This window comes from Lissotriton vulgaris, chromosome 3_1 (assembly GCF_964263255.1).
Source record: "Lissotriton vulgaris chromosome 3_1, aLisVul1.2, whole genome shotgun sequence".
In the NCBI taxonomy this organism is placed as follows: Eukaryota; Metazoa; Chordata; class Amphibia; order Caudata; family Salamandridae; genus Lissotriton; species Lissotriton vulgaris.
Genome location: NC_141689.1, coordinates 251996088 through 252140266, shown reverse-complemented (window position 1 = coordinate 252140266; position 144179 = coordinate 251996088). Strand labels below are relative to the sequence as shown.

Here is a 144179-nt window from a genome sequence, read left to right as displayed (position 1 = left end):
TTCCAGCCTAGGGTTGACTGACTTCATTTCAGTCGATGAAATGTCACCCATATTTGCACTGAAATTATGAAATTGTCACACATAGCAGACTGAAACCTTGGCAGCTATGTAAACGTGGCAGTCAGACAACAAGATCACACATGGCATGTGCAATACTAAGCAGCACCTCGTCCACAGACAATAAGACCAACCTCCAGCTGGGGCAGCAGATAGCATAACATACAGGCATCAGCACTGTAATAGATGCGTTGTTGTTAAACTCAATGGCTTGTATCGACGTCACACAGATGAAAGGCTTAGTGGACCAGTCAGAATAGGAATCCTTTAATAGCAGTGTGAACATAGATTTCAGCAGATTTCAGCAGCCGGCGCTTAACCGTATGAGCTATTTCAGCAGCAAGGACGTCAGGGAATCAGAGAGTATTTGAAGAATGTATTATCCTTGGCAGCAGATATCTGCACGGCAGCCGAAGAATGCAGCCATTTTTCACCACAACGTTCTCAATCCCCAGAACGGGCTGGGCAGGATTGAAAGTGAACAAGATCACACCTGGCTATGTCCTTCTGACTGCATCTGTCATCCACAGTTCATGACCACACCCGGCCAGACTACGATTCTGTCACTTCACTTGCAGTCCAGCTATTTACTGCAACATATAACGTCGATGGAATACAAGCACTGGCAAAGTCAATAGGTCTGACTCTGGCAAACTGGTGCAACATATTTTTATTTTTTAATACAAATATATCCACAAAACTAAGAAAAACTCAATTCTCTCCCTGTGTAGTTAGAGAAAAGAAATGTAAGCATTTGGCTTGTGATAGCACTTTTGAGCAAATGTGGGACATTTTGCAAATGGCAAAGTTTTCAGATGAATGTATAGTGTTGACCAATAACAACTGAGCGCATGTGTGCAGAGTCACTTTAAATAATTGAATGTGGAAAAGTACTAGCTGTACTGTCGTATTTTTCTTGTGGCAAAAATAAATGTGGATAAATACAGAAAAAATGTCCCAAAAATAAATATGGATAAATACAGACGGAAATGGCAAACAAATAAATACCATAAAACCAGGAGCCCTAAATGTAATCAGTGCTCCTGTAAAGCGCTCCAATACCTTTGGGTCGATTTTGCGCTATATAAAAATCTGTACAACAAAAAAAAAGAGCAGCATTTTTGTTTTAGTGCAAGAATGTTAATATGTTATGTTAATATAATAATATGTTAACAACAAGAGGAGGTTGCTGAACTGTTCCTAAAGGGTTTTTATCCGGAGGATTGGCTTTACCGAAGGTGTATACTAACACCATTGGGCATCCATTTTATTGGACATGTTTGCCTCACACACCCCAAAGGATGTCATGCTTCATCATCGGCGGTTGCTCCTCGTCGGGGAGGCGGTGCAATCCCCGACGGGCTCACCTCAAAGAGGGGCTCTTTGGTGGAGATCTTTTTGTCCAGCTGCCTGTTGGTGAAGTGCGGGTGTGTGGGCCAGGGCAATCAGTATCCTGAATTGGAATGGTGAATTAAAATGTAGTAGAGGGTACCGGAGAACTACTTTATTCTGGTGGTCCTCCTACTACCATTAAAAGGTGTGATTAGCTCGTCGGGTCACGGAGAGTTAAGTTGCGTAACCCAAAGCAAGACTAATGTGAAGGTCGGTCAACATGTTTCTCGCATGGGATTTTCCCGCGATTCGTCAGGACCTAGTGGTGTAGTGAGTGAAGAAAGAAAAAGAAACCATGCTGTTGTCATGAATCTCATGTGGTTTACCTCAGGGGATAATCCTATGCCTCAGGGGATAATCCTATGCCTAAAGGTCTTGGACTAATGGCCACCTGAGTTGTCGGCGGGTCGGAGCAACAGGGGTTGCCTATAAATCAGGCTCAAGTTACCCGTGTCCGTATAGAGTCACCTACCCATCACCGCCGAGCCTATTCGACCCGCATGTCATTACAACACAGTCATTACAACGCATACCATTACAACGCATACACATAGTACCCGTACACCGCCGACAACTCAGGTGGCCATTAGTCCAAGACCTTTAGGCATAGGATTATCCCCTGAGGCATAGGATTATCCCCTGAGGTAAACCACATGAGATTCATGACAATAGCATGGTTTCTTTTTCTTTCTTCACTCACTACACCACTAGGTCCTGACGAATCGCGGGAAAATCCCATGCGAGAAACATGTTGACCGACCTTCACATTAGTCTTGCTTTGGGTTATGCAACTTAACTCTCCGTGACCCGACGAGCTAATCACACCTTTTAATGGTAGTAGGAGGACCACCAGAATAAAGTAGTTCTCCGGTACCCTCTACTACATTTTAATTCACCATTCCAATTCAGGATACTGATTGCCCTGGCCCACACACCCGCACTTCACCAACAGGCAGCTGGACAAAAAGATCTCCGCCAAAGAGCCCCTCTTTGAGGTGAGCCCGTCGGGGATTGCACCGCCTCCCCGACGAGGAGCAACCGCCGATGATGAAGCATGACATCCTTCGGGGTGTGTGAGGCAAACATGTCCAATAAAATGGATGCCCAATGGTGTTAGTATACACCTTCGGTAAAGCCAATCCTCCGGATAAAAACCCTTTAGGAACAGTTAAGCAACCTCCTCTTGTTGTTAACGTGTTCTCCACACGGGCACACGCTGATACTGGACCTTCCACCCCCCTTGGGGTGGTAATTGGTGCTCGTCTGATCGACTGATCGTTCTCCCTCCTTCTTGATGATTAATATAATAATATGTTAATAACTATAGCCACACATGTCAATAGACCCGATTGAGGCAGGAGACTTCCAATTTTTTTAAATGTCTGTCTCCTGTCTGAAATTACATCTGATTCAATAAAAGTCAATAAGGGAAATACATCTTCTCAAATTTGTTTTTTATCTACCACTTTCATCTTCTAAAATGTTGACATGTATGTATGCAACCGGCACACGATTTCAATAAATCAGAATTCTATGTCAGGACTGGAGGCTCCGATTATGCTTCTCAATTTTCTTCATTGAAAATTCTCAGCAGCCAATCAGAAAGTGAAAACAGATATACATACTACAATAACCATAAACCCTAAAAGGTATCACATGGTAACCATAGAGTAGACCCCTATATAAGGAGTCTAAGTGTTATTCTCCAAGTCCTCGGATTCAGCAGGTTGATGTGACAAGGCCACCTCCTGATCTAACCGAACCCAGAAGGCTATTATAGCCTGGGTCCAGGAAGGATCAAGCGAGGGCAGAAGGACAAAATAATAAACAGGAAGGAAAGGAAGGGAACAGCAGGGAGGGAGAACTGTAACGACAAAAGAAAAAATAATGATCGTATCTTTTCATGGAGTAGTTAGACAACAACACTCAAAGAACCCCTGCACTCTATACCTGTAACAAAACTAAGAGTAGGCCCTGAAGATACTTCTCTTCCCCTACTATCTGGTCCGAGGTATAGGTATGAAGCGTATATAAACTCCACCTGCAATACACAAGCAGATGATTGCTTAGCGCGGATATGACCTTCCTGTTACTTATGTAAGAATATTACTAAGTACATACCAGGCATATACTGATGGTGGCTGAGAACGTTTCAACATCCCAATGCAAGGACCAAAGAATTCTACTGTACCATGATACGGGAAGTAAAGAAAATAGAGTGGGTTACGTCACCCTTAATATAGAAATTACAGTACCTGATATAAGAACCTCAGGTCTGGCCAAACAGGAACGTGGCGCACCCTGCACGAGCCGGTGCAAGAAGGCTCAGCCAACAGGGGCACCGAATGAGTAGGAAACTGCTGGCGTTCCCCGCACGAGCCGGTGCAAGAAGGCTCAGCCAACGGGGACGCCGAATGAGAAAACAAGCGTTGGAACGTGGCGCACCCTGCACGAGCTGGTGCAAGAAGGCTCAGCCAACAGGGGCGCCGAATGAGGGAACACGATCTGGGCGTTCCCCGAACGAGCCGGTGCAAAAAGGCTCAGCCAACAGGGACGCCGAGCAGTGAACACTCAAAAAACGAAACACCTCGTTTTACTACACAAGTAGTGAAAGTACAGTTCCTTACACCGCAAAACACGCCCAGCAAATCACACGCCGCCTCCTATGCATGCTAGATCAATGGAATCACCAGAACAGTACAGCAACACGTCATCCCCCACACGAGCCGGTGAAGGGAAGGCTCCTCAGCGGAAAACAACGATGCTGAGTGAAAGAACAGGAAAATGGGCACAAGGAATAGCAAACAGGAACTCCAACAACACGCAACTCTCCTCACCGGGTCCGGAACCAGAATATCCGATGCACAGCATCCTCAGACTTCCCCTTTTATCCTCCTCCCACTGTGCCAAGGATTCTGGGACATGTAGTTTTGCGAGCAAAGTTCGTCTTTGAAGGCGCTTCCTGGCACTTGACAGTACATCCCCCTTCACCGAGAGCGCCTCAAAGGGCCAGGACGCAAAGGGAACCGTCTATGGTAGGCCGCCACCAGGCGCGGAGCATGTACCCCCGACGCTGGTTCCCAAGAGTGCTCCTCAGGTCCATACCCCTTCCAGGAAACCAGATAACACAGGCCTATGCCCCCTCGCTTGGAATCAAGAATACCATCCACTTCATATTCCGGACCGTCATGAGTGTCAACAGGAGGAGGCGGCTGACGCCTTGAAGATGAGGAAGGTTTCAAAAGTGACACATGAAACACCGGATGCAACCGCAAATGGCGCGGCAGTTTGAGTTTCATGGCCACTGGGTTGACACGCTTCAGAACTGGAAAGGGGCTGATGTATCTTGGATTGAACACGCTGTACTTTCGGAATCTGATATTCCGTGTAGACAACCACACCAGATCCCCCACTTGATACAGCGGGCCCGGTCTTCTGCGTTTATCTGCTGCTTTCTTGTAAGCCACCTTAGATGCCTGTAGCTGGACTTGGGCCTTTACCAACGTGTCCTTGATGTGCGATACCCTCCTGGCCGCTTCAGGCACCGTCTGTTCCCCATGAGGATGGAGAAAAGGGATGAAGCGTGGATGGCGCCCATAGGTACAATAAAAGGGGGAGACCCTAGTGGTGCTATGATTGGTGTTGTTATAGGCCACCTCTGCAAGCCACAAATAGCTCACCCAGCTGTCTTTTCCCTGGTCCACATAACATGTCAAGAACTGTTTCAGCGTTTGGTTGAGACGCTCATTCTGCCCATCAGTTTGGGGGTGAAAGCTGGTGGATAAAGCTGTCTCAATATGTAAATACGAACACCATGCCTTCCAAAAACGTGCTGTAAATTGGGAACCTCTGTCCGAGACTATGACAGCCGGTAGTCCATGCAGACGTACCACATTTTCCATCAGTAACCCTGCCAATTGACCAGCAGAAGGTACTTGTGGACACGCAATAAAATGGCCCATCTTGGTCAGATAGTCAATAACCACTAGCACTGCCGTGCATCCCTGATCCTTAGGCAGACCCACCACAAAATCCAAAGAAATGCGTTCCCAAGGAACTGATGGAGTGGGTAGCGGTTGTAGAAGCCCAGCCAGGCGTCTATGATCCGTCTTTGCTGTTGCACACACCTCACACTGGGAAATCCATCCCTTGACATCCTTTCTCAAGGTGGGCCACCAGCATCTCCTCAGGAGCTGATCGACAGTCTTGTCAACCCCCATGTGACCCGCACTAGGCGACTCATGGCACCATTTATAAACTTGTTTACGAAGAGGCAACGTGGGTATCAACAACCGTCCATTGTTTACTGGATAACCATCCTTGAGTAGCCAATCTGGATGCATGCGTATCCAGTCCCTCCAGTATATGGTCTTGATACCCAAGCGGATTCCCTGCAGGAATGCGTCTGGTTGAATGGCACAGATCATATTCGCTGGGTCAATGATGGCCGTTTCCCCACCTTCTCTGGGACCTTCAGAGATGACTGTCGTGTCAAGGCATCAGCCTTCCTATTCTCCACCCCAGGGCGGAAGGTGATAGTGAAATGGAACCCAGAAAAGAACAACATCCACCGGAGTTGTCTCGGTGTAAGGTGCCTAGCTGAGGTCATGTACTGCAAATTCCTGTGATCGGTATATACAGTTACCATGTGTCTGGCTCCCATCAAAAAATGTCTCCATTCTGTGAATGCTGGCTTTATCGCCAATAATTCTTTTTCAGCGATACAATAATTGATTTCGGCCCCATTCAGCTTCTTGGACATGTACGCGACAGGATGCATCTGCCCTGTTGACTCATGTCTTTGTGAGAGAATGGCCCCTACAGCACCATCCGAGGCATCTGCCTCTACGATGAAGGGTTTCTCCGGGTCTGGATGTGCCAACACCGGAGCCGACACAAAGGCTGCCTTCAATGTCTGGAAAGCCTCATCAGCCGCTTGCGTCCAGAAGAAAGGCTGCGTCTTCCTCAACAGATGGGTGATGGGAGCCACCACCTGGGAAAACTGCTTGATAAAGCGCCTGTAAAAATTGGCAAAGCCAAGAAAGCACTGAATGTCCCTGATGTTTTGAGGAACAGGCCACTCCTTGACGGCTCTGATCTTCCACTCTGCCATCTCTTGCCCCTGAGGACTGAGCATTACCCCCAGAAATTCGACCGTGGTGACATGGAAGTCGCATTTGCTCAACTTGCAAAAGAGACTATGCTGTTGTAACCGTCGTAATACCTCCTTGACATGCTGAATATGTGAAACCTCTGACTGAGTATATCAGAATATCATCTATGTAGACGACAACGTATCGGTCCTGTATCTCTCGTAGCACATCGTTCAGGAAATACTGGAACGCCGCTGAAGAGTTGCATAGCCCAAAAGCATAACCAAATATTCGTAGAGGCCATATCTGGTCTTGAAGGCTGTTTTCCACTCATCCCCCTTCCTCATTCTTATGAGATGATAGGCTCCCTTTAAATCCAGCTTGGTGTAAATGGTGGCTGTCTTTACCTGTTCCAATAACACATGGATAAGAGGAAGGGGGTAATGGTTCTTTACGGTGACTGCATTCAGGGCCCTAAAGTAAACACACACCCTCAGTTCTCCATTCGCCTTAGGTATGAAGAAAAGAGGGGACGCAGCGGGCGACTTGGAAGGCCGGATGAACCCCAACTTAACCAGTTTGTCCAAATAAGCCCTTAAATGAGTATTTTCAGGCTCGGTCAATGCATACAAACGCCCACTAGGCACGACTGCACCAGGGACTAGATCTATTTGACAATCGTATTGCCTATGAGGAGGGAGTACCTCAGCTTGAACCTCATCGAAAACACAGGAAAATTCCTTATACGCTTCTGGCAAAAACACTTCCTTTTCTGCTGCTGTGGCTACATGCACACTGCTGGCCAAAGAAAAAGACGGACTAGCATTGTCTTTGTAACAATGGTCCTGGCAATAGGGGGAGTTCATAGACACAATGCCTGTTTCCCAGTTAATATCAGGGTTGTGTAATCTTAACCAAGGTATCCCTATAATGATGCCATAATGAGGTGCATTGATGATGCTAAACGCGACCCTTTCTTTGTGGCTTCCGTATATCATGTCTGTCTCCTCTGTTTGATAACTGATGGGGCCTATGTCTAATTTCCTCCCATCAACCGCATAGACCTCTTCAGGGATAGCCCTAGAAACGAGTGGAATACCAAGTCTTTTAGCCTCTGTCGAATCCATGAACAGTCCTGTGGCCCCTGAGTCAACCATGGCCTGCGCCTTAACCCAATCAGTTTGTACATATAACAGAATCTGTATAAACAAATGGTTCCCACAAACTCATTTAACAGTGAAGGGATGACTGACTGACTCCAAGGAACCCCTTCATTACCCTCAGAGCCCTCTAGTTTTCCGTCGGTTTATCCACCACCGCAGATGCCCCTTTATTAAAGCGGAATCTAGATACCTTGGGCTTGACAGGGCATTCTCGGACGAAATGCCCTTTTTTACCACAGTACAGACAGAGCCCGTTCTTTCTTCTCTGTTCTTTTTCGGTCGTTGTTAACGCGGCTCTCACCGCCCCTATGTCCATTGGTTCGGCCCCTGAAGCAGTAACGTTATCAGTGGTTTTAGACGAAACAAAATAAGGTATTGTTCTACTCTTCTCCTTATGGTCTCCCTTGCGTGCCCGCATCCGATGATCTAAACGCATTGCCAGATTTATCAAATCCTCACAAGTCGCTGGTTGAGGGTCGATTTGGGCAATGACGTCCTTCATTTCTTCACTCAATCCTTGATGAAACAAGGAAGCCTGTTTGGCTTCCGGCCACTTGGTTTCTGTGACTAGCCTCCTGAATGAGTTTAAATACGTTAACAGGTCTTGATTACCCTGCCTCAAAATCAACAACTCTCTATCAGCTGTATACGTGTCTGCCCGTCTGTCAAACACCTTTACAAATTCATCCCTGAACGCTTCCCAATCATGGATGATGGGGTCATTTCTTTGAATTAAAGGAATTGCCCACTGTGCAGCTTCGCCGGCCAAATATGAAACTAGAAAGGCCACCTTGGCCTGATTAGTGGGAAAGGATCTGGGTTTGCAGGAAAAGTGTAAAGCAACTTGGGTAAGGAATACCTGTATGGAACCAGCATTGCCCTTGAATCGCTCGGGGTTAGCCAATGGTATGGTGACCGGCATTTCTACCACCATTGAACTAGGAGGAGGTGTTCCCGATGCACCTGCACTAAAAGGATTTCTCTGGATATTATCCAACCTTGTACGTAACTCTGCTGTCTCTTGTTTAGAGGAATGTAGTTCTTCCTGTACTAACACCAGGGCTGCCAAAACGTCATCCAACGTGGCCATTATCCCCAAAAAAAACCTGATCGGGAGGACGTATAACCTTGGGTCGGATATTCTGTTATCCTCCAAGTCCTCAGAATCAGCAGGTTGATGTGACAAGGCCACCTCCTGATCTAACCGAACCCAGAAGGCTATTATAGCCTGGGTCCAGGAAGGATCAAGCGAGGGCAGAAGGACAAAATAATAAACAGGAAGGAAAGGAAGGGAACAGCAGGGAGGGAGAACTGTAACGACAAAAGAAAAATAATGATCGTATCTTTTCATGGAATAGTTAGACAACAACACTCAAAGAACCCCTGTACTCTATACCTGTAACAAAACTAAGAGTAGGCCCTGAAGATACTTCTCTTCCCCTACTATCTGGTCCGAGGTATAGGTATGAAGCGTATATAAACTCCACCTGCAATACACAAGCAGATGATTGCTTAGCGTGGATATGACCTTCCTGTTACTTATGTAAGAATATTACTAAGTACATACCAGGCATATACGGATGGTGGCTGAGAACGTTTCAACATCCCAATGCAAGGACCAAGGAATTCTACTGTACCATGATACGGGAAGTAAAGAAAATAGAGTGGGTTACGTCACCCTTAATATAGAAATTACAGTACCTGATATAAGAACCTCAGGTCTGTTCAAACAGGAACGTGGCGCACCCTGCACGAGCCGGTGCAAGAAGGCTCAGCCAACAAGGGCACCGAATGAGTAGGAAACTGCTGGCGTTCCCTGCACGAGCCGGTGCAAGAAGGCTCAGCCAACGGGGACGCCGAATGAGAAAGCAAGCATTGGAACGTGGCGCACCCTGCACGAGCCGGTGCAAGAAGGCTCAGCCAACAGGGTCGCCGAATGAGGGAACACGATCTGGGCGTTCCCCGCACGAGCCGGTGCAAAAAGGCTCAGCCAGCAGGGACGCCGAGCAGTGAACACCCAAAAAACGAAACACCTCGTTTTACTACACAAGTAGTGAAAGTACAGTTCCTTACACCGCAAAACACGCCCAGCAAATCACACGCCGCCTCCTATGCGTGCTAGATCAACGGAATCACCAGAACAGTACAGCAGCACGTCATCCCCCACACGAGCCGGTGAAGGGAAGGCTCCTCAGCAGAAAACAACGATGCTGAGTGAAAGAACAGGAAAATGGGCACAAGGAACAGCAAACAGGAACTCCAACAACACGCAACTCTCCTCACCGGGTCCGGAACCAGAATATCCGACGCACAGCATCCTCAGACTTCCCCTTTTATCCTCCTCCCACTGTGCCAAGGATTCTGGGACATGTAGTTTTGCGAGCAAAGTTCGTCTTTGAAGGCGCTTCCTGGCACTTGACAGCAAGAGAATAGTACATCCTCTTTCTTTGCTGCTCCGCAGCCAGTTAAGTGCATTTCCTCATCATTAATAGTGCTTTCATATTGTAATTTGCTTAATCTATATGTGCACTTCTATTTAAATTTTACTAGTACCTGTGTGTGGCTGTCTGCTTGCTGTTCACGCTACAGTTGTTACTGTGTTTGCCCGCTCCTGACGCTTTGATTCTTCGTGTTGCAGTTGTGCAGGTTTTTACACGTTCTGCCTCTAATTTTGGATCTGTGTTTCATTGCCTGCGGGGACGTTTCTCACACGGCGACTCTCGTCTCTGTGCGGGCGCCGCCGTATGAGTTTCTTTAGTCTCTGGTCCCGACCGGCTGCTCGCACTTCACCGCTGCATCGCGGCCCGGTTTTCTTTTCATTTCCGAGCTGATTACGGCTGGTACGCGCCGTTGGGAGCGCGGTCAGCCTCCCGGGTCCCGGGCGCTTGGTGCCTGCGGGCTAATTAGTGGAGCGGGCGACGGGGAGAGAGGTCGCGCGCACTCTGCCAGCGCCGACCTCGATCTGGCATTGGTTTCGGCTGTTCTGCGCATGCGCGGCGGCCATTTTTTTCTACATGCCGGCAAATTAAAAATCATAAAACGTCTACCGGTATTTCTCGAGTGCAGGAGCAGCACTTGTTTTTGCTCTGAACCCACTACCTTGCCAGCCTCCCAGCGACGCCAAGGTCATGTTGTAGGGCTTTGTGCTGGATAATTTGTATAGGCTCTGTGTGAGGTGGTTCAGGATAATAACCCCACCGAGGGGATTCCTTACCTCCCGCATGTTGTTGACAACAAAGACAGGGTCCTGGATAGTCCGATAACGGAGACTCTTTTCCCCGCCCCACAGCGTGGTCCGATTGACCCGGAAGTAACTTGTCCCGGAAGAATCAACACGCTAAGCCTAAACCAATCAGGAAGCAGCATAGCAGGTCATGCTGGGTAGAAAAAGCCGGAAGCAGGAACACCGAGCACGCCAGCTGGAGAGAGTAACGAGGAAGAAGCCGACAGAGACCAGGACGCCACGATGCGTGGGGAGCCGCCAGGAGAGACTCCATCCGAGAGCCCAGAGGAACCCTACATCTGAACGGAATATTGGTGGATCCCGGGGGACATGCACTAGCCGCCACAACTCCGGAGGTACGTAACGGGTATAGCGGGAACAGTGTGGGGAGGGGGAGGGAGGAGGTGGAAAATTGAAGGGACACCGTTTGAACCTTTTTCTTTACGCGATCCCCCGCATTCCTGCAGTTCACGTTAACCCCTCTGCATGCTTACCCCTGACAAAGCCGGTAGAGAAGACTCCACTCGCCTACCCTAACTGGTTTCACCCCACCCATCTGACCGGAAATAAATAACTGTTTCACCTGCAAGCAGAAAAACCTCCCCTTCCTTTTCTAATTTCACTCAGAACCTCACACGGTGTGGTGGGGGTAATCACATAAGTAAAGCAGGATTTGGGCAGTGACCCCTGTTTTCTTTTCCTTTTGAGCTGAACCCGGGGGAACCATTACCACAAGAAGTCCAGGCGACCTACTGAGTACCCGTGAAGGACTACTACCTGAGAAGATCATCATTTTTTTCACGCTCGACTATTTACTTTCATAGACTTTATTCTTTTTCCTGCTACTGAATTGTTCTTTCCCAATAAAAACCCTACAATATTCAACCCCTACGGCCTCCTCGCTTCTGTTTTCGATCGTCCCTCCGACACTCTGCCTAGAGTGGTAGTGCTGGGCAAGCCCTCCCTCCACACTTTATTATTATTATTTTACGCCCTTGGAATTCTAGGTTCCTGTGTTGCTTGGCTTGCCTGGGGTTTTGCCACTCCCCCTTACTTATCACTGTCATTACAATTGGGTTATTCTGTGCCACTGACAGTGCATATTGTCTCCTTTTTTCCTCCTGTGGGTTGAATTGTCACTAACCAGTGCCTATCATGTCTGACTATTTTTATGATGACGCTGACTACTTTGAGGAGGAACCCTCTGGGTCTTTGGAGACTGAGCTTGTTGAAGTTCTGGATGTGGGAGTTCAACACTCCGTTAACAAGGCTATGGTCAGGGCTACTGAACCCTTAAAACGCCATTTATGCAATTATGCTGTACAGCAGGGCTGGGTATTTGGCGCAAAGTCCTGTGCTTCTTCTGGAGTCAAAGCTTCTAAGAACCCCCACTCTGCTGACTTTGCCAAGCTCGCACAGACCTTGTCCTCTGACCATTCTTATGTGTCTACGAGCAAGGACAAATGTTCTGACTCGCCTCGCAGGGATGATGGTGATACCTCCTCCTCTACTTTGATGTCTGACTTCGACATTTCTCCTCCCCCTGCCAAGAAACAACGCAAAGAGCGGTTCGTTGACGCTCCCTCTCATCCCAATTTACTGACATTTGATCCCACTGCGATTATTCATCCAAACTCTTCCTCTTGGCTTCCCTCTACTGAGGTTGCTGATTATGTGCAGTCCCATTTGAGGCAACCCTTTGACAAAAATGTCAGGGCGCGTTTGCGATCAGAATGTCCACGTCCAGATTTAGCAGGCAAGGTGGCAGATACTCCAGAAGTGGATCCTTCCATGATGACCTATTTGAAAAAATATACTAAGGATCCTAAGAAAAGTTTGGATCATGAATGGAGGTCCTGCCAGGACAAATTACTCGATTTGACCGGCCCCCTAACAAAAAAATTGGATTTGGGTTACAAATGTAAGGCTTCAGGGCAAATAATCAATCCTAATGACTTAATTGTATGGGCTCAGCGTGCTGTTTGTCTTTTGGGCAATGCCAACTATGCAATATCTAGTGAGCGCCGTCGCTATATTTTACTGAAGCTTGGCCCAAAATTAGCGGAGTTATCCTCCTCTGAGTCGGGCCCCTTAGCGCAAGGTCTTTTATTTGGCCAACCTTTTCCGAAAGAATTAACGAAATTTGTTGCCACTTTCAGTGGCCTTGGTAAGGCGCAAGGTTCCTTAAAACTGGCTTTTCGTCCGGTTTTTGGAAGGGCCGGACGACATCGGGGGCAGCCGTTCGGCCGCGGTTACCAACAAGGCGCCCAGGGAGGATATAATTCCCAGCGTGAAAAATTCCAAGACTCTAATTCCTCCCTAAACTTCTACCCCACACGTGGATCCCGCAACTACAACAAGAAGGGACGCTATGGTGGTAACCAGAGAGGTCAATGCGATTCCGCTGCCTCAGGTGAGCCTAATACCCTTTTCAGAGGTTCAATTGGGGGGTCAACTCCAGTTTTTTCTCAACAAATGGCAAGAGATCTCGCAAGATGCGTGGATCCTGGAATCGGTTCAGGGTTACAAGATCGAATTCCTTCAGTCCCCAACTCAGGCTCTCCCCCCGCATCCAATGGTCTTCTCCCATCAGGATCAGGTCTTCATTTCCAGCGAGATCGAGTCTCTGCTACTAAAAGGGGCCATAGTGCGGACGGTTTGTCATCCCCAGGGCTTTGTCAGCAGTGTCTTCCTGGTCCAGAAGAAGGGGGGTGGATCCAGGCTTGTTTTAAATCTCTGGAAGCTCAATGGATGGGTTGTATATCGTCACTTCAAGATGGAGGGGATCCATCTTCTTCACAGTCTTCATAAGGAAGGTGCTGCTGAAGCGGGCGCTCCTCGCTCCTCCCTTGGTTCCCGGTATCGTACTCCCCACTGCTACCATACGATTGTGTGCTTTAATATAATCTAGCAGCGCTTCCTGCAACTTGTGCCTGCTTTGCCTAACTAGCGCCTGTGCCGTTTTTTAGTAGAGCTTTCTGCAACTTGTGCCCGATAACCTTCAAGGCGCTTTACTCCCCCACTGCTCGCATCGCTCCGCAAATATAATTGTCATTGTGCTTACTGTAATTATTTTGACTGCCTGACTGTGCCCTTATTATCAGTTCGCTTCGTGCCCCCAATCTCGCCCTGTTTTGGTCTTTGCTGTGATTGCTGCCATTTTGTTGTTGCCTCCAGCACGTCACTCCCCCCCCCGCTCCCGCCTCCCAGCTGACCCTCCCACCCACTGGTATCAGGATCGTCCCGTCCGGTCTCCCTCTGTGACCAGCCTAGCTCCTGCTGAAGCTGTCGCTCCTCGCTCCTCCCTTGGCTCCCGGTATCGTACTCCCCACTGCTACCATACGATTGTGTGCTTTAATATAATCTAGCAGCGCTTCCTGCAACTTGTGCCTGCTTTGCCTAACTAGCGCCTGTGTCGTTTTTTTAGTAGAGCTTTCTGCAACTTGTGCCCGATCACCTTCAAAGCGCTTTACTCCCCCACTGCTCGCATCGCTCCGCAAATATAATTGTAATTGTGCTTACTGTAATTATTTTGACTGCCTGACTGTGCCCTTATTATCAGTTCGCTTCGTGCCCCCAATCTCGCCCTGTTTTGGTCTTTGCTGTGATTGCTGCCATTTTGTTGTTGCCTCCAGCATGTCACCCCCCCCCGCTACCGCCTCCCAGCTGACCCTCCCACGCTCCGCCCCCTCCACTCTCCATTTCAGACAGATGGACCTACGCGCAGCGTCCACGCGCTGCGGCCGCGCCGAAGGTGCGCCAAAGGTAAGCCCGTCTACGCCCGTCCGCGCCTGGACCGCGCCCAGCGCCAGACCCCCTGACCCCCGCAATTCCCAGCCCTCCCGCATAACTTACGACGCCGCAACCCTCACTGCTCTCAACCCCGGCCGCCCACCTAACTGCCACCATGCTGCACCGGGACACACCCACGGACCCTTCACTTGCCTCTCCTGCAAGTTCGACTGCACCAAGACCCACACCAAATCCACAAACACCAAACAGAAATCCGACACTAACCACCTAAAATGCATCCTGCTGAACACCCGCTCGGTCCCCAGACACGCCATCGACCTTTGGAATCTACTAGACACCATCTCTCCGGACGTCGCCTTCCTAACAGAAACATGGATGAACGCCTCATCAGCTCCAGACATCACCATAGCCATCCCGGATGGCTACAAGATCATCCGAAAAGACCGCACCAACCAATCAGGAGGAGGCGTCGCCATCGTCCATAAGAACTCCATCCGCGTCTCAACCAGCTCAGACGTCAACCTCGCTATCACCAAACATCTTCGCTTCCAGATCCACACAGACCCCAAAACCACACTCAGAGGCACCCTCCTCTACAGGCCACCAGGACCCCGTACACAATTCAGTGAAGACATCACTGACTTCATCACCCCACACGCCCTCCCCTCCGAGGACTACATTCTACTGGGAGACCTCAATTTTCACCTGGAAAAGAGCAACAACAGCAACACCACCACCCTTCTGGACAATCTCGCCAACCTCGGACTCAAACAACTAGTAAACACCCCCACCCACTACGCAGGACACACACTCGACCCTATCTTCACCTCCAGCAAGCACATCTCCTTCAATCACACCACAGCTCTCCATTGGACGGACCACAGCTGCGTTCACTTTAACTACAAAAAGACCACAATCCACAACCACCCTCAACCAACTCTGCGAAGAAACTGGAACAAAATCACCATCGACCAGATCTCCACATCGCTTCTTCAAAACCCCCCTGCCTATTCGTCGAACCCTAACCAAGCAGCCATTAACCTCACACAATGGCTAACCCACAGCGCTAACAACCTAGCACCCTTGAAAAAACGTCAAATCAAGCTGGACATCAAAAACGCCCCCTGGTTCAACGATGACCTTAAGAAATCCAAGAAACTCTGTCGTTCCCTTGAGAAAGCCTGGAAAAAAGACCCAAACACTAGCACCAGAGACGCCTTCAAAAACGCCACCCGTAAACACCACCAACTGATCCGGACAGCCAAGAAATCCGCATTCAAAGACCGACTAGACAACAACGCCCACAACAGCAAGGAACTATTCAACATCGTCAAAGAGTTTACCAACCCCACTGCCAACTCCAACGACATCCCTCCCTCTCAAATCCTTTGCGACTCCCTTGCTTCATTCTTCCACGACAAAATCGCCGACATCCATAACAGCTTCAACAACCAACCCGGAGACCAACCCACCCAACCTACCTCCGAACCTAAACCCCTCTTGAACATCCTTTATGACTGGAACCCAATATCCACTGAGGACACCATTCGCCTGATGAACTCCATCCACTCAGGATCCCCCACAGACCCATGTCCCCACCACATCTTCAACAAAGCAGACTCCATCATCGCACCCCACCTCCGAGACGTCATCAACTGCTCCCTCAACTCCGCCACCTTCCCGGAAAGCTGGAAACACACCGAACTCAGCGCCCTTCTGAAAAAACCCACAGCAGACCCCACCGAACTCAAAAACTACCGCCCCATCTCGCTCCTACCATTCCCAGCCAAAGTCATCGAGAAAGCCGTCAACAACCAGCTTGCCGCCTTCCTCGAAACCAACAAATCCCTCGACTCCTCACAGTCCGGCTTCCGAGCCAAACACAGCACCGAAACCGCCCTCATCGCAGCAACAGACGACATTCGAACACTACTGGACAACGGAGACACAGTCGCCCTCATCCTCCTTGACCTCTCCGGAGCCTTCGACACAGTCTGTCATAGCACCCTTATACAACGCCTCAACAACATCGGAATTCAAGGAAAAGCACTGGACTGGATCATCTCGTTCTTTGCCAGAAGAACTCAGAGAGTCCGCCTCCCACCGTTAAGTCAGAAGCCACCGAAGTCATCTGCGGCGTGCCACAAGGATCTTCACTCAGTCCTACCCTCTTCAACGTATACATGAGCCCCCTTGCGACCATCGCACGCCAACACAACCTCAACATCATCTCCTACGCTGATGACACTCAACTGATCCTCTCACTCACCAAAGACCCAAACACCGCCAAAACCAACCTACATGAAGGGATGAAAGAAGTAGCCGAGTGGATGAAGCACAGCCGTCTTAAACTGAACTCGGACAAGACAGAAGTCCTCATCTTAGGTACTTCCCCTTCCGCCTGGGACGACTCTTGGTGGCCAGCGGCCCTAGGAAAAGCACCCATCCCAACGGACCACGCACGGAACCTGGGCGTCATCCTGGACTCCTCACTCTCGATGACCAGACAAGTCAACGCCATTTCATCATCATGCTTCAACATTCTTTGCATGCTCAAAAAAACATTTCGCTGGATCCCCACCGAAACTAGAAAAATGGTCACCCACGCACTGGTTACAAGCCGCCTGGATTACGGAAACACCCTGTACGCCGGTACCACCGCAAAACATCAGAAAAAACTCCAACGCATCCAAAACGCTTCAGCCAGACTCATACTAGACATCCCGCGCAAAGACCACATTTCCGGTCACCTGAAAGACCTCCACTGGCTCCCTGTCAATAAGAGGATAACGTTCCGCCTCCTCACCCACGCACACAACGCACTCTACGAACTTGGACCCAAATGCCTCAAAACGCGACTATCCTTCTACACCCCCTCCCGCCAGCTACGTTCTTCCAACCAAGCCCTCGCTGCTATTCCACGCATCAACAAAACCACCATGGGAGGAAGATCCTTCTCCTACTTAGCGGCTAAAACCTGGAACTCCCTTCCCATTCACCTCCGCCTTACTCAAAACCACCTAGCCTTCAGAAAGCAGCTTAAAACCTGGATATTCGACAAGTAATTCTCCACCCTTCCTCAAGCGCCTTGAGACCCTCTGGGTATGTAGTGCGCTATATAAATTACTTGACTTGACTTGACTTGACTGGATGGTCCGCCTGGATCTGAAAGATGCTTATCTGTCAGTGCCCATTTACGGACCTCATTGTCGTTTTCTTCAGTTCCAATGTCAGGGGACGTGGTACGATTGCAAAGTCCTTCCTTTCGGCCTCTCGTCAGCACCTTGGTGCTTTACTAAACTTCTGAGGCCTGTAGTCGAGTTTCTTCATACCAGAGGCGTTCGCCTCATCATTTATCCAGACTACATTCTCATCATGGGTCAGTGTCCTCGTCTGGTGTTGCAACACCTTTCCTGGACCATAGACCTATTGCAGAATTTGGGATTCCTGGTCAACCCTCAGAAATCTGTGTTGATTCCCTCTCAAACGTTGGAGTTTCTCGGCCTTCTGGTCGATTCCCTTTCTTGTCAACTCCTCTTGCCTCCTCAGAAGATCAGATCAATCAAGAGAGAGTTGAGGTGGATTTTGAACAAGCAGACTGTGTCCTTGAGGTCTGTAACCCGAGTCGTCGGTTTGTTAGCTTCTTCTACACAAGCCATCTTCCTGGGTCCCCTACATTACCGAGCACTTCAGTGGCTGAAGATACGCCATCTCCAGAAAGGCCTCAGGTATTTCGATCAGATTCCACTCTCGGAGGAGGAGAGGTGGGAGATGCTGTGGTGGCTGGAACATATGGAGTCGTGGAACAGTCGAGCCCTGTTCGGCAATACGACGGAGGTAGTCATTGAATTCGATGCCAGTCGGTGGGGTTGGGGAGCCCGGTGCGGTCAAGTGTCCACAGGAGGTCGTTGGTCCCCGGAGGAACTGTCTCTACACATCAATTGCCTGGAACTTCTAGCGGGTTCCTTTGCGATTCGGTGTCTCTCGCCATGTCAGATGAATTGTTGCATCCTTCTCCTCATGGACAACGTGTCTGCGGTTCGATATGTCAACAAGTTAGGCGGGACCCGATCCCGACTTCTAGCAGAGATTGCAAAGGATTTTTGGCATTTTTGCCTTCTGCACAAATTGTTTGTGGTGGCGGGGTATCTTCCAGGGTGCAGCAACCAGGTTGCCAATTGGCATTCCCGACATCTCCGGGGCTTCAGCGATTGGCGGCTTCACCGTTGCGTGTTCCATTTGCTGTCCAAGTTGTGGGGTCTTTTCCAGATCGATATGTTTGCCTCCAGGCTCAACAAACAGATTCCAGTGATCATGGTGCGGTACAGACCACTGGCGTTTTGGCGACGCCTGTGGACAACACCCGAATTGTCCTTATATGCTAAGGCCCTGTTAGAAGTTAAAAGCCTTAGGGGCTCACACAGGATCGTTTGGCTGTCAGAAATTAGAACTATTCTGACTGTCATGGGGATGGGGGAGTTATGGTCCAACCTGGATACAGCTATCTTTCCTTCAAAAAAGCTTTTGAGAGATGCGTACTGGCATTGGACTGTAACCAAAAGACATGCTTCCCTGACAGGCAGTTCCTTGACAGCAACATTTGTGACAGTCAAGGACGTCTGTTCCCTGGAAGAATACTGGGATACTATAACAAAGTCACAGGATCGTAAGCTTTTTCATCAGTTTAGGGTAGGCTCACTACCATTACGGGGATTAACGAAGACTTGGGACAGTTATGGTAGTGGTCTCTGTCCCTTCTGTATGGATTTGATAGAAACTGTTGATCACTTTCTCTTTGTATGCCCTGTGTACCTGGTTCCTAGACAGAAGTGGCTATGCCCAGTATGTAGGATCATGGGAACACAAACTGCGCAGGTTGTGAGCAGAATTCTGAAAACCGACACCTCAAAACTGGTTGTCATTGGTGTGGCTAAATATATTAGTTGGGCCTGGATACTTCGGTCTCGGAAGATTAGCTCCCATTAAATGGGTCCACAGCCATATGGCGGGTTTAACGATGTACTGGAATGGCCATAAGGCTTGAGGTCACTGTGGAGCATCCCATCATTTTAAAATATTCATTAAATTGTCAAGTCTTAGTAAATTGTTATATAATATTAAAACATTGTATAATTATGAATTGTTTAGTATGTCTTTTATGATGAAATATTCGAAATAAAGACTTTTTGACTGACTGACTGATTCCAGTGTTCTTCAGTTGGCATCCGAATCCGGAGGCTCTAGCTACGGATGCTTTTCTGCAGGTGTGGCCCCCGGCTCCGGCTCTATGTTATGCGTTCCCTCCGTTCATGATGATTCTGAGGGTCCTGGCCCAGACCAAGTGTTATCAGGCAGAACTGATTCTGATCACTCCTCTTTGGAATGGCTCAAGCATGGTTCCCGGTGCTTCTGGAGTTGTTGTGTGGGGTTCCAGTTCTTCTTCCCCAGTGGTGGAATCTGTTGTTAGACCCTCTCCAATCTCCCCCTCCGTTGGTAACATCAGGTCAACTCATGATGGTCGCGTGGCGAATTTCGAGGATCGCTGGAACGTCCCAGGCCTTTCGAGAGATGCTGCCAGATTTATCAACAAAGCTTGGTCGCCCAACACCCACAAACGTTATGCTACAGGAGATGTCTCCTTGGTAGTGAACTTCCTAGCATCTTTGGCTGCCTCTGGTCTTGCTTACCGAACATTTAACAATTTCCGCTCAGCCATCTCAGCGGGCCATGTGCCCATTGACGGCAAACATATTGGGGAACATCCATTGTTATGTAAACTACTTAGAGGTATCCGACTAGTTAAACCTCCCGGTTCAAAATATTCAGAGCTTTTGGATGTCTCCCTTGTCTTACGTCTTTTGGATTCCTGGCATGTAAATCAATCTTTGTCTCGTAAGCAACTTTCTGCCAAACTTGCTATGCTGCTTTGTCTAGTCTCCTGTAAACACGTTTCTGAAATTCGCACTCTTGATTTGGGTCATCAGTTTTCTCCAGAGGGTGTTACTTTTCGCATTACAAGACGCACTAAATGTAACACCTCTTCCGTCACTTATCCTGCATTTCCTGACAATCCAAAACTGTGTGTGGTACAATGTATCCGACATTATGAGGTGAGTACTGCAGGTTTTCGTTAAGATATGACGGGTCAATTGTTGATTTCTTTGCAGAAGCCTTTTCGCCCAGTGACCCCAGCTACACTTGCAAGATGGGTGCGATGGCTCATGGGCGAAGCAGGTATTGATGTTTTTAGATTTGGTGCTCATTCTGCTCGTGTCAGCTCGGGAGTCAGTTTATCGGATATTATGAAAACAGCTGATTGGTCATCAGACTCTACATTTAAAACGTTTTATTACAAACCTATTATTTACATTGCATCTGTTGTGGTGGATCAGCTTTAAACAAGCATAATCGGACCTTTCGGTCCTGACATAGAATTCAAAATTTGAGAACATTTGTGACAAGAATTTTCAATTCTATTAAGGACACGGAGGCGAGGATTATCCCATGCATGATTCAGTACTGTAATGTCTGATTTTAAATGTTTATACTATGATGTATATGTTTATGCTCTTTTCTACCCTCCCCTTATGATGTAATTCCTTTTGGGGATCTGGTATTACGGCTTTGTCTTTCGATTTCAGGTTCTGACCTCAAGTAACGTTAAGTGCTGTTCACCTTTGCTGAGACTCTTCGTGACCTCACGTTGGATGCTGATTCATTGAAGATACCTTGAAGTTTCATGGTTGCCTGTTGGCCGGTGGATTTCCTTCTGACGGATGGCTTTGTCTTCCCTGTGGTTCCAGATATCGGACTATGTTTATTATTGTTTGGACTTACCTGATATTTTACACAAAGAAAGAGGATGTACTATTCTCTTGCACTCCTTATATAGGGGTCTACTCTATGGTTACCATGTGATACCCAGTAGGGTTTATGGGTATTGTAGTTTGTTTTTTTGTTTTCACTTTCTGATTGGCTGCTGAGAATTAAAAATTTGCTAACATTCGTGACACGAATTTTCAATTCTATTAAGGACAGGAGGCGAAGATTCTGCTTTCTCATTTCTTTACTGAAAAAATACAGCAGCCAATCAGAACACAGTAAAGAAAAACAGAAACTACATTACCCATGAATACCTTGGGTAACCATAGAGAATACACGCTATAAAAGGTATCATAGAGGACAACACTTCCTCTTTCTTTGTCCATAAAACAGTTCAAAGCAAAAGGTCAAAGTCCCAACTGAACAAAGGATCCATAAAGAACATCACGATGAACAGACCACCGGAAGGCAGAAGCGAAGAAACAGCAGCTGAAAATCTTCCAGGGAGAACCACAGTCCTCAGGTAAAAGAGAACGCGCAGCAGGCACTTCATTTAGGATCAAAACCTGAAAAAACAAAGTAGAGTCGTAATACACTATACCCACGATGGAGTAAAAGCATATAAAAGACCAAAGATGGGGTGGGAAAACAAATACTGTAAAGAGCATCAAGAAACATAGCATAGTACAATTGCATACAAAGCAAAAGGCGATCAACAGTAGTTATGCAGTCATAGAACAAGGGTGAGATAATCTTCGCCTCCTGTCCTTAATTGAATTGAAAATTCTTGTCACGAATGTTAGCAATTTTTTTATTCTATGGCAGGACGGAGGCTCCAATGATGCTTGTTCAAAGCTTAGCCACCACAACAGAAGCAATATAAACAATAGTCTTCAAATAGAAGGTCTTAAACACAGAATCAGAGGACCAATCAGCGGCCTTCATAATATCATTTAGACTGACACGCATAGAAAAAGCTTTAGAAGCCATGGCCCCTCTTGCAGAATGCGCACCAAAGAGGGAAACATCAATGCCAGCTTCCAGCATTAGCCAATGCACCCATCTCGCTAACGTAGCAGGAGTCACAGGTTTGGAAGGCTTTTGCAAAACAATCAATAACTGACCATGTAAATCGTGTCTAAAAGGTGCAGTACTTACCTCATAGTCCTTAATGCACTGAACCACACACAGTTGTGTATGATGAGGAAACGAAGGATAAGTCACAGAAGACGTATTACATTTAGTGCGTCTGGAGATAACAAAGGTAACATCCTCAGGCGAGAACGTACGACCAGCAAGGTCCAAGGCTCGAACATCAGAAACCCGTTTGCACGAAACCAGACACAATAACATCGTCAACTTAGCTGAAAGTTGTTTGCGGGCATAACAAAGAATTGGATGGCCAAGATTCCAAGAAGCGCAATACAACAGAGACATCCCATAAAGCCACATATTTAGAACAGGGAGGTTTTACCATCCGAATGCCTCTGAGCAATTTTGAAATCAAAGGATGCTCCTCAGCAGGTTTGCCATCAATAGAAACATGCCCAGCTGAAATGGCAGAACGAAAATTATTGAAAGTCCTATAAGCCAGACCAGACGAAGCAATGGAGGCCAGAAACTTGACAATCAAAGCGATATCCGCTGAAGCGGGATCCACCTCCCGTTGTGAACACCAATCACACCACTGTTTCCAAGCTGACGCATAACGTTTGTGTGTGTTGGGGGCCCAAGCCTCGCTGATAAACTTGGCAGCGTCGCTAGATAAGCCTGGGATTTGCCAGTGTCCCCCGAAATCCTCCACGCCACCAGATGGAGTTGACCCGATAGAACAAGGGGGAGAGGAGCGAGTAGAGGGTCCAGCAACAGGTTCCACCTGTGGGGGAGAAGGAGCGGCGTCGAACAACTCATCTCCAGAAGAACTGGAAACCAAGCCTGAGCCCTCCAGAGAGGAGTGATGAGAACGAGCTCCGACAGAAAGAGTTTTGTGCGGGCCAAGACTCTGGGAATGTTTCACAAAAGGCGGGAAGGCATAGCATAGGAGAGGAGGCCAGGCCTGGAGAAACACATCCGTGGCCAAAGCCTCCGGATCCGGACGCCAACTGTAAAACTGGGGAAGTTGTTTGTTGAGGCGAGAGGCAAAAAGATCGATGTGACAACGCCCCCAAATCCGGGACAGAGCCCGGAAGGCACGAGGATGAAGCCTCCAGTTGCTGGAATCTTGCAGATGGCGAGAATTCCAATCGGCTACTCGATTGTCGCGACCCGGAAGGTACTCTGCAATAACAGTGATCTGACGTTGCAGACAAAGATGCCAGAAGTCTTTTGCAATCTCCGCCAGAAGTTTGGACCTGGTACCCCCCAACTTGTTGATATACTGGACCGCTGAGACATTGTCCATGCAGAGGAGTATGCAACAATTTGTCGCTTGCGGGCCAGACAACGAATCGCAAAAGAGCCTGCCAGCAGCTCCAAGCAAATGATGTGAAGAGATAATTCCTTCTGGGACCAACGACCCCCCGTCGAGATCAGGCCGCACCGGGATCCCCAACCCCACAGACTGGCATCGGACTCTATCACAACATCTGAGGATTTCCCGAACAGAGCACGGCTGTTCCAAGATTCCATGTGGGCCAGCCACCATAACATTTCCCATCTCACGTCTTCCGTCAGAGGAACATGGTCCGAATAACTCAGGCCCTTCTGGAGATGCCTGATCTTGAGACGCTGAAGAGCACGATAATGAAATGGACCTGGGAAGATCGCTTGGATCGAAGAGGACAGCAGACCTACAATCTGAGCCACCGATCTCAAAGAAACACTCTGTCTGGACAAGACCAACCGCAACTCCGTCTTGATGGATCTGATCTTCTGACCGGGCAAGAGGAGTTGACAGGAGACCGAATCGATCCGGAATCCGAGGAAGTCCATTGACTGAGAGGGAACGAAAGCGGACTTCAGAGGATTCACCAGAAACCCTAGTGCTTGTAAAAGATCTATTGACCAATTCAAATGAGTCTGTAGGAGAAGAGGGCATTGCGCTATGATGAGAACATCGTTGAGATACACTATCACGCGAACCCCGCGGGCTTGCAAGGACTCCATCACCGGACGTAGAAGTTTCGTGAAGCACCACGGTGCGGATGAGAGACCGAAGGGGAGAACAGTGTACTCATACCAAGTCCTGAGCCACTGCAACTGGAGGAATCGCCGATGAGGGCCGTGAATCGGAACCGACAGATAAACATCTTTCAGGTCCAGACGGACCATCCAGTCTCCTTCCTGAAGAAGGTCCCTTAGAAGAAGGATGCCCTCCATCTTGAAATGATGGTACACTACTCCGCGGTTGAAGTCTTTTAGATTGAGATCCAATTGAGAACCGCCTCCCTTTTTCTGAACCGGAAAAACATTGCTCACGAAACCTTGTGGGTGAAGAGATGTCTGTACTATGGCCCCTTTGGCCAAAAGAGACTCGATTTCCGCGGAAATGAACTCCCGATCTTGTTGGGAAAAAACTAGGGGCATAGGCAGGTGGGGTTCGAGAGGGCGACTGTAGAATTCTATTCTGTAACCCTGCACCGTCTCCAACACCCAGGCATCGTTCGAGATCAATTGCCAATTGTGAAGAAAAAAACTTAACCTGCCCCCCAAGGCAACCCCCGAGGCTAGAATCAAACTCACCTGAGTTAGAGGAGTCATGACGACCTCCTTGGTGATCACCGTAGCCTCTTTTCTTGAACTGTCCTCTCCCCTTGCGGGAGGGATAGAAGTTGGACTTGTTGGAGCTGTAGGAATCCTGTCCACCACCTCTCTGGGACTGAGAACCACGCTGATTTTGCTGGTTGGACCCTATGCCGAACGAACGTCCCCGTCGTCCGGCCCTTCCAAAAACTGGGCGGAAGGCCCACCGCAGGGAAGCCTGAGATTTGTCAAGCCCACTGAAAGTGGCCACAAATTTAGTCAATTCCTTGAGGAAGGGATGGCCAAACAACAAACCCTGAGCCAGGGATCCAGATTCAGAAGAGGCCAAATCCGTGAGCTTGGGGTCAAGCTTGAGTAGGATGGAGCGACGGCGCTCGCAGGAAATCGCACAATTCGCGTTAACTAGCAGACAGATGGCCCTTTGGGACCATCCCACCAACTCATCAGGGTCAATGACAGAACCAGACTCTTTGACTAGAAAGCCCAAGTCCAAAATCTTCGTTAAAGGACCCAGAAGATCCAACATCTTATCCTGACCGGAACACCAGGATCTATCCAACCCTTTCTTGTGATCCTTAACTTACTTTTTGAGGTACATTACCATGGTCGGATCTACCTCAGGAGTATCAGCCAGCTTGTCAGAGAGGCCCGGACGCGGACATTCCGACCGCAGTCAGGCCCGTACATCCTTTTCGAAGGGCTGGCGGATGTGAGCCTGCACATATTCAGCCACCTCAGGAGAGGGAAGCCAAGAAGATGAATTGGGGTGGATTATGTCCGAAGGGTCAAAGGTAAGCAGTTGGGGAGTGGAAGGAGCATCCACAAAATGCTCCTTACAAGCCTTCTTGGAAGGAGGAGGGTTCACCGGGCCAGAGGAAGAAGAATCAGAAGTGGTATCCCCACCATCAGCAGGAGAGTCGGGAGACAGCGCACTGATTTGGAAGACCTACCAGAAGTCTGCGCAGAAGACAGGGACTGAGCCAATTTAGCGAAATCCGAATGATGCAGATTTTAGGGAGATTTTTTAGAGCGTCCTGAAGACTGAGGCAACCAACCCTGTTGCGTAGCATACTCCGAAAGGTGACGCTTCAAAGGATCAATGACATGGGCCAAGGCTTGATCCAGCAAGTCATGTCCCACTGAGCCAGAGGGCTCTTCATCATAGTAATAGCCTTCTTCCTCGTAATAATCTCTCATGCTACAAACAAGTTGTAAATATGCCCACTGGAGGAAGGAAAAAAACAATATCAACAGCCCAAAAGGCAAATTCAGGGGGAGTAGAACCCCAAAGCAAGCAAGTCAAAATGCAGGTAAAAACCTGACAAAACAAAACCAATTTTCAAAAGTGGAGGGAGGGCTTCCTGCACAGAAGCCCCTCTAGGCAAAGCCTATGCTCTATTTTACAGCCCCAATAATGTTATTTAGAAGAGCGTAGGCGGGGGCACAAAGCTATCAGGCTGTGGGCACGAAGTGACTGAAAAACGCTGCTCCGGCGTGTGAAGCTCCGTTTAGAACACAGAGCAAAAGTAAACAAAGCTTCCGCGCATGCGCGGAGCCGCCTGAATTCAACAGAGGGACGCGGAGCCGCCTAAGTTCAACAGAGGGACGCGCGAGCAACCCTAGCCCCCAAACTCCCACTCCACCAGACAGGCACAGGCACCACGTGCCCGCAACCGGGAAGGCGACCACACGCTCCCTGCACCGGCCGTTGAAGGATACAAACCGCCAACAATATCACGAGCCGAATCCCAGAGGAAACCGAAGGCAAAACTGCAGTTATAGACAAGGCGCGACGCGCACAGCAGGTAATGCAAATGCAATAACAATGTAACCAATACAAGGCAATTAACAATGAGTAAGGAGAAAAAAGCACTTAACTGGCTGCGGAGCAGCAAAGAAAGAGGAAGTGTTGTCCTCTATGATACCTTTTATAGCGTGTATTCTCTATGGTTACCCAAGGTATTCATGGGTAATGTAGTTTCTGTTTTTCTTTACTGTGTTCTGATTGGCTGCTGTATTTTTTCGGTAAAGAAATGAGAAAGCATAATCAGAGCTTTCGTCCTGCCATAGAATTTTCAGTAAAGAAAATTGAGAAGCATAATCCTTGCCTCCGTGTCCTTAATAGAATTGAAAATTCTTGACACGAATTTTCGCAAATTTTGAATCCTCTTTATCAGTAGTGTGCAGAATCAGATATCCCTTCCAGTTACACAGAATGCGTAAAAAAGAAAAGAGTTCTGTAAACGTTTAAAAAGAACAATGTGTCAGAAATAAAGCCGAGCCACTTGGTAGCTATGCTCAAAAAAACATCGACAGAAAACTTAACGAACAGGTATTCTGACGAATCGTAAGTACCATTTCTCGTAACCGTAACGTCACCCAGAGAGCTGCGTGGAGGTCTTTGTAATGACCTTTGCTTTTGACAGTGGGGCGAGGACACTGTGGCTGTCAGAGTTGTTGGAATGGGAATTGAGTTAAGTAGGTTAAAGGTCTAGAGCTGTATTACCAACACAGAAAGACAGGATGCGCCTTGGGAAACAGCTCTAAAAGACGACGCCCTTTAGGATGTCGAGACAGTTTTGAGAACAGTCTCACTAAGTAAGAAATTAACATTTTTACAAATCGCAACGTATTATGTATATTCGTTTACAACTACTTTTTATTTATTCTCGTCAATTTTTTTCAAGAATTCAAATTCGTTTTAGAGTAGAACATTTATTACTAAAATGAATATGTATAAAACTTTCTATTAGAAAACAGACAACATTCTGATATTGAGTTTCGACAACGAACCTTCGTTTGTCTGCTACTTTGCCCTCTCCGTTTCAAGATGGCGGTCGCGCCGCAGAGCCTGTGGGCGTGACTTGTGCGCTCCCCACAGGGAGGCACAAGGGAGGGAGGAGATTGAAGTCCCTCTGTACACGCTGCTTTGGACACTTTGCACAGTGCAGACTGTTCTCGTCTACCTTCGTTCGTAGTGAGACTCAAAGAAGCAGCAACGACGCCATGGCTCTCCTCAGAGGTAAAGACTCCTGAATCTGCACCCTACCCACCAGGCAGTCGGTGGAGTAAAGGACTATACTGACAGCGTGCAGGCTGTCAGTGAATATTTACCTCTTTCTTGTACCTGCATCTTCGTTAACCTCACATGTGTACAGTACAGTGAAGTGAGCCAGACCATTCTAACCCCGCCGTGATTTGTGCAACTTCCGACAACGCGATCCTTTATTCTGCATGTGAATACAGGCTGTCGGTTCTCACACTGCCACCAGTAATCGTAAACCAAGAAAGTGTTGAAGTGGTTTGTGCCGGGCAGTACGCGGCTCCGTAACCCAAAGATTGTGTTTAATCCATTGGTTTTTGGTATTTTTTTTTGTTTTTGTTAAGGAAGCCATTACTTACATCTACTCCAGTTTCTTTGAGTGGATTTAATAATTAGGAGTTAGGTGTGATCATTGGGGGGTTTGGGTTGGGGGGGTACTTGAGTCCATGCAGGTGATGGGATTAATGGATATTGGGTATTGCTAGGTTGCAGGTATAACTTTCAGAGATGACGTTTTGATGTTTTGTTTCATTTTTGGAACAAAATAAGAGCAATTTGCAGAAATACAATAATAAAGACTAAAGGCCTGATTAAGAGTTTGGCGGACAAGTTACTCCATCACAAATGTGTGTATTATAAGTGATATGGCAGGCTGGTTGGGGAGGTGCAGCCAGACCAGTAAGGGGTCTGCGACAAACCCCTAACGTGGGTGGTAACCAAACCGCTGAGTCCGGAAAACGCTTGGCACCAAGTGGTCATCTCGGTTCAAAGCAACTAATTGAGTGTGCCATAAGGTTAAAAGGGCGTGCCCCCCCCCAATCCCCCCCCCCCCCCTCCCCCAGAGAATCATGTGCCTTTGGTTGGCCCACCCATACTGGTAACACAGTGTTATAGCCGTGAAGCGCAAGTCCTTGAAATGCCTTACAACAGGGGCACTGGGAGCAGGCTATGGGGTTGCATGGGGTTAGCAGAGGGCGGACATAGCACTTGCAGTCCAGGGCAGGCATGAGTGCCACCCATAGTAGCAAGGTGTAGCCTCGGAGCGGAAGGAGAGGTGCTAGACCCTGGCTGGGGAAGGGCTTTTGCTCAGGGCATTGTCATAGGGTGCTGTTATTGACCAAGGACTGCTGGGTTTGAGATACGGACAATGTGGGGGCTGCTTATATTGTCAACTTTAGTCTGGTGTGTATGAATTAGTTCGAAGTGAGCACCTTCCACCTGAAGCCTTTGGTCCCACTGTTCAAGTGCCAGCTGGGCAGATCCCTCCTACTCATTCTGTGCTGCCTTGCCCCCCACGCCCTGGTGAATGGGGGAAGAAGGGAGTAAGTGCTGCCCCAAAGATCCACTAGCGAGCAGCAGAGACTTCAAGTGTGTTTTTTTTAAATATTGTGTTTGTGGATCCCTATGGTTTGTAGCAAAGTTTGGTTAACGCTAGTCTGTCAGCCTGTGCAGTGTAGGTGTTAAGTACATTACAGTGCCAGTGGTTGCTCTTTAACATCTCTGGCTATGTTGTAAGAGGACAAATTTGAATCAGCCTGCAAGACCAATCCATCATATCCGCATCCTTGAAGTCTCCGTAATCTCGTACTTGGACTGTTTTCGTTCAGGCAGCAATCGCAGTACTGCACCAGCTATTGCCCGCACCACCTGAGGTGCAGAGGGCTTTGGGGCTTGTAAGGCAAATATGCATTTTCTAAAGTACGCAACTACTGTTAATGATTAAGCAATGCCTGCAGAAATATTGCTGTTTTTAATTAAATATAAGTTTTTAGAAAATATGAATGTCTCCATCGAAAGGCATATTCTAAAATACTCCTGCGTCAGCATTTTATGTAAAGCCCCGAATTAAGGACGTTACTAAGTGAAAACAAATTTTAAATAAAAATATGAATCGCTGTCAAGAAACGATTTCACTTAATAAAAATCTTTATTCGGCAGTAAGTACAGCCATAAAAAGACAGTTTAAAAAGCAGCATCAGATTCATTAGTTGGCTACATATCGACCAAATGCGCAAATTCGCAAGGTGGCCATTTTGTCTTTGATCATGGCTGTGTTCTTTACGTCATTGGGCTACCTAAAAACATTTGTAACATTAAAACTGAATCACGCAAACCATGGTCAGGGGTTACTAAACACAGTGGAACAGCACAGATAGTCCACAATAATCCACAACAGTTCATTACATTTATAGTAGCATAGCAATGTGCAAACTCGCAACTTGTCTTGTGAGCTCCTATCACCTCTAGTATTTCTAGACCTTAAGACAGATCTTAAAAAGTTTGTGACACAGAAAGGTGTGTAGGCATTTGGTAAAAGTAGTAAAAACCATAGGGCAACACGGGCATGCCTAAATCTAAGTTCTTTTAAAAGTCCTTTTAAGTAACAGTTCTCTGGGGTGCGTAAAATATTTACAGTCAAAGACAAAGTGATGGGTATCCTGTGGAGACCTATTGTTGCAGCCGCAGGGACCCCTATCTTCTATATGTGGGGCAAAGCCAGAGGGCAAGGCCAGTAAGTAGTGAAGTTGATTCAGTCCAAAATAGTGATTAAAAATCTATTGTGCGCAATTGTTAAAAGCGATAAATAAGGCTCCATGTCCTGCACAGACTTTACTAGGGTGTACACTCTGACCATGGTTTTTCTAAGCTCATTGTTCCTTCGGTGAGCCACGGCATGTTTAAAAAAGAACTCTTTGATAATGTCCTTATCCTGAGGCTTCACTTTGTCGTGTCTGGAGAACATAACTGCTCTACCTAAGGCGGTGAAGAGGTCCTTAATGTATTTTAACCATGGGAGTTTTAGCGTTTGATGAAGTGAGAGGCAGTCCTGGATTACTAGTCTGTTAAAACCTACCCCTTCATTATGCTAGATCTTCCCCAAACATAAAAGCGGTTTAACAGCTACCAAATCCATAATGTACGTAGTCCCTAATTCTTCATGTATCGATTATGAGGGTACTTTCAGAATACGCCTAAAATATTTGTTTTCTGTGGTTTTTAGTTTATAGGCCGCCATATACCCCATACCATACTGCCATATAGGGCCTTAGAGAACTATAGAAGGAAATATATAACTTAAAAATTATCCCCGGTGACCAAGTGCCCAGTCTGTGAGCATAATTTGCGACTGCTCCAGTTGATCTGGTCATTTGTAAATGCTTTCCTTCCTGTAGTTGTTTAAACTTGAATTCTTGATCAAATAAAATGCCCAGGTAAGAGAAGGCCGGGACTTTCGCTAAATTGTGTGTATATTCCTTGTAAGTGTTGTCTACTGCCATGTTGGCTGATTTCCATGATATATGATTTGGAAAGATTCAGTGATAGATCCATCTTTTTCTTTAAGACACAAACCTGTCAAGTAAAACCTGCAAGCCCCTTGGCGTACATGCAAGTAGTACCGCGTGGTCTGCATACAACAAGACTGAGAACGGTCTCGTACCTGTCTTAGGGGTGTCGGCCTGTAGGGCCGTCAAAAATGAATCAAGGCTGTTAATAAATAGTGTGAATAAAAAAGGAGCTAATATACATCCTTGTTGAACCCCACTTGAACATTTAAAATGTTCAGTGATATTCCCTTCCTGGGTATATCTGACTACGGCTGTAGTGTTAGAATGTAGGGTCATTAAATATCGCCGGATCAACCACAAGGTCTCTAAGCAGTTTCCAAAATTTGCTACGGTTCACCCGGTCAAAGGCCGAGGTGAGGTCCATGAAGCCCAGGAACAACGAGCCAGGTTTAGCTATTGTGTATTTTGTGATTAAAAGGTAGAGATTAAGGCACTGATCTGTGGTAGATTTTCTTACACGAAACCCACGAAAATATTCTGTTATAGTCCGGCCAAATTGACAGCCCGTTGAGTAGGACCCGGCCAAGGGCTTTCACTGTGGCATCAATAAGATATGTGGGGCAGTAACAATGGGGATTGCCCCCATCTCCCTTCTTAAAAATCGGGGCAATTGTGGCAGTAGACCATGATGTGGCCATAACTGTTGCTGCTGCCGCATTTAAAACCCTGGCAAGGAGTGGTGCCCATACCTTTGTATTGTGACAAAAGAGGTCAAGGGGAATCCCATCAGGTCCCGGGGCTTTTATTCTGGGACAGTCCCTCACTTCCCAATCTAACCTCATCCAGAGTAAAAGTAATGGGTTCAGATCTATGGAGGGATTTAGGTCATGTGAAGGTGACTCACTTTGACCATAATTATAAACTGCCTCAAAGTGGGCCTTCCATTGCTCTGGGGGAATGTTGTGACTTAGCTCCGGTTTATCTGTTTCTGTAAAACAGGGGTTATTTATGACCCTCCAGAAAAGGGTGCAGTCCTTTGCTCGATCTTCCCAAGTTTTTGCAGTAAGCGCTTCCGCCCCTTGGTGGCCCACTTATAGTTACTACGGTAGACCGCTATCCAGGATCTATCTGGTGGGGTCTGTTTCAATGCCCTCTTAAGTCCTCTGAGAACCCGGGAGCACTCGCTATCAAATCATCTCGAGACTTCCGCGCAGGTGTAGGCTACTGGGACTGTTACCAAACAAGCAACTGATTGTGCAATAGCAATAAATGCCTGGATAGTTTCTTTCCCCTGGGCTTGCAGGTCTAAACAGGTCAAGAGCTCCTACTGTCTTGTTCGAAACTTGTTGTTGTTTAAAGCGGTAACATCACTTGTGAGTACCATAAGCGCCTTCCTTGGTCAATAATAGAGATCGTGCCCCCATTTATCCTTTGTGGTGCGGTTCGGATCCCTGGGGCGCTAAGGTCAGAGGGTTGTGGTCACTAAATGGGCTGTAATGAATGTTAAAAAAGGATATAAACCACCTCAAGTAGAAAGACACAAATATGAAATCAATGAATGTTGAGCAACCCCTACCTTTATAGGTCGGGGCACAGGAGAATCAAGGGTATTAGCGAGCAGGTCCAGTGTGAATGTTAGGCCATGGGTGTTTAGGAGGGCGTTCAGTTCTTGCCATGTGCAATCCCTCACTAATTGTGCAGGGGGATCCCGCAAAGTTGGGGCAATTTACATTTGGGACATATTGGCAGTTTTTAGTTTAACAATTTTAGTTTTTTCGTAGGCACAGAGATTTGTCTTAAATGATTCCGTTATTTGTATAGCACAACTTTTGGGAAATGAGTAATTATTGGGGGAAGGAGTTCTAATACACTTAATTTTCATTGCTTTTAGGTTAATACGATCTTTACCTTTTCATTCTCAAGAAATGGTTCTAACCGTGATCTGTACTTGTAACATTAAATAATCTTTTACGCTACATGCTTTACAAATTGTACATTATTTCACGTTCGATCTATTTAGTGCTTTTAATTAGACGCCCACTAGCTGGTGTGCTGGGTAATGTAGTTTAACAATGCATTGAAATGTGGCTTTACGTTTTTATGTTGACTATAGAAGTCTGTTTCAGATGAGACTGAAAATGTGTATATATAGATCTACGCGTGCGAATTTCCAAACCTAATGATTAGCTGGTCTTTCTTTAAAGGTGTTTTTATTGTATCTGCCAAACGGACACCCTTTGGGGCTTATGGAGGAGCTCTGAAAGACCACACAGCCACCGACTTAGCCACAATTGCTGCAAAAGCTGCACTGTCTGCTGGCAACGTGGCTCCAGAAATAGTGGACAGTGTTATTGTTGGTAATGTGATGCAGGTAGGTACATAGCATTGCATTTTTTATTGTTGTAAGTGCTTTTTGTAAGAATGTAAGGAAAGGTATTTGTGTATCGCAAACCAATAGGGGGTGTAGTGAAGCCCCTCACATTGAGGAGTGTGAGAAGGGTGAGCCATTGACCCCAAGATTATTGGAGTACGGTATCTATAAACAATGGGACAAATTAGTCAAACCTCTTTGTATGATGGCTAATCTCTAAGACAATATGAATGCCTCCAGAAACAATGCCAAGGGAATAACGATAGTTAACCTATTTGTGTGTATCCTTAACAATATTTATTATTTATATTTTATTTTATACATTTGTAAGGCGCACAGCTACCCAAAAAGGGTTTCCCGGCGCTAAGACACAAGACAGGATAGGTGTAATCAAATGAAACAAGCAAGGATTTATTTCTCAAACAACCAGGTCTTTATGCTTCTTCTGAACATGGCGTAATTCTCCTCCTTGCGGATGTGGGGAGGGAGTGTATTCCAGAGGGTGGGTCCCAGGTGTGAGAAGGACCTCCCACCCATTCTTGCTAGTTTAAACCTGGGCACACAGAAAGTAGCTGTAGATTGTTAGCGTAAATTTCGATTAGGAAAGTAAGGGCTGGCCAATGCTTGAAGATATTTTGGCGCCGTACCAGCTTTAATCCTGAACATATAGCTCAGAGCCTTGAACCTGATCCGGTTCTTAACCCTGAGCCAATGCAGTTCCCTCAGGTGTTTGGATACACTAGAGGATTTAGGGATATTGCATAGTAGTCTGGCGGCTGAATTTTGTGCAGTTGCAGTCGCCTGATTACTGCCTGATTTGAACCAAGGTACAGGATGTTGCCGTAGTCAAGCCGAGAAGTTATAAGGGCATTGACTACGGTCTTTTGGGTAGCGGAAGGCAACATCCACAGGATTTTTCTTAGCCACTTTATGATGGTGAAACAGAGGCCAGCAACCTTGTAGGCCTGTCTTGGAGTAAACATGTACTCAGAAGTTAGGTGGCTAAATAAGGCAAAAGACACAAAGTGCAGCAATATTTCACATAAATAAAGAAATAGTAACCTCTCCTTCACAACATAGCAAGGTGGATGAGTAAGACATACAATGACTTCAACGGTAATGTGGTGTTTAAAAAGTGTACACCACGCTTTACATATGGGCAGCCAGATCATCAGGAAGCGCCGCTATGCCAAAGATTTCATAAGAGTACCATCAGGGGATGAACATCCTGCAGAAAGAAACAATGGTGAAAAGGTAACATTCACGGTGTTTAGAAACAGAAGCAAGGTGCTAAGTAAGCAACACGGTGGGCGAAAAGGAGATGTGATGCATCAGATAAAGCAATATGTTGTTTCAAAAAAATAATAAAAGCATGCCCTCTGCAGGCAGCCTCATTAAGACATAACAGTGGTAGAGAAGTGGGTCGCTAAGGGAACATGCATTGACAAAGCCAATAATTCTGGCCTGCGCATGATCTATTGGCATTTTCACTGTTTTTTTAGCCAGTTTGTACAAAAGGGTTTTTATACTGTATATCATAATATTATACATATCATATTATAATTGTATGATGCATTTTCTATGGTAGGATAGAGTATAGTATTTTATGGCTTGTTATTGTATAGCATGGTATGGGCTGTTCATGTATGGTATGATGGAGATTGGCCTTTCTGTGTCATTGTATTGTACGGTATGGCCTGTATCTGTATGGTATGGTATGGCCTGTTATTGGATAGTTTAGTATGGCATGGCATGATATGGTCTGTCATTGTTTAGTATGGTATGGCCCGTCACAATGTAGTACAGTACCGCCTGTCAATGTATGGTATGGCATGTCATTTTATAGTACGGTATGGTATGACATGCCATTATATATTATGTATGACCTGTACATTATATAATATGTATGGCCTATCATTGTATGGTATGGCCTGTCATTGTATAGTACGGTATGGTATGGCCTGGTCTGCCATTATATTGTATGTATGGCCTGTACATTATATAGTATGTATGGCTTGTCATTGCATGGTATGGGATGGTATGGCATGTCCTTGTGTGGTAAAGCAAGCATGGTAGGACCTGGCCTATCATTATATAGTATGGTATGTCGTCTATGTATAGGGTGGTATAGTATGGCCTGTCGTATTGGATGGTATGGGCTGTCATTATATGGTATGTCTGTGGTAAGGCCTGTCATTGTATGGTGTGGTAAGGCCTGCAATACTATAGTATGGTATGGCCTGTCATTGTATAGTAAGCCATGGTATGTGTGGCCTGTCATGGAATGGTAGTTATGGTCTGTCATTGTATAGTTTGGTATAATATGGCCTGCCATTTATAGTATGGTATGTCATTGTGGTATGGCCCGTCATTGTATAGTAAGACATGGTATGTATAGCCTGTTGTTTTTAATTTTATGGCCTATGGTTGTAAGGTATGGTATGTTATGGCCTATCGTATGGTATGATATGATTTGTCATAGTTTAGTATGGTATGATATGACCTGCCATTGTATGGGATGGGATGGTATGGCCTTTTATAGTATAGTGTGGTCTGTCATTGTATAGTAACATATGGTATTGTATGAATGAATGAATGAATGACTAAAGTATTTCTTAAGCACATAGCTACCCGGAGGTATCCCAGCACTGAGCGAATCATTCATAGAACTCCGGGTGGCATTAGGGAAAAATAAAAGTTTTAAGCAGTTTCCGGAAGGCTACGTGATTAACCTCGAGACAGACATAAAGGGAGAGAGAGTTCCACAGCCTGGCTGCATTATAAGAAAAGAGACTGCCTCCAATACTAGATCTTTTTATTTTAGGGACTGTAACCAGGTACTGATTGTCTGTGCGCAGGTCTTTGTTTGAACAATAAGGCAGAATCACGGAGCTGTTAATGGGAGGTCCCCTTCCTGCTAATGTCTTGTGTACAATACACAAAGCCTTAAACTCAATTCTCTAATTAGCAGGAAACTAGTGAAGAGTAGCGAGGGCAGGCTTAGCCGATTGGCTTTTCGGAATCCTCAGAGGCGGATGTGCTGCAAAGTTTTTAACCGTCTGTAGTTTAGTAATAGTGTCACATGGAGCGCCCAAGTAGAGGGCATTGGCATAGTGTAGCCGAGAAAGGATCAGTGCCTGGACCATGAGTATTCTGGCAGAAAATGGAAGGAGCGGGAGCACTTTTCACAGCATGGATGGCGTGTCCTTGTATGGGATGGTATGGCCGGTCGTATGGTATGACTTGTCGTTCTATAGTATGGTATGTTATTCTATAGTATGACATGACCTGTCATTTTTTGGAATGGCCTGTCATGGCTAGCCTGTTGTTCTCCCAGACAGACTGAGACCATGGCAGGGAGGCAGGAAATTCCAGACACCTCTGTAGAAGGAAACTTCAGAAGCATCTGCCACTTCAAAGTGGGCACCAGGCATAACAAGCATTGACCACGCCAATCGGTTTCGCCATATTAATGTATTTTGTGCATTTTTCGTTTTATTAATATATTATAGTAATAATACAATATGTTAGACATAGTACTTTTTAATAAATGACAGTGCTTTATTTTTATGAAGACTTTTTTATTTTAACTGCAAGCGTTACTGTGTTTTCTTTTGTACAGTATTTAAACATTAATGTAACATACATTTTTTTTTCTACAGATAAAATATGCTAAAAAGCTGCGGTTAGCTCTACTGGGCCCCAAGCGGTGCCTTGTTTCTTATAGCCTTTTGGTAATGGGATTTTAATGTAGTATATTAGACACCCTGCTCCCGAGGTAGGCGTTTGCTAAAAAGATGCCATCAGTTCAGAGCAGCTTTGCGCAAACTCTGGGGGTGGTATTCCAAGACCAAGTTGACAGTCCAAGAAGCCTTAAAAACATACTGTCAGCTTTCCAAATGCGCGGTTGTTGCTGAGCAAATTTACTGTGTACACAGACCTGTGGCAAAGGTTGGACTCTGGCAGCAGTGTGAGGAGGTGCCAAGTGTCACTGTTTCAAGGCCACTGGTGATGTGTGTCCATTTTCCAGGTACACCACATCCGCCTGCCAGCTACACCAATACATACACACAGTCTGCAGAGTAAGGCGGTGACTAGCAAGGATGGGGGGGAGGGAGAGGAGAGACCCACACCCACCACCACACCCCACCTAGCCATGGCCCAGCACCAGAGTCCGTACCATCACTATGGACAAAAGAGCACACTGGATGCTCCCACCTGCACCCTAACAGGCTGGGGCAAATGTACTAGCTGCCTCCAACACTCATTAAAAGCCTCTGGACTGAGAAAGATTGGCAGTCACAAAAGTTCACAATACACTCGCCTCCCCATCCGCCCTCCTACTGCTTGCTCCAATTAAAATGACTAAACTACCCAAAGCTCCAACGTGGGTACTCCCAGAATGAGTCAAAACCCAAAGAGAACACCTTTCTGTCCCCGTAGCTGCACAACCTATTGTAATGAATTTAATGAATCAAATTCGTAATCAGTTCATTGTTTATCCCAAATTTCAACCGATAGTGTTTGTCTTCTTATCTTATTCTTACTCCATTTTTTTCTTCAATCCATTCTAACCATTTACATGGTTCTTTCGCTTTTCAAGAGACACTGGAGTCACTGTTTCCTCATGCCACGTTTTTTAATGCAAGAGACCCAATGCATTTCGGGAATAATCCCTTCTTCGGGGGATTCTAAAGTATAAAAAGAATTAATCTACATCAATTCATTGTTCTGCATTATTGTGATTTATATCATTTACAGTGGCAAACTGTCGTCTACTTCCTAGCTCTGTTGTACAACGTCTACACATGACAGTGCTGACATCTTCATTAACATGATTAATTCCAAACTCTTCACTACTAGACTCTTTATTATCTCTTCTCCCAACATTGCTGTGCACTAGTGCGATACCAAAGTGTTCTATTGTCCCCTAAACCAATGCGCTCAATTCAGTACTACTAGTAATCTTTACGTGCTTACCGTGGCTTTCATTTTTTAAAACTTGAATCCGATAGTTGCTGGCACAATCCTGTCATGATTCCCTTGATTACAATTCCGTCCTGCGGACAAGTTCCATTTTGTTCCCACTCTTCAAATCGACACAAACATAACTGGTTGGTCGAAAACGCTCGCCTTAAGCACCCTGCACTCGTCAGCTGCATTAACTTGTTCTCGCATGCCACGTGATCAACTACGTGAATTAAAGCTACACTGTCTTTCTTCTCCTAATGCCTCTGCAATGAAACTCCATTGACCATAAACCCTCTCTGCGCATACCTTGATAACCCACCCTTGTTGTTGGCGTCTAACTCAACTTCAGTTTTTGGAACGTAATCATACATATTACAACACCACCAAGACGTATTCCTTAGATTACATTGTCCCACAACAGCATAAGCCACTCTTTCAATGAACACATTAAAAAGTCTCAATGTAGAATTTTATAATTTTAAAATATACTCGAGTCTGGCAGGGGAGCGTGACTGCTGTGTTCACGATCTTAATCACTCTGCTCCTTGTATTCGTAGCACTCTGCATATCATCCTGGGTGCACCTATTCCGTTTTGGGCGGTGAAAGTTCATTCAATGTAAATATTGGAGAAATGCACACCTTCACTTTAAACTATTCATTCCTTTATTTCGACAATGCTTCATAGAGTCCATTTTTATCGTTTTCGGCGTGCTAGCTATTCAGCGCTCCGCCCATTTGCGTCGCAAATTAGTCAAAACCCAAAGAGAACACCTTTCTGTCCCCGTAGCTGCACAACGTATTGTAATGAATTTAACCCCTTCCATGCTCATGACGAGCTCAGCTCGTCATGCAGTACACTGCTCCTGTGCTTATGACGAGCTGAGCTCGTCATGAACAATGGGATTTAAGGGCCTGCAGCACAGCAGGGGAAACTCTGCAGCAGCCATGTGGTTAATGAATCAAATTTGTAATCAGTTCATTGTTTATTTCAAATTTCAACCGATAGTGTTTATCTTCTTCTTATCTTATTCTTACTCCATTTTTTTCTTCAATCCATTTACATGGTTCTTTCGCTTTTCAAGAAACACAGGAGTCACTGTTTCCTCATGCCACGTTTTTTAATGCAAGACACCCAATGCATTGAGCCAGAACCCAGAGAGTCCGCCTCCCCTGTTTCGATCCAAAGCCACCACGATCACCTGCGGCGTACCCCAAGGTTCATCCCTCAGTCCGACCCTTTTCAACATCTACATGGCACCGCTCGCCAACATAGTCAGAGCGCACCACCTCGACATCGTCTCAAACGCTGACGACACACAGCTGATTTCTCCCTCACCAAATACACAGCCGTCGCCAAATCCAACCTCCACAAGGGAATGAGGGCCGTCGCAGACTGATGAAGACCAATCGACTAAAATTGAACTCAGACAAGATGGAGGTCCTCATCCTCAGAGCCACCCCTCCGCATGGGACGACTCCTGGTGGGCCACCTCTCTGGGAGCTGCCCACTAACAACGCACCACTCTGGGGTTCATTCTGGACTCAACGCTCGCTATGACCCAGCAAGTTAAAGCGGTCCCCTCCTCCTGCTTCAACACCCTCGGTATGCTCCACAAAGACTACAGATGGATCCCCACTGAAACCAGGAGAACAGTCACCCAACTACTCGTCAGCAGCAGACTGGACTACGGCAACGCCCTCTACGCAGGAACCACGACCACACTCTAGAAAAGACTCCAACCTATACAGAACGCCTCAGCACGCCTCATCCTCGAACTCCCCCGCCACAGCCACCTCACTACCTAAGAGATCTGCATTGGCTCTCGATCAACAAGAGGATCACCTTCAAACTCCTCACCCACACTCACATAGCACTCCACAACGCCGGACCAGCACACCTTCATGAACAACTGTCCTTCTACACCCCGAACCGCCAGCTCCGCTCCGCTGACCTCGCCACCGTCCCACGCATTCGTCGAACGACCACCGGCGGCAGGTCCTTCTCTCACCTCGCCACAAAGACATGGAACACCTTCCCCGCCCATCTGCGGCAGACCGTGGACCTGCTGACCTTCGGTAGATGTCTCAAGACCTGGCTGTTCGACCAATAGCTGACCCCGCCCCTTAGTGCCTAGAGACCCTCACGGTTGAGTAGTGCGCTCTATAAATGCCTTGATTGATTGATTGATATACTAAGCCAGCCTCCCACATTGGTGTGCAGTGGTTGGGATTCAAGCTTGTACCGGTTTACCAGCTAATCAGGGTGTGGTCTAATTCAAAAACCATCACTAACATTTAGGCACATATAATAATTTTTAGACAAGTAAGTTATACTGAATTTACAGATTGGTAGTTAAGGGCCTAGCACACCCTTTTTCTAATCTTAGGAAGTTTAGTTCCCACTAGGTTAGGTAGGTGCAGCACCACACTACACCTAGTATGTATTTAGTTTAAGAAGCCTGTGGCTCTCTGCCTTCTAGGTACAGTGGCTTCACCTTCCAGGAATTGAGAGCCCTGTGTTCCACTAGGAAAGTAAAGACCAGGAAAAGCCCTAGTACTCAGCACCTTTTAGAGATGTTACTGCAAGATGACCTCCAGATAGCTGGTGGATCAGAGGAGCAGTACCAAGTGGGTGGGCAGGGGACAGACGAGGGCTCAGGAGGGGAACCCCCCCTTTGACCTAGAGACTGACCATAACCAAGAGGAGTCTAAAGACCCACCCCCCCCCCCCTGGAGAACTCAGATCCCCGAGAGGATAGTGCAGGTGGCACTGAGGGTGTCCCTAGAAGTAGGCCTCCCCTTTATCCCACCTGGGAGGGTTCAGGGTAGGCAAAGGAGGATTGGTTCCTCCTCTGCAGAGTCCATTGCCTCAAACGTCTCTAGGTACATCTATTTCTTAACAAGAGGAATGACTCCATAGATAGGGAATACCAAAGGATCCGCTTGGAAAAACTGAGACTCAGGCACAGGAAGGAACAGTTGGCCTTTGACAAGGAGGCCCTAGAAGTACAGAAGGCTAGTAATTATTTGGCACTAGAGTCCCATGGTGGCAGCCCCAGTGTCCCTAGGACCATGAAACCCTCCTTTGGCACTAGGAACGTCCCTTCTTACCAGGAGGGGGATGACACCCATAAATGGATCACTACTTTAGAGAGGGCCTGCTAAGTACAGAAGGTCCATCCAGGACAGTGCACAGCTATCCTGTGCCTCTCCTTTGCTAACAAAGGACGAGATAAGCTCCTCACTGTCAGAGAAGAGGATGCTGATAACTACACTGTCTTGAAAGCTGCTCTCATAGAGCGGTTTGGCTTAACCAAGGAACAATACAGGATTAAGTTCAAAGATACCCAGAGAGCAAACACTCAGGACTGCGTTGATTTTGCCGATGGTGCTATTAAGCGTCTCGAGGGCTGGCTTCATGGAAGCAAGGTACAGGACTATGAGGAACTGTATAATTTCATCATAAGGGAGCATACCCTTAATAACTGATGGAATCAACTTTTGCACCAGTAACCGGTGGACTCTGATCTGACCGCTCCTCAAGAATTGGGGAAAAAAGGCCGACTAATGGGTAAGCACCAGGGTTAAGTAGAAGAACACTGGTGGGGGTGACCAAAAGAAGCAGGATTCTTCTAAATCTCAGGATAAGGGTGAGGACAAAAATAAAGACAAGAAAGAGTCTTCCTAAGGCCCCGAGACCCTGCATCTGAGAGTGTGTCCCAAACCTCCAAGAAAGGCAAAAGCCCATTGGACAATGGATGCTGATTGTCAAAAGGCCACTGAAACTCCTACTACCACTGCCAATAAGATGCCTGCTCCCCTAGCACCAGTACAAGTTGTAGTACAGCAACCAAGGGATTAGTGGGGTTCACCTTGGGTTCTGAGGTGGGTTCTGACTTAATCAGGACTCCAGCTCAGGCTGCTCTAGTCTTTGATGGTGGCATAGACCATGCCACCTTAATAGTAAGTCCCACTAACTTTGGCAAGTACAGGCAACCGCCTTTGATCAATGGTTAAGAATTCATGGCTCACAGGGCCACAGGGGTCAGTGTCACTATGGTGACAGAGAAACTTATGTCCCCTGAACAGATCATACCTGGACAAATCGCCAATCTAGCAGTGTCAGGACTGATCATCCCTTGGCAGTTGTGAACCTCAGCTGGGGAGGGGGACCAGGACCGAAATGTGGATTGTCTGTTGGGCAATGGTTTGGAAACTTCAGCCTGGGCTGAAGTAGAGTTCGGGACTTATGCAGAAATGATGGGCATTTCTGCCAGTGTATTTGCTGTCACTAGGGCTCAGGCTAAACAACTCCGCACGGAGGGAGCTCTGGATCCTGGAAAAATGGACCAGGTTCCTCCTAAGAGAAGGAGTAGGAAGGGTAAGGAAGTGCCCTCCTCTCAAACTCACAGTAAAGATCAACCTCCTGAGGGAGATGATCTCAGCCCCTGTGGAGGAACTGTCCCAAAGGAACTTGGGCCGGACCAGGCAGAGTTCTTGAGGCTGGGGCCCTTCCAGGGCAGACTTGAGTTTGGAGCAGCAGGTCTGCCCCTCTCTTGAACCCCTTAGATGCTACTGAGAGAGCAGGAAAGATCAGTTGGTCCAATAGGATATATTGGGAAGAAGGACTCCTGTATTCTGATAGTAGAGACTCCAAACCTGGGGCTACCAGGAGGTTGGTAATTCCACAGACTTTCAGGGGATTTCTCTTCTCCCTAGCACATGATATTCCCCTAGCAGGACACTTAGGGCAAAGCAGGAGTTGGGACAGACTTGTCCCTCACTTTCACTGTCCCCATATGCCTGAAGACACCAAGGAGTTTTGTCACTCCTGTGTCACTTGCCAAGTCAGTGGTAAAGTCAGATGGCACTACAAATGTCCATTTTAATTCCACTTCCAGTTTTTGGGGTTTCCTTTGAAAGGGTAGTGTTAGACCTGCCACCATTGGCGTGGGTCTCCCTTCCATTTTTGCTATTGCCTCATGTATTTTTGCTTGTGTTAGATGCTTTAGGCACTCTGCCACTGCTATCCAGTGCCACAGTGCAAGTGCTCCCTATTGTAAATTGATGTAATAATCAGTGGTTCCATGTTTGGCTATTTGGTTTACTTGTCAGACCCTAGTCTAGTGCACTGAGTGTGCCCAGGGCGTGCAAATACAAATGCTGCTGGTGGGCTTGCAGCACTGGTTGTGCCACACACAGAAGCAGCCTTGTAAAATGTGTCTAAGGTCTGCCATTGCAGAGCTTGCGTGCAGTCTGGTACTGTCATGCTGATCGGGCAAGTGCACCCACTTGCCAGTCCCTAAACCTTTCCTTTTCTTCATATGTCGCCCCTATGGTAGGCCCAAGGGCAGGGTGCATTGTAGGTATAAGGTAGGACAAGCCCTGATATGTGTGGCATGTCCGAATAGTGAATTACAGCCATTTTTCACTATTGTAAGGCTACCTGTTCTCCATAGGCCAGAATGGGCTGTTAGTTATTACATTTTATACTCCTAACTGTCTCAGAGAACATGGTAGAAATTTGAGTTTAGTATGGCTGAACTCAGATTAATAAAATACATCTTTTAGTGAAGTTTATTTTAATATTCTGTGTTTGCAAATACCACTTTTAGAAAGTAGGTATTGCTTGTCTAACCATTCAAACCTGCCTCTACTACGTTGTGTATTCCTTTGTCTGGTTTTGTGAGTGACAGGGCTGGGGGATTCCAAAAGACAGGCTGAGTCACCCAGTGGTGAATCGAGAGATCTGCATCTAGATGGGAGGGAGGAGTTGCACCTGAACCTTGAATCCTTGAATAGGGCTGTGCCTGTCTTCCACAATGCTGGCTCCACCCCCTGGGGAGCGGCTGATGTCTCTGCCCTGCACACTGAAAGAAGAGAAGGAGTCCTGTAAGCAAAGTGCTCCAGGACTGTACTTGCCTTCCACAATGCTGGCTCCATCTCCTATGGGGCGTCTGATGTGCCTGCCCTGCACTGTGAAAGGGAATGAGAAGTCTGGTAAACAGAGTGCTTCAGAACTGGTTTGGACTGGGCAAAGGCCCCTCTCCCCTCGGAGAACAAAGGATTTTGGGGTATAAATATTGGGACCCTGATCCCATGAAATTAGATCACTTTGGACTACAAGAAGAAACCTTTACTGAGGAGAGACTATTCCCAAGCTGAAGTGCTGCTTGGGAGATTGGCCTGCAGTGGTTGCCTTACTGCCAAAGGAAGGAGAAAGGAACTTTGTGTACTTTGCTTTCAACTTGTGAAGGATCTCCAAGGGCTTGGTAAAGAGCTTGCCTCCTGCTGAAGTCTCAGGGACAACAGACTTCAACCCCCAGCTCCCCAGAGTTGTTTTGGAAGTGCAAGGAGATAGAAGCGTGACTCAATGAGAAGAAGCGTGTCGCCGTCTCTGTCTGCCGTCGCAACTGCGAAGGAGGGTTTCGGCGCTGGAACTGCCGCACTGCACTGTATTGGAGGGTAGCGTGCCGCAACCAAGAGGAAGCGTGTCGCCGTGTCTGCTGGTGCCGTCGCAACTCCGAAGGAGGATGTCGCCGCTGTAGTTGTCGCACTGCACCGCATCAGGAGAAGAATCTCGCACCGAAGTCTGAGCGTGTTGCTGTCGCTGTGCCTGCCGTCGCAGCTCCGTGGTGTCTGCGCTTGGACTGTCGCATTGCACCGCCTCGACCAAGAGCACCTCTCATCCTGAGAAGCGCGCCTCCGTCTGAGCAGCTGCCGTCTCATCTTGAATGTCGCCTCTGTAGTTGTCGCATCGAGCGGATGCTTCATGCATCGTGGGAGACTAGTGTCGCCGCTGGAGCTGTTGTCGTCTCATCGTAAGGGTGTCGCTGCTGCAGTCCACGCATCGAACCGAGAAATTCTTGCATCCCCAAGAAGCGTGCCGCATCTGGAAGATCTTTGAGTCTTTATTTCTTTGTATCTGAACTTTGCCGCATTTCCCATCGTTGCGACATTGCTTGTCGTCGAAGCGCAACGCAAACTAAGGTACATTGATGCAGAGGGTCGCATCTAACAACTAAACTGAACTAAGCTTAAATCTACCATCTTAAAGTAATCATAGTGTGTATTTTTGTTGTTTATGGTCTTGTGGTATAAAACCTGTATGGTGTCCATTTGTAGTGTTGTCACTGGGTTACTGTATGTGGTCACAACTGCTTCTTACAACGCCTCTGAGATAAGGCCTTGCTGCTCGTGCCAAGCTACTAAGGGGGTGAGCAGGGATTATTTTAGGAGTGTAATCCCCATATCCTGACTAGAGGAGAGGGTCCCTAATTGTCACACGTACCTACCTGTGCCAACTAGAGACCCCAAAATCTAACAGGTAGGGATTGACATTGTTGGTCCCTTGTACCCTCCAACTGCACCTGGGCACAGTTGCTTACCAGTGGTGGCACAGTTACATACTAGTGGCGGTGGACCATGCCACTAGGTACCCAGAGGCCATTTCCCTTGGAACCACTACAGCTCCTGTAGTGGCCAGGGCCCTCCTGGGAATCTTTTCCAGGGTGGGCTTACCTAAGGAGGTCCTAACTGACAGAGGTACTAACTTCATGGCAAGTTAATTCACTGCAATGTGGAAAGAGTGTGGAGTAAACTAGATGTTTATCACACCCGACTATCCACAATGCAGTGGGCTTGTTGAAAGGTTCAACAAGACCCTCAAAGGTATGATAATGGGGCTCCCAGTAAAGCTCAGCTAAAAATGGGATGTATTGTTACCCAGCCTTCTCTTTGCCTACAGAGAGGTCTCACAAAAGGGGGTTGGTTACAGCCCATTTGAACTTTAGTTTAGGCATCCAGTTAGGGTTCCCTTATGTCTGGTTAAGGAAGGATGGGAACAACCTCTCATACCTCTTTAACAAAGATACTGTGGACTATGTCCTTGGCCTGCGCTCACGTATAGCTGAATATATGAAGAAGGCAAGTAAAAACCTGGAGGCCACCCAAGAACTTCAAAAAGCTTGCCATGACCAAAAGGCTGTCTTGGCTGTTTACCAGCCAGTCCAGAAAGTGTGGGTGTTGGAGTCTGTGGCTCCAGCAGCTCTCCTAGACAATTGGAGTGGCCCCACACTATCCTTGAACAAAAAGGTGAGGTCACCTACTTGGTGAGCCTAGGTACCCCAAGATGTCCCCATAGGGTACTTCTTGTGAACCACCTGAAATCTTTTGTGGACAGGGCTGACATGAGCCTGCTCATGGCAACTGATGAGAGACAGGTAGAAGAGAGTGATCATCTCCCTGATCTCCTCCCAGAACCCTAATGATGGGTCAGTAGGTGGAGTAGCCTTGGCAAGCAGCCTCACTGACCAGCAGCAAGCGGATTGGAGGCAAGTCTTCAATCAGTACAGACATATGTTCTCCCCGACACCCAGTCAAACCACCTGGTGTACCCATGAAGTGGACACAGGTGACAGCTTGCCTGTCAAGAGTAAAATCTACTGACAGCCTGACCATGCCAGGGACTGCATCAGGACAGAGATCGAAAAGATGCAGTGACAAATTATGGCAGCAATCTCATTATATAAGACCTCTGATATAGCCTCTCTGATTATGCCAGGGCTCATACCATAGTAGTGTTTGAATACTTGCAATCCCCTTATGTTGCGTTTCCGCAGATCCACATACTGGGGCTGAAGGTAGTGGTAAGCAATAGTTCCAGGGTTAGAATGCCCTTTCTGAGTCTGTGCAAACCTACAACTTGCATGTTTTAAGGGTTTCAACACCTCTGTTCTATTATTTTCCCATACTGAGAGATGTTGGAAATTTACTCCTGACAATGGCAGACGTAAGCCTTCTTCCAGAGTTGGGAAGAAAGTGGTTGGAGGAAAAGTGAACCTGCAAACTCTGAATTCCGCATGAGCAAATCTACACATGCATAGTTGCTCATGCTAAAATGCAGTTCAGAAATATTTTCTAGGAGTATTATTTCTTGTCCTACTTCTATAAATTTGTGGGAATTCACGAAAGCCCTATAGCTTCACTTAATACAAGTACATATATCATCGGACAGCATTGTGCTCTTTACAAGGAGCATATTGACACACAAAGTAGGTTTGTTCAGTGCCAGTAACTACTGTGGCAGTGTGTGCTTTTTGAGACCCAAAAACTATTTTTGCTTTTTTTCAATGTTTGTTATAATGGCGAGGACCCGGCAGTTCCCACACCAGTAAGGTTTTACAAAAACCATGCCAAAACAAGTCACACATTGACAAAACTAAAAAGCTGTTCATCAGTTTCAGACCTATTGGCTTTGCCAATGCTTGTTTATTTTTGTTTTCCATAATCTTATTGAAACTGGTTACACTGATGTTCAATTCTCAATGTTTTGTGGAAATACTTGCATGCATCAACATGTTACTAAATGATGCTGCAAAGAAATAGTACCTGACATTTTACAGTATTTTAGGAAAATGTTTTTTTTCCTGCTGTCATTTTGTTATGAACATTTCATTTCGAAAGCAAAGAATCCTGAATCTTCCTTTCAAGCTCTTCAAATATTTGCATCAAAGCAGAGAGCATTCTGGGAGAATTATGCAGAGCCTCATATTGCTAAACTTTGGAAACGAGTGTACACATTTTTATTCTAGAACCACTGTCAGTAGTGCAGTGAGAGCTTATTACAACATTTACTTAGAGCAATCCCCCTAATAATAAAGACTTTAAAATAATCAACCATGAATACAAGTTTGAACAGCATTAACGTATACACAAAAATATTACCTTAACAGCAGACTTTGCCCTTCCCTGATCCATAATGTGGTACTGCAAACTTGCAGCCAGAGGGTTTGTGCTGCGGGGGGTTGGGCCTACTTGTCCCAATGACAAAATACACATGAAAACTTGTTGCTCTTGACCCTAAACAATATGTCCTGGGCTGTGGGAATTCCACAACCCTGCTTTTATCAGCAGAAGGTTGACCCCTAGGGAGAAACATTGGTCAGCTAAAGGGAGGGAGGCCTTTGCTGTGGTCTAGACTCTGAAGAAGTTGAGGCCATACCTGTTTGGTACTCACTTCATTGTTCAGACAGACCATGAGCACCTCCTATGGCTTGAACAGATGAAGAGTGAAAACCCCAAATTTTTGAGGTGGTCTATTTCTCTACAGGGGATGGTCTATACAGTGGAAAATAGACCTGGGAGTTACCATGCCAACGCATATGGACTCTCCAGAATTTTCCACTTAGAAAATGAAGACTCAACTGGGCAAGGTTAGTCTCATCTCCTTACGTTTGGGTGGGAGGGGCTGTGTAGGAATATAGGATCTGCTTTCATGGTTACCCCCACTTTTTGCTGGTCATCTACTGTTTTCTGACTAGTCTGACTGGGATCCTGCTAATCGGGACCCCGTCACTGTGTTTCCTCCCTAAATTGGTTATGGTGAGTACCTTGGTACATTCCTGTTTGGGTACTGGGGCACTCTTGTAAGTCCCTAGTTAATGGTACTAAGGTTCTTAGGGCCTGGGCACCCCAAGGATCCCCTATGGGCTGCAGCATGTATTATGCCACCCATGTGTGACCCTCCAAACTTCAACTACGGGCCTGTGACTGCGGCCTGTGTGAGTTGGTGCATGCACCTCTCCCGAGAGATACAAGTTCTCTTATATCATACATCACTGCACTTGAAACCTATGTCACCCCTCTAGCAGGCCTTTCAGTCCCAAAGACAGGTTGTACGGTTCCGAGTGTGAGGTTGGCCCTCTCATGAGCTGAGCAGACCACCCCTACAAACCCCGAATCCCAGTCTCAAGACTTTGTAAGTGAATCAGCCATTATGGTAGAGAGGCCTCATTACGCGATGACCCTCTCTCAACTGGCTGGAACGAACCTGGGCATGTTTGGTATCAAACATGTTGGAATCATACCCCATCACCGTATCTGGAGTTTGAGGTATGATTCCATCCACAATAGGGCCCCTCTAGGAAGCCCTTCATGCTCCCTGGACCGATCTTACAGAGCCTGACAGCAACCTAGGGCTGCTGCTGACCACAAACAGGATTCTGACCTCCTGCTGTTGGGCCAAGCCCAAGCAGGGGAAGGTAGGACAAAAGGTTTCCCATCGCAGGGAGGTATGACCATCTTCCAGACCGGATTTAGTGTATTAGGCTGGGGTGGGGGTGCTTGCTAGCGCCACATAGTCTCCAATAGGGACACATTTGGTGCTTTCCTTGCATACTCCAGTTCAAACCAGCTCAGGGAGCCGTTGGCTCCCTATTTTGGCACAAAACTGGACAAGGGACACAGGTGTATCCTGCCCTCTGTCCAGCCCCTCCTCTGGGAGGGACCCCTGACTCATCCCAACCCTCTCCTGAAGGTACTGAAGGGCTTACCTGTGGGTGGGTCCCTAGATTCGTTGTGGGATACGATTCAAGTGCAGCTCAACTTTGACCGTCTGGACACTCTGGCCGAGTTGTGCTGACCGTGCCGGACTGACCACATCGTCCATTGCTCTGGAGCGAGACTGCAACTGAGAAGCCTCGGTCTGCTCCTGACCTCGTCGTCCTGCAAATCTGCTGCACCATCAGTGTGCGCGTTCCATACAGGTTCTGTCCTGGGCCTGTGGACCTCTAAAGACGTCCAAAGAAATCTCCCTTGGAGTGAAGGAGTCACTCACTTGCATCCGAAAGCACTGCAACACAATCTACCGGTCTGTCGACCCTGGGCTCCATAGGACTCCAAAAGGCTCAGCAACACAGGTGATGGTTCTGCATTCCCTCGAGGCCTGAGTTGTCCTCTCGTCGAGTTTAGGCCAGCATCCCTCGTTGAACTCCCCTCAACTGAACCCCTGTTCACTGCGTCGCTGCATCGCTTCATCACACGGTAATCGCATCTGTTACCACGACCAACTGGTATCAACGGAGTCGGACACATCAAAAGGTTCTGTCTAACGAGTCTGTCCCCGCTATAAATGACCTATGCAGACACGGTTGATTGGATGGACTCCGCATCCCAGTGGCTTGTGTAGAGCTACCGATTCGGTGTACTCCTACTTAGAGCCTCTTTATCGACTGACCTGCTTCATTTGAACTTGAGTGGCCTTCATCTTCCATGCCTCCTGGACTACCCGGAGAGGCATAGACTCTGTCCCTTTTGCTTTAAGGTGCTTTCGGACATGAACCCGCGCCTCGGTTCCAACAGACTTTTCATCCTTCTGAACCAACGCTCTCGTCCTGAAGTCCTCGATTGTGCTCAACAGTGGTTGTAGGTATCCTGATTCCGAGGGTATCTACGGGTGGGGTGAATCCTCAACCTTCCGTCTTCCACTGGGTATCTTCATGGTCCACTGGGAAGGGTCTGTCCTCTTCAAGACTGCAACCGCAACGTACGCTGAGTAGTTTTGAGTATGCAATCGTGTATCCTCTTGGCCTACGGCTATCGTGGGGTACCTAAACTCTCACCTGGATTCTCTAAACTGTCTGGGTCCAATCTCATCCACGATTGTGGTCCGAATTTCAATATCGTGGAGTGGTGTGGCTCACTGGTTAGAGGCGGCAGACCTGGAAGCAGAGGACGGCCCGGGACCAGGGTTCAATTCCCGACGCGGCAGGGTCGTGGACCAGGGTCAGCGGACTCAATAATTCTCGCCGCAGTGCCTACTCTAACCAGGGATCACACTCTGCAACTCTGGGCATTAGCTTGCCTCATCTCCACAACGGCCCCCCACATACGCCGGGGATGCCTTGTTTCACCCTGGAGATACCCAGTAGGGTCCATCTCACAGGGAAAGCCAGGACGGGTTCCCCAGCAGTCTACAGCGCGGAGATACCCTGTGTGGGGTGATTCATGCGCTTTACAAGACATAATTACATTACAATATCTTGATATGCGGTGTGGTCCCCCTCCAAGGGACCACTGTGTATTGGTGCTTCCTACAGTGTTATTTTGAAGTATTGAGTGCATTGACAGTATTTCTCTGGGCAGGAGATATTGTTTAATATCAGTGAGTGATGGTAATAAATATCTATTTTTATAAGTACACTGTGTGGTTTTTTTTCCCTTAGCTTACACAAAGGATTGTATATTGGTAAACCAAGCTGCTACCATTGTATACTATGGTATGGCATTGTTTGTCATTGTATTGTGTGGTATGGCCTGCCATTCTGTGGAATGGTACCGCCTATCATTGTACAGTATGGTATGGGCTACCATTGTATTGTAAAGTATGATATGATAAGTTGTCGTTTGGATAGTATGGCCTCTCATTGTATAGTATGGTATGACCGCTTATTAGATAGTTTGGCCGGTCGTATAAGAGGTATGGCTGTCGTATAGTATGTTATGACCTGCCATTGTATCGTATGGTCTGGTATTGTATAGTATGGTGTGGTAGAGCCTGTCATTGTATAATATGACATGGTAATCTTTGTTACAATATACACACTATGCTAAAGTTGGAAACGCATGAGGAGCAGCCAAGCAAGCAAAAAAAATGCTTTACAGTGTTATTTTCAATGCTTGAATACACTTGAAACCTAAAATTGTGTGAGCATAAACCAGTGTAAAACATTGTTTTCCCTGAAACATTATAATCATGGCCAAGACCATCTATAAGTTATGAAACCTTTACCAAAAGCACTTTCTTGCAATTAAACGAGTGATTACTTATTAGCACTAGCACAAAGCCATTCCATTTTGAAATCCTTGTTCAAACCGCTACTAACAATTTGTGTCCTGCTGGTGGTGTCATGCTGCAACAAAGATTAGAAGGGGATGGGAAGAAAAGAAAAGGAGAACAAAACTAGCGGTGACGGCAACGGAGTCGAGCAAAACTAGGAGCAAGACTGTCTAACAAAACACATACTGAAGCAGGAAGTGGAGCGGGGGAACAAGCAACAACAAGAACGACGGGGAAAGAAAGGTAAAAAAAAGTACCTCATCCCAGCATAAGCAGCACAAGGACACTCATCAAAAAGAAGCAATCAGTACTTGGTCCTTGCTCTACGGAAAGGACAAATGAACAAAGAGAAAGGACAAATGAACAAAGAGAAAGTGAACCTGGCGTGTACCGACCAATCAGAAGCCAGAAAATAAGAATGAAACTAAAGAATGACAAGCAGTGGGCGTGCTCAAGCCCTTTTTAGTTAACAAAATGTCTTCCAGGATACAGCGCATGCTCTCTCAGACAAGTCTTAAAAATGCAGAGCAGCAACTTGAGGGCAGGCAATGGTAAATAACTACTTCCGAACACAAAGTTGACCTGCACAAAGTACACTAAAGTTCAAGAGCAAAACTTTATAGCAGACATGTTACAAACATAAATCACAGCGTAGTGCCTTGTGAAGAGTAAAACTCATTTTATGTTTAAAAAAAAGGTGAAAATGTAAGTGAATTTCCTACGTACATTTCTGAAAATGAACAAGAGCATTGTGTAGAAAACCTTTATTTCACTTTTCAGGGGACAAGGCGGAGGACAGCACAAATACACATCTTATGGGGATATACTGACAAAGGTGTAAAATAATCACTACTTTTGTTCTAATTGTCTTGGCACTGAAGTGAATGAAAGCAAATACAACACTTGTTTCGTGCTCATTCATGACCGGAAGAACAATAGGAACAGGTATGATTTTGGTATGACACTACGAAGATTAGAGGAAACCTAATCAAAGGAAAAACCTCATGTCTTCTTTCCTGTCTGTGCTGAACCACTGTGCAAAGAAAGCACTTTGACAACATATGTCTAAGTACTTTCAGCTGACTATGAAATCAGTGGGGCAATATATTGACCTTACCAAAATGGCGGAGCCAGCTACAGAATCGGCCTTTTCGAATCTGGGGTGTAGTAGGATGAGTTTTATTCATGGCAATAGAAAGTAAGGCTTCCAACCTTCCACATTTTGATAAAATGAGGGAAATAAATTGAGTAATGAAAACATTCATTGTAACCCACGCTTAGATATGTACCTTTACAAAATACAAATTGTTATTATTACCAAATGTTGCAAAGTAATAATTGACGCATGTAGAAATTGATCAAAGTCAGACATAATAGTCTCTAATGAATACATGGAATCTTTAAGCAAAAATAATTACATGCTATCAGTTGACTAAGTAATGTACCACCGCTGGTGCAAAAAAACCCCAAAATATGCTGCTTATTTATTTATAAAGTTTTATGTAGCGCGAAAATAACTTGGTCACAATTTTCATATTGGCAGCCACATTACGTCGCATGAATTTTATTTCCTTGTCCCATTGTTTACTTGAATGAGAATAAGTCTCACACAGTCAGTCCATCACTTCCTTCCTTCCCCAAACTTTCTGCTCTGTCTCTGAATCCAGACAATATTTCTTATAAAATCTACTCCTCTTTCTCTTCCTTTTTTTTTTGGTGTCATTTATTTGTTGCTACTTTACTTTTAAGCTATTTGAAAGTTGTGAAGATACTTTTGTCTACTTGTTTAAACTTCTTTTACTCAGAGGATTCCATATTCTCTGATTTTGTTGGAATTGTTATATACATTGCAGAAGCTCATGGTATTGGGGACATTTACGACTGCAATCATGTGCACTCTGGTTGGGTGAGAGCTCATCTCTTATCTGCATGTACAGTGGGTCAGACGTTCACTGTGTCCCTGTAGTTGGATTGCCAAACATCAAAGTCTACAATAGGTTACTGCAGACTGTTTTGTACTACTTCACTAAAATGCCTCAGTATCCTGCCTAGAGCAGTGAGATTCTGGTGGCAGCATGATAGTGCCATCAAGAGGAGAAAAACCTCTCCGACCATGTTAAAATAAATAAGGCTCTAATTACCCTCCTGTGTTAACACACATCATAGTCTGCAGGCTTTTTCATTTATTTATTGTTCCTGGCTTTTCTCAAAGAGAAATCTAAAAAAGACATCTGTGAGGTCTGCTGCCTTTGATGACCCAGTGCTGTTATTTCAAGGCTTCCCTTTTCCACCTTTAGTCTGTTGGTTTCTTGCATTGGTGTAAGGTGGGCAGGTAATGCAATAGAAGTAGCATTCTTCTCCCGTCTCCTGGGTAGAATTGCACCCATAGTGTGCAGATACATGCTCAGGGGGGAGCTCGCTGTAATCCGTGTTTGAGAAGAGACATCCTGAAAAGGTTACTTCCCTGTCTGATGCCTGTGGAATACAGAGGAGTTTTAGTGCTTCTCCGCATTCTTCTGATGTTTTGGTTGAGTCTCAATTTTCAGTTTCCTCATCACATTCTTGTTACTCCTAGGTTTCCCCTATGATCAAGACCTGATAATCTGCCACTCCAAGATGGAACTATATACTGGAGAAGGAACTTGAACCAGTGATTTCATATCTTTCTTTCAATTTTCATCCACATGCAGACGAACAGCAGTCTGGTATTAGTGGGCAAAGGTTTTGCCAGCTACAGAGACCTGCAGTTCCTAGGATGCCTGTCCTGTCAACTATCCTAGGGTTTCTAAAGAGAGAATGGAGGGCTTCTACAAATACCTTTTCCAAGATTTATGAGCACGTTGTATCATCTTGCTAAATCCATTTTTATAGATCCTCCCTTGACTAGTGTGGCGGGTCAGCCCTCTCTTGTGACTGAGGCCATATATTTAACCCAGCGGATAAAAAGGCTGAAAATGCTTAACGGCAGCGGTTTTCCCGCCACAGTACGGGCATTCTAAAGGGTGGGCGGGGCTGCGTCGGTCGTTGGCCGACTGCAGCACTTGGGAGGTAGTGCTCCCGTCGGCCAACGGCAGCACGGAAGGGGTTAAAATAGAGCTTATGCTGCTTTAAGCTTATCCATGAGTTATGAAATATTTGCTTACCAGTCTCATGCAAAGGATTTGCAATCTGTATCTTGAAGTATTGCAAGGGTTGGGATGTTTGCGAGTTACTTGGCCACAATCTGATGCAATCAAAGTTTCACTCTGGTTGTGCTTTTGATAAATAAAGAACATCAGCCCTGGCATCAGGGCAGAGAAAAACACTGTTCAGATGCTGTTTTCGTGTAATAAGCTTTTTTTATCGAACAGCTGGAAGAGGTTCATATAAGTCTTTAAGAACCAAAAGCATGCTCAACCTTTCCACCAGAAGTACGAAAAGAAATTTGAGAGAAATGAGCACAAAAAGTGAGATGGTTCATTTAACAGCCAAAATGTGATCAAGGCAACAATTACTTGATCAATCATTAGGGGTGGGGGAGGGGCATCTAAGTGAATCCTAAATGGCTTCCCTGACTACGCAGAGAATATGGAAGGTTAAGACTTAGTGGGGGGAATGTCTCGCTTTATTTCCAGAACACTGGAGGTTTTCGATTACAAATAATTGGGTCCTGCACATAGTTTTTCAGGTTATGAAGGGGACTTTTTTCCCCATTGGCCAATGACTCGGTGAGGAGGTAAGCTTTTTCCTACCCTACCAGGGTCCCAGTTTGGGCCCCAAAACTTGGTGACCTGTTAAGCTGTACAAGTCAGTGTATCTACCCTGACGAGGAACCGAGCCACTATTTTTGCTCTACTGCAGGAGAGTCCGGATCGTATTGAATTGCGTTTTTTGTGCAGAAGACATCATAAAATGAACATAGGCTTGAAGGCCCTCAACAAATGTATACAATCAATCATTTTGAAATGAGTGCGCTACAACAGGGGATTAACTTGATAGCAAAGGAAGTTTTTCTGACCAATATCGACTCGCAGGGTGCATAGCTACATGTTCCAATTGCAGACTCCAATTTAAAGTACACTGGATTGCTGTGGGGGATCAGCACTGAACGTTTTGAGTGCTCCCCTTTAGCCTAAAACTGCACCAAATGTTTTCCCCAAAGATCTTGTCCATGGTGATGGCCTAGCTTTGCAACCACCGGTTCAAAGTGCATCCTTCTCTGTATCCTCTTTTGATACTTTCTCCATTTTATGTCCAGACTTTGAAAGACACCAGTATTTCAGGAATTTGGGTACCTAATCAGTTAAGTGAAATTCCATCTTTTTCTACTTCTTAGACCATGGATAATAATGGCTTCTGGTTCAGAACAGATCTGGGGATGGTGTATCTTCCAGTAGCTCGAAGAATCACTTGGAGTTTCTAATATTAAAAACAGAGGCGCTGCTAAGGACATGTTTTTGAGTCCAAAGCGAGATGGTAATATGGAGGATAACAGTGGTCCATCTATAAGCAAGCATTTGCATAGTCAATAGGTCTAGCTATTGGGACCATATAAGTATTTAGTTATGAAACACAATATCCTTGGTGCAACAACATCAACTGTTGCATGGCTAAACACTTATAATGTCCCATAGGCGAGAGCTATTGGTTATGCCAATCCTTGTCTTACATTGGCTCGGAGGATAATTCCATTCCCAAGTCTGATGCTTGTTCTGCGCCATTGATGGAAGGGTTCGGCCCCATTCCCCTCCAAAATTTGGGTCTAGTTGGACCCCTGCACAGTACCTACACTTGCCGGGGTTCTAAACATGGAGTCACCCTTCTTCTATCAAATGAGATCTCTTACCTGCAGCTAATCGAGTACCATCATCTTATTTCACCTCACCATTCTTCAGCATTCATAAAAGAGTTCACTTCCTCTGCTCATTTTGTACACTACCTCAGTCAGGCAAGGGAAGGTGTAAAATAATGGTATATGCAAAATAGGCTAGTACAACTGAAGCATATGCACTAACCAATCGCTATATAAACGACACTGACCAGTTTGTATGAAAGTCACTTTTGCACTGGTTGGTTTCAGCAAACATCATAGAAGACCGCAAAGCAAGGGTACAAAGTTTGTGTGATTTGGCCCAGGTTTGTATGATCATGGTCACCGCTACTGATAAAGGGGAGTCCCAAAATGACTAAGTTCAGGCTGATTGCACAAGTGGGTGCCAGTTTCAGCTTGACGACAGACAAGGATATGTTTCAGGAATAAGTGTTGAAAAACACCCATGGAGGGATTGTGAATTTTTAATTTTCCGGCTTACGTTTCACATCTGTTATTTCAAAATGTACATTCTTACACAAGAGTTGAATACGAATCACCCTTTATTTAAGCAGAAACAGCTGTTTCCTGCCCATGATGCAAACCGTGGAGATATATTTAAATACTAGAAGTTACCTGGTAACAGTGCAGAGTGGAATTTATGATATGGAGCAAACTTGCGTTGCAGCAAAATGAACTTGCTTCCTTGGCATACAACTTTTTCTGCTTTGCTATGTGAAATTAACCTTTTTCCTATAAAAATATAACTGAAAAAGAATTCCAGTGCCTTGCACGGCACAGCAAATGTCTTGTCAACCCCGCAACTATAAATACTTGCAATAAACGTGTTGGAAAAAAATAGTGACTTGTGCATTTGGGTCTCAAAGTCTGTCTTCTAGTTTTGATAAACTTTATTGCCCCGAGAATGACCTCCACATTGTGTGGACCTCCAACTTGTATTCACTCTGTGATTACTTTGTATTTTTAAGCCGCTCTATAAAAGCAAGAGTTAGAAAACACCAGCGCCAAACACAATCAGCAAAGGGTTCTGTTTGATTAAGTGATCAGGAAGGCAGTAATAGTTAAACAGCCTTCTTGTAGATAAAGAAATCCGCTTTATCTTATCTCGGAACAAATAGGAGTGCTATTTAGATAAAAAAACAAGCAAAGGGGTCGGGGTGGCGACGGCGGCCACGGATGAGGAAAGCCCACGAGTGGTGTTTGCGTGCTTGGGAGAGCGAGCACCAGGCAATCTGTTTTGAATTATTGCGCATGTGCCTGGGCAAGATAATTTAAAACAGATGGCGCCGGTGCGGGTAACCGCAAGCCTTAGGCTGTTTGCAGTTACATTGGCTGGGAAATGGGGGACATGTGTCCGCCCCAATTGCAAACTTCAAGCACGAACTTGCTCTCGTGCGCTAAGTGCTGGTCAGCTCCAAGAGGCCCTCTAAGGCTCGACCTAAAACGTTTTACAAAAAAGTGAGGGCATACTCAAATTCTCCTCCTCTGTTTTTATTTAGGCGGCAAAATTTTTTACCATTCCATGGGCACTCTTGCACCCAGGCAAGGTGTGTCTACACATCCTTCATCATTGGTCCCCATTCTCAGAGAAGTATGAAATCCTCGTATCAACAACATAGTATGTTCTAAAGCAACTATCATGGTGGCCGTTCCTCAGCCTTGGATCGAATGTTCTATTCTCCTTTCTACACCCAAAGATTCGGTGCAGTTCTGGGAGTCCAGTCAGCCCAGAGGCTTTGGACAGCACATATGAAACTCTAATTGGTAGGTCTTTATGGCAGTTTGGAGGTTTTTCAGATCAGTTCAGGGTTACAGTTCTTGTGTTTTTGTTTTATATAGCGCAAACTAGACCTGAAGGCATCGGAGCGCTTTACATGAGCACCTGTTGTGTTACAGAAGGACACATTAATTTTTGTGAGGGTCAGGGAGATTAAGTTATTTGCCCAGAATCACAGGATGTATAGCGAGTCTGGAACATGGTTCCCCAGCTCCAAGGTCGACCGCTGTAGCCCTAGTCACATACTCTCCCTTGCACACAGACAACATGAATGCGTACACAATATTTAAGTTATCAGTTTAACACCTTGGCTGCAGCCGGGGGCCGTCATGAGTACTGAAGGGGTTAAAGGGTCTCAAGCCCTAAATCTGTTAGATCTCTAGATTTGCTCTTGGGCCAAGGAGAATCTGCTTTCTCTTGAAGAAGTTCACGTTCAAGAGATACACAATAGACCAGTAGACCATCTGATCAGAATATTTCTTTGCTGCCAGGACTAGATTGTCCATTTTCTACTGTTTCAGGTTGAGCTGTTTGCAGAACAGCGAGGTACCCTACTTACACTGTACTTTTCAAGAATCTAAGATTCACCTGTTATGGTAGTTGGTGCTCTTCTAAATCCATGACCGGTCTGTCCTGTATACCTTTCTCCCGATTCTTCATGTTTCCATGGTTCTTTCAAAGATTCGGAGGAGACAGGTGGGTTGTTTTAGCCTTGGAGGACTTGGTCGACTCCTTTCTTTGGAAAATTAGTAGATTCTTCCTTACCTCAGCCAACTCTTCCGTTACCTATCCTCCGCTTCTAGAAGCGATGAGATTGAAGCTTGAGCAGAGGGGTCTCTTAACGTTGGTCTTTCTCTTCCTGTTTCCCAGATAATGCGGGTGCTTAGAAGGTGACTAAAACAATGTGATATTAATCATTGGTCTTCATTTGATGAATGGTGTGATTTAAATAATCTTTATCCAGTAAACTATTCAGTTGAAAATATTCGTCAGTTTTGCATCATGGATTTGAAAGAATATATCCTTGGCTACCTTGAGGTTTCAGTGGTACGCTGTTAAGGCCATCTTATAGTGCTTGGGGTGAATTATTTTCTCTAGAGATGCTTGTAACAAGACCTTTAAGAGGTATGATCTGTTTTGAAAAAAGATTCTTTATCCTTCATGTGATTTGCTCCTTTTTACAGAAATGGTTCAGAGCCATGACCACAGCAAGAAGAATGGGAGAATTGGGATCTTCACCCATACTTGAAGGTTTTTGATCATAGAATTGATTTGGCTTTCTCATTTACTTCCCAATATAAATTCAGCTTTTCACAGGGATCAGGAAATTATACTCCAATCTTTGTGTCACTAATACGGACTCCAAACCTAAGCTCTATCTTTTAGCTGTTGGACTAACTCTAAAGAGTTATATTCGAAGTACAGCTGAATATAGACAATCTCACAATTGTTTACCAATTTTGAATCTGTGAAAAGAGGTTGTAAGTCTTTTAAAGTTACACTGAATAGATAAATTAAGACCATTGTCTCCTTAGTTTACTTGTATTCTGGGCATACCAAATCCTGAAACACTGCAAGCCCCTCTACCAGGAGTATGTCTGCTTCTTGGCAGAATGGGCTGTGATCTCTATTCTGGATATATGCAAAGCAGCTCTTTCTGCTACCCCTCCTAGATCTATTTCACATTATAGGTTGAATTTGGCCAATGGAAATGAATAGACTTTGGCTCAAAGGTTCTTTGTAAAGTAACTTCTATATAAAGACCATGCCTGGTTTGATGTTATGTTTGTTAATAAAAATGAAAGCTTTTATGCACTCCTGGGTTGTCTATCTTTTTATTAGCATATCTTGCGGTAGGTCAGTCAGATGAAACGAGAGCACACTGCTTGTGTATATCCTTGTTCAAGCAAGGTACCAGCAGAGAGAGGAGCGTGGAGGAAATGTGTGTACTTACTTGTAATCTTCATTACTCTTGTCCTTCCTTCTCTGAAGAATTGGAGTAGTGAAGATTACCAGTGAGTAATCCAGGCATTACATCACGATCCTCACATAGGCAGCACATTACAATGTGATATGTGAAATACAAGCCACTTTCAAAAGGACTGGTGTTGGGAGAATTGATAAAAGAGGACGAGCAGGGACTGTTTATAGCCCAAGGGCGGTCACCCGGGAACCATGCATAAAGTACAGTAATACAGTTCTTTGCATTAAATAATAAAATAGCATTTGAGATTGATGGTGCTTTTAAAAAAAAAAAAAGGTCCCCTACGTGGCTCAGTCAGGGGAAAATTCAAGAAGTTCAGCAATCCTGCATCTAAAGAATAATAACATTTCATGTTCACAGCACACAGATGATCAAGCCGCTAGAAGCAATGCATTGTTTAACAATACCCCACTAGGAGTGTACCACGCAACAGCGTGACTGCTTCCAGTGACAACTGCAGACACTGGAACTTCAGCCCTAATTTTACTAAAATAAAAAAAAGTAGTTCACGAAAGGCATTCCCACACTTGTCCAGCTCTCTTGAATGTAGGCTAAATGCTTTAAAAGAGGGGAGGCAGTGACTGGAGTGGTCTGACCCACTGCTCTTTGCTGTGTGCAGTAAGGATAACCAACAGTTTTAACAGACTAGTGCATGAAGACTTCTGACCAAAAGTCCCTACATGTACGTCTATTATACAATAATAAAAACATTGGCGAGACTACATTTCAGTTACTCGATATGCAAACCCTGAAAGGATACCCTTGACAGCTGAAAAGACAATGCAATAGTTGTGCTACCAGTGGCACAGCACCAACAGTGTCTATTTTCAGGGAATGCCTTTGAGTCTAGCAGCACCAGCATTAGAAATGAACACTGGAGCATCCTGACAGCCTGGGAGCACATAGAGAAGATACAGTTGCAACAATGTTAGGGATGCCACAAATAAAGCTTCTGATAGGTCACTTGACAGTGATGCTAGGTCTATTGTTCAGCCTGATGGGTACAAGACAGTTTTGTATCAGACAGGCCATAGCACAACAGTCTAATATGTAATCAGAGGTCAGATATCTGATATCCGGTCGAGCCCTTCCACCTCTTCTTTCAAAATAAAAAGTCAAAGAACTTCTCTTGAATAACCAGCTGCAACAATCGTCCCGAAGTCAATATAACGAATCTTTTTATGCCCTAGAGAAAACAATAGCGATCTCCTTTGTTTGAGATTTTCGGAATCAACTTATTTTCTTGCTATATGTTCCTCATGATTGTTTTTGCTCTTATTGTATTGTGGGTGGTCCACTACAAGAATTTTGAATGTTTATTTGCTTAGTGACTAATCGTATCCTTTTTTCCCTGATGTTCAGCGCTCCGATACCCTTTTCGTGTCGTTTGCGCTTTATAAAACTTTTAAAATAATAAATAAACAATAATGAGGCATGATTGTCAGCCATGGCAACGACTTAATCGGAATTCACATTCCTGCCCTTCCCCCAGCATTAACTGGCTTAAACTATGTGATTTTGTAAAACCAAAGCAGTCTGTAGGGAGAAAAGTCACACATAGCCTTCTGAATTTCATGGAAGAGCATCTTGTTATATATTTTTGCAGCTCTAGTATTTTGCATTATCATAATATTTGATTGCTTTCATGATTTTTGTGTCTATTTTTCTCATCGTTGATGATGGCTGTCATATATAAGCACCTGTGAGAGACACTGACCATATTTCAAACACTTCTGCTCTAGGACTGCTGCCAACCCAAGAAAAGAGACATTTTGATCTGCATGCCAGGTGTCTTGGTCCTGTGTGAGAGACTCAAAATAGAAATATTTTGCTAATTGTCAAAAGATCCATTTAGTGAGGGCTTCCTTGCAGCTAGTGAGGAGTGATTGAGGTGCAATGCAGATTTTTATTTTTTGGGTTGTGCAGAATCGGAGAGCATATGTATTTCTTCTAACTGCATCAAATCGCTTCTGGCTTTGGTGTAGCTTAATTTTGTCTCATTTTGTCTTCCAGAGTTCCTCAGATGCTGCGTACATTGCAAGGCATGTAGGTCTCAGGGTTGGCGTGCCTATTCCTGTTCCTGCCCTCACCGTTAACAGACTCTGTGGGTCTGGTTTCCAGTCCATTGTTAATGGATGCCAGGTACAGTATATTTTATTCATGAAGCTCTGTAGTTCTATTTCACACACATTTAATCACTATCTTTTGATTACCCTAACCATGGTGTTTTTGAGGATGGAAAGATTGCCAGGAGGCATTTACCAACTTTGGAATTGTGTACCATTGTACCATTCTACATTGGAGATGTAGACTGATGAGCATGTTTTATTTGTTTTTAGGTCGAGCCTAGACGAAAGCAAAAGCAAAGCTTTTGCTGTCTAGGGCTCGACAACTTATGTTATCACTCTGGGGGGGAATGTGGACAGCAGACTGACACGCGCTTCTCCTGCCGGAGATTTTACCTCATGGGCGCCATGACGCCGTGCCCCTCTCGTGCCTCATATTCCCGTGCGCAATCACTCACACAGCCACACTCGCGCACATACACAGCCACACGCATACACAGACACACACACACAGACACACACACACAGACACACACACACACTGCATACACACACGCACCCCTCCATAAACAGACCCACGCGCACACAGACAGACACACGCACAGACACATGCGCGTACACTACCCCCCACCACCTGTCTCCTCCGCAGCGCTGGTCTTCACCCGGGCCCCCTCCTGGGACCCGGGACTTCAGATGCCGCACTCCGCTTTGGCGCCAGGGCTTGGAGCGCGCATGCGCGGGCAGCCCCCGCCCTCTCACTTAGCCCGGGCTGCTTTCTGAAGGTTCGCTAAGCAAATGGACGAAAGTTATGAAAGGTTGGCAGTACCGCTGGTTCGTGCTAGATTACAACGCGGGTCTATTGTCGTACTACACGGTAAGGGAGCGGCAAGTTCTACGTGACTTACTTTTTGGGGGTGTCTAATGCATGTGGGCGGGGCATGTAATTTACAGAGAGACAGTAAACCAATGAAAGGTAGGGCGCAAGCTGCTGGGACCAATCGGAAGCTGAAATAGTAGTTACATTGACGACTGCGGTATTGGTTCTAGTTATCCGCTGGTATGGACCTGTACTGCAGTGTATTTCTCAGTGACAAAGGTCAAGTTGTGCCTCTTAAGTTGTATTCGTTGGTCCTTCCTCTGTAGCACTATTAACTATTTTTCCTTCAAAAATCAAACTTTTGAGGACTGGACTAGCGACCGATTCTTGTCCCGTAGAACAATCATCTAATTTTTAAAATAGTCCTTTCCATCTTTTGTTCACTTTTATACAATATCATGTTCGAAAACGTCATACAATCCTAGCCTTTCAGTCTTTTATTCTGCGGTCTTCTGCTACTTATAGTTTAGATTTTCTGTTTACTAGTACGAGCTCCCAAGTACCTGTATGCTAAGTGCCTGTGGTTAGAAAGCCGGTATTATCTGAAGACCTAGGGCTCATTGCATGAGTGTAGTCATTCTATTTTAATTCACATTAAGAAATCACTAAAACGGTAGTAAACCTAAACCCCTCGTGTTTTCATAATGGGGTACTAGAGACGGTTTCTGTCCTTAACCCCTCGTCAGGTTAATGAGGTTTCACTTTGGTTACGTCTTGTGAGAATGTCCTAAGTGTGGTTTTTAGGTCTCGCCTATCGAGTTTATTAAGAAGTCCTCTTGGTAGTCCAACTCACACCCTCACCCACCCACCCTCACTCATCCTCACCCCCTCATCCTCACACACCCTCACCCTCCTCACAACCCTCTCACCCTCACTCAGCCTCACACCCTCACCCTCACACACCCTCATCCTCACACACCCTCATCCTCACACACCCTCACCCTCGCACCATCACCCCCTCACCCTCACACACCCTTACCCTCATCCCCTCACCCTCACACCCCTCAGTCACCCTCACACCCCCTCAGTCACCCTCACACCCCCTAACCCTCACCCCCTCACACACCCTCACACCCCCTCACAACCCCTCACTCACCCTCACCCCGTCACACACCCACTCACCCTCACACCCCCTCACCCTCACACCCCCTCACCCTCACACCCCCTCACCCTCACACCCCCTCACCCTCACACCCCTCACCCTTACACCCTCACACCCCTCACCCTCACACCACTCAGTGCTACAACACATATTATGTTACAATAGGTGTCACATTTGCGAAAGATATAACTATTGGCATTGTAAATAACAAAGCTATTAATTTCGCTATTTTCAAAACAAGCACATAAATAAAAAATGTGTCCTTTACAATACCAATAGCTCAAACTTTCGTAATGCGAGAGCTATTGCATTGCTGTGCTTCTCTCCCCTGCTGCACTCGCCTTCTCTCTAGAGATGTGGCCTAACGACCAGAGCTGCCATCTAAGTCACGTAAATACAAAACATGTTGCATTCCTAATGCTATAGGTGTCACATTCGCGAAAGTTATAACTATTGGCATTGTAAATGACAAAGCTATCAATTTAGCTATTTTAAAAACCAACAAATAAATAAAATATTTGTCATTTACAAGACCAATAGCTCCAACTTTTCTAATGTGAGACCTATTGAATTTCCAATGCTTGTTGGTCTTATGGCTTTGTTTGATCCTTGATTTATGAAGGCGAATGTAGGTGATGGACCATGGATGATTCTATTGAATCCTACGTATTTAATTTACTGTGATAGTTTGGTCGGAACATTCTCCTCCATCTTTTAGTTGCAGCCTACCTGTGCCCCAGATTGGAGTGAGCATAGTCCAGGTAGTGTAAGGAGACCGACTAGTGCTGTTTCTTCACCAAAACAAAAGTTGTTTTAAAAAACTATTTTCTCTTTCTGTGATTACTGTCTTTGCCTGTGGTTGTTACAGTTTAAAATTGTAGTTTTAACCTGCCTGTGATTGCATATTTTATCACCTGTGGTTTCCCCTGCCCATGATTGCTTCCATTTAACATGTTGAATTGTGGGATTTGCAATCCAAACTCTGTAGTTTATCCCTCTCATTCCTGGTGACAATTTAGTTTTCCGTCCAAATTTCTCCTTTGCTCTGTGCTAAGACCTGTATGTTAAAACAGTGCACCCCCAGCCACCATTTTGTGTTCACAAGCCAGTGAAACCAGCCCCCCTGCCTCCCCCCACACAACAGGGATATTCTACATCAGAGAGTGGTTCTGTGAGCTGTTTAAACTGTGTTTACTAGGGACTGTGCGCTTCGTTTTTTGGCCAGGAGAGGAAGTAAAGTTTTATTCAAACAGTATTGTTAGATTTCAAGTTAGTTAGGCCTTCACCTGCAGAAGTTCAAAGTGCGGATCGAGCCTGTTTGTCTCCTAGGAGATTCTGAACAGGAGAAGCAGCTTCCAACTCCTTGGCCAGCAAACCTTGTCTGAGGTAGCTAGGACCATATATGGTCTGCTAGTGGTTGGTACACTGATTGGTGGTTGTTTCTGGGGTTTCTTCTTGGATTAGGGTTAATGTCCTCATTGGTTGGGTATTTGAGGGTTCTGATTGGTTTCTGGGTCTGTGATTCAATCAATGTAGGGTTGGGACAAGGGCTAGGGTTAGGATTTCTATTGGAAGTAGGGACTAGGGCTTCCTATGTTATTGGTTGTTGGGAGTAGGTTGGTACTATGGCTAGGGTTAGACCTTTAATTGGAAGTAGCGATTAGGGCTTCTGGTGTGATTGGTTGCTGGACTAGTTGTGGGACTAAGAGCAGGGCTAGGCTTTCTATTGGAAGTAGGGACTAGGGCTTCCTGTGCCATTGGTGGCTTGGTCTTGGGTTGGGACTACTGGTAGGGCTAGGGCCTCTATTGGACGTAGAGATCTGGGTTTTTTAACTGATTGTGTGCTTGGACTAGGGCTAGGATTAGCTGTAATGTCCTGGTCTCCTATTGGTTCTAGATGTTAGGGCTAGTGTTGTGATTGGATAGTCTTAGGGCTAGGGTTCCCATTGGCTGAAGGGTCACTTGATTACTAGGGCTAGAAAAGGCCAGGGTTAGGGCCTCTCAGCCCGGGCGTCTGGGCTAAGGGCAGAGAGGACAAGGGAAGTTGCCTGTTTGAGCCTGTTAAGGGCAGAGAGGACAAGGGCACTTGCCTGTTTGAGCCTGTTAAGGGCAGAGAGGACAAGGGCAGTTGCCTGTTTGAGCACTAAGACGGACCAGGGCCAGGGCCAGAAATGCTGCACATTTTCCCATTTAGCAATACCCAGCCCACACCATCCTCAAACTTATGGTACTTATGGATCTATATATTTATCACTTTCTTCTAATGTAGCATTTCCCATGCACTGCCCTATTTCTCAGCCTATACTTCGCTTAATATATCTTCTAGCCCAACCTTCTGACTCCTCTCAAACATCTTTTTACTACTCTTTCCAATGCACTTCCCTATCTCTCATCCTATACCTCTATCAATATATCTTCTACATCCACTCTCTCGTTTATCCCAAACCCCATACCACTACTAAGATCCCCAAAATAACCCTTTCTAGACTCTCTCCTACTCTACCCCTCCTTGCATCATCTGACACCTCTTTTACTATACCAATCCCCTAAAACAAACCATTCTAAACTCTTCCCTCTGACTCCTCCCCTCAAACTCCTTTTTACTCATCCAAAAGCCTCCTCCTACTACTAAAAACAAACCAAAAAACATATTTCACTCTTTTATCCCTCCACTATCGTTTCAATCAAAATGAACAGACTAACATATTCACTTCTCAAATTCCATATTCAACTATGCTATTTCACCACTACTCCTTTATGGGTTCCGGAGTGGCGTGCTACTCGCCAGAAAAGCACTTCAACACCCATCATGGATAAGAAGTGCTATATGAATGCAAACCTTTCTTCCCCTTATATCCCTCCCCTATACTTCTCACTCCAAATACCGGACTAATACCCACCACTGAAATTACTTCATATTTCACCTTATTAATTCACCACTAATCCTTTATGGGCTTCACGAATAGCGTACATCAACACCCCATCAGGGGTAACAAGCGCTATATAAATGCAAGCTTTTTTCCTCCTCTATTCTTCTGCTATCATTCCAAATAACTGACTAACCTATCCACCACTTAAAATGTACTTGAATGTTTCACTATACTAATTCAACAGTAATCCTCTGAGTCCTGGAGTATCGTGCTACTCGCCGAAAAAGCGCTTCGACGCCTCGTCAGGGGTAGTAAGTGCTATATAAATGCAATTACAATACAATATTGTGCTAAAACAAAGCGGATGATGGGACTTAATGTTTCTTAGTAAAAGTACCTTTATTACGCAGCCAAGGCACAGGATGTGGACCATAAACTTTATTATAAGACTATAATCTGGTACCTACTTTTAAAAAGTGTTGCTTTTAAACATTATGACTAGCGAAAGTAACCTTTCAACTAGTGTCTGTTTGTTTTTACAGTTTGATAAAGTAGCAAGTACTTGTCTACATATCTGTTCCTGGAAGACCAGGGACACTCCTTCTGGTATCCCTACTGACTATAGAGCCTTCCTCATTCATTCTGCAGTTACCATTCTCTGCCTGTTCTAGACACATTTTGATTCTACTAATGAGTTTTTCAAGTTTGGTGCCAAAGGAAAGCATTTCGTACATTTATCTGCCTTTTTGTGAAAGGCTTTGGTATGCCACCCCTTAATCTTTCGCTTAACAGACATCTCTCATAGCATCTAATTCTAGGACTATACCTACGCCACATTATGCTTGCCGTCGCAAATTTATTTTTACTCCAAAAGTATTGTAAATGTCTGATGCACCTCTCTAAAGTGAATTTCCTGTATCACTATTTTTTAAAATTTCAGTGCAGACTGTTGGGTGTATTCTGCACTATCCCAGTGGTATCTTTATACTTTAGAATATATTAATAAAAAATGTAAGCCGCAAAAGTAAATTGATATAGTATTACTGTATTTTCTTATTAATGAAAGCAAACATCATTATAACAAATAATCACATATCAAGTGGTGTGTTCCAGTTTGAAGCGTTATCAATCATTGTTGTGCTCTGATAAAAATAGTGCGCTATTAATGAATAAAGAAAATGCATTCCATTCAAGTAACAGTATTTAATCTTTGAACGTAGCATCGAAAGTAGCCTCGGCACTAAAGTAGCGAACACGTTTTGCTGAATCCCTGCTTCTTCAGGGCACATTCAATCCATAGGGTAAATGCAACGCAAGAGGTTCCAAATTAAATGGAATTAAGTCAATAATCAAATTAGCATGAAAACGTTGCATCCTGGACAGCGTGTTCCCACATGAACCATCTGGTCCACACCCGCAAAACCAAGTGCACTCTCATGAGCACTGCAACCATCTCATAAGAGTGCACTCTGTTTTGCGTGTGTTGATTAGGTGGTTCATGCAGGAACGCGCTGTCATTGCTAGAGTACTACTTTACATGCTCCAAAATGCATCTTGTGAATCGGGCCTCATGTGCGTAACCTATAAAGCGCTGCACCACTTCAACCTAAAGTGTCTTTCACCAAACCCATAATATCTAGTAGTACTTTGGCTCTCAGAAGCATCTCAAAGTAATAACCTTCAAGAATAATTCAACTCTTAAACAAGTATGTGCTGGAAACCAACCTAAGTTCTGGAATGCACTGCCACCTGGCTAAAATTGGCTCAATCCTTCCCTGTCTTAAGAAAGGTTCTTCTTTGGAAACATGAATTTTACAGATCCTTTGTATCAATATCATATTAACTAAGTTTTTCCTGTGTCTTTGATTTTAAGTTTTATGCTTTGTAATGTGCGTAACCTATAAAGTGCTGCACCACTTCAACCTAAAGTATCTTTCACTAAACCCATAATATATAGTAGTAGTTTGGCTCTCAGAGGCATCGCAAACTAATAACCTTCAAGAATAATTAAACTCTTAAACAAGTATGTGCTGGAAACCAACCTAAGTTCTGGAATGCACTGCCACCTGGCTAAAATTGGCTCCATCCTTCCCTGTCTTAAGAAAGGTTCTTCTTTGGAAACATGAATTTTACAGATCCTTTGTATCAATATCATATTAACTCAGTTTTTCCTTTGTCTTTGATTCTAAGTTTTATACTTTGTTTTATTCTTTGTTCATGAACGCTGTACTTTCTCACTTATGTCACCTCTTTCTAAAATGTGACGTTCATGTGACGCTCTTTGACACCCTTGGTTTAGTGTGAGCTGCATAAAATCTCACAGAATAATTTACATAAAATTGTCTCAAAAAGCCAATGCCCTTTAAGCCTTACTCCCTTGATGTACTCAGTCCAGGCTTCAGTGTTGGGTCTCAAGATCTCTGTGTTCTCTACCTGCTTTACCTGTCCTGTCGTCCCTGTGCTCGAATGCTTCTGATGGATACATCCGCCTATGTATTACTCTCCTTTTGAATGACCCCTTGCTCAGTATTTTGCAGAAATAATGTTTCATAGCTCTCCCACGTCTACAAGGACGGCACAATGGAACTGCTTTGTTCTCGACTTCATCTGAGCCATAAGAAGACCTCCTTGGCATGCTGATGTCCGTTCCTTTTTTCCCGTGCCATCGACGTTTTTTCTGGACTCTCCATTTCTTCGTAGTTTAACATTGTTACAGTCGTCTGTAATTGTAGCAGTGCGAGGGCTGCTCAGAAGAGGTCTAGGTTTGAACCTTGTAGGGAATGCAAGGGTCATATGTCAATCACGGACCCCCATGATGATTCTTTGGTGCCTGTTGTCCTACCACGACGTCTAGGGGTGTTCTTCGTGTTGCCTGATTAATCCGAATACCCTCAAGTAGAGGGAAGCGAACCTGTTCATGGCCATGGTGAAGAAGCAGAAGCGGGACCTGAGAAGAACAAGATAGGTCAAAGTGACGGACTCCGCACACCTCAACATCATTGAGGAAGCCCAAGAAGAACTGTTGTCGTGGCTCCAGACGTTGCTCTTCTAAGGACAAGTCACCGTAGTCTGGATCCCAGCTTTACAGCGTCACAGGGAGGATGAAGTCTCGCCTTCCACTTCACCTCAGGTGACTCCGGCTCATTCTCCGACTCAGAGGGGCTCTCCGGCACCTGGGGAACATCTCCAGCCCCAGCTCCGGTGTCTCGGGCGCCGCAGCCTGACCCAGCCGGATCCACACCCACCTTTTCTGGTTCCAGGTACGGATCCTTTCCATTTTTTTAATGCGATGTATGGCATGTTTGCCAGGGCGGCTAACTCTTCTGGCACGCCCTGTGAGACCGCTGTCATTCACCATGGGCTTACCACCACATTATGCCCAGGCACCTTTTATGCCATTTATGATGATGACCCCCAAATTCGCCTCTCCCGACGTCGAGGTTCTTGACACCGATACCATCCCAGAAGGGTAGGATGGATTATTCTCCGGCGCCGTCGGGCTCCTCTCCGGTGCCATCTCGACTCCGTGCGGCGTCTCCAGCTGTCACTGAAGGGCCTCCATCAACACCGGCTCCAAAGTCACCAGCGGTGCGTCTGGCTCCACCGACGCGATACCCAATATAAGGTCTAGAAGGGAGGCCAGAGTCTTTTGGAGGAGGAAGACTTCCAGGAGCAGCAGGAAGAGGCTGATAAAGATGAAATAGTGGATCACAGGGACTAGTTTGAAGGGCTTCAGGAAGCTAGTGGGCTGGATAATTTGCCAGAGTGGGAACCACCTTCTTCTAAGAGTCTTCCTTCATAGGCGATACCCTCCTCACACTGTCATCAGGAAGGCGGCTGAGCTTCCAGACTTGCAGTTGCTCACTGCGGAGATTAAATTGTACATCTTAACAGGTTCTTCACTCTCCTTCATCGATGATAGAGCCTGTGCTCCTATTTAATGAGGCTTTGACAGATCTCATTCTAGAAGTATACCAAATTCCTATGTCTGCCCCAGCTGTCCAGATCGGTCGATGGCAAGGCGGTACAAAGCTGCGCCTGGGGATCCAGATTTTTTATCTACACACCCGTCTCCTGAGAGCTTAGGGATTCAGGCATCATGCTCTTCGAAGCAATCTTCTGCCTCTTTCCCGTTCACTCCTGGAGATAGGGATTCAAAAAAGATGGAGCAGTGAAAAAGGTGTTTTCATCAGCCAGTATGGCTTTAAAGTAGACATATGCACGGTGCTTACTAGGTCGCTACATTCATGTGTTGATGAATTTGGCTAAAGAGGTGATCCCTAAACTTCCAGAGGATGTCCAGGGCCATTTTGCACCAGTGCTGTCAGACACTCAAGCTCCGGTCCGTCAGGTTATTCAATCTGGGATTGACACGGCTGACTCTGTTGCTAGAGTGATGGGCTCCTTAGTGGTCACTAGGAGGCACGCCTGGCTGAGGGGGCTCTGGTTTCTCTTCAGATGTTAAGACCACCCTTTTGTATTTACCTTTTGATGGCTCTAGACTTTTCGGATCCAAGGCGGACTCAGCGCTACATCGCTTTACTGATAGTAGAGCCACGCTAGATCACTAGACCTGCAGTCTCAACCTAGGGGCTTTGGTTACCGAAGATTTCGGGGCTTTGGAAAGCCTACTCCATTTCGGGCCCGGCAGCAGCAGCAGCAATAACAGCAGGCGAACCCGCTGTATAGAACATACAGAGGGAAAAGTAGATGTCGCCTGCGAGGTGAGGCTCGCCAACCAGTCTCTTCCTCCTCCTCTTCCTCTCCTGTTCCAACTATTTCCGCAGGGAAGCAGCTCTAAATACCCCATCTTAGAGCATGTTGGACCCGTGGGATGTCAGTTGTCCCATTTTCTACAAAATTTGAAATTTATTACATCAGATCTCTGGGTTTTGGATCTCATAGAAAATGGATATGCCCTTCTTTTCCAGGAGTTTCCCCCTCCTTTCCCTCCTCGTCAGGGTTGGTGTTCGGAGGACTGTCTGTTGCTTCTGCAGCAAGAGGTTCTATCTTTGCTACAGAAAGGTGCGATAGAGGTGGTTACGGAGCAGGAAAGAGTTTAGGGATGCTACTCCTGGTATTTCCTGATCCCACAAAAAGGACGGGCGATTGAGACCGATCCTAGACCTCAGGATCTTGACTTTTTACCTCAAACAGGAGAAATTCAAGAAGTTGACCCTAGCTCAGGTTCTTCTGGTGCTGCAGCAGGAAGACTAGATCGTGTCGATCGATTTACAGGATGTGTATTTTCATATTCCCATCCAGAAGTCACATCGGAAGTATCTCCGCTTTACGGTGGGATCCCAACATTACCAATTAGCGGCATTTTGTTCAGTCTTACATCCGCACCACGGGTTTTCACAATGAGGATGGTGGTGGTGGCGGCACATCTCAGGAGATCCCAGTTTTCCCCTATTTAGATGACTGACTGACCAAAGTGGAGTCATCATAGATGGTGCTGCAACATCTGCAAGTGACAGCGCAGCTTTTGTTCAGCTTGGGTTTTGCAATAAATGTACCCAAATTTCACCTGGTGCCCTCTAAGCGCAACTTGTTCATAGGGGCAGTACTGGACTCTATTGTGTCGTGCTGTCTTAGCCTGGATTTCTATAATCCTCTATCACTTAAATGTTTTAAGATGGAGCGGCTGTTTTAGTCTGAAGGTTCTGCACTTGCTCGGTCTGTTTGCTAACTGCTTACTGTTGGTCAATCGTGCACGCTGGCGCATGAGGGCACTCCAGTGGTTTCAACACAACGGAGATCTCAGGAAGGTCGTCAGAATCTCCAGAGACACTGCAGCCGAGCTGCCATGCTGGAGTGTTCCAGGCAACCTGTCTCAAGGGAAGCCTTTTCAACCTCCTTCACCTGTGGCCACAGTGATAACAGATGCCTCCACTCCGGGGAGGGGAGCTCATTTGGAGGATCTAGAGGCCAAGGGCCTTTGGTCTCCAGAGGAAAGATTGTTTCACATCAATCTTCTAGAATTGCGGGCGATTCGTTTGGCTCTCAAGGCATTTCTTCCCTCCCTTCGCGGTCAGTCAGTTGAGGTCCTGATGGATAACACTACCGCAATGTGGTACATCAAAAAACAGGGAGGAGTAGGGCGTTATCGTTTCTGCAGAGGCTCTGCGACTCTGGTCCTGGGCTCAGGACCATCAGGTTTATGTAATTGCAAATCATCTGGCCGGGGTGCTGCATGTGCGTGCAGACAGTCTCAGTCTGCAATACTCAGCCGATCTCGAGTGGCGTCTTCATCCAGAGGTGGTCCATCACATTTTCAGAATGTGAGGGTTTCCTCGGTTGGACCTATTTGCCACTCACGAGAGCATTCACTGCCCGTCGTTCTGCAGTCTCCAGTATCCAATGCGGGGAGCGTTAGGGGATACTTTTCAGATAGATTGGGGGTCTCAGCTTCTTTAAGTGTTCCCTCCTATACCCTTGATTCCTTGGGTTCGGAGGAAGGTTCGCCAAGACCGGGCCCAAGTCATATTGATTGCTCCGGATTGCCCAAGAAGGGTGTGGTACAGACCTTTTTCACCTCTCATTGCACATTCCATATCCTTTCAGGGCAGACCTCCCCTTGCAGTCGCAGGGGCAGGGGCAGGTTCTACACCCCCACCTCCAGAGCCTGCACCTTCATGCCTGGAGATTGAATGGGGCAACCTGAGTTATTTCTCTCTCCCACCGGATGTGGTGGATGTTATATTATCATCCAGGAGACACTCCCAACAAATCTGTTTGTATGTGGTCCCTGTTCGGTAAATGGTGTAGCGAGATATCAATTGAGCCTTTGCTGGCCCGTTTATCTGATATTCTGAGTGTCGCTCTTTCTTTGGCTCAACATGGTTGCGCAGTAGCAACTGTTAAAGGCTACTTGTCTGCTTTGTCAGCTTTTCTTTGCTTACCAGACCAACCCTTCTTGTTTGTCTCCCATAGTCATGAGGTTTATTAGGGTCTCACTAACCGGTTTCCTCCCACTCAATTTATCATGCCTCAGTGGGATTTAAATTTAGTTCTTACTTTCCTGATGGGTCCCCCATGAGCCAATGCATAGTTGCCCGTTGAGACTGTATCATTTCATTCAAGACAACTTTTCTAATTGCAATTTCTTCTGCCAGGAGGGTTGTGAGCTACAAGATCTTAGTTCTAAGCCTCCGTTTACCTCCATTCTTGCGGATAAGATGGTTCTTGGGACCAGAGCTGCTTTCCTGCCTAATGTGGTCACTCCCTTCCACTTAGGGCAATCAATCTTATTTAAAAAGGTGAGGAATCCACAGGCAGATACTGTATCCACCATAAAAAGCGTTACCAAAGATAAGTAACTTGTTCGTACTGTTGAATGATTGTTTAATGACTGCCTGGCTGTACTGCAAAAGTGATTTCCACACACCAGACAGACTGTCACATATGATTCCTGATGTTTAACTTACTTCTTTTTGGCACTATTTTGCAAAACTGTGTGCTCAGATCTTCTATTTGGTATGGGTGCCACTGCATTGCTGTGGTTCCAGTTTGCTAATGCCTCTGCAGTTGGCCTCTACATGAGAATACTGAATTAGTGCACACTTTATACTCCTGCATATTTTTTGGTTCTCGCCCATTGGCTGCAAATCTGTTGCTGACAGAACCCCTTACACGAGTCTGGAATGTTGAAAAAATTCTGTGGATTACCCCAAAAAAAATACATGTAGGATTTCTGAGGCCAGGGATAAACTGCTGGCAGTGAGTGTTGCTGCACGTGTGCTATGTATGCTTTGTTCTTTCTGTTAAGGGGTCCACCTGCAGGCATGAATTTTGACTTTACAAAAGAAATTGTGTGGCACATAATAGTAGTGTATTGTTGCATTAAGCATTGGTCTGCTGTTAGTAATGACAAGCTATTTGCTCAGTTTGTGCACCTCCACATAGTGATGACTGCAGACTGGTGCGCACTTTTTGAGATGTGCATCGCAAGTAATTTTGTGATCAGTTTTCTTGTATATAATGGTAAATTTGTTTGTGCCACAGTGATGTTCTAAAGCAAGTCTAAAGGTAGATATGGCCTTGGTGATAGAAAGTTATGACTTCTTTGTAATGGGAACAGAAATATCAGGGTCCCTGCTAAAAAACTGTATTGCCTGCCATCAACAGAAAAGCCAAAGTCCCAACAGATGTCTGAAACAGTTCTGATGAGATAAGAATAATTGGTTGATACTTTGAGACCAGCAGTATTCCGGGTAGTCTGTTGTAGTGTGTGTGCTAATTCAGTTTCCCAAAAATGAGGAATGTCAGAATGCCGTAGGGATGCTGTAGAGATGACCATCTTGTTGCAACTTTTGCATGTTGACCGTAATTTCCCGCAGCCCATACATGGCGAAGGCTGCCTGGTTCACCGCCTCACCTTAGCTTTCAATTCTCTCTCTGTTTATAGTCGCCAAAGAATGGTAGTAGTGATTCTAGCACAGTGTACCATGTACAATGAATGCACAAGTACTGACCTTTCTGAGTTTTTCGGATTTGTAATTTATTTGTACAGCCTAAATCATCTTTGTCAAGTCAGTGAACAAATCATTGCACATGTAATAGGTGTTAAGAAGAAAGCATTTGTTGTCGTTTTGACAATTAGTTTTCTTGTTCTTCTTTAAGCTGTATAATGATGAAAATTTGCCTATCTGTAGTGCTGGTAAGTTTAATTTCATTTAAGGACACGGGTGAAGATTATGCCTTCTTCCTTCGCTTTATTTTCCATAGCAGCATATTTTTAAAACACTATAACTACATTTCCCATGAACAATAGTGAAAGCAAAAGTTTCAAACAGGAGTCCTTCCTCACTGTCCGCACTCAAGTTAGCCAGCATAGTCCCTCCACGCGGTTTCCTCTTTCTTTGCGCGAACCATTTCCGTCATATTTGACGCTTCTTGTTTGGAAACCATCATTTCCTGCAAAATGGGTATTGTCAGGGGACTAAGCTGGAACCAATTGCAGTATAGCACAAGCAACAACAACAGGAGTAAATAACTTAACTCATTACCACAGCTCCAAAGACCCATGAATGACGTACTTGCATTAGAAGGGGGCGGTCCAAATCTGCAGAGGTTATTGGACTGGATAATCCTCGCCTCCGTGTCCTTAATAGAATTGAAACTTACCAGCCCTACAGCTAGGCAAATTTTCATTCTATGTCCGGACCGGAGGCTCAGATTATGCCAGTTTAAAGCTTGTCAACTACTGGCCTTGCTACCTCCAGTACTGGTTTGAAATAAAACCTCTTAAAGGTGGAGTTGGAGGACCAGGTCTTGCACACCTAGGGAAAAAGCCTTGGAGGCCATCGCTCCTCTTGCCGAGTGAGCTGCTTAGTATTAATCCCCGCCTCCTGCATAACCCAACACACTTATCTTGCGATGGCCGGGGACAAGACTGCCCTTTACGGTTTACGTAGCTTAATAAGCTGCTTCTCACCCGGAGGGCGGGCTTCCTCAGTCAATTCTTCATAAGCTCGGTGGCACTGCACCACACACAGCTTAGGGGAGTCCGGAAAAGCTGGGTACGAAATTACCCTGGTATAACTCTTAGTCCTTCTACTTACCGTGAACGATACCCCTTCCGGGGAAAACACTCTGCTGAGAGGTCCAAAGCCCTCACGTCTGAGATGCGTCTGCACGAGACCAGACATAACCGCATTGCCACTTTGGCTGTTACCTCCATACGGGACAGAAACCTATTTGGTTGCTAAGAAAGAAATAGATTCAACACCCGGTTCACGTACCAAAGGACAGACTACAGAGGCTCCGGAGGGAGAGAGAGGGAAGGAACCCACCGGGATGCTCCGCTGTGCAGCAAATTGCCCCTTTTGGAGGAGAGCAGAGACCTCCGCCCACCAGCTCGGTATTGCGCTGCGAGAATGAAATGGGATGGGTTAGCTGACGTGGACGGCCATGAAACTCCAACCGGAAGCCCTCTACCTTCTGCAACACCCAAGCAACGCTTGTGAGGGAAACCCAAGCCGTGAAAAACAGCGTCAAGCACCCTCCCACCTGCAAGCTGCAGAGGGTATTACACTCTCCTCTTCCAGCACCCTGTTGCAGGCCTTTTTGGCCTCCCCGGCCACGGAACTTCTGACCTCTGGTGGGGTAAAAATTGTTGAAGCGGGCATTATCTTGATATTGCCCTCGCCTGGAGCCTTGCTCCCTGTCAGAGTTGGAGAAGCGACTGGCTGTGCGACCCCTGGACAACCGGCCCCTTGGAAAACCCGGGGAGTAAAGACCTTCCTGATGTTTGACTGGGCTCTGTCAAGTGAGGTGAAAGTCAGCACAAACTTTCCCAACTTTTTGACGAATGGGTCGCCAAATAAGCCCCCCTGTGCCACAGCGCCTGCCTCCGAGAGCCAGGTCACCTAACTTGGGGTTTACCTTATAAGGAGGGACCGCCTCCTCTCCGTGGAGAGTGCACAATTCGCAATTCCAATAATCATGATTGCGCACTGCGCCCAGCTCGAGAACTTCTGGGGAGATAAGGGCAATTGACACCTTGGCCTCTTCAGCCATGTCTAGAATTTTGGTGACCGGCCCCTCTGCATCCAGCAGTTTGTCTTGGCACGTACGCCAGGAGTGATCAATACCCTTCTCGGGGTCCAGTAAAAATTTTGCTAGGAAGGTTGCCATCTTGGGATTTATCTCTTTTTTTAAGGCCACCTTTCCCTCCAAACTGGGGCAGGGACACTCAGCACCTAGGTGGCTGCGGTCGTCCTTGTCCATTGGCTTGCGCTGACGGCTTGCCACATACTGGGTCACTTTATCCCCGGGAATCCAATCCGAAGACCTGGGGTGGACAATGTCGTCCGGATCCAACATATCTGAGGCCCCCACTGGAGCAGGAGTGGGCATCGGCAGCAAAGACCTAGAGGAGCCCGCTTCCTCAACATTTCCCCGGGGGGAGTCACCATTATCAAAGGGGTCAGGGGAAGCGGAGGCGTTGAGGTGCAGTCGGCGGGGGGCTCCGGGTCATGCTGCGATGGGCACCCGCATCAAGAACACCTGCTTCAGATGGGCAAAGGCATCTACATCCACCCCTTGAGGACATGATTTCTTAGCAGGGGAAGAACCAGTAGATTTAGGCGCAGGAGGGACTTAGGAGTAGCTGGCAGGGGAGCAGACTACTTTGCGCATTCCTTCGCTATGTGCACTGAAAGGCATTGCTCCAAAGGCTCCATGGCCTGGTTGACAGCCCTGTAGATTGAGTCATCCACCGCCTGGTAAAAGTAATCATCCCAGGGTAGGTACGCCAAAGGATCCTCCTCCTGATACTGATCTTGCTCCAACTGCATGTCTTAGGTTAACAGAGTTATAGTATAGGTAAGTATATCAGGAGCACCGGCAGCTTGGTGCTGAGAGCACTCTTAGGCACTCTGTTTACAAGCTGGGAGGGAGCCCAGACAAACAGGGGTGGCCAAGGGCACATGATTAATGGGCAGAGCCCTAGGGACACACAAGCCCTCTGATCACAGGTCAGCCACCCGGGACAGTGTCCTATAGGCACCACAAGTCACGGTGTAATTGTGACCCCGTAGGGTGTTCCAAAATGCCTTGCAGACCGTCAGGAGGGCGTTCAATGAAAACCAGGGAAAATATAGACCCCAGAGGGCGTAAACCGGGTGGCAGGAGGCAAGGCAGAGCTCCCTCCAGGCAGCGCTCGTCAGGAATGTAATGCTAGTGCCTGACTTGTGCTGCCCATAGAGAGTGTAATACGCCCCCTGGCGGCGGGAGGACCAAACCGCACCTCGCAGGGAAGCAGTCACGTAAGGTACGTTTAAAAACATTCCGGTAACTAAAGGGAATCTGAATAAACAGAAATAACACAAAGCTCTAGCTAAACGCCACCAAATTAGCCAGATAACCCCCACAAAAGAAGAAGTAAAGAAAATAGACTTATCTGCTGCTGAGCAGCGAAGAAAGAGGAAGAGGAAACAGCGTTGAGGGACTAGGCTGGCTGACTGGAGTGCGGACAGCGAGGAAGGACTCCTGTTTGAGACTTTTGCTTTCCCTATTGTTCATGGGAAATGTAGTTGTTATAGTGTTTTAAAATATATGCTGCCAAGGAAGAGGGCATAATCTGAGCCTCCGGTCCGGACATAGAATTACCCTGGGTGTAAGCACTTACTTTGATCCTTTTGCTTTCATTTCTTTTGACATGTTAATATAAACAAATGCAAAGGGCCCTTCTCATATTTTTGGCGGTGCATGTAATACTAGGAGCTCTTGGATTTTCTAAGCGTGTGCTGATTTATTCTTTTTCATATAATAATGCTTTGAAGTGGGATATCGTCATTTGGTTGCTATTGTCTTTTTCAGGAAATTTGCCTTAAGGATTCGGAGGTGGTTCTGTGCGGTGGATCTGAAAGTATGAGCCAGGCTCCATATGCTGTCCGAAACATCCGGTTTGGGACAAAATTTGGACAGGACCAAAAGGTTTGTTCTTTTTCTCTTCAAGTTTGTTGCTTTCAAAATTTGGCTCGAGAATCCATACACTTCAGTCCACAGCACTTGTGGAAAATAATTATTTTCAGTATGAAATACACCTAATGACTATAAACCCATATCTGTTATCTGCCTACCATGCTTACCCGGTGAAGTAATTTATGCTTGGGTGAGATGTACCTGCTTCTGCTTGGGCACCTTTTCCTGCTTTGTTGTAGTTATTTTCAGATTCATTTTCTCTCACCTGCTTCTAGTTACATGCCTGGTAGCTGCCTTCTTCCTTAACACTCCTGTTGCCTCATGTGGGTCAGGTATTGAGGGTGTTCCCTCTTTTGGGCCTGCTCCTCTGGAGCCACTGGTTGCAGCTTCCGTTTTTTGGCTTTGTAGTATTTGCTTTGGGGGTTATTGACCTTTTTGTTTACAGTCCTTATTGTTTTTGTTTCTCAACTTGGTCTTCCTTTATAGACATGTTAGTGGGTGATCATTATTGGTTGCTTCTGCTTTGATCGATGTTCATGATGTGAGACTGAGAGTGATGAAGAGCTATTGCTTTGATTACGGTATTTCATCACCAATAAGGTTGTTATTCCAATTTGGATTGTTTTGTATTTGAACCAAGAATTTTCTGCATGAAGACAACTCTATAGGTACACATGGAGGAAGTCTATTTTTTTTATTTTATTAGGGGTGCATCTTGTCTGCAGTTGTAGGGAAGTTGAGACTAGTAAGAAAACTAATGATCACCAGTTGATGCATTACATTTATTTTTCGATTCATATGAGGTAATCGTGTGCAATATCATTAATTTGATGATGTTTGTCTGCAGGTCAGGGGGCCGCAGTAGAATTTTCAAATACTTAAGTTAAATGGAGAAACTACAATACCTTCAAATTAAAAGGGGCACCAAATTTGCATTGCTTGCCACTCTGCAGATGAGGTCGCCTAAGTAGACACCATAGGCCGCCCGACCTTTTGGGCATTCTTTCCGTGTTTCCAAAGAAAGCTAATTACTTGAGAGTAATTTAGAAATCAGAAACCATCTTTGATGCACATATCTAATCCATTGAAAACTCAGGCTTTTTTAGTTTATTCAAATTAAAGCATGACATACCTTTCATAGATAGAAATTACAACCAAGCAATAATAGAAATCATAATATACACGGTTCCTATATGGAGATGCAGTCAGTTCCAAATAGCCCTGTGTCGGCAGGTGCAGAACGGCATTGTCCGCCTGGTCGTCAAGGTAAGTGAGTATTCAAGCATATCAATGGGGCTGTGAGTCCTTGTACTGGCTCCTGGTGGATAAATGCATTCCTTACAAACTACTTTGATTGGCATACAGGAGCATACAAGGAAGACCCCCCATCTTATTTGGGATACATTCTATTGCCTACATCCTGGCAAGAACATTTAGGCTTCCTAACCACCTGCTTTTGCTGGGCCGAAGTGTCACAAGTCCCTTGTGACACTTGTCACAAGTCCCTAATTATAAAATTCTTTGCCAGGGAATACTGGATTTAAGGAGGCCTAATTTACTGTCAAGACTAGGCATGAACAAAATTGTAGCTTTGTAGGTGTCATTTTGGTAATTTTGTACAGCAACATTTACTCCAAATCGCATAATTTTAGGGGGAAATTCTAACCTAACATCTACCATTCATGTCATTTTTCAATGTGAGCAGCTTTTCAGTTACATGTTTTACCCAACTGGACCGTTGACAGGCTTTCTGAGTGCAAAGCTACAAATTGATGATTTGCATATGGCCATGTCTGAACTGGGGTGGCTGAGTGAGCTAAAGAATGGTGATGGATTAAACCGAGATCAGTTGACTGGGGGTGAGTGTTTGATTGGCTCAAACGCTCCGTCCATCATCCCCTTTTGTATTGCTTTGTTCGCCCTAAGTTGGCAGGGTATGCTCAGACGTGAGTCCCTTACTCACTTGGCCACTGGATTCAAGATAGCCTGGCTGATGAGGATTATGAATCAGAAACCGGTCCCAGGATGCTTGTTTCCGGTTCAGGGAAGACATGGCTGGGCAGTTCGGGCTGGACTGTTCCCATGAGGCACAGGGCATACTGATTTGCATATGGCCATGTCTGAACTAGGGTGGCTGAGTGAGCTAAAGAATGGTAATGGATTAAACCCAGATCAGTTGACTGGGGGTGAGTGTTTAATTGGCTCAAACGCTCCGTCCATCATCCCCTTTTGTATCACAAATCTGAATGCAGGCGCGAGTTCCTTTAACATGAAAGCTCAACAAACCTTTCAGATGTATTTTATTTTTATATTTTTTATTTGAAATCTTTTCTTATTTTCACAATCAAACAATAACAATGACATCTACATGGACAATGAGAGCAGCAAAAGAGGAGGTTGAAAATATATTGATTTCTAGCAGATCAAAAGTGATGTCCAACAATGCTTCAAGGCCCCCTTGCCATCAGGTATTAATATAGTCTGTGAAAAAACAAGCTTGAGATAATTTACTGGCGTAGCTAAAAGATAGTCTTCCTCCATCAGGAACTTCTTTATCAAAAAGACTATAAAAGGGAAAGAAAATGAAGAAACAAGAACTGGAGGGGGGGTGGGAACAAGGGGGAAGGTTTTTTTGGGGGGACAATTCCCACAGGAACATATTAAGAAATACTCCTTAACCGTGACCATCGAAAACCCACCGCACCGGCAGAGAGGGGGAGAGGAGCAGGGAGGTCAAGGCGAGTACATTGCCTGACCTGACTCCCTCTAATAAGTCAGCCCCTCATGGAAGCAAGACTTTTTCAAATAATTGAAGTGCCCGTAGGTGGGGGGGGGGGGACGACGACAACAGAACGGGCATGCTCTAATCTAGATAAATGTTGCATTAGGGTTTGCCAGATACGCATGAATTTGGCATTCGTATGTGCAAGACGATTGGAGAGGAGCTCCATCGCCATTATGTGCCAGAGGCGGGTGAGCCACACAGAGGTGTTTGGGGGGGGGGGGCAGAGCTTTTTTCCAGTGCAGTGCAATGACCTGTTTTGCTTCTCCTAACATGTGAAGTATCAAACTCCAATCTGAGTGGGTCATAGCTTTGAGGGATTGAGGTTGAAGTCCCAGAACCATTATCCCTGGGGTATTCGGGATAGGAAATCCTATTATGTCTTTGTGGCTCAACACCTCTTTCCAAAAGATCGTCAATAGCGGGCATGACAACCATATGTGAATAAACAAGCCCATGTCTGCCTTGCAGCGCCAGCACTGGGCCTTAGAGGTGGGGAACATTTTCTGGAGGCGAAGGGGGGTGTAATACAAACAAGTCATTACTTTATAAGCCGTATCTTGTTGTGTGACACTCTTAAAAGTGTTAGGGATGTCTCTCCACAGCTGTTCCCAGTGTTTGGGGGGGCATCTTCAGTAATATCTATATGCCAATTCTGTTGATAAGAGTGAGGAGGTAGTGGGCGAGAGTGCTGCAGGACCCTTTAAGTAACTGGAGATAATGCTTAGCAAGCCGTCAAAGAATCGACTCAAACGAAGCAAGTGGCAGAGTGGCTCACAGTGTGTTTTCATGGGTATATAACCAGTGTCGAATTTGATAATATTGAAAGCGTGTCATAGCAGGTGGATTAAATAATTTGACCACTGTAGACCATAATTTAAAGACCTCTCCCTCAAAGGTCAGCTATCGTACAACACTTTCTGGCTAACCAGCTCTGAAAAGGGCTGGGGGCGTGTTGCGGGAGGGGAAGAAGAAAAGCCCACGGATGATCGCTACCCTATCCCATATCTCCTGGACCGTTCTTGTTGGGGTGGCAAAATAGGCACTGCGAGGGCACTGTCCTTTTTTTAGCCAGGCCAAGTCCTATTGGGGCGACTTGCCACAGCTCGGTCCATGTGAAATCAATATTTCTCGCTTTCGCTAACCACCCACTCTGAGATGAAATGCAACTCTGACGCCCAATAGTAAACTAGAAGGTATGGGTAGGCAAGACCCCCTTGGTCTTTTGGTGACATTAAAAGTTTGTTGGAGAATCTTGGTCTACCCTTGCCCCAGATGAAAGAGTTGACCTTTTTCTGGAGGCTCAAAATGTCTTGTTGGGTGACAGATGTCGGAAGTGCTACATAGCGGTATGATATCTTGGGCATGATAGACATCTTCACCGAATTAAGGCTGCAAAGCCATGATATAGGGAACGACTTTCATCTCCTAAGGTCTTCTATAATTGAGCGTCTACAGTTTGGCTAATTTGCTTGGGTCCAAGAATCCAATGTGGCGGTGATATTAAGGCCCAGCTATCAGATAGATTGGGAGGCCCACTGAAACGGGGAATGCGCACTAAGTTCTGTATCTCCTGGGGGAAAGAAGATTTAATGCCTGCGATTTACTAATGTTGATTTTTAGCCCCGATATATGTTCAAATTGGGAAAGTATGCTAAGCAAGGTGGGAAGGGAGCTCTCTGGGTCCGTAAGAGTCAGAGGTAGGTCGTCTTAGAAAAGAGCAACCTTATGCTCGATTCTGCTAATTGTATGCTCTTAATTGCTACAAACTGGTGTATTATAATTGCTAGGGGCTTCATTGCCAGGGCAAAGGGGACAAGGGGTATCCCTGACGAGTTCCCCTGTGAACTTGGGTTGGGGGCTAGCAGGCCATTAACTCTAATTTGTGCCGAAGGGGACATATAAGGAACCATAACGTGCGACATGATGACCGGTCCCAATCCTATCCTCTGCAGAACTACTCTGAGAAAGGTCCTGGCAACTCTATTAAATGTTTTCTCAGCGTCAAGTGAGAGCATAAATCCTAGGATATTTCACTGCTGGACCTTTTCCACCAGATGGACTATCCGCCTGATGTTGTCTGCCCCACAGGAAGGCCCAAGGTCGGGCCGGTCGCCTCCGCAAGGCCTGTGTCCAAGATGGTGGGTAAGGCTGCTCTCTCCGACCGCTCGCCACCTATCGGTCCCCAGCTCGTGACCAGAGCACAAGGCGGGCTGAAGTTGTAGGGCAGAGGGCTTGATGGTGCTCAGGAGAGGACCAGGTTGTGTCCCCTAGGTCCCGCAGATGTAATATGCTTCTACCTGGCTGCCGAGAGACGGAGAGACTGCAAATTGCGTCTTACTTCATCAGAGTCTTGGCCACGCCCCCTTATTTTTTAACCTAAGCTATTCAGGTAATTTTTTTCTCTCACAACTATAAATCTGATCTCTAACAGCAGTGTTTTGGATACTAACGACCCAAAATGTGCTCGAAATTGCACTTTCGTGGTGAATTTTAATTTTGCATAAAGACACTTATTTTGTGTTATTGCGCTGCAAAAAATTACGTTCTTTTGGCCATCCCTAGTTATAAAGGCAATACAATATCATTGGTTTAATTTTTAGATGAGACTTGAGAACTTTGGTTGATAATTCTCAGAGAGATATGATGTATGTTTTTAGTCAGTCGTCTACATTTAATTAAGTTTGTCTATAAAAAAAAAAACCTCTGTTAGGTGATCAAATTTATCTTGTTCTCCTGCTTACCTCATGTCTACCTTTGACAATGAATGTGAAATATCGGGCATGTAATGCGAGAGTGCAATTAAAAGCAATACCTCGTTGATCAACATAACCTAAACCTCATCTCACCAAGATGAGGCCTCAGTCCCTAGCCTCAGGATAGTTCTCTGGTTGAGAAATATATGGCATGCTGTCCTTCAAGATTCTTCACACTATATGCAGTGACATACAAAAAGATGATAGATGGAATGCTTGAGTAAAGCTCAGTTGAGTTTTTTGTGCCCTCAATTGTAGTTCGCACTAAAGTATACGAAAATTGATAGATAGAATATCTGAATTAATCTCAGCCACTGGTAATTACTCCAGCCGTATCTCAGTCCATCATTATGTTGCACACCATGCTGCCTATGTTTGGACCCAGCCGTATGCAAGTAAGTCTTGACATGCCAGTTCCTCCCTGAACTGGAGGAAAACAGCCTTTACCACGAAGGCTGAACAACGAATAGCCTTTACAATGAAGGCTGAACCACGCAAGACATACAGCGCATATGAGTTTTTAGGCATATGCCCAGTAGGACTTTCAGACTGATGGAAGCAGGAAGAGATTACAATGAGGTAAGTGGGGGGGGGGGGGGGGGGGGGGGATATCTGGGTTATTGTAAGTGGGGAGGGGGGTCAGTGTTTTGTGGGCTGAGGCTGGGTCAGTGTTTTGTGGGCTGAGGCTGGGTCAGGGTTGTTTTAAGTGGGGCTGGGGGAATGGGTCGTGGTTATTTAAAGTTGGGCTGGGAGGAGAGTCGTGGTTATTTAAAGCTGGGCTGGGCCGGGGTACTTTTGTGGGCGGGGGGGAGGGGTTGTTTTGTGGGCTAGGGGTGGGCCAGGGTTATTTAAAGTGGGGCTGGTTCGGGGTTGCTCTGTGGGCTGAGGGTAGGTCTGGGTTCGCTTTCTGGGCTGGGGGGTGGGTCGGGAGTAGTTTTCTGGGCTGGGGGTGTTCGGGGTAGTTTTCAGGGCTTGGGGCCTTTTTAGGGCGGGCCGGGGATCGTAATACCTATTAGGACTTGTGGCGGGTGCTGCTGGGTAGTTTTATAGCTTTGGGGGTCTTTTTTAGGGCTGTGGGGAGAGCAGGGGTGAAAATATTAATAGGGATTGGGGAGGGGGAAGTTGAGTAGTTTAGGAACTCAGGCCGGGGGCACGGGTCTGGATGTTAAGACTTACCTGTGAATTCTTAACTATGGATATGTGTTTACCATATATGCCTTAACAACGCAAGATTCATTGTAAAGGCATGCATGGTGAAGGCATATTCGTGGTTAAGAATTTTGTTGTTCAGCCTGTGTGGAACCAGCATGTCTGGTAAACGCAGGCGCGGTTCCATCATACAACATTTATTATTATTTATTTATTTTAATTATTTATATAGCGCAGCTGATACCTTGCAGGCTTCCTGGCGCTGAGGAAAAGATACTATACTGAGGAGGAGCACAGTGAGTTGGACGGGGAGGTCTAAGGGAAGAGCCAGGTCTTAATGCACTTCCTGAATGGGAGAAGTTGAGGGGTTTGGCGTATTTTAATGGGCAGGCTGTTCCATAACTTGGCAGCTGCGACCCTAAAAGATCTACCCCCGGTTCTGGCCTTATTGTATCTGGGCACCCTTACCAGATACGCCGAGGAAGACCGTAGATCTCTAGTAGGGGTGTACCACTGAAACAAGGTTTGCAGGGGCCTGGGCCCGAGTCCGTGTAGGGCCTTGAATACAATGCAAAGGGACTTAAAGGCCACCCGCTGCTTTAGTGGTAACCAGTGCAATTCGGCCAGTGCCATCCATGAACTGGAATACAAGCAACCTAATACCGGTATAAGGCCTGTTGGCATAATACACACTTTGACTTTTCCCAAAAAGCCACACCAGCTACTGGAAAGCATTTCTGGCTTGTGGCTGTCTCATGCATTTCTGTTTGAGTGGATAAAACTCAATTTCAATCAAACTAGCTTTATGGAGCATTTCAAAATTGAGCCCAGGTCCAGGATCTACACTGTGAACTGCTTACATGGTGAGGTATACTGGGGTCAACATGGTGCGGCTGTCACTTTCACAAATTGCATGTTTAGTCATTTTTGCAGAGTTTTTAGCGTGACCTAGAGATGGACCCTCTGTTCTACATGACCTAATATTTACTTTGCATTACTTTTATAGCCATATTTGGATTCCACAACCAACCTGATCCTATTATAAAAATTATATTGCTCAGATGCGGTCACCTCAGATGATTTACATCCGAACCAATGGTTCCCTATAAAAGCTCCACTCACTGTTACAAAATATTTTGGGGAAGCCATCCAGTGTGTACTGTTTTTCTACCACTAAGCGCCAGTCCATATTACTTCTCCTTGTCTACTTGTTGTGGGCTAGCTCATTTCAGCACAGTTTCCCTCTTGGCCACCACTAAACCCTAGTACACAAATAGTTGTGATACTTGTCCACTACATACCCAATATTACCATAGATGTTTCTGAATGTAATTACTGTCCAAGCTCTACCTTAACTTGAATCCTTGTCCAGTATTTGGCGACGATTGGGCATCTCTGCAGAATATGGACCTGAAGAGAAAGAGAGATTGAGGAGACTATGGCATCTAGGAGATCTTGGACTGAAGAGCCTTTGCTTTATCAAATCGCCTGCTCTCAACATCTCATGAAAGGAAGTTGGGAGCACCTCTGCCAGTGCAAAAGGCTCCATCTTCCTTAGACATACCAAGAAAAGGGAATAAGGCTTCATCACACTGCTGATAAAATAACTCCCACCACACCGCTGCCAAAAGCGCTTGCAGACACTGTACCCGCAAGTCTATGTGCAAGTCCACCTGCAAATGTGTTCATAAGCATTGTACCTAGTCAATCCTTTAGATGATGGGAAGTATTACTGAAATTCCCAAAAGAAGGATTAGGTGAGCCCATTCTGCTGAGTAAGACTAGAGGGACAGCATGGTCATCTGATCATATGAGGCAGGTGTGGAATACTGCTCCAGACTAACTAGCAGCATGGAGCACCACCCTCCTGTACCCAGTCACCTGAGCCTCCCCTAGCCTACACGGAGGTAAATGCCAACCAAAAGTAATGAACGTTTAACTCCAGCCCTATCATGAATTCTTATGTCCAGATTAAACACACTCTTCCCAATTATGTGTCCAGTTATATAGTTATGACTTGTTCGTAATCTGTTTTATGATTTTATATTTGCTTTTATATCTTTGACTGCTTCCAAGATCAGACCGTCCGAAGTGTAACTGAATAAAAACTGTAAGATAAAATGTCAAAAGCCCTCAAACACTTTTAATAAACCAATACTTTCATCTTTGTGTGCACAAGTGTGTTTTAAAATGCCCCAGCCGACTACTACAGTACTAAAGGTTTTTAATCGAGACACTGTGTTTTTCAAGCATTTGGTTTAGAACACATTTGCTTTATTGCATTAGGGCACTGTTGGTGTATTATATACATATACATTACAACCCTCCACCTCTTATGCTGTGCACATGCATCTCTATGCCACAGAATAATATGTGCCCAGGTCTGGATTATCACACGGGAAAATGTATTTGCTGCATATTCTATATCCCTATTTCTACCGAATCCATTTTACTCAGTCTGGCTCCCTCTGAGGTATCATCAGAAAAACGTTTGAAAGAGGGTCTCAGCCCATGTTTAAAGACCAATACATAGGCACAACCCCCAAAGGATACACTAGCAAAAACAAGAAATGTCTAGTGGGATCAACTATACGTCCTATTAACGACACAACTAGATAATCTGAAAGATAGTGAGAGAGAGTATTCCCGTGTGTCCTAGAGGCACAGCAAAGATATCACCAGGGTATAAAAAGTACCCATCAGTTTCCGTTCGGTACCGCCGTTATCATCATATGGGTTCTCCTCACACCAAGGAGAATATGCTCGCAGCCACTAGATGTTCGAGTGGTTGCCGCCAGACCATTGGAAAAATAAATTGTAATAGGGGGTACCAAAACCAATGTATTGAGGTAACTGAGCTGCAGTGCGTGATTGAGTGAGAGTGAAAAAGTGATAAGGTGTATAAAATTGGATAGAGGACAGCAAAGAAAATTTATTAATATCTCTCAAGTCTTCCAAACTTTAAAAACAGTGCAAAATAACAGCAGATTCACCAAATTACTGCTTTCTTAAATTATAGGTCGACATGTTTCAGCAGAAGTGGATACTATATCAGTTAGTTCCCAAGCATAGCAATAATTCAAGCGGGTCCCAGATTTTGCAGATAGCAGAGGACCAGATTAAAATGAGTGGTATTGTCAAATCCTTTTGTCAGGTGTCAAAGATGGGATCTCTATTAGTTAAACCAGCAACTTATTTAACACCTTGAATAATACCTTTTTTCTCATTTCTTTGAGAAATATGATGTTGGTGACCTCTTATGGGTTGACAGTTAGATAATGCGATTATTCCGCTCTAACATCTTTTTGAAAATCTATTGGGGGAATTAGGTTTCCTCTAAATTGATAAGCAAAGTGACTCAGATGACCAAAGAGATTTGAATACTAAGTCAGCCTTGAAAAGTCCAGTAAGCTTGTCTCCGCTTTTATTTAGTGCATCCTCCCACAAACATACAATATGCAGTGAGAACTGACCTATTCTTGAAGACGGAGCACTGTATTTGCAAGCTTCCATGCACACACAAACCAAAATATAACTCCAAGCATTTATATATATTGATAATACATGAACACCCATAAGCGCAGGCACCTATGTATTGAAGGAAACTCATAGGGGCACATATGCATAACATCTTATAAATAACACCTTTACACTATCCTGGATTTTTATTATTTTCCATGCCGATACTTCTAATCCCATAATCGTAAAAGAAAGTCAGTATGCACAAGGTCATTAGGTAAAAACTAAAAACGACTATGTGTCGCACATAACATTGGACAATTGGTAGCTATGCCCATATTTAAATTCACCAACACAAAAAAAAGATGGATGGAATGCTGAACATTGTCAAACATTCACTCCCAGTCACAGATCTGGGTTTAATCCATCGTTCTTTGCCCACGATGCCACCAGTTTGGACCCAGCCATATGCAAATCAGTCGTGACCCTGCTCCTCATTGGAACAAACCAACTGGAATTGCCAGGTCCTCCTGGGACTGGAAAACCAGCATCCTGGGACTGTTTTTGGGGTATCGCCCTTCGTCAGTCAGGCTACCTTGAATTAATTGGCGCAGTGAGCACCAGCCCCCCATCTGGGCATACCCTTCTCACTTAAGCGACCATAGCAACACAAAAAACTGATGGACAGAATGCTGAACATTGTCAAATATTCCTTTCCCCAAACTCCAGTCACAGATCTGGATTAAATCCATCATTTTTTTGCTCACCATGCCATCCCAGTTTGGATCCAGCCATATATACTGGGGGTGAATGTTTGACCGTATTCAGCATTTCGACCAGCATCTTTTTGCTGTACTGGAATGGAATGGTGTGGTGTGATGAGCAAAAAAGATGGATTTAGGTCCAGATCTCTGTACTGGGAGTGAATGTTCAGCACTCCGTTCATCTTTTTGTGTTTCCATATTTAACTATACACAGAGGTGGCTGAATGCAAAATAAAAACATAAAGTTGGCCCCCATATAATGAAGACACTTTGACCATTTTTTGAATGTTTTTGCCTTTTCAAAGATTTCATGAAGACAAACCTAGAAATCAATTATAATTTTGCCTTTTCCTCATGCTCTTTATTAGAATTATTATAGTATTTACAGATTGACCCCTTTGACCATGTGCTCCAATTATTCTTAGAATCCTTATTATTCTTCTGGAATCAACTTTAAACTGCAAGTGGTTTGTCTTGTGGATAAAGGACACAACTATTTCTGTTTGTGCTTTGTTCCTTACTTAGATGGAAGACACTTTGTGGGCCGGACTTACTGATTTACATATTAAAACTCCAATGGGTATCACTGCTGAAAACCTGGCTGAAAAGTACAAGATCAGCAGAGAAGATTGTGATAGATATGCAATCAAAACACAGCAGAGATGGAAAGCTGGTGAGTATGCAGAAGTCAGGTGTTTGCCCTTTTGGTATTTTTAGGTCGAGCATTTGAGACCTGTTCTTGCTTCACTTATGGTCTGAAAGCCATCCCCCTACTTATGACTTGTTTGTTTTAGTGTCCTTTAAAAATCCTTGCTTGCTAGTGGTCAGTCCGGCCTCTTTGTCCCTTCTTTTTCTCTTCCGTTCCTCCCACGCAGCAGAGACTAAGTACTGTCTCACTACGCTATGGTTCTTTATCTGTTCTTTGGGGGGCTATTTTTTTCTTCGTTTCCTACTGTGGTATTGTTTGCCTGTGTTCAGCTTCGGCGCCATACCAGGTTACATTGTAATATAGCACTCCTCCCTCCCACCACCTTTTAATGCCTCAGTTTTCTCAGTGCTGCTTCCTGCACCATGCCTCCTGCTCCGTTGCCCCGGACATGGCCTGGCTCTGGTCTATGCAGAGAACTGCAGGTATGAGCTTTTTCTACCAGCGCGGCGCCCGCTTCACAAGAACTGCGCTAGTTTCGCTTTTGTTGTCTTTGTCCCCTTTCCTCCCTCTCTTCTCTCCCTCCCCCGCCCTTCCAATCCGTCACCGGGCTCCTGTGTTTTCATCAGAGTACACAATAGTAGACGTGCGCTTTTTCTTGGCTTTCTGGTTCTTGTCTTTCTCCTTTCAACAGCTGACTCCAAAATTGCTCTCTTCCGAAATAACCTGATTGCAGCCAGCAGCCTTGTACCTGCTTTCTAGAAGACACTCTGTGCATGAAGACCCTGCTCTTTTCAAAGGAAAGGTGCATCTGAACCCACCATGAAGCCATTAGGCAGCTGTCACTAGATGCGTCTTGGCATTTACATTTCACTAGACTTCCGGGTGCGCGCATGGCACATACATACAAGGCAGCAGAGCACGAGTTAGGCTTGAGAAAAAAAACGCAAAGGGGTGTGGCAAGGGATACTCTTCAGAGTTATTCGAGGACCCTTGTTCGCAGAAATGATAAGAGACTTGGCAAAGGAATGTAAATTGGGTGCTTTCACAGAAACAATTTGAATAAGGTTTCCCCTACCCTTGAATGTTACCTTATGCACAGTGTTACCAAGATTTTCTTCCTTGATATCTGACCTACACCAAAAGCATGTTTCCCCGCTGAATTCAAATACGTGTCCCATGCAGCTTAACAGCCTCCCCATGTACTGCGTTTACCCACAATTTTCCGAACACCATGCCAATGATTTAAAATTTCTCTATAGTTTCCCAGTTCCACCCCAGAAGGTGCTGTTTTAATCTACAGCAATGTATAGTTTTTGTTTTGCACTATATATGACAAGTTCAGTGATTGTGAACCCAGCACGGTCGTTTACTGACCCCCCAACAACAATCTAAGGAAACAGTTGAACAATACCCAGAGGTTTTGTGATGAAATGCTGACTACCAGGACAAATGAAGGAGACCTACTAATTGAACTCAAACCCTTAAGACTAAAGTTAAAACTGTCGAAACGCACCAAACGAAATGGCAGATTAATCATTCTTCATTTGACTTAAAGTAGTTACATTAAAAGAGATCCGCGACACACAATGAATCCCTTAACTGTGCCTCTTCAACCTTTGATGAGCGATAAAACATTAGAGTGAAGTGGCACACGCCTTGAAAAAAACAGTTTTTGCAATGCTATAGGTCTTGCATTTGTGAGAGTTTGAGCTATTGCATGTAAAGAATTATAATATTTTTTTTAAACCACCAAGCGGGTCGTGAACACGCACTTTGTACTTATAGTCTTTGCTTACGAAAAGCAAGGCTGGAAGTAAAAGAGGTGCAGTTACTGCCAGCCTTGCTTCTCATAAACAGGGACTATAAGTGCAAAGTGCGTGTTTACGTACTGCTTGCAGATTTTCAAAACACCTAAATAAAAGGCATTGTCATTTATAATGCCAATCGCTCAAACGCGCAACTGCGAGGCCTTATTGCGAATGCTTGTTATGTATTCTTGATGGTTTTCCTTTTCACTGCTGTTGTCTGCTGTCCTACTGTGTGACAACAGCAATTTGTCTTCATTTCAGGAGCGTGTACCAAGTGACTAAGGAAAGAGAAAGCTAGACAGCAAGTGACAACTTAACAAATGCAATTCCCTAGTGTTTATTAATGTGTATCGCACTTTAGAAAAGTAGCTTGTGCACATACTACATGTTAAGATTTGAGCTGAGGGACATCCTCCAGGAGAAAGGTGTTGTGCCTCAACTTTGTGCTTCAGTCAGATTCACTCTAGACAGGTGGACGAAATTGAGCTGGGAAGGAATGGATATTTTCTCCCTGGAGTAAGACATTAGGTTACTGCTTGAGGGGGCGAAACCATACTCCAGTAGCAACCGCAATCCTTGCCTGTGCTAAACCCTCTGGTAGCTTGGCACATAACAGTCCGGCTTAATTGGACATAAGAGGCAATTTCGAACCCATTTATGCAGCACTTCGAGAAGTAACACAGTTAAAACCCAACACAAGAACATAAACACATCAGTTTAGGACAATAGAATAAAGTGTAATAAATAAATCAATACCAAAACGGCATAAATCCAATCAGTAGAAGCAGAGCTATGCAGCTTTAAAGATTTAAGTGAAAATAATGCCCAAAAGCACAAAGCACCAACTATAGGTCGTCAGATTGTACGAGACAGGGACAAAGTTACAAGTTAAGACTGTCCACGATGAAGCACGGGCCAGCTACAGGGAGCCACTTGGGTTCGCTGAACACAATACCTTAATCCAGGTTGTGAAGATTTGCAGAGTCCTGCGTAGAGGATACGTCATGCAGCAGAGGAGATGTGAGGTCCAGGCGAAGAGATGTTGCACAGTGGCGGTTCTGGGGAACTGTGAAGCATGATGCCATGTCCTTGCATGGAGACGCGTTGCGCCTATTACGGTGGGCTGCATTAGGTGACGCCCTTGCGTGGAGATGTGCAGGCCAGCAGCAGTCCTGATAAGTTGCAATAGGCAATGCGAAGTCTTTACGGCAGGAAAGGCCATGCAGCAGAGGCGATGCATTGGTCCTGAGGGCGATGTGTCGAGCAGCAGAGGTTATGCACCATGGAGGAGAGGAGTTGGTTCTGCTGAATCCACAGATTGGCTGGCAGAGTATCTCAAAGCTCTCTTAAAAGGACCCAGGACTAGGGTAGCACCACATGGGAAGGTAAGACTCGCAGATGGCAAAGTCCAGGTGCTGGGTTTGAGTTTGTTGGAAGCCTGTTCTGTCCCTGAGGCTTTTGATCTGAAGATCAGCCAACTATCCCTTGGAGTTATTCAGGAGTCCTGGGTTTAGAGTTGCAGGTCCAGTCCTCAAAATGCAAATTATGCTCTGGGAAGGTGAGAAGGTCAAGTGCCCAATTGTCAATAAAGAGTGCAGTGCCCTCTGCCTTACACCGGAGCACTGTCCCATCCATCACTTCTGGTACTGATACTTCACCACCCTGACGGCATGCTGTGATGATGAGCCACTTGTGCAGGCGGACTATTCCTGGCAATTACTTTAACTGCTTCGAACTGTGAAATGAGCAGCTGTTGAGTAGTGGTTCACCTTGAGAATCTGCCTAAACAACTCACCCTTGCTGCAGTCTGGAACTTTGCAGCTATTTTAGAACGGGATTCATGACACAGTTCATGTGCACCTAGTTGTCCTTTCGTTGTAAGCTTCTGTAATGAACTTGGTTGGCCTACATTTATCAGACTGTAAACAAACGGGTGCCCCAGAAGCCATCTTACAGTCAGGCACTTACTGAAATCTCCCGCATCAGATAAAACCTGGATATTGGCCGCCCTGTTTCCTGGGTTTTGGCTGCCCTGTTGCCTGTGGACACTATTGGGTGTTTTTAGTTCCTCACTAAAGAACATCTACAGCCTGACCAATTCAAATTCAACTAATGGCCATTTCTTCTAAGAAATGGTAAGTTATTTCTCCTGTTATGTCATATACTGCGTCACTTGTGCGAGCCAACAAACAAGGCTTGACACTAGTGTGGTTGTAAGCAAAGCATCAATCTTTAAAAGAAGACTGAGTTGTAGTAGCACATAACATACTTTGATGTAGATCTGTGCACAGAGCTGATTGTTAATGTAACCGTGGTAGCTCTACATAATGGCCTGGTGCCTGGTACATCAGAAGCGTGCCCTGACTCTGGAAGAAAATAGCCTCATGCCAGCAGAATTCTGTAAGATGTTCAATGGGCTTACTGTCAACCTGAAAATGAAAGCCTGGCTTTTGTGTATGCCTATGAATATCATCACATAACTAAATTGTGTTGCATCCCCTTTCCGTTTAACTCTTTATTGAAACCCAAATGTCCGAATACCATTGCATTTTGAGTTCCTAGGGGATTCACCCAGTTGTATGTGATCTCCAAAAGCCTTGCAAACTGAGCACCCCAGAAGATTGATTTTCTAGGCAACTTCTACTTTAAGTAGTTGCTTCCCCAATTGTAGAAGAATGCACTAAAGGTGTCCTGCAACAATCCTCTCTAGATAAGATATTATTCGGCCACATTGTAGAACAGGCAGCAAGTGATCCCACAATCGTGGCTGCCCCCCCCCCCCCAGTTTCTTTATGAACACTTTTCCAGCCCGTAGCCTTTCACCAACAAATTATTGCTTTTACCCCAAGGAGTGAAGGGGTCAGCTTAGATCACCCTGTTTGACCTGCCCAAGCAGTAGTGCCCGCGTGCCAGCGACAATAGTGAATATCTAGCTTTTGATAACATGGAGAAGCTGGAATTATTCAAAACTGGTTATTGAAAACAGGTGGAGGAAGTACCTGCCGAAATGCTTGCTGGACAGCAATAGGCCAAGTTTCATATGGTTAGTAATAAAGAATTCCTCTGATGTCGCAGTGCTTTCTGGGATAGCTGAATAAGGGTGACAGGAAAATAGAGGCTTTTTCCTAATGTTGTGTGATCAGTTGAATGTTATTTGGGTAAGAGCTGACCTTTCTAGCTTTACTGTATTCTTTGGTTACAATACTACTGCACAGTGGTAAATTGATAAGCTTTTGCTTCCACTTACTTCCATGTGTAACATGGGGAAATAGTCCCCTTCTCTTTGAGGCTGTGTCTGAGATTTCAAATGCTTGTCCCTCATTTTCCTTTAGTACACGTCTTGCTTCCCTTTTCGAATTATTTTTCTTCAACCTCTGCTGTTGAATGCTCGCTCTCCTGTGATTTTTGTTCATGGCGGATTGATGCAACAGTTAGCACATGAGTGAGGCCTTCCTCACTTTAGTCCCGTATAAATCCATGTAGTTCATCTACTACTGACTATTAATATTGAAATCTTCACTGGATGAAGACTTCATTTAGTCTTAATTCTAGTCAGGAGTAATCTTGACCCTTTTTCTCAAACACCAGTAAAACGAATATATGATGTTACCACGAATACAAGTTCCACGCATGGCAATACCACGCGAATTTTAGTTCGCAAGTGGCTTTACCACGCTGGAATTTGCAACGAAGGATCATACCACGCATTTTTACGTCCTAAACACAAACACAAATGCTAAAGATTATTTTCTTACCTGACACCTTCCTGTCTTTCACCAGCAGCCCGTACCTTCCATCCACCATCGAAACAAGCGTGAAAACACGTCTGCCAAAATTAAAAAAGGACTGCCGTAACGGCACGTCTTTGGGGGAGGCACTTTCCTTTTACCTCAGTGCTACTGTAGTGCGTTTTTTAAAAAAATGTAATTAACCCGCTCTGGAGGAAGCCGTCGACGCCTGCTCAATTAGAGCCGAGCTCAGGGCAGTAAACTGACACTCGGACGCCGTGTGTGGCATCCTCGTTGGTACGGAAGTGCGTTTTTTTTTTATTTAATTAACCCGCTCCTTTTTTTTATTTCTGGGGGGGAGACCCCCCCAGGCCCCCCCCCCCCCCCGCCCCTCCCCCAGCCGACCCCCGCCAACCCCCCAATCCCCCTAATGCGTGGCAAAGACGTCGTGGAAGGAACCCTGCGTGGAAGGCACCCTGCGTGGTAAGTGTCACGTGGTAAACGTGAGTAGTGGTAATGCCTTCGTGGTAAATGATGTTTCCCCAGTAAAACATCACATCTGCCAATTAATTATTTGTAAAGCATGATTGAGTTGTAATTCACTTCCTCACAGTTTAGTGTAGTTTAGGTGGTCCCACTAGTTTGGGGGCAGTAGCTTTGTTCGCCCTAAGTGTGGCAGGGTATGCCTAGACGTGGGTCCCTTGCTCATTTTGCCTCTGGATTCAAGCTAGCCTGGCTGATGGGGGCTGTTAGCCCGAAACCGGTCCCAGGAAGCTTGTTTCCGGTCCAGGGAAGACATTGCTTGGCAGTTAGGGCTGGACTGTTCCCATGAGGCACAGGGTCAAGACTGATTTGCATTGTGCTGTGTCTGAACTGGGGTGGCGAAGTGAGCTAAAGAACGATGATGGATTCAACGCAGATCTGTGACTGGGGTGAGGGTCTGAAAAGTTTCAGATCTCCGTCCATCAACTCCTTGTTTTTGCTAAGTTTTGTAAGCTATTATGGTATTTAAAATTTGTTTACTGAACCTGGAATCAACACACATATGTCTGATGCTCAAAAATCGCGTTCTTTATGCATACCAGGGTGTGAACAGTGGGGGCAGACTGTGGGAAGGAATGTTCTTGTTGTTTCTGTCACATGCTCCCACTTATTTCTTTGTTGAACTGGTATGAACTTCAGTTTTTCTTCTAGCGAGGTAGTTATGTTTATGTAAATTGCAGCCTTCTGCGACCTCAACAAAGAATATATTTTAGGATTAAAAAATAGTTGAGGGTTGTTTGAATATGCAAGGTGCAATGTATACTTTTTGGGACTCTGTAGGACAACCTCTGTGATACCAACTTATCTGGTTTAAAACTTTCTGTTTCAAGTTGATGTTACCCAAAAAGCAGGATTTTAAACTTGTTGTTTCGGAGGTGCGTTGTTAGCTGCTTATCTCAGACATGTGGAACATTCAAGTTGCTTCCTTGTGACTACATTGGCATGTATAGTGGCATTCTGAAACACATGGTCTTGCCCGAAGGTAGCCTAGAATATTAGTGTGCATAATGTTTATATCTCATTTTTAGAACTTATCACACTCCGAGGGAATTTCAGAAAGTCACTTTTCCTCTCTCTTAAAAATCACCCAAGTTTAAAACTCCATACTTGTATGTTCAGTTTGCAAAGCTCATAAAACAAAAGCCCCTGCTTTTGTGTTGCAGCTAATGATGCGGGGTACTTTAATGCTGAGATGGCTCCAATTGAAATAAAAACAAAAAAAGGAACCCAAAAAGTCGACCGAGATGAGCACCCTAGACCACAGACCACAGCAGAACAACTGGCGAAGTTAGCTGCAGTCTTCAAGAAAGATGGCACCGTCACTGCTGGGAACGCCTCCGTAAGCATTGAATGAATTGGGTTGTTGCATTAATGCTGTACCTCTATACTGCTGAATTGAATACAGCTATCTGTGTGTTGCATGTGCATCTCAAACTGCTTGTCTGCTGACTTAGTTTTACCTTCTATTTCACACCAGCATTTTCTGTTAGTGGGCATGAAGAAAGAGTAGTGTACATTATGTATACATATGACTTTAATCTCCATACACAAATATTGAATTTTAAAGTCGATTGCTTTAGCATAATTCAATATATACAATGGTTATTTCTGCTGGATTGCTTGGTCTTGTTAACATAGATTTCTCAGCACCGGGATTTTGTAATTCGAGAATAGGCACTCCGTGTTTGCATCATAGCTATTTATTTAGCACTGCATGTTCCTTGTCCTATTTACTCACTTTCTTTTTATAGGTCAGCGCCAGCAAAGTATTTGCTAACATTTGCCTTTGATGCATTGCTACTGGCCATTGATGGGCAAATGTTTCCCTTGTCAATGCTACCTTAGTGACTTAAGCTGATTCAACATTTATATGTTGTTCTTTTCTTCCCAAATCGGAATGTCTGCATCAGTTAGTATAAATCTTATCAGGGTTGTCATCACATTGGGAGAATACAGACAGGTAAGTAGGATATTTTCTAGGCTGTCCACTGCACCCAGATCCCAAAAGCACAGTAGACTGGGTGATAGATGTTGTCTCATCTGTGTGCTTTGGCTTTTAGCACTATGGTGTTTACATGAATGGATGTCTCCTACCACATGGATATTTTTAGGTATACAAAAATGTTTCTGCTTAAAGTGTATGTTTAGATCAGATGAGATTAAATGAAACCGTATTTCAGCCTTTTTTTTATATTTCATGGAAATCACGCTATTTTATTGCTTTTCTAATTGCTCTCTTCAGACTTGCAGGTAAGTACCACGGTTCGGACAGTGGCCATTGCATGTTTCTTCCAGCGGAAGCTTTTGTCTGCCAGGGAGGTCTTGATTTCAGTCTAAACATTGAGGATGCGGAAATCCAGTGAGGAATCTGCTAATTTTTTGCACAAATGTAGAAAGCTGTGATACTGCTCCTGGTTTCAGTATCGTTTCACAAAGGCAGATTAAGATTATACATTAGAAACTGTTATGGTGTCTATTATTTTCCCTCTTTTGTGGCCTTATGCCACCTGCCCATTGGATACAGCTATTATTGGTACTATTTTAACCTTGAGTGTCTGAAGGCATTGAAGAAAGATTTGCCCTCATTTTAGTAGCTAGTCGACCTTAAACACCCAGCCCCTCCGACCCCCCCACCCAACCATTATCTAAATGCCTTCTTACATAAACTTCTATCCTATGAACCCAAGTTGACAATACTGGAGAATGTGACCACCAATTAGGTCTAGGACCTATCATCCTCTGCTTCCTAACCCCTAATTTTCCTTCTGGATTTTTCTGTAGACAGTCTTGGTGTTACTCACATTTAGTGTGAATTTCCTGCACCCCCGGATTGGAGGCAGATCAGCGAGATAATGCTTAACAATGAGGACTTTAAATCTGTTGTCATTTCCTGCAATATTACCTGTTTGATCCAATTCAGTGAAAGGCCATTAGTTAACAAGCGCACAAAGAACATAGTTTACATTATGTGGTTTTATCACTCGTAATTGGATTCTCTGGAAACTGGAAGAATGAGGCTCATGAAAAACACCAATGAAACAAATTATTTTTAAAGTTTATAAGTATTGAAAATGACTCATTTTTATTAGGTTTCGCTGGGGGACGGAGCCGTTAGGCTCCGCCTCCAGAGAAATCTGTAGTTTCTAGTATGGGTGACTTGAACACGCCTCTCTGCTTCATTGGCTAGCTCCATAAATGGAGGCTAGCCATTGGAACAGAGAGGCGTCCGTCATGGCCGGAGGAGACACGGGGGCGTTCCCGAGATTCTTTGGCTTTTGCCGACGTCACGCGACGCCGGGAACGCCCCCGAATCCATCGACACGTGTTTGGTGCAGACTGAAGGTTTGTGAGCCTTCCCCGAGCAGAGTGCACTAAAATAACCTGTGTGCAGCTTCACCACCGCGACCCGGGATCAGTAAACCCCCGACGAAGGGCCCCGTACCTTGCTGGTACCAACGCGACCGAAAACGAGCCCGCTGCTCTCCGATTGGACGAGAGAGCCGAGCCCCCTCACCAAACGCCGCGACGGGATTGGCCCGTGCGGCGCAGCGTCACCACTGTTGCCGTGTGGTGATTGGCTAGGGCGAGGAGCGTCATCGCAGGCTTGACCCGGGAGCCGCACTGCCATAGGCTGACTCCCGGGTGCTTTGGAGGCTCGCCCGTTCTGCCGTGTCTGGATTGGCCCGCTCGACTGGAGGAGCCGAGAATTCACAGCGATCACCGCCGGGCCCGGGGAAGACTGACCTGACCTCGCCGAGGGACCTGAAAGAGTGCTCCAGCCCCCGGCCTGCCGTCTCTGCCCCCCCGCTGCTCCCTGGAGAACAGAGAGCGGGCGGAGGAGCGTCCTGAGACCGGCCGGGCTGGAGCGTAATAAAGAGTTCAGTCCCCGGTGCCAAGGTATGCATTGCATCGTCTAACGCTAGACAGTCAAGTGCTGTGAAGCGAGTCAACCTAACCAGAGCTCATTTCGAACGCGAGACCTGCGAGGGGTAGAAAGAGTTAATATTAAAGGGGAGAGAGCGAAAAAAAAAGAAAAGAGAAAAAAAAAATCTTGGAGTTGTCAACTTAAAAGGAGGGTCTTTGATCCCCTGCCGTCTCATTGGCTTTAAACATCTCCTTCGAAAAGTTTTTTTCCTCGCTCTCTCCCCTTACCTCCCACCCAGCCAGCCTCCTCCCGGGAGCCAAGAAGGGAGGGCGCGAGGGGGGCCTGGGAGCCGCGCAGAGAATAGCGATCAAAAATAAACCTCTTATGTGAAAGGGAAAGAGGGGGGAAGAACGTGTGTATATATACGGAGGCCGGCAGTGTGCGGGGACCGGGCACAGGCGAGGGGCAGGGTTGGGAGGCAGGCAGGGCACTCACAACGACGGGCTCACTCAGCTCAAGTTATCATAGTTTTTTTAATATAATTTATTAACGGGGTGTTTCCGCTTCTTTTTCCTGATCCTGTTTTGACTTGATTTTGGGAAACGCGCAGCCTCTGGAGACAACAACGTACTTTTTAAGAGGCAAGGGGGCGCCGGCATTTGTCCCACTTTTAAAATATAATGTATTTATTGAAAAAAGGGTCAGGTTAAGCGTACGATATTTGACTTTGAGCAAACTCTATATTTATTTACAACTTGGGCTGCAGCAAATCAGCCTGCACTGTAGTTTTCTGTTCGTCGTGTTGCTTTTGGCGTCTAGTTCAAGGGTAGTTAATATATTTATTTGTTTTTTTTTAAATTTGGCACGCGCACACTTTCTGCACTTTCCCCTTGACGTTCAAGAGTGCGGGGAGGTTACATACCCCAACTCTTGCTTTTGCACTTTCTCCTGCGGTGTCGCTATGGCACCTTATGCCCCTCTGCACCGGGCACTGGCGCGCGGCGGCTCTTTGGTGTTGACGGGTTTGCTTCTTTTGGTGTCAAACACCCAGGCAGGGCCCACTGGCCGTCTGCACGGGAAGGTGCAGGGTATCACCCGGGGCCACCCACAGCAGCAGCAGCAGTACACGGTACCAGTCAGGGTGCAGGGGAGTCCGGGGCAGGTGTACTTTCGCCTCTCTGCCTTTGGGAGGGTCTTCGTGCTGCGCCTGGCACCTGAGGCCAGCTTCCTGGCGCCGGGTCTGCGGGTGGAGTACCTGCGGGACGGGAGGGGCGGGGGCACGGCTGGCAGCAGGGAGGTCAGCGACGGGCTCAGGGGGTGCTTCTATTCGGGCACCGTCAACGGGCGCAGAGAGTCACTGGCTGCGGTCAGCTTGTGCCAAGGGGTCCGCGGATCCTTCGTTGTGGACGGTGAAGAGTACCTCATCCAACCGGCTGCCCACGGGAAGCACCATCTGACAGGGGCACTGTTGGGGAGGCGCCCTGGGCAGGCAGAGAGGGCGTGGGGGTCGGGGAGAATGGAGAACCACCTGGCGCCTCACCTTCTCCGGCGACGAGGGCGCCCCAGCCCTGGGGGACACCCCGATCCAGACATTGGCACCCTAAGAGCGGACATACACGCGCCAGGTCCCGTGGACAGCGCCACCGAGGAGGACTGGGCGCCCACGGCGGGGACTCACTCAGAACCGGCCCGTCGGCGGAGGTTCGTGTCCGAAACCCGCTCCGTGGAGACTCTGCTGGTGGCCGACGCCTCCATGGTCCGCTTCTACGGGAAGGAGCTACAGGTAAGGAGGCCCTCCTGGCGTCCGGGAGAATGACTTTTAAAGAGCGTTTTGAATGTTTTTAAACACTTCTCTGTTGTACAATACTGACTACATGCTGAAACGACCAAGTATACAGGGTCAGTATCTGTCTTTAGGCCAGGGGTGTCCAATATAGACCCAGGAAGGTCAGATATATATACACCAGATTTTCAGAATAAGCAGCTAAAATACATGTACAGTCTAGATTCAAACAATTGCCTTTGTATTGATGGAATTCGGTACTTTTCATTACAACATATTTTAGCACTGCAGCCATTTAGCCCTATTGCAGATCGCCTGATTCCCTCAAACCAACCTGCCTCTTAAAGCAGATTGTACCTGGGAACACGCCAGGCACGTTAAAATAGGTTCTCCACAAACTCACTTAGATACTGCCAAACACGATTCAAAATTTGGGGTAATCCTACATTGTGACTGACATTAATTTGATAAATTGTATTTGCCTTGATGTAGAAAGAGTATGTAAACGTGTGCGGGGTTTTTGAGAGCCGTTAATCCCGATCCTATGCAGTTTCTTTCTCGGCGCATTCTTTTTTACAGAAAAAGGAAATAGAGGCACAGGGAGAGAACGGAGCCTGCCGAGGATCACACCAGTTGGTTGAGTGAGTGATGAGGCGGGCCAGAACTTAGATCGAAGCGCTCCGAACCACAATGCACACACGACACACCCCATCCCCTAAACGAAAGATGGAAAACTAGGAAATAGAAAAATGATTCATCAGCCGAAAGCCACTGATAGAGGAAGAAAGCAGCCGTATTTCAGACTGACGCATTATTTTTTAGGCACTGGGAGACTGAGTGATTTGCCCAGAGTCACCAGCTTCAAGGTCGGCCTTGGATCAGAAGGATACAGAAACTTCCGCTATAACATACTACTGTGCCCAGCCCTCCCCATTCTACCCTCCAGGGAGCCCAAGAGACAGCGCTACCTTCAGTTGGCATTTACTTCCAGGGTCGTGCTCCTGTGGCATGTTGTACTCCCGGAACGCCGTACCCCTGCATGCCACATGAGTTCGCATGCACTGTTCCAGCCACGCGAGCTGCCGCTGCCTCTGTCTTCCCCCAGCGCTGCTTTGGTCAAACGCCTTCAACACAACAGACGGCCTTTGTCGTCTCCGACCACCCACAGCACAGCGAGTTAAACACCGTCATGCCACAGTTCAGGACACAGCGTCTCAAAGAGACTGCACAAGGAGTTTGCATTTAGTGTACTCCCAGTACAAAAGAGGATCCAGTTCAATGTCCAATGTATGGCCCACCATGCAATGAAAAGGCCCCATTCTTATTCAAAGACTACTCTGCCCTTACACACCTAAAAGATCGCTACATTCTTAGAACTCCTTTTTGTTGACTGTTCCTAAGGTCAAAAAGGCTACATGTGGTGGCTGTTCCTTTGCCGTTCTGACTGCAAATTTGTGGAATTCCCTCCATGCCAATTTAAGGCCAGGGCCAGCCACAAACTTCTTTTAGGAAATTCCTAAAGACTCATCTATTTTAATTCCGGCATGGCTTACCAATGCCTTGCAGGCGCACCTGTCTCAGTGCCAGGAGTCCTTTCGGGGGTATCTGAGTGCTATACAACTCATCTTGAATACAATATTCACCACTGTTTAAGCTTTGTTGCCTAGAGGGCAGGACACGTGGTAATCAAAAGTAGGACAGGTAGAAATTTAATTTTAACAAGTCTTTACAGTGACTTGCAGCAGAAAACAATTTTTCACTGTGCCAGACCTAGCTATTCAATGTAGAAAATCAGAATTCAGAATAAAATCCCAATTCAGTGTTTTAGGAATAAGACTAGCTAAAAAAATAATTAAACAACTGTTTATAATAATTATGATAGACTCAATTCAATTGTAAAATTATATTTTTAACAAATCTTGAGGAAAAGTAACTTTTTGAAAGTTTCCTTTTGCCTGCCTAAAGTTCCTGTAGGCTAATTTGCATTTCCTCTTCAACTTCCCCAGCCAGTGATTAGCATGTGAATAGGTGTGAAATTCCTCACAGGAGCTACACAACAGGCCGGCTGTGACTGACAAAGTCAGCCCAAATGAGCAGAGATGGCTCCCCTGAATTTCATAGACTATTCAGGGTGAGGTCTGTGAGCATCTTTTTTGACATTCATTTGTCAAATACTCTTGAGTGTGAAGTCCTGCTTGACACGTCTGCCGGGTTTTACATACACCACTTAAGGCGCACTTCAGAGGGCAAAAACAGGGTGCCAAGACCATTCTTGTGTGTCCACTGTTTGGTTATTGGAAGCCCTTGGTTTTGTCTTACTAATTTTGAATGTATTTATTTATTGTTTTAACTATCAGCCTTAAAATAATTTAAAACAGAGATTAAAGAACACTTTTTGTCTTACCAGAATTCTGTCTCTGGATTTAACGTAAGACACTTGGGGAGCTAGGGAGTGCAGAGTGACTGCAGAGTGCTAGGGAGTGCAGAGTGACTGCAGAGTGCTAGGGAGTGCAGAGTGACTGCAGAGTGCTAGGGAGTGCAGAGTGACTGCAGAGTGCTAGGGAGTGCTAAGGAGTGCAGAGTGACTGCAGAGTGCTAGGGAGTGCTAAGGAGTGCAGAGTGACTGCAGAGTGCTAGGGAGTGCAGAGTGAATGCAGAGTGCTACGGAGTGCTAGGGAGTGTAGAGAGACTAGGGAGTGTAGAGTGACTACAGAGTGCTAGGGAGTGCAGAGTGACTAGGGAGTGTAGAGTGACTGCAGAGTGCTAGGGAGTGCAGAGTGACTGCAGAGTGTTAGGGAGTGCTAGGGAGTGCAGAGTGACTGCAGAGTGTTAGGGATTGCAGAGTGACTGCAGAGTGCTAGGGAGTGCAGAGTGACTGCAGAGTGCTAGGGAGTGCAGAGTGACTGCAGAGTGCTAGGGAGTGCAGAGTGACTGCAGAGTGCTAGGGAGTGCAGAGTGACTGCAGAGTGCTAGGGAGTGCAGAGTGACTGCAGAGTGCTAGGGAGTGCAGAGTGACTGCAGAGTGCTAGGGAGTGATAGGGACTGCAGAGTGACTGCAGAGTGACTGTAGAGTGCTAGGGAGTGCAGAGTGACTGCAGAGTGCTAGGGAGTGTTAGGGAGTGCAGAGTGACTGCAGAGTGCTAGGGAGTGCAGAGTGACTGCAGAGTGCTAGGGACTGCAGAGTGACTGCAGAGTGACTGCAGAGTGCTAGGGAGTGCAGAGTGCTAGGGAGTGCTAGGGAGTGCAGAGTGACTAGGGAGTGCAGAGTGACTAGGGAGTGCAGAGTGACTAGGGAGTGCAGAGTGACTAGGGAGTGCAGAGTGACTAGGGAGTGCAGAGTGACTAGGGAGTGCAGAGTGACTAGGGAGTGCAGAGTGACTAGGGAGTGCAGAGTGACTAGGGAGTGCAGAGTGACTAGGGAGCGCAGAGTGACTAGGGAGCGCAGAGTGGCTAGGGAGTGCAGAGTGGCTAGGGAGTGCAGAGTGGCTAGGGAGTGCAGAGTGGCTAGGGAGTGCAGAGTGACTAGGGAGTGCTAGGGAGTGCAGAGTGACTGCAGAGTTACTGCAGAGATTAAGCTAATGGCAATGTAAATGACAATGCCATTTATTTATCTGTTTTCAAAACCAACACAAATACAAATTTTGTCATTTACAATGCCAATAGCTCTAACTTTTCCAAAGGCGAAACCATTGCATTGTAAATGCTTGTTTGAGTCTTTCAATCGTGGAATGTGGTTGCAGCCAAGTTTCGAAGTAGAGTGAGAAAACAAACTAGAACACTTTTATTTTTACCCTTGTGTGCATGCTTAGCCAAACCATTCTGAGTTATTAATGATCTTTTGTTTATTTCTCTTTGTAAGTAACAATGATTGCATCATAATGAACCATTAAACCACATTTTCACTAAAATGTTGGATTACAGACTCACCCACCATCAACTGTGTGGACTTTATAAATGTTCTTGTTGAAGTCAGTCAGTTTTGTAAACTATTCAATGTTTGATCTAACAGGGCAGTAGTATTGATGTAGAGTAAGAATACATATATTGTGTTATTCAGATGGACGAGTAAATGCTTATTTTTGTATTGTATTCACCGATATCTGTCAAACATGATGTAACCTAAAGAGCAGGAAGCTGCCATTCTTGCCTTACCCTTGTATGCAGGGAACATTTAAAGTATCATGTCAGTCCTAAGTAATAAAGCAGCCGTGGTATCCTGATAAAGCACTTCGTGTAGATCTAGAAAATCAAAATTCGTCCTTAGTTTACTGAGTGTGGGCCGCAGCACTTTCCACATTGGAGTCACCAGGACTAGATCTGCCATCTGTCTCCTGGTCTGCGAGGCCACCCTTGAGATCAGCATGAATGGGGAAAGGCTTGCACATCCGTTGCTCAGGCTTTCCGGTCTGGTCTCCAACTGAAGAATGACATTGCTCAGTTCATGCAAGATATTATTAAGGTATCAATTCTTGAGCAATGTTACAATGAGAAAATAGAAATTTCCGTTTTTAAAATAGATTTTCTGCCCCATTGCTGCTGGAAAGGTGCCCTTGTATACCCGCCTCCGGTTCCATTCCAAGATTTTTCGCTCAAATTGATGGAATTAATTTCCCCTCATACTATCTTGACTAAACATTTCTTGTTATTAGGAGACTTCAATGTACACAATGAGATCACTTCTAATCTGGACGCCTCTGTTTCTCACGACTTTAGGACTAGCAAAGATCAACAAGGGTCCTACACATCTAGCGGGACACACGTTAGATCTTATCCTGACCAACTCTCCAAACATCTTTTGTGAGGCTCCACACCCACTCACATGGTCAGATCATTCTCCAATTGTCTTCCAATTAAGGGGAACAGGGGTCAACCTTGCCTCTTCCATGGCCCCACATAATCTCCAAAGACAGTGGCATAAAATTACACCGACTGTTGCATGAGTATATTCCCGGCAACTGTTAACCTGGGATCAGGGAATGTTGATTGCTTAGACAGCTACAGTACCGTAGTAAAAACAACCATAGATCAACTGGCCCCATTGAAACATTACCTTAATTCCTCCAGACACCCACATGCAGTGTGGTACTCTGTAGATCTGAGAAAGGAAAAATGTCTCTATAAAATCTGGAAAGATGTTGGCGTCACTTCCATGATGTAAATGACAAAGAAAGGTATAAAATCTCTTTGGCTCGATAAGAACCTAAAACAGTGCACATGGAGCCCACATTGCATCGCAATGTAACCAGACAGGGAATGCCCCTAAAAAAATATATATCAAATCATTACATTTTTTACCAACCTAAAGGCCTGCAACAATTAAGTTTCTCCATCTCAAGAACTCTGCAATAAGATTGCTAATCGTTTTGAACAGAAAATCGAGCTCATCTATGAAAAAATCACTAGAGACAGGAGCCTTTTGAATGACATCTCAACCCCTTGTCCTCCATCTCCGACCAACATGTGGAGTGGAGTGGAGTAGAGTGGTGTGGCTCACTGGTTAGAGGCGGCAGACACGGAAGCAGAGGTCGGCCCGGGACCAGGGTTCGATTCCCGACGCGGCAGGGTCTTGGGCCAGGGTCAGCGGACTCGATAATTCTCGCCTCGGTGCCTACTAAAACCATGGGTCCCACTCAGCAACTCTGGGCAATAGCTTGCTTAATCTCTACTAACGGCCCCATCAGCCGGGATGCTTGTCTTCACCTTGGAGATGCCCAGGAGGGACCATCTCACAGGGAAAGCCAGGATGGGTTCCCCAGCAGTATACAGCTCCGGGACGCCCCTTTGCTGGGGCAGCTGTGCGCTTTACAAGTATACGACATTTAACATTTAACATTTTTAACATGCCCCCTTTGGAGAGTTTCTCATCTCTTACAGTAGATATAGTAGAGACACTGTTGAAAACAGTTAAATCGGGTTCACCTTGGATATTATTCCAGTTAAAATAAGCTCTCTACCCTATTAACAGTTGTCTCTGTCCATCTGCTCAATCTTTAATCTGTCCATGAGAGCGGGCCAACTACCACTTAAATTGAAGGCCGCACAAATAATTCCCATCTGAAAGAAAGCTAATACCCCATTTGCCCCATTGGAGGATCTGTCCAACTAGTGCCTGATTTCTCTCCTACCTCTTCTGAGTAAGTCATTGGAAAAATATATTAATAAACGTCTCTGAGTATAACAAATCCACTGGATGCCTTGACTCCTCTGTCTGGATTTAGGCCTGGGTACAGTACGGAGTCAGCATTGATTGATGTTACTGACCTCTGACAGGCAGTACTACTAGTGCTGCTGGATTTGTCAGCGGCTTTCGACACGGTATTCCATTCCATTCTACTCAGGAGACTCAGAGAAATTGGAATCCGAGGACAAGCCTTCCAGTGGAACTTGTGTTTTCTTATATATCGGACACAGGCGAACAATCTTGGCTCTTTTCAATCACAGACCATGGAACTCATCAAAGGAGTGCCTCAGGGATCCTGAATTGGTCCCGCTTTGTTCATCATTTATGTTGCCCCATTAGCTGGACTATATAGAAAGCTTGGCTTCACTCCGATCTCTTATGCTGATGACACCCAGCTTCTACTGTCATTTCATATAAACTCCAACAACTCTCGGACCGCTTTCTCGGAAGGCATGTCTGTTATCGCTACGTGAATGAGGAATAACTTCCTACAGCTAAATGCTGGGAAAACGGAGATCATGCTGTTCGGAGACGCCCCTCTGCTCTGGTCCCCAGAGTGGTGGCCATCCGAATTAGGCGCTCACAATGCCTAATTCACAATGAAAGAGTAAGTTACTACCACCGTAGGCTCATGTTCCATATGTTAAGCCTCCTACGCAGGGTATTTCCCTTTCTCCCCCTTACCATACGTAAAACACTCATCCAAGTACTAGTGATAAGTCACCTAGACTACTGTAATGCTCTTTTGATTTCAGCTAGTGAGTCTTCTTTAAATAGACTTCAGGTAGTTCAAAACACAGTGGCTCGCCTTGTCTCGAATTCTCTCCTGCCAGAACAGCCTCTTTCCCGCTATTACAATGTCTACACTGGCTACCGATATGTTGCATTGTGCACAAAGCACTAAATGGTAAAGGTCCTGGTTACCTAGCAGAAAAACGTATTCTATACCAACCACACAGACTCCTTCGCTCAGAAGCAAAATCCTCATTCCTTGTTCCGTGTTTTAAGAAATCTCCTTTGGGTGGAAAAGCCTTTACCCACCTAGCTCCCTATTAATGGAATCTGCTTCCAATTCAACTCCGGAACTGCACAGAATACCTTTTATTTAGAAAGCTTCTTAAAACCGAGCTTTTCTAAAATGCCCATATCTAATCTGCCCTGACGGCTACACCTCTGTAGCGCGGGGATACCCCTTTGAGGGTGATTTGGGCGCTTAACAAGTCAATAAATAAATACTCCAGGTCTAGACACTCCACATTTTGAAATCTACCTTTTACCCCGGTTTATTTATCAACGCATGCTTTGAAGACTAGGCAGTAGTCACATGGCGTTGACCTAAACTTAAAGCCTGCTTGGTTATCAGATAGTGTGCCACAGATCCCCTAGTCTTACAGTCTGAGCTTGATCTCTCTTGCAAATATTTTGGTCAGTAGACAGATTGGTTGATTAGCTTAGATACATTTTTCTCCTCTTTTTTGTACCAAGGGCATTTCTTTATAACCGGAATCAAATGTATGCATTACTGATCCCAATTTGTCAGTATAGTCCAGGGTATCTGTCTACCTCTCTGAGTTTTTAAGGATCAGCTGACTTCCTATTTCTTATTACATGCCTACAACATAAAGGTGTGGGAAACCTAGTAAGCATAATGAATCCTTTAAATGCTGTTTCCTACCCCCTGACAAGGCCATGCAGCACTCTGATTCATATTGCATTCATGATCGACCTTTTGGAGTTATTGGTTAATAGGGTGTAGTTTTCGATTTGGCAGGCTTTATGTGACCATGCAGGGCTCATACATTTGTTTCAAACAGCTGCATCATCCACTAGCTAGCCACCGCTTAGCTATTGCATTTTGGGCTGATGGTGGGGTCGCAACAGATATTGTAACTCAAAAACTGTTTGGAAAAAAACTTGCAAACGTCCACACCGAACACTAGATGGCAGGAGTATGCAGCGCATGTGCATCTGCAACACTGGATGCTACGAACAACAGAAGGTTACAGGGTAAGTAACTCTTTAATGCTCTCAAGTACTGGTAGACTCCCATTATTTAGCTATGAAATAAAGTATTTTGGTTAAGAGTTAGTTGTTTGTAATATTTACCTTTTTATTTTTACATTTTTAGGGTGTGTCTGATGGGGCTGGTGCTGTCATAGTAGCCAGCGAAGAAGCAATTAAACAGCATAAACTCACTCCTTTGGCTAGGATTGTAGCCTATCATGTGTCTGGATGTGACCCAAATATCATGGGCATTGGTAAGTTTTATTGGGAATGTAAGTGTGGGAAATGTAGGCATTTATGAGGTTTTGAAAGGTTGGAGAAAAAATGGCGGCAACGTGAAAAAACCCAGAAAGAACTTTCTCCTCTCAAAAGATATTGTCATTCCTATTCTATGACATCTGTTTAATAGATGGTTGAGATATCACAGGGTTTTAGTGCATATTCTTGGAGTAATTTACACCATATTTGTAATTCAGACCTTGATATTCCTCGTAGTTAAGCTGTTTTGTGAGAATGTACCATGTTTGTCGCCAAACCTATCTCTGAGAAGCACTGACAACTTTCTGAACCATCCTTTTGGCAGCACGTACCATCTTACAAGAATATACAAATTAATCTAAAATTTGACACCCGCACTTTTTTTATTTCAAAATTTGCACCGTACTAAAAATGCATGCCAATTTGTAGTCTGCAATAGTTCGTAGTAAAAAAAAAAAACATATGGCCTCTGAATCGGTCATTGAATCCTCTTTTTATACCTACTCACCAGCCTCATTTCTCTTAAAGCAATTTCACTGTATCGAAAGGAACCTTTGCAATTGGGTGAGAATAATCAATACACATTTACTCTGTGTAGATGAATTGCATCACGTTTGTCCACCTCAAAATGCAATTTACTAGAATACTTTCTGTTATGGCCAGTGTGGAGACATTGGAATTTTGTATGCACACTCACCGAGAGCAGAGGTTAATACAATATTTCGTTATGGAATAAACATCCTAAAAAAAATACCTCCAATTAAATTGCACTAATTCCTACTTTGAAAAACTCCCACTATCCTAGGGTGACGCAGGAGTTATTTTCTGTTTAATTAAAATGTTATTGTTCTGGTTAGCATTTACAACACAGTCAACTAATAGAGTTTTAAAAAAAATGATTTAAAAGCTGAGAAGCCATGCACATAACAGAAGGATGAAAAAAGATAGTTCTGCTACATTAGCCAATCAGTTAATAGTGACAATACACCATAGTCCAAATAATGAACAATTCAGTTTGATTTTTGCACAATCCGCAGATGATCTAGTCACTGATAGGCAGACATCTGGATGCGCTCCTTTCGATCAAATATTTAACACATTCTGTTAAGAAAGGACTTTTTGCACAGCAACACAACATATGAAGAATGTTCTATTTCTATGTGCCTTTGAGCTCTAAAGAATGTATTTGCCCCATTTTCTTAGCCTTGAATTGTTTGAAAGAATGGAGGGCACATTGAATGAATGAATATATTTATAAAGCCCTCCGCAGCTTCAACCGAGTGTCCCAGCATTATAACTGACCAAGGTCACAATTGTTACATCAACCTCATGCTAAAGCAAATAGATGGGTCTTAAGGGCCTTCCTAAAAGTGAGTTCTTTGGATATGTTCTTCAAGGCAAGAAGCAGCACATGCCATTCCTTGAAAGCTAGCAATAAAAAGAGCTGTTTCTGCAAGTGGCTCTCCAAAAGAGTGGCCACTAGCTTGCGGACAAGGTGGGATGGATAATATTGATGGATCTAATTGATCAAATATTGGGTGTTACAGTTATAGAATGCATGATGTATAAAACCCACAGCTTTGAAGAGGATCCTTTTACTAATAGGGAACCAGTGTAATTCATAAAGGTAGCTAGATAATCCATTCCAGTCCATGATTGCCCAGACTCACACGTTCCTCTGCCTTTTGTACAGTTTGCCGTCTTTTCACCAATCTATCATGGGTGTCCAAGTAGAGAATGTTCCCGTAATCCAACCTGGCAGTTATTACTGCAAGGGCAACTGTCTTATGGGCAGTTAAAGGAAGATCTAATAATTTTCTAGTTGAGTGCACCATACCAAAACAAGTCCCAGCTACCAAAAGGATCTGAGGGTGAAAACCTAACTTGCTGTCGGTCCTAACTCTAAGAGTCTTAGCTACTGAAGTTGGTGGTGGGTAGGCAGAATATCCTTCAGCCAACAATTGTACACCCCTTGCTCACTCACATGACCGCCCAAAGAGAAGAATCTCCCTTTTATCAGCATTGCGGTGTAAATGGTTCTCTTGTAGTCAGATCAATCTGTTTGCTAGGCATGAAGGAACGGTGAAGCCTGTGTCTGCCGAGTTGGGATCAAAATTCAGAAGCAGCTGGGTATCATCAGAGTAGATTGTGATCACCCAAAATGTATTCAATATTTAAATATTCAATTTACCAAGGCATACCTTGTAGATGTTAAATAGAGTGGATCTGAGGGGCGAGCCCTCTGGCACCCCAAACCTTAATTGCTTCCTAGCCGACTTGTAAGTCGCCAGCAAAATATCCTGCTCTCTTTCCTCCAAAAAGTATTTGCTCCACCTCCAGGCCTGCTCTGTGATGCCCAACTCCTCTACCTGCTAAAACAGTCAGGTTTGCGAAAGCAGTGAATACTGCAGTTCAATCAGTCGCCATAAAGGCAGCACCTTTACCTTCAATCAGAGTAAATCTAATGACCTCGGAGAGCTCAGGCCGAGCTATCTCTGTACTATGCTGCGGATGATAGCCTGATTGCGTATAATGTAAAAGATGATTCTCTTCCAAAAAGTTGGGTAAGTGTGCATTGACCAAATTTTCCAGCATTATTCCACAGGCTGGGAGGAGTGAGATAAGGTGGAAATTCAATAAAAGATCGAGGCGTTAGCGGACTGTTTTTTCAGCAAGGGAAGCACTTTTGCTGTGTTCTATCCATGGGCCACCACCAGTCAAGAGCGCTACTAAAAAGCTTAGTGAGATTAGGCAATCTAGTTTCAGCTGAAGAGGGCAGGATAGCAGGAGGGCAAGAGTCACTAGGAGAGCCTGATTTGCACCGTCTAAGAACTTGTTCAGTTTGTATGGTAGAGAATGGACTGAATGTGTCGAACTGACCTGCCTGGCAGGTTCAGGAACCATGCCCTTCAAGGACAAGTGGTCTGACTTTGAATCCTGCATCATAAATTGTATTTATAAAGCGCACTTTTGCCCTAGGGTATTTTGGCGCTGAATAACAGATGTTTATTGTTACTCAACTCAGTGGTGCTCGTTTTATCGACCACAGAAGGATGAAGGGCTGAGTGGACCCGCCGGGATTTGAACATGTGACCATGCGGTCGAACACAGGCCCCTACAGCGGGCACATTAATCTGCTAAGCCACCAGCTCCGTGTGGCTCTTGAAAATGTTATCTTCGAAAACAGTGACTGATTTTTTACAAAGATCCACGAGGCTTGTCTACTTGAGTAATCGCCTTGGGGTTCATAAAGAGTTTTGTGATTTTTTAAGATCTCTTTGGAGGATTTCTCAGCCCTGTTGATTTGGGCCATATAGAATGTGCGATACGCCTTCTTAATTTTTCTATCTATCTTTCAGAGTTGACCTATAATATTCCTTATCGGTCAACAATAAATTGAAACGCCGTTTATGCTATAGCTGCTTCAAAGGCTTCTTGAGAATTAGTAGCTTTGGGGTGAACCAAGGAGCTGAGGGGCCTCTTCTTTTCGATTGGCCGCTTCTAATTGGGACCAGAGACTTGATGTCATGAAGTGCCCAAACCTCTGCATCATGAGTAGTATCCCCTCCGAAACGTGATCGTGTTCTCTAGGTAGTTTGAGAAAGCAGACGGAATAACTTTACCTCATGCGCTGTATATCACCTGCTTCCTTATATCCGCATTGCCTCCCCACCTCCCCCCCACCACTATTGTCGCAGGTAATTGTAACTAAAAAGGGGGCTGACCAAACAAGAGGAGTTAGCCTCCCTGCTGGTAGCTTCTGTAACTAGAAGGTAATATATATAATGTATGTCTCGATTGATGTTTAGCGGCTTAAATAAATTGCTACCAATTAGAAGTCCTGCAGGAGTCCACTAAAGCCTTATCTGATGTATCCGTAACTGTGCTATAATGGCTATTTTCCCACCTAATATTTCCACTCTATCCTGTCTGTAGGTTCTATAACCAGGAGGAACTGCTTGACATATATTTGTATTAAATTCCGGAGGTGTCTTAGTTCATGTTTGTGAAAAGTTGAGTAAGGTGTGGCATGCCTTTAGGAAGGGAGCACTCTTTCACAAGATGGGCTTTAAAAGCCCCACCCTGTGTGATTTAAGGGGGGTCAAAAGCCTTCCCAAACCTTTGCGAAACTATACAGGTCCGTACGGACAGGCCCCTGAATAACATTTAAAGAGTTATTGCATCTATTACATACATATATAGCCTTCTTTTTCTCAATGGAGAATCTAACTCACCCGAGGGAGGTTTAAGGCTGCCTCTATTTGTATTCCTGAAATGATGTAAACGGATTTAGTGTAAAGCTGTAAACAAATCATTGGTTTACTACTCGTGTCTCTTCCACAGCTGCCGGCTCAAGCTAAATCTCAGATAGTGCGGAGCTTTATTTTGAGCAGGTCCGATTACTGTAACGCGCTGCTACTTGGAGCATGGATTGTCTCATTAATAAACTACATAGAGTCCAAGCCAAATGTGCATTAAACAGACCTCTCCGATCACCTTCATCTGATGCAATGAAGGAACTACACGGTCTTCCTCTGAAACGGAGGGTAGCCTTTAAGTCTAGGTGTGTTGTCCCTACAACTGAGCGTAAAGAGATACCCCTGGGAGATGCCTCCAATCGGCTTCAGCAAACCGCCTACGTGTAACTAGATTCTGTGAGACCAGACTAGGCGGCCGAACCTTTACAGTTAAAGCAATTCTGGAACAAGTCGCCACTTACTCTCAGATCATCAACTGATCTACTGCACTTCAGGAAGGACTTGAAGAGTTGACTCTTCACTAAGTGACCATATGGTCTTCTTTGTGCTCACTCTACAGCCGATATGTTAAGCTAAAAGCTTGCACTGCCTGGATACCTGTAAGGTAACAGTTTGCGCTTTATATATGCTATAACTAAAAAAGAAATAATTAACAATACCCTTTAGAACTTCCAGGGTGCTCTAATCCTTAACCTCTCTTATCTCTAACTTTTCCAGTAAAGTAAAAGAGTGCTGTTCCACCGTATTTCACATGTTCAGCACTCTCATAACTGTTCTGAGGTATCGCAGATTTTAGAAACACACACAACGTATGTTTTATGCATGCAGATAACAGTCATCAGCATCAAGGTGGCACTTCTGGTTACTGAAAATTAAATTCTGCCTCAGATAATTCAGTTTTGGAAGCTAGAGACATGAAAGTGGCACTTGTCCTGAAAGTCAAGCCGAAAGCCATTTTTCTGAATTTTATCGGGTCAGTTTATTAAGGATTTATTTAATCTCATGATAGATACCTTGTATGAAAGTTGTACGAGAAAATGAGCTTCCTATGCCTAGATTGCGGGTATGTGAACATTAAAATAAATCTTGTTTAGCCTCTGAATGTATGGATTCCTTATTACAATTTGTTACAGGTATTTAGTGTTTATCAACTGACTTCTAAGTAAACAACATCCAGATTCTATTTTGATACCATAGGCCTTTAGGATATTTAATTGCCTTTCAAATTACATTTTCTGTCCAGTCTATGATTACGAGAATGGTTGCAAATGACTAAAACTGCTTTTTATTAGGTCCAGTACCAGCTATTACAGGAGCTCTTAAGAAAGCAGGACTTTCTCTGAAAGACATGGACTTGGTAGAGGTACGAAACTGCACATTAACTTATTATTACATTTGCGAGCTTATTGAAGATTTCTGTATTCAACTCCAGTAGCTTCCTCAAGGTTGATTCTTTGTAGTTGAGTGTCTCTGGCCTCGAATCGATAATTCTGCTGCTCTTCAGATAAACCATTTACACATCCTACTTGGAAGTTTTAAGCGTTTTGTTGTTCTATTGAATAATTACATTCCTTTAAACCTAGAAAGTAATACACCTGCTGACTGTTTATATTTTCTTCCTAAATGATATTGCTCTTTTACATATCCAGTAAATGAGATTGCAGCACAGTCTGCTGTAACATGGTGTTTTATTCTGTGATGATCATCTATTGATTCCAATGCTTTCTATAGTTCTTAGGGATAGGACAGCCACCTAAAACCCTTGACATCATGTGATAAACCCAGCTTCTCATTCTGCAGTGAGAGTGGATATCAGACAAGAGCGAAACATCTATGCATGGCGAAAGGTATATTCTGTCAAGGACAACCTAGAATCTGAAATAATGGGCATTGCAAAATGTGCCTAGCATTATGTACGATTTATGCAGGTTCAGAGTAATTGAAACCATCTGAGGCGTACTGACTGCGCCACAGAACAGGAGGGGCAGTCCGTGCGTCCCTAAGTGCAGCCCTCCTGAGGTTGTAAATGGAGTGCTATAGATTCCCCCCTCCACCACACATCCCCCTGAAGGCAGGTGCACTCACTTACTGCGCTTGCATGCTTGGAAATTGCTTTCTTCTTTAAAGTGCAGGCAGATGCTGCCGGCACAGCGAAAGATGGCTTGAAGCAGCTGCTCCTTTTTTCACTAATGAGCTTCCAACAGGCAGGTCCGGGTTTGCGGCTGCCCTGGGGGCAACACATTGATGGTAGTAGAGGCAGTGTGCCCTTACCGTAATACGGCCCTGATGTCCTTTATGTTGTATTTCTTCTCCCTTGAACACTTAGCACACTTGCACACATAGAAAAACAATATAAAAGATAAGGCTAGGCCATGCAGGGTTGACCTGGTTTATGCCCCTTTGTCCTTCTACTTAAGCATTCCCAGTGTCCCTTTAACAGTTCACAGTCCTTCCTCTGTAATACATGATAAACTCTGATCTTTTTGAACCAATGGTGACATGACACTGTAGACCGTCCCCCGACACGCCCTCACCCAACAAAGCTTGAGGGTCTGCATAGTTGGGCAATCCTTTTCAGTCCTGACGTACTATTTGGTAGTAAATACCTTTAGCTACAGCTCTCCCAGAAACTCGTTAGATTCATAAAACAACTTAATGACCTGAATTTTCTGCTCCCTTTGTTGATTAGAACTTTTTTAGGCATCCTACCACTTGTTCTCTCCAACACCTAAATACACTTCAGTGTGGTTACAGACTGTTACTATAACAAATCCATTCCAAAATATGACAGATCTGATTCCTTATATATGAAATATGCTGCTAAGCAGATGGAGAAAACAAATTATTCCATATTTTTCTGCTTGTGTAGTGAATCAATTGGACTGGATATGCCTCTGTCCTAGTTTTAAATCTTTCATTTTTAAAAATGGCAAAAATTTAGGTCTTAATTACTTCTGAAAACCGAGAGAAAAATACTGCAAAATCAATTTACTCTTTTGGCATGAAGCAGATCTGAATTTGGCACAAATCCCATTATGAAAAAGTAAAGTAATCTCTAGGATATTTTGCTTTAGCTTTGCAGAAAGTTGTATCCTAACAAATCAGGCAATCCTTTCTCATTTGCTTTGTACAATGTTTTGCATCAGACCTGTATAAAACAAATCACTTTTACTTTCAAATAGGAATCAAACGAGGCCTCTATAGTTGTTTTGACAGATTCCGCACAGCTTTGTTTCAAGCGTGTATTAAACGAGAATTTACCAGCAAACAGCCAAAAACCGTTCCTTGTCACAGTATTTGCTCTCTCCAAACAATTAATCAGACCATTCCTCTTGTATTGTTTGTCAGTTTTTATACAGTGTTGTATCGAATTAGATTCTCTCTTCTAACCTCACTGTGCTAACACCCAACCTCCCATAGCACTGGAATGGTGGACCTGTTGTGGGGGACATGGTAGGCCTCTCTACCTTGTAGGAGGGATGGGAGAAACCGGATTCTCACTGCTGTGGAGACAGATATTTATTTTCTGAATTGTATCCCAGGTATTTCATAAATTTGATGCTGCGTCAACCAACCCTCTAAGCAGCAGAAGAGTGCTTTTAAAGGAGTTTTTAAATTTGATTATATATATGTATATATATGTGTATATTTGTGTGTGGGTATATTTGTGAAATATATTGAATGCAGCGGCCAGGCTGACCACGGGCACAAAAAGATCAGCCCACATTTCCCAAGTCCTAAAATCTCTAAATTGGCTGCCTTTTGAAGCAAGAATACAGCTAAAGATCGCCTGCCTGTCTCACAAAGCTCTCCATCTTAAAACCCCCAATTATCTATGCCAAAAGCTAGAACTATCCGGAGGTGGTAACCCCTCAAGAAGTTAGAACACCTTCCTTCTGAAACCACAGATATTCCGCAAAAAGAGTACTTGTCAAAGAGTTTTCTCTGGTGAGGAAATGTAAATTTTATGGTCAAGTTGTTTTCCCTAGCGCGTACCCCACCGTCTCCATGTACGAGTTAAAGTGCATGTAACTTCCCTCCTGTACCAGCTATGAAGACGCAAATACATTTGCGTCCAACATCAACATGTCCTCTTTCAGAACCACCCTGAATGGGTTGGATAGCCCGTTCCTAAGTATGCGATGCCAACGTCTTTTTGTAGTGTACTTCTACGTTTTTCAGCTCTAGCTGAGTAGGCCCTGAATTTCTGCCACCGAGCCTCTTTTCTGGCTTCTGACTCCAAGGGCCTCTGCCCAGGCTGCCTCTGTACCCGTGAACTCTGACTTACTTTCAGCGCGGCCCCTCGCGCTCAGCTCAGCCTGCTGTCTGCCAAGATTGACTATAACCTTCGAGTTATCTGTTCCGCTCCCCGAAAATACATTCCTGCCTGCTAGCTTCAGTAAACATTCCCCTCAGCTGCAGAGCCAAGGGTCCGACCTGTCTCTATGCAACTAATTCAAGTAATTCATAGCCCTTGTTGCCATGCTCCCATGGAAGGCCCATGCCCCCACGCTTCTCATACAGACACTCAGGCGCTTATGCACGCACTCACAGTTAGTATAGAATAGCTTCTGCCCTCGAGACCTTTCCGCCCAGATAGCTTAGTTCCTAAACACCAGATATCAGATATGATAGAAGCACAAGTTGATCTGACATGCCAGACTTCTGTCTCTTTCCGTCGGTGCAAATGTCAAGCCCCCTGCACCCTCCAGCTTCACGTCAATCACACGTCATGCAGCTGCGCGCGCATCCAAGCTTCCGATTTCTGCTGACATTGCAACATTTCTGTTAGTGCCACCCCTTTGTGACACCTACCTGTGACGTTTCTAGCACACACCTCTAGTTCACGCCTTCTGATCACGTACTTGTAACACGTGTATACTGTTATCTTGTCTTCTCTCAGCTGTTACGCCCATTATAACTGTTTCCTATGACATGAATCAAGTATATAAGCTATGTAATGTAATAAAATGTAGCGCTCTATCCCTTCTGACACCCCTGTGGTGGTCAGAACATGATATCCTGGTCTAGACCATTCCTTTTTGAGGAATAAAACCCCTAAGAACTCTAACACCACGGACTCTGTTTTCTTTCTTTCCGATTGAGTTATTATTGATTAAGTACTTACCTGCATAGAAATTAAGAGAGTAAATTAATTATTTACGTCATTTTGGCGCCCGAACAGGGACCCCTCCCCCACCTCACGCGCCGGTTGGTGCGTTGCAAGCTATGTCCCCTGCCATCAGTTAGATGGAAACTACGCGTACCGGCAGGATTTCCTGCATCTCCCTCTGACCCACGGAGGTGACGAAGACTGCGATCAGTACCCAGACGAGGCGGTGAGGAGTGCGGAGGATCCCGACCAGAGCCTAGCCGAAAGAAGCAAGGTCCGAGGTGTCAAGAGGCCCACCAGGTTTCTGAAATTTTCCGAAGTGTCGAGTCGAGTCCAGTCGAGTTTTCTGAGGCCTTCTGTTTCCGTGCTTCCCGGTGAGTACCATTGCTGGGACGTATCTAGACGGGTTTGGGTACACAAGTCCGGTCTGCACTGTTTTTAGGCAGTGTATCTGTACTGTTTAGCAGTACATCCAGTATAGGGGGTAGTCATCTATGTCTCAAATGTCTTTTCATGTGATTAATGTCGTGGTATGAATGTGAATGTGACCGTTTTTAATGTGAATTATTGTGTTTCTTGTACAATTAGCTGTACCCAGTATTAAGTAAACTAAGGATTGAGCATTCAGTACTAAGTAAGCAAAATGTCGTTTTTCAACAAGTTAAAGCAGATAGGAACTAGGAAAGGGATACTAGAGGAAGAAATTCCTATCCCCCCTAGGGACACTCCAGGTAACTTTATGTACCATAAGCACGGCATAGATGCCATATTGTATCTAGACTTATGGACTGACTATACTAAACACCTAGACGAAAGACACAGATGGCCCGTTAACGGAACATGGGATGCCGAGTGCATCATGAAGGTAGAGGAAGCACTATGGAAAAAGAAAGCCAGACAATCTCAGAAAGACGCCATAGAATTTTGGCGTAAGGAATCACATAAACGTGCTGAAAGAGCACTCCGTAGAGAAGACAGACTTAAAGAATCAGAGAAAGCCCAAGAAAACGAACTAGTTACCGAGGGGATCCGAGTAAAAACTGAACAGATAGACCGCGCACGACATAATCTTGTAAACGGTATGTATCTTGCGGCCGAGGGTACACCTGAGGCCCTATCAGAAATACCGAAAAACTTACCGCCACCATTGATCCCAACTAAAGTAATGCATAAGACTACTAAAGATATATTCCTAAATTCTTATCTAGAGGATGTAGCACCGGCTTACACCAATCTGCCTGTTCGCACCTTGCCTCCTGACGGGGACGGGGGCACCCCGCCCCCAGATCATGTTCCGCCAGTACCGCGACAGACCTCCCCCGTTCCGCCAGCCCCGCCACTTCCCGCACCCAAAATAGACCTACCGAAACCACGTTTACCTGATCTAACTAAACGACAAATTCAAGTTCAGATACCGACTCCACAGGGAGATACTGCACAAGCCTCCGCTTCAGGAGGTGCAACCGCGGGTCCTCGGACCCCGCCATTGACACACAGATTAAATCTCAGGGATATGCAGAGTCCTCTCACGTTCAGGTCACCCCGCTTTGACGCATTTAAAGAAAACCTTTCAGTTTGCAGATACGATCCAGTACCCGGAAAAGACGATCTAATGATATTGGCATCACTACGGTTAAGATCTGCTACTGATATCTTGCTATGTTATGTAGGAATGAAGGATCGTCTGGATAGAATATATGAGTTTGTTCAGACAGGGAAAGACCCTGACAGTATTAAGGAGGCCATGGAGAAACAGAAAGTTGACATTCAAGCACAGATACTACGATTTTTCATAAACTGTCTAATAAGAGAACGAGATAGGCCTGGAACAGATCAGAGTGAATTAGATGCATTGAACAAGTGGGGTCAAAATATAGCTGAAGGAAAACATGATAAGGGGACTTGCATAGCCACTATGTACAGGAAAATTAGGAAAGCAGTGCTAGCAGTACACCAAAAAGAGAAAGAAAAAGCTTCCGAGGAGGAGGAAGAAGAACTTGAAGAACCAGAAAGAGCTGCAGATACTATAGCATATGTAGGTAAGGGGAATTACCTTAGGAAAGGCATCCGTCCAGAAAGCAAGAGAGTTTTTTTCTCTGCCTTGACAAACCCGAATTCTGCTGAACATCAGTTCCAGGAAACTGATAAAAGGCTTCGAGATCGAGTAGGGTACCACGTGCTCACTTCTATGGATGAACAAGAACTAGCCCGATCAGCCGTATCATGGGCCGAAAATCCAGACATATATAATGATGACACAGTAGCGCAGACATTTCTGAACCTTTCCCCAGACGAGCAGAAATTAGCAGGTGTATACATGATTCAGCACCTCCTCATCAAATACAGAAACCATCATTCTGATCCAGGTCCCCTACACGAAACACTAGAAGCACTACTCATGGATAGATGGAGAGGCTTAAGTACCAAATTAATTCAAATAATTCTAGAACAACGCCGTAGATATGACACTTTCATAAGCTCCGAATATGTTCCCGCCCCGCCTCCAGAAAGAAAAACGTATCACATGCAATGCGGGGGTGGCATTGAAAGTCAGAACCCCTTACGAGAAGTACACCCTGTTATGGGTACGGATCACCTTTTGAAACGTGTATATGTACACACGCCTCTGACCAAGTTAGAACTGTTAAAAATGAAGAAACTAGTACCGTGTCATGATAAAGATCCCGCAGGTTTTCACAGAGAGCTTGAAGACATGTTACTGATGGGGGATTACACATATGATGATATCATGAAAATGTTAAAAGTACTGTTGCCCACGGGCATCTACGAGAAACTAAAGGAAAAGGAATGGGAGGTGGGAGACACAAAGATTGCATGGGCAGAAATAGAAGAGGAAGAAAATAAACGGGTCCCAGGGGTAGGCCTTGGGGATAAGACTAAAGCATTACCCGGTTTGATAGTACAGGTCCTGCCAAGATTATTGACAACTAGAAAGGAAGATTGGGACGCGATCTCGTCCTGTAAACAGAAACATGATGAAGATACTAGTGACTTCTATTCAAGATTCGAGAAATGTTTCATTATCAATAGTGGCCTCAAACCAAGTAGCGAGTCATATCCGCACCTTTTTGTATCAAAACTAGTCGAGAATTCCCTACCATTAGTTAAAAACCGAGTGTACAAAGTTGAAAGTACTTGGCAGGCAAATACACCATCCCAGATGTTACAGATGCTCCAATATCATCAGAACAGAATTAGAGAAGAGCAGGATCAGGAACAGAAACGCATGAAAGACACGAAGATGAAAATGTTAGTAGCTCAGACGGTCCCAGCCGACGGTCAGAGAAAGGGTGGGACCCAGACAAGTCACACTACAGCTCCCGTTAAAGGGACATGCAATTACTGTAAGCAGCCAGGTCATTACGTACATGAATGCCCAGTCCTGAAACATAATATAGCAACAGGTAAAACTAAAGAAAGACCGCATCCGCCTAGACAAGACCATAACCAGCATCAGTCTTCACAGAATACACAGAATACACAGCCTATGCATGCTTCTTCACCTCCAGCACAGACAGTAGCGGTACCACAGCCACAGCCCATTGCCGCGTCTCAGCAAGTTTCGCAACAGATGTACCAGTATGCCCAGTCCGCATACCCAGATTACCCCCGATATACATGAAACAGCCTAGAGAGGGAAGGTGGCTTGCCTCTTATTGAAATTCCTGTAGATCAAGAAGGTCCTTATGTACACAGTCACGTATTGGGAAAAGACAGAAAGTTTTTAATTGACACAGGGGCAAGTCGCACTACGATCAGCCATGATGAAGTCCCAGGGGCACCCCTCTCAGGCTCACAGAATGTTTCCCTTGGTTTTTCAGGACAGCCTATTGTAAATGAGGTATCAGAACCAGTCCCCCTGGCTGTGGGTCCATTATCACGTGTTACAGACTTGTTACTTACAAAATCATGTCCGGAAAATCTGTTAGGAATTAAAACATTGAAGGCTCTAGGAGCTATAATCTGCTGTTCCCCGGAGGGAGTTAGACTCTTTCTACGGGATTTCAAGGGTCATTATGTTTTGCGAGAATTCGATGTCAGATTGAAAAATGTGCCAGATTACTTGTGGGCAAAAGGCCCAACTGATGTAGGTTGAATGCATATCACCCCATACCGCGTTACACTCAAGGCAGGTGTTGTTTTACCGAGAATCAGACAATACAAGTTACCACCCGATGCTGTAGTGGCTTTACTGAAAATCATTGAAGAGCTCATTGCCCAAGGAGTGGTCGTAGAGACCGACTCCAATGTCTGTAATTCACCGATCATTCCGATTCTTAAACGTACCGATCCCAATGCACCGCCAGTATATCGGCTGGTGATTGATCTTCGAGAACTGAATAAATGCATTATACCACAGTACCCTGTGGTTCCCGACATCTCATCCCTATTGACTGCTATTGATTCAGAAGCGACGTTCTTTACTGTAATTGACCTCAAGAACGCCTTCTTCAGCGTGCCTATTGATCCAGAGAGCCAATATCTCTTCGGATTCAGTTTAAATGGACGCAGCTTCAAATTTTCACGCGCACCTCAAGGATTCACAGAAAGCCCCAGCATCTACAGTCAAGCACTGAAAAGACAACTAGATTGTATTCAAATGCCAGTTAACACCGCTTTACTGCAATACGTCGATCTACTGATCACCGCACGAAGTGAGCCCGAATGTGAACAAGCATCACTGACAGTTTTACATTTTCTGGCCGACAAGGGACACAAGGTGTCTCCTTCGAAGCTACAATTCTGTGTTCAGCAAGTTGTGTACTTGGGTCACTTGCTGTCCAAAGTGGGGAGACAGCTCACTCCCGATCGCATTCAGTTAATTGTAAATATGCCACAACCCCAGACACAAAAGGAAGTGCGGGCCTTCATAGGCCTCACCTCATACTGCAGACAATGGATTCCTCAATATGCATTTCTAGCTAAACCACTCATCCAGTTAACGACACAGGAGGCAGCGACTTCGACTGCCCTCCCTTGGACTCAGGAACACACACAAGCTTTTGAAGAATTAAAGAAAGCCTTATGCCAAGCAGTTGGTTCGTGAATTCTTCCCACGATACGGTTTGCCTCGTGTCGTGTACTCCGATAACGGACAACCCTTCTCGTCCGAGCTAATGAAACAAGTTTCTTTACTGCTAGGATATCAGTGGAAGTTTCATTGTGTCCGACATCCTGAAGCCGCAGGCCTTGTAGAGAGGCATAACCAGACACTAAAGATACGCCTTGCAAAAATATGTCAGGAGAAAGGGGTCGACTGGATAGTCGCCCTGCCAGTGGCACTATTCTACATGAGGATGGTCGCCCACTCGAGATCAGGGCTATCCCCGTACGAAGTGGTTTTTGGCAGACCACCGAATATGTGGGGGACGCCCATTCCGAAAAAGATCACTGATGTTGATTGTAACATGTTGACAGATTACCTTGCCTCCTTGATGTCTGCACTCCAATCATGTCGTTCACAGGTTGCCGCAGCCTTCCCTGACAACACTGATGTAAAGCCGCACGAGGTCCGTCCTGGGGACCTAGTATTGGTGCGAAATTTCGACAGGAAGAGTCCACTGGAGCCCCGCTGGAAATCCCCGAAGACCGTCCTTCTCACCACGAGGACCGCCGTGAAGATCGAAGGGAGAAAGGGGTGGGTCCATACGAGTCATGTGAAAAAATTTCATGAACTGAAACCAGACCGAGACTCGTCCACCCCCACCAAAGACTGTGTTGAGCCAAAAGACTTTACAGTTACCGAACAAGAAAAAACTCCCCAAGAGGAGTACAGGTCGAAACTCCGATCTAGCAAGTCAGACAGTTTAATTGTTTAAGTCCTCCCCTAGGTGAATCGGTTAAATAGTTTCTGACATGTATCCCCTAGATCGAGATAGAGAGAGAGAGAGAGACAAGTTAAGAAAAGTGCATATTGTAAATCACTCCGTAGTCACTGTATAGTGACACTATTAATAATGTTTATTCTGAGTATCTTAGTTATTGTTGCTAGCATTCTGCTACCTATCTACTGGCCTATTTTCAGGCGTGAACAATCTGTTTACAATGTTTCTGCTGAACATTCTTTTAGTGAGTTATCGCCACACGAACTCTCTTACAGACTTGCGCTGCGCAACAATACATTCATTAGTATGTTACACCATTCCCATCAGACTAACAATGCTACAGACTGCTGGATATGTGGCCGACTCCCTCCCTACCAGAATTACAAGGGAGCTCTGCCCCTTTTTCCGTACCCGTTCACTCACAATGGCTCCTGTGGTGCATGGTTTAAAATAATTAATTCCTTAGATCCTGATATTGCTGTTTTCGATGGGGGCTGGGTTTGGGGAAACTTGAACTTAGTCCTGCTCGACGTCTGTTACCCTGATAAGGAGGGACTCCCCACTCGAATAGGAACTGATCTAGAAAATGAAGTATATGGATTAGGTAACTACACAATTAGCCTTATGATCCTTACTGTCGAATCCGAGGCTGCACCAGTCCTGCCCCATATGCTAGTACTACCAGTCACTGGTGAATTATGTGTCCGAAAGAAAGGTTCAGTACACTTAGGTCATAGTAAATGCACTACTGTGGTCGAATTCAGTGATCATGGTAAATCGTCCTTCAAAGCTATCAGTCACTCCTATTTTGTTTGTGGTCATACCGCATACATACGTCTGCCTCCAGATTGGGATGGTACCTGTTATATTGCATTCCTTCTGCCACCTGTTTTTCTAGCTCCCCCTGATTACCATAGAAATACAAATCTAGTAAAGAATAGACCCAGAAGAGATATCCCACTTGTCGACTACACAGAAACGGCATGGGAACAGTACACCGATTTTAATAAGGGATTCTTTTTCTTTTTAGGACCTGTCCAAAACAGTAAATTAATACGTAGATTAACTAGAACACTTGAAGCTGTAGTACATGAAACTGCCTCCGCCTTAGGTAACTTAATAGAGGAGCAATCTGCTATGCGGGTTGTTGTCCTTCAAAATCGTCTTGTTATTGACGTCATCTTGGCAGATAGAGGTGGAGCCTGTAAGGTCATCGGGTCAAGTTGCTGCGTTTTCATCCCACAAAACGCGCCATCTGTCTATCAAGCTATTACCCGTCTGCATAAAATTGCAAATCAGATACATCAGAATCCAGGCACCTGGACTTGGTCCGGTTGGTTCTGGACAACGTTAACTGCTTGGGGATGGAAGATCCTATCCTTCCTAGGTTTTGGCCTTGTCATAGTATTCAGCTGCTGCCTGTGCCTACAGTGTGGGCCGGCGATATGTGGACTGTGTGCCACATCGTGCATTGAACATTCCAGTTTCCTCTCAAACCGTCAAAGAAAGAAAGATGAGCAAATGATGCTGCAAGAACAAACTGATCAATTTATGATGATTGATATATCATGAAGGGTCCGTAGGGAACAAGGAGGGAATGAGGAAATGTAAATTTTATGGTCAAGTTGTGTTCCCTAGCGCGTACCCCACCATCTCCATGTACGAGTTAAAGTGCATGTAACTTCCCTCCTGTACCAGCTATGAAGACGCAAATACATTTGCGTCCAACGTCAACATGTCCTCTTTCAGACCCACCCTGAATGGGTTGGATAGCCCGTTCCTAAGTATGCTATTCCAATGTCTTTTTGTAGTGTACTTCTACGTTTTTCAGCTCTAGCTGAGTAGGCCCTGAATTTCTGCCACCGAGCCTCTTTTCTGGCTTCTGACTCCAAGGGCCTCTGCCCAGGCTGCCTCTGTACCCGTGAACTCTGACTTACTTTCAGCGCAGCCCCTCGCGCTCAGCCTGCTGTCTGCCAAGATTGACTATAACCTTCGAGTTATCTGTTCCGCTCCCCGAAAATACATTCCTGCCTGCTAGCTTCAGTAAACATTCCCCTCAGCTGCAGAGCCAAGGGGCCGACCTGTCTCTATGCAACTAATTCAAGTAATTCATAGCCCTTGTTGCCATGCTCCCATGGAAGGCCCATGCCCCCACGCTTCTCATACAGACACTCAGGCGCTTATGCACGCACTCACAGTCAGTATAGAATAGCTTCTGCCCTCGAGACCTTTCCGCCCAGATAGCTTAGTTCCTAAACACCAGATATCAGATATGATAGAAGCACAAGTTGATCTGACATGCCAGACTTCTGTCTCTTTCCGTCGGTGCAAATGTCAAGCCCCCTGCACCCTCCAGCTTCACGTCAATCACACGTCATGCAGCTGCGCGCGCATCCAAGCTTCCGATTTCTGCTGACATTGCAACATTTCTGTTAGTGCCACCCCTTTGTGACACCTACCTGTGACGTTTCTAGCACACACCTCTAGTTCACGCCTTCTGATCACGTACTTGTAACACGTGTATACTGTTATCTTGTCTTCTCTCAGCTGTTACGCCCATTATAACTGTTTCCTATGACATGAATTAAGTATATAAGCTATGTAATGTAATAAAATGTAGCGCTCTATCCCTTCTGACACCCCTGTGGTGGTCAGAACATGATATCCTGGTCTAGACCATTCCTTTTTGAGGAATAAAACCCCTAAGAACTCTAACACCACGGACTCTGTTTTCTTTCTTTCCGATTGAGTTATTATTGATTAAGTACTTACCTGCATAGAAATTAAGAGAGTAAATTAATTATTTACGTCACTGGCTCCGCTCCACGGATCTGGAACTCTCTACCTCCTGAAGTTTGAAGACTCGCCTCCACCGTTGCCTTCAAAATGGAAGTAAAACGATTCCTTATGTGCAAGTTCTTACCTTAATAGGGTCCCGATCATTTGCTTTAAGATACTGGATTTACACCTTAATCTCTTGTACAGATGTATTTTAGCCCCTTACTTTTAATCTTTTCTTCCCCTCCTAGTCCCGCTATATTTTTTTTAAACTATTGTGACGATGTGTTGCACCCGTTGTAACTGTAAAACTTTATACTATATATGTATATACTGTTATTATTTTTTTCTCTCTGAAAAAACCAAAGGTTATAGGAACATTCTAGTTAGGCTGAGATTTCACTCGTACGAAACTAGTACAATTAAGCAGTTATAGTTACCTGAGCTTCTTTAACACACGCCCCAGCAGTGTGACCTCCCGTATTACATCACTCATGACATGGTCAGTGACATCACTCATGACATCTCAAATGACATTGCTGAGTGCAAGTATTTTCAATAGTTTCTGGGTTTTAAACATATACTAATCTACAACAAAAGTTAAATTAGTATACTAGGTGCACTATTACTGAGTGATACTACATCTTATAAAATGTACATTATGTGAGTGGTTGTGTGACTTTGTATCCTTGTGCGTTTGGGTGTGTAAGTAGCAGGATGGGTGTGTGAGTAGCTGTGTGGGTTGGGTGAGCGACAAGCTGTGTGAGTGGCGGTATTGTTTGAGTAAGTGAGTGTGGCTGTATGAGTGAGTGAATGGGTGTCTGAATGGCTGTATGAGTGAGTGGCTTGGTGTGTAAGTGGCTTTGTGGGTGGGTGAGTGAGCAGCTGTTTAAGCGGGTGTTTGGTTAAGTAAGTTGGTGGGTGAGTGACTATTGCAGTGTGTGTGTGTGAATGGCTGTATGGGTGAGTGAGCGGATGTGTGAATACGTCTATTGTGAATGGATATGTAAGTGGTTGAGTGTTTGAATGCGTGAGTCAGAGGCTGTATGGTGAGTGAGTGGGTGTGTGAATAATGTATAGGTAAATAAGTGGTGTGTCAGTAGCTGTATGGGTGAGTGTGTGGCCATGTGAGTGGCTATATGAGCGAGTGACTCGTATGAGTGGCTGTATAGGTGATTGAATGGTTGTGTGAGTGGCTGTAGGAGTGGGAGAGTGGGTATATGAGTACTGGTATGGGTTTGTGAATGGGTATGTGAGGGTGGGTCGGTGGCCATACAAGAGGTACTGTGTGGTTGCGAGTGGGGGTGTGAATGGTTCTGTGGATGATGTAATCATTGATGTCATTTGAGATGTCATCCGTGATGTCACTGACCATGTCATGAGTGATTTAATATGTGAGGAAACAAGCAGAGCATTGCGGGGGCACTAGTTATAGTTAGCTGAGGTAATTATAACTGCCAAATTTCATTGGTTTTGTATGAGTGAAATCTCAGCCTACTATAACGTCCCTTTTTTTGTTTTTTTCCAGTGAATTTCTAAGGTTTTTAAATTCCATTTCCTAACTAGAACGTCCATGTAACCTTTTTTTTTTTAAGGGAGTTTTTATGAGTGGTGGAGAAGGGGGGCATGGCCTCCGTTGACCTTGCAGCAATATCACTGAGTGGGACTTGCTGGAGGTAACCGAAGGGCTTGTTGTTTTGGCAGCCAATCAAATTTCAGTAGGATCTGAGAGCCAACTGCAAAGACTTTTGTCCCCAGATATCTATATTCTTTAAACTTAAATATCTCTGAAACTACTGAACGGATTTACTCAAAATCATAAAAAGCATGCTTCCTGGACTAACATTTAGCTTTCTGCCAAATTTGGTGCAATTCCATTCAGCTGTTCGGGCTGTAGTTGTGTTAAAAAAATGAAAAATCCCCATAGATCTAAAATGTGTTTTGAGACCCCTCCTCCTTTCTCGGGCCCAGCTTGAAGGATCACCCCGAAACTTTCAACACAACAGCTGAACCAGAAAGGGGAAGTTTAAAAAAATTGTGAAGATTTGTCATTTGGCGCCAAAGTTATTGGCAAAACAAAAAACTCTTTTTCTATATAAACTTTGGTCCTAACTATAACTACCTGCTGGCTATCAGTGATGTCATTTGAGATGTCATCAGTGATCTAATATAAAAGGTCATAGGCGGTGCATTGCGGGGGCGCGTGATATAGTTAGCTCAGCTGATTTGAACTGCTGTATTTCACTGGTTTTGTATGAGTGAAGCCTGAGCCTAACTGTAACGTCGTTGTAACCTTTGGTTTTTTTCAGTGAATTTCTAGAGTTTATTTATATGCTATTCCTAACTATAATGTCCCTGTAACCTTTTGTTTTTTTCAGTAAATAAATACATAACAGTGCCATGCTTATACAAAGTACAGACCAATAGTCATATACTTTACCATGTTGCTATTCATTGACCTATGTAAATGTGGAAGGTAAAATGGACACACGTTGGTATATAAATAGCAGAGGTATTTTATTTTGTAACGTTTTGTTCATGCTTTTGCTGTGGATTTTTGGTTGTGAGTATTGTTATCAATTAGTAAAGAGCCAGCTATTGACTTGTCTTCTGAAGCTGATATGGTTCTCAGTGCACCTTATTTTTGGGGAGTAACAAAAAAAAAGGGTGCGGGGGAGCTGTCCCAAAAATGCAAAATCTCCATGCTTTTTCTATAGACTTCTTCAAGAAGGGCAGACTTCTTCAAGAAGGGCCACGCAGAAGCTGCTGAACGAAATTACACCAAATACGGAAGGAAACTAGATCTTGGTCCAGTGGTTATTTTTTATTTGGTGTAAATCAGTTCTGTAATTTTGAGAAATTAAGGTTGTCTCTACAGGTAGGCATTTCAGTTTTTTTATTTTTGTATAAACCTTTTATTGGCCAACAAAACATAAAGTACAGCAATGCAGTTTGTCAGAGACATACAGTCAGATACAAGGTATGTATATATTACTTTTACATATGTTGATGGCACCCTGACTCTTCATTCCAATGTCTCTCCCTCAGCATGTAAAGAAACATACACTCTGCCTTCACTACGCCGTAGCTCCACAGTTGGAGACAAGCAAATTTCTCCCCTGTATGTATTCCAGGCGGCCCATTTTCTGTGCTTGAAAACATCCGTCTCTGCAACCATAGCTCTGTCCATGTCAGCAATCCAGTCCTTAATTTGCCGCATCTCCCCCACTCCCCGCCTTTGTGCAATGTTTTGTTTCGCTCTGACCCATCCCAGTGAAACCCATGATTTCTCTGTCTGTGTAAGGACAGTGGCGTCCCAGACATTTAGCAGACAAAGCTTAGGGGTAGTCATCAGTTTCTTCCTCCTGGCACTCACTTGTTTTTCGATAACAGCTTTCCAGTATGTTTGGGCAGCTGAACACTCCCAGATAGTATGAAAGAAAGTCCCCTCTTGATGACACTATCTAAGACAAAAAGGATCAGCCCTCCTATCCATCTTAACCAGAACTCTTGCAGCAAGATAAACTCAATGAAGGATTTTAAGTTGGACCAATCGCAGTCTCGTGGGGATGGCCACTTCCCTAGGGTAGGCCAAGGCGTCGCGTCAATCATCCTCTTCCAGCTCACCCAAATCCGCCTCCCAATTCTGCTGCATTGCTGCATTCGCCTTAAAAGATCCCAGCGGTTATTGATAAATTTTTTATATGTGAGGGATATGTCCTTCCTAGGGATGGGATCGAGTATCAGCCTATCCTCTAATGGGGAAGCCGCAGAAAGTGGACCGCCCCCCGGTATTGCTGCTTTAAGCGCATGGATAATCAGTAAATATCTAAATGTTTCAGATTGGGCGAGGTCGTATTCTTTCTGCAGGTCAGTAAAGGTGGCCAACCCCCTAGAATTCCACATATCTCCAAACGTTGAAATACCCATCAGGTCCCACTTCACAAACCCAGGGCAAGCACTCATACGACCCAGTTTCTCAGTCCCAGAGTTGGGTCGCCCTTGTGATTTTATTGTGCCAGCCCATGTGTGTGCCATGCTTCGATTGTGCATGCTGTCGGCCAGGTTAAGGCCCAGTTTTTTTGGATTAGTGTGAAGTGCTTTATTAAAGCCGCCTTTTCCCAGGAACCACCAGTCTGTTCTGAAACTCCCTTATACCCATGTGCCCAATGTTTGATTACCGCAAGTTGAGATGCTTGATAGTATGACCGAAGGTCGTGTAGTGCAATTCCCCTGTCGTACCATCCCACCAATAGTTTTTGCATTGCAATTCTTGGTGGCCGGCCAGAATCTTAACCTAGGTTTGTAAAGTGGCAATGTGTGTGTTTTAGATAACAAAAATGTGATTGCAGCCTGTTGGACTTGGCCCTTTTTGCAGGGTCATCCCTGAACGTTTTGCCTTCCTCCTGTATTTTGTCTGACCCTTTTTTGTTGGTTTTATAACTGGCTTATTTGATTTACTGTCAGACCTTAGTACAGTGCACTGGGGGTGCCCAGGGCTGGTAAATCAAATGCTGCTGGTAGGCTTGCAGCACTGGTTGTCTCAACCACAGAAGCAGCCTGTAAAGTTTCTCAGGTCTGCCATTGCAGAGCCTGTGTGCAGTCTGGTACTGCAATATTGTCTGGGCAAGTGCACCCACTCGCCAGTCTCTAAACCTTCCCTTTTCTGCTTATGAGTCACCCCATGGTAGGCCCAAGGGCAGGGTGCATTTTAGGTATAAGGTCGGACGTGCCCTGATGTGTGTGGTATGTCCTTATAGTGAATTACAGCCATTTTCGTTTTTCACTATTGCAAGTCTATCTTTTCCCCATAGGCCAGAATGGGCAGTTTGATAATAACATCTTCCAGTCCTAACAGGCTCAGGGAACTAGGTAGAAATTCGAGTTTAGTATGCCGGAACTCAGAATGATAAAATATATCTTTTAGTGAAGTTGGTGTTAACATTCTGTGTTTGAAAGTATCACTTTTAGAAAGTAGGTATTTTCTTGCCTAACTATCCAAGCCTGCCTCTGCTAGGTTGTGTATTCCTTGTCTGGAGTTTGAGTGACAGGGGCTGGGGGATTCCAGGAAACAGGGTGAGTCAGCACAGGGCTGAATAGAGGTATCTGCATGTAGATGGGTGGGAGGAGTTGCACCTGGTACCTGAATAGGCCTGGGCCTGCCTTCCACAATGCTGGTTCTACCTCCTGCGGTGCGCCTTATGTCCCTGACCCACACTGTCAAAGGAAAGGAGGAGTCTTGTCAACAAAGTGCTCCAGGACTGCACAGAACTGGTTTGGACGGGGTACAGGACCCTCTGCCTCCAGAGACAAAGGATTTGCTAGTATACATGCAGTACCTTCTGAGAGACTGAGTGTCGCTGGGAGCGTGACTCAAGACGAAGAAGCGTGTCGCCGCCGCAGCTGTTTGTGTCTCATTACCGAAGAAGAGTATCACAGTCGCAAGCAGATGCTGTTGCATCACCGGAGAAGCACGCTGTTGACATCGCATCACCCAAAGCGCCTCGCATCACCGGAGAAGAGTGTCCGCGTCGCAGCAGACGCCGTCACCTCACCAGAGAAGCGGGTTGCAGGGCCTGTCGCAGCTCAGAAGAATCGTTGAGTCGCCGCACGGCCGTCTGGCGTGCACGCATCATGTCGCATCAAGAAGAAGACACTATTTTGTTTCATTGCACCGGATCTTCATCGCATCACGGCGCTGATGGTCGCATCGTCAGGGAAGTGCAGTAAGAAACTGACGCATCTTCTCCCCACGCGGTGAAGAACCGACTCATCCCCTATGCAGCAGTAGGGACCCGACGCCTCACCGTTCTTGCATGTAAGGAACTGACGCATCAACTTCCCTGCAACACTTTCATTGTATAGCGTTACGCATCCAAAGGTACATTGAACTCAGTGTCGCATTTTACATCTAAAGAGAACTAAGCTGTTTCTACCATTTTTAAAGTACAGTATTGTGGATTTTTGTTGTTTGTAGTCTTGTCTTAAGTCTGTATAAAAAAACTTATTTTTATACTACAACTTGTGTGGTGTTCATCTGTAGTGTTGTCACTGGGTTACTGTATGTGTTCACAAATGCTTTACACACTTCTTCTGAGATAAGCCTGTCCGCTCGTGCCAAGTTACCAAGGGGGTGAGCAGGGGTTATTGTAGGAGTGTACTCCCTTACCCTGACTAGACGCAAGGGTCCCTACCTGCCAACTAGAGACCCACAATCTAACACAGCCATCAATGTTTTTTTGTTTTGTACTACGAGCACCCAACAACTTTCGCAATAATAAAGTTTTACAATATCCATGACAAAAACAAAAAAAGACTACCAGACAATACGATACCTGTTGGCTTTGCCAATCCTTGCTTTCTTTTTCCTTGCTCTCTTTTATGGAATAGCATCATCCTATTTTTGTTGTACAGCCTGGCACAGACAGTCCTGTGCCAGGCTGGCATAATAGACTGAACACATTTTTCTTATATACTGTTAACTTCAGGGCCGCCTCAGAGGCTTTGGGATTTTAGGTACAGGTGCCTGTTCTTGTGGGAGTTTCCTGTTTTAGCGCTAACAACTTTGTTGGTTGATGCTTTTTAACCAATGTAATATTATTGCTAAGGACTTCTTCCTTTAACAAGCACCGTGCTTTGACGCAGTCCCATGTATTGGGGGCATGTTTCAGCGGGCACCGTATGCAGCTGCCACTTATTCTTTAAAGTAAGGAGTGATCTTCCTGCAGATCAACGTATTGTTCTTGAAAGGAATAAATACTTGATGGGAGTAGTGAGACATTCCACACATGCTATCAATAGATGTCTTACATGTCGGACATGGTGTTAGTACCTCCTTGTACACATAGTGTGAGCCTGCTTTCTAATCGATGTATCTTTCTATCGTCAAGCGGCAGGGGCTGCATGAGGGTTTTTTGGTTATGAATAGAGTTGAAATTTCTAAGCAGTCATTTCTGGACAGCCCTCCACCCTTTCAAGATGGATGTCCTGGTTCACCTAGGAAGTCATTCCCTTTGTAAGGTGGTGTCACATTGGTCCAAGTTGCATTTACACTTATAGATCTGCCAAACCTCTGGAAATTCCCCAACCAGAACTTTGTATTCACCCCCGCTCTTGGGTCCTGCCTAACAATTCCACAAGATGCAAACTATTGAGCAAGTAACCACAGTACTTGCCAATCGGCCCATGCAAGGACTAAAATAAGGATGTACTCAGCCGCCCTCGGCTAATCACACGGCAGAGGGTCCTCTCAGTGAAGCTGCACCATCCACAAATTTCTCACCTCTTTGCCAACCGACCTCTGTGCTGAAATCTTTTAAGAGACCGGCATACCTGCTCTGTCTCACCATGATGAATGCACCGATGCTGGGGCCCTCCGGTAGAGATTGTCTCACTTACAATTCCTACAGCCATGTCCTGGTTCAAATACTACTGCAGCCACAACTAAGACTCCAGTGGCGGGCTGCAACCAGGATGGAACTTGAAAGTCTCTGCATTATTTCAGGGAGATGGAGGTTCAGTGTGACCTTCTGAAATGTATGGTGTAACTGACCGAGAATTGAGTAAGGAATGACGAGTTTATAAAGATGTGCACCTCTTTGTCCCTGCACTCTAGTGTCTCTAAAAATAGACTGTTTTAAGAATCTCCTCAGTTGTAAGCTTTAATTGATAGCCAACAATTTGGCACCTATGTGCCTCGCTGTCTTAGGGATGCAACAGATATGTTACCTCAGTGATCCTTCATCTGTGCATAAAGTACCACAAGACTGTCACTACTTGATGTCTTTCCTATCCAGTAAAGTGTCAAGTCTTTTTTTGGTATTATTATACTTCTTAATCCGGTGTTCTCTCTTGTGTTAAGGTAAATGAAGCTTTTGCCCCACAGTATCTGTCTGTTGAGAAGGATCTAGGTCTGGACCCAGAAAAGACCAATGTCAATGGAGGAGCCATTGCACTGGGTCACCCATTAGGGGCGTCAGGATCAAGAATCACTGCCCACCTTGTTCATGAGCTAAGGTCAGTATGCATTGCATGCTTCTGTGAAACACTAACAAAGTATTGCCATATTTCATGAATCTTGTTACAGGTGACGAGTCTCACTGGTGATTCTGTAATGCTCTTTTGCTCTGTATATAATCCCTTTTTTGAATTGTTCATTTATTTTCACACAGTACCTTTTTTGAATGGCTAATAAACACTACCATTGAACCGATTAGATTGTGAAGCTAGCTAGCAGACTGAGCACTACAGTGTGAGTATGCAGGCAGACAGGTGAAGCACAGTCTGTGCAAGCCACTGCCCCCGTCATCCAGCCCGGTGCAGTCCTTTCCTTCTTCTCAAGTACAGCTTGACTGTGCATGCATTTTATTGGGAACTACAAACATGGGGCTAACTGGGTATAAAGTTGGAGACGCCAGGACCTAAGAAAGGCTTGACCAATCACACCAATGTGAGTTTACCCACACTTCATTGACAAGGTTTATGTAGGGTATTCCTTGAGGTTACCATTGTTCTTTTGAGCTATCGACTGAAGCGTGCTGCATTACTGGTGACTCTTTCCAGTCGTTGAAAATCGCTCCCATTTTGTTTTTGAATAAGGTGGGTATAAGTAATCCTCTGAAATAAGAGAAAGACGACTTTTGCAAACAAGGACTGTCATTATATCAAAACGTTACAAAATGGGTGAACCTCTGGTACCAGCAGATATGAGGTGAAATTGCTACCAGAACTCTGTGGTCCCTGTAGATGGTGCAACACATTGCATCCAGAAAGCATTATTTCAATGTTCTATCAGGCTGAGCAAGCGTCAAAAAGAACAGAAGCAGGACAAAGGGATAGCTAAATTGGTTAATACACAGTACCGTGCAGTGCAGCTTGGCTGACATTGGTTTGGTTACTTGGAGGAGGCCTCTATAGCTGGGCTGAAACATGCTTTCTTAAAGACCATGCAGCGCCTAGCAGTGCCTTTTCTCTTGGAGCCTTACGACAAAGAGGTTGTGAGTAACTCTCCTTGTGCTTTCTTTCGTAGGCGTCGTGGTGGCAAATATGCAGTAGGATCGGCCTGCATAGGCGGTGGGCAAGGAATCGCCATCATTATTGAAGCCTCAGCGTAAAAGATGGACAATATCAAAAGACTGACCTCTTTGTGGGTTTCTTGGCTGATACTGAAAAACGTTGTCAGTTCTGGGGACTAGCAAAACGCATACTAATAACGATGAAGGAATGCTTGTGCGCACTACATAAAGCATTTCTGATAAGGTTAATAGGCCAGAAGAAAGCATGTGTAAAACATATGTGCCTTTTCAAATACCATCAATCTGCAGTGTGGTTTCAAGCCCAAGTCCCTTGTAAAATGTATGTCTGCATTTCAAAATATACTGTCTTTACCACTCGGATCAATAATGTGTCAGAGATTACGTATGTCAAAATCTACCTATGCAGCCCTCAAAAGGTTTGTAGCTGATATTGCCTATACAACAGCATATGCTTCCTAGATTTAAATCGTTTTTGAAAATTACCATATCATTTTCACTGCACAAGGAAATAAATGCCTAATTTTAGGTACTTTTAAGATTAAAATATTAGAATGTTTGACAAACGCTTCTACTGTATATATTCGATATTTGAATTATCGTACTGCCACTGTGATTGAGACTGTTTTGGCTTAGTTCTGCTTGTCTATGCTCTGTCTCATGAATGCTCCAAAGCACTGTGTGTGAATGCATATGTAAACTGCCATTAGGATGTAAATTGATACTTGTAAATTGATACTTGTATAGCGCACTACTCACCCGCAAGGGTCTCAAGGCGCTTGTATGAATACCGCTGTGGAACCCATCCTGGCTTTTCCTATGAGGCTTCCACTCCTGGGCAAGGTGGAGGCCATGCATCCTTAGCATTGTGGGGGCCGTTGTGGAGATTAAGCAAGCTATTGCCCAGAGTTGCAGAGTGGGACTCCATGATTGTAATAGGCACAGAGGCGAGAATTATCAGGTCCATGGAATTTTTTAGCCCAAGACCCGCCGAGGTGGGGAATTGAACCCTGGTCCCGGGCTAGACCCATGCGTCAGGGTCTGCCGCTCTAACCATTGAGCCACACTTCACCACAGGATGGATTGCAAGCAAGTGGTACGAGGTCACCTGAAATGTGCCACATGTCACTCTGAGGCTGTTTGTTAGGGTAAGATTTGCTATTTTGAATCTACACTCCTAAAGGTGCTCACCTCAAATCGTCTACATGGTGATCTACAGATTCTCTGGGCACCATGGCGTTATCTGGACAAGATGTCTACTTTGTTTGCTTTTTATTTTGTATATTAGTTAAAACATCAGGGGGCTACATTAGCCTTTGTTTTTTAACCTACAAATCAAAAATGTGGGATCGTATTTCTGGGTGTTATGGGATTCAGCTGTGAAAGATGAGGCATTGTAATGCTGAAACCAATTTTATCCCGTATTTTGTCGCGTATGTCTTGGTATCACACACATTTCTACATAGTGAAAGTAGCTCAGTTTTTAGGTGGTTACCGAGACAGAGTCTTGGATGGTAGAAATCGTATGCTTACTAGTTTGTCTAGTTTGTTTGATGTTTCAAAGAAAGCTGAAAAATTAAAGAACAGTTTCCATCAATGCTGTGGGTATTTTGACACATGCAAAATATATACATATATATATATATATATATATATATATATATATCAATGTGTCCCCACTTCAAAGACGCATTCACTCCACAGCAGATCTAGTGAAAGCATGCCAATGCTCTGAAGGCTAAAACCCTCACACCGGTCCTGGGGTACCTGTTTTCATATGCTTACTAGTTTGTCTAGTTTGTTTGGTGTTTCAAAGAAAGCTGAGAAATTAAAGAACAGTTTCCATCAATGCTGTGGGTATTTTGACACATGCAATATATATATACTGACTAAGGCTAAACGCCGAAACGCGTTTGTTGTTTATCGATTAAATGTAAATGTATTTGAGGTTATATAGCGCACAGCTACCCGCAGTGGGTTTCCCGGCGCTTGCTTAGGGAACACGTCCTGGTATTCCCCTGTGAGATAACCCCGGCAGGGTATCCACAAGGTGAAAGCCAGGCATCCCGCCGCGAGGGGCCGTTGTGGAGATTAAGCAAGCTATTGCCCAGAGTCGCAGAGTGTGAACCCGTGAGTCGAGAAGGCACCGGAGCGAGAATTATCGAGTCCGTGGAATTTTTAGCCCAAGACCCGCCGAGGCGGGGAATTGAACCCTGGTCCAGGGCCGATCTCAGCTTCCGGGTCTGCCGCCTCTAACCCCTGAGCCACACTTCTCCACTTAAAACCCAGTTGAAACCTGCTACCCTCTAGAGTGCTGTTTTTCCTGGGGAGTTACAGGAGAATTGAGCGTCTCATATATATATATATATAAACCCCGACACCGGTCCTAGGGTGCCTGTTTTCAGTCCAGGGAGGACCTGGCTTGGCAGGTCAGGCTGAACTGTTCCCATACCGTTGCCTTCAAAATGGAAGTGAAACGATTCCTTATGTGCAAGTTCTTACCTTAATTGGGACCGATCATTTGCTTGAAGATACTGGACTTAAACCTTCATCTCTTGTACGGATGTATTATATCCCCTTACTTAATCTTTTCTTCCCCCTCCCAGGCCCACTATTATATTTTTTTACCTATTGTGATGCTGTGTTGCACCCGTTGTAACTGTTTCCTTTGATATGTATTTGACACCTGCCTAACCCTGATCATCCGTAATTGTGAAGCGCTCTGATATCCTTCCGGATCATGTTCGCGCTATATACAACTTTATAAATAAGGTACAGGGTCTGATTTTCATATGACTGGGTTCAAACGGGAATAGCATGGGGAGCAAAAAAACAATGGATTTAGGACCAGATCTCTGTACTGGGGTGAATGTAGGACATTGTTCTGCATTCTGTCCATCAACTGTTCTTTTTGCATTTGTCACCCTGAGTGAGACGGGTATGCCCAAACGTGGGTCCTGTGCTCTTCATGCCACTGGAGTCAAGCTATCCTGGCTGATGAGGGGTAAAACCCCAAAACCGGTCCTAGGATGCTTGTTTCCAGTCTAGGGAGGACCTGCTTTGGCAGTTCGGGCTGGTCTGTTCCCATGAGGCACAGGATCAAGACTGATTTGCATATGGCTGGGTTGAAACTGGAATGGCGTGGAAGTGAAGACAAACATCCTTATGGAGGTCCTCCTTCTAGCAATACCACATGCAGAGCCTATACTTCCCTTGCTGGGGTCCTCCTTCCACGGTACAAAAGGGGGTGGTGATGGACGTAGCATCTGAACCAATCAAACACTCACGCCCGTCAACAGATCGGAGTTTAATCCATCACCGTTCTTTACCCCACTCTGCCACCCCAGTTCAGACATGGCCATATGCAAATCAGTCTGACCCTGTGCCTCATGGGAACAGTCCAGCCCGAACTGCCAAGCCATGCCTTCCCTGGACCGGAAACAAGCTTCCTAGGACCGGTTTCTGGCATTATAGCCTTCTTCAGCCAGGCTTGCTTGAATCCAGTGGTAAAGTGAGCAAGGGACTCGCGTCTGAGCATACCCTGCCAACTTATGGCGAACAAAGCGGTACAAAAGGGGGTGGTGATGGACGGAGCATCTGAACCAATCAAACACTCACACCCAGTCAACAGATCAGGGTTTAATCCATCACCGTTCTTTAGCCCACTCTGCCACCCCAGTTCAGACATGGCCATATGCAAATCAGTTTGACCCTGTGCCTCATGATGCAACTGGCTGCGAACATCTATGTTTTCCCCCAAGGTCTAATCCAATCTGATGGACTTCCTGCTTGAGGAGATACACCTGTTTGGAGAGAGAAAGCTGATTTGGCCTTGGAGAGATTCAAGGAGAGCAGGCTATTGCCCGTTTTTTTGGGATTCAGCTATTGCCGCCAGTGAGGCCCTACCACTATTTTCGGCATATTTGCAGCATCTCAAGGGTATTTTCCTTTTCCCAGCAACATCTCTTTCAGCCTCAAAACCAGCTGCAACAGAATCCGCTGGTCTAACAATACAGGGGCAGGGCCACTAGTAAAAGCTGGGAATCCCTCCAGCTTGCCTTTTACTCCTCCCCCTTTCCCTCCCTTGCACCACCAGGAGTTTGTTTCCCAAACCCATTTAAAGCCTGTAAGAATTCTGGTCTCCTCCTTTCTACCAGCCTGGAAGGCATTTACTTTGTACCAGAATCCTTCAAATCATAGAAAGAGGTTACACTCTGTGTGGCAGCACTCTTACAGAAATGATCTGTGTAGCTAGTCCCAGAGCAGGAACGGGGACAAGGATGCTTTTCCTGTTATTTCCTTGTTCCCAAGATAGCATTTGATCTTGGAGCTCGGAGACTTGAACTTCTTCCTCTGAAATGAGAAGTTAAAGATGTTGACCTAGCTCAAGGGTTACTGGTGCTTGAAGCTGGAGACTGGATGGTTTCTCTCAGAAAGCAGATTGAATTTTTCCACGTTGTTATCCCACAATCTCATTGTAAGTACTTGGGCTTACAGACTACCAGTTTAAAGTGCTCTCTTTTGGTTTAACATCTGATCGAGATTTCTTGCCACTCATATATTACTTTAGATTAATCCCGAGATTTAAGACTGGATCTGTACATTTTATCATGACCAGTATGCCTGCGGGCTGGTAGGTAGCTTTGTTCGGCTCCATGTGGCGACTGCAGCGTCATCCGTGCTAGAAGTAGAAGTGACGTGTACAGTGCCTGTATAGTTGCCACCCCGAGCGCTGGCATCAGTTCATTTCTTTCTGCGCTAGTCACCACAGTTCCAGAAAGAGCCTTTTCAACTCGTGTCAAAAAGTTTGAGAACTTTCTGGTGTGGCAGGAATGGCCACTAGGAAAGCTGGCTTCAAGCCCTGTGGCGCCAGTCACCGATAGATGTCAGAGACAGACCCTCATCTTGTTTACCTCAGGTTCCTTGAAAGAGACCACAAAAAGTGAAGACCTAATGCAAGCACCCTAAATGTAAATGTAGTATACTTGTACAGCGCACAGCTGCCCCA

General features: G+C 45.3%; 1 protein-coding gene across 1 annotated transcript; it reads left to right on the top strand.

The window, feature by feature from the left end:
* Window positions 1–28088: 28088 nt before the first annotated feature.
* On the top strand, window positions 28089–139737 carry ACAA2 (acetyl-CoA acyltransferase 2). The gene is made up of 10 exons (XM_086960376.1): window positions 28089–28227; window positions 33740–33906; window positions 63081–63209; window positions 80310–80426; window positions 91850–91997; window positions 99216–99391; window positions 112010–112139; window positions 117695–117765; window positions 138001–138155; window positions 139168–139737. The coding sequence occupies exons 1-10, from the start codon at window positions 28212–28214 to the stop codon at window positions 139250–139252; spliced, it is 1194 nt and encodes a 397-aa protein (XP_086816502.1). The 5' UTR covers window positions 28089–28211; the 3' UTR covers window positions 139253–139737.
* Window positions 139738–144179: the final 4442 nt, after the last annotated feature.

Coding starts and splice junctions, on each gene's coding strand:
- ACAA2 (XM_086960376.1), top strand. Junction 112,140..117,694: donor CCCAAATATCATGGGCATTG/GTAAGTTTTATT, acceptor GCTTTTTATTAG/GTCCAGTACCAGCTATTACA. Junction 117,766..138,000: donor AAGACATGGACTTGGTAGAG/GTACGAAACTGC, acceptor TCTTGTGTTAAG/GTAAATGAAGCTTTTGCCCC.